Source organism: Tiliqua scincoides, chromosome 3 (assembly GCF_035046505.1).
Source record: "Tiliqua scincoides isolate rTilSci1 chromosome 3, rTilSci1.hap2, whole genome shotgun sequence".
Classification (NCBI taxonomy): domain Eukaryota; kingdom Metazoa; phylum Chordata; class Lepidosauria; order Squamata; family Scincidae; genus Tiliqua; species Tiliqua scincoides.
In genome coordinates this window covers 222,522,733-222,666,911 of record NC_089823.1, presented here as the reverse complement: position 1 = coordinate 222,666,911, position 144,179 = coordinate 222,522,733, and the positions used below count along the sequence as shown (strand labels likewise).

The following is a 144,179-nucleotide window of genomic DNA, read 5'->3' as shown; positions in this document are numbered from 1 at the left end:
TTGTGGGCAGAGTGAAGCCTTTGCAACTGGACATGGCAGAAAGGGCTGGGGAGGAGTGAGTCCCAAGTTCTGATCTCCCTAAAGAGCTCAGAGCATCGCTTTGCCTTCACAATAGCCCTCTAAGGCAAGTCCAGTTTGTTGGTCAAGGTAGTTCAGTGAGTTTTGTAGTTGAAAGCTGCTTCACACCTAATAGCCTTGGCAAGTCATGATTTCTCTACCTTTTTCCTCCTCAAAGAACCCAAATATTGTATTCCATTTGAGCAATGGCTCCCAGTAAGAGATAGGTGAAAGGCACTTGGATGAGGAAACTGAAGTGCTGAAATATTTGCAATTAGGAAGGATGTAGAAAGCCTTAATTGAACAATGACATGCTGTCATGGGGAGCTTCAAACTGCAATCAGATAATGACATGTGCCATAAACCATGTCGAGATGAAAAATACGCATTAGCTGCCCTTTGGAAACTCTGAAGCTTTTATGAAAATGACAGATACTGCCTATAGCTGCAAAAACAATTCAGAGAAACCAAGCTGTAGAAAAGCAAGGCCAGTAACCAACTGAAGGAAATAAAAGATCAAGGGAGAAACAATGAGGTCAGACACACTTTATCACAATGAGAGAGGGAAAAAAGTCTGTCTTCTCTGAGATTATTGTATATTAGCAAGCTCCAGCAACCATTATTTCTGATCCCAATATGTTGGGACCATTCCACTTAACATATAATGCATCTCAATGAAGTACAGAACAGTTGCATTCCATAACACTTCAGATGTGTTTTCTACCGAGAAAAGGACAATCATGGGATCAACCCCCAATTTCTGATGGGGAGGCAGAGACTGAAACTTTTTCACACTCCAAGGAGCCAACAGGGCTAAAGAGTATGTGAGATACTCACTGCTCTGGTCTTTCCAGTTTCGTGCCACCAGGCAGGGTCTCCAAGAGGAGCTTTACAAAGTTTCTTTGGGGCTTCTTCCCAAAAAGGATATGGGAGGGGGCAAATCACAGTGGGGGAAGGGCAGCAATGGGTGCAGGTGGGATGGAGGTGGGGGGACAAAAAAGGATGGGGGAGGGTGGCAACAGCTGGAAAGTTCTCTGAATCCCAGATCCCAATGTGGAGCCCAGGTCTAACCACCCACTCTATGAGGTTTGCTGACATCTCAGGAAATTTTTGGGGTCCACCTTTGGCTCCTATGCCCCTTTTTTGACCCCAGGCCTGAGTACAATTTACCCCAAGCACCTCCTCTCATGGGCCCTGCCATCAGAAAATAGGAAATCACCCCAAAGTCCCCATGCAGTGTTTCAGAGGCTTCAAGGACAATCAGCTATGTTCTGTGGGTATCTGAAGAAAAACACAGTGTGGATGTTTTTTCTCTACTGCTACCAGTTACTTCTACCTTCTGGAAAGAGGAAGTGGACTGAGAGTCTGCATTCAGCATTGGATCCTTTTCTGCGTGATGGTTCTTGGTTGGTGCCCACCCATGCCAATCCCTGATGCCAAACATGACCTGAGCATGCACTCAGTAGAGAGCCACAGCCAATCCCAGTTCTCTGAGGAGCATATGCACATGATACACATGGTTCTGAGCACATTCATGCTTAATATCTTTAGAAAAAAGCTATCCTATTTCTTAACATCTTTAGATTCTTTTTTCTATAATATCTTTAGAAAAAAGGGTACTCCTAAAACCATAACATGTGAAGTGGCTCTTAGGTATGCCTTCCTAGAGAAACATGGTTGTGATCTTTTTCTCAAGTGCCTTCCTGAGCACTCAGGAAAAGGGCTGCTTCTTTCCCTTCCGTGCCACTTCAGGTAAAGCAGTCATGTGGTGGAACAATGGAAAGTATTTTAAATCATAGTAATGTGAAGACAACCATGCATCTTATTCCACATGTGCAGGGTACAAGAGTGTGATCCTAGTGAAGAAAAGCATTGCAGACCCAGGGACTAAGGCTAAGGAGGGACTAAGGCCTCCAGGGCAGGAGGTCTGGTCTAGAGGGTAGAGCCTCCATTTGCCTGAAGATAACATCCGCAGGTCGCCAGTTCAAGGCCACCAGCACCGTGCGACCTTGAAGCAGCTGACAAGCTGAGCCGAGTTATTCCATCTGTTCTGAGCGTGGGAGGATGGAGGCCAGAATGTTGCGACCAGATCAGAAAGGAACATCTGAATGTTGTGGTTTCTTGAAAGATAGAACCTTCTTTCAAATTGTAAAAATCTCTACGGGGATTTAATTAGCCTGCCTATGTAAACCGCCTTGAATAAAGTCCGAAGAGAAATCTGAGGACCAAGAAAGGTGGTATAGAAATACCTGTATTATTATTATTATCATTAAGGCTATGCACTCTTCCATGGGAGTAGATGTCATTGAATGCAATGAAACTTGCTTCTGAAGAAAGACGCATAGGTTTGTGCTGTGATGTAAGTGGGCATCAGAGACAGCAAACATTTCAAGTTTTGAGGTTTGGTTCCTGTCACCTCCAATTACAAGAATTTCCAGGGGTGAGAAAGGCTTGTTCCTCAGACCCTGGAGAGCTAATGCCAGTCAAAGTAAAAAAATACGAGGTTGTATGAACCACTAGTCTGGCACAATTACAGCGGGCCCTTCTTATCAGCATGGATTTGAGCAGCAGTGGATGACAAGCCCATAGCATGAACTGGAAGTGGATTCTGGTCATGTCTGAGAGGACTTCTAAGGAGGTTGGGAGGCCAGTGCAGCTTCCAGAGGGCTGGACATGGCCTGCAGGTAAGCGGTTGTGGTGCAGCCCTGTTCCCCTACAAATTCAAGTATCCGTTGGATGGATTAGGTTCTTGTGGGGGGTCCTAGAATGGATCCCCTGCAGTTGCTGTAACCCTACAGTGGCTCAGGCCCGACAGTGGCAGATGCTGAGGCCCTACAATACAAATAATACAATTTTTGCTCACTTTCCTAAGGTTGTGTCCAACAAAGAAGTGCAGACATGACCCTGTATCTACAGGGGTTCTGTTTTGGACCTCCCCCAGCAGTTACGTGAAACTGCAGATATGGGCCACTGCTTCCCCCCACTCTCCGGAGCCAAGGGCTTCCCCAGACCTCCTAAATCCTTTTAAGGCATTAAATGTCACTTGGAGTTTTATGGAGAAGCCAGAATTAGGTTTCTTTCTTTCTTTTTGTCTTTACTTTCAGGCTCAGTCTGAGCTCCGCAGAGGCCACGGGTCGACTTCAGAGGATTCTCCAGAAGCGAGGGGAGTGGAGCTCTCCTCACCTCCAGAGCGGGTGTATGGGGGAGGGCTGTGGACCCAATCTGTGGATTAAGTGAATTCGCAGATATGGAATCCGCAGATTTTCGGGGCGCCCCTGTAGCCGTTATGGAAATTAATGTGGGAAGGGTTTTGATACGTGCACTCTGCATTCTAGCAGCCACTGGCTGGGGCAACAAAAAACACTCCCCAGGGTTCATTTGTCCCTTGCTTTCAGTTTTGGTAAACAGGCAACAGCTAAGAGCAGGACTGCAATTATAGAAACTGTGAACCTTTCCCCCCCCCCAAGTTGTTTTGCTATTCTTCAGTGCTTGCTAGCAATAGTTCCATTCAAGCTTCAACAGCTAATACCAACAATAAATAGTTCATCCTGAGCTATGGAGTGCAATGGACCTTGACTAATCAGGACTTTGTTCCCACCTGCACTTCATAATTCTGACATTAAATTCTCTCTTTGTGTCCTTTTTCATTTCCCATTAATGGTTTAATACCAGCCTGCTTTCGCAAGTTCTCATGTGACAGGGATCTTGTTGTATTCTGCCCCTATGTGCAGATTATGCAGTGTCAAAAGGCACTGGTGTAAAAAAGAACGTACTAGAACCAGGGGTGACTACAACTGAGCTAGAAGCTTTGTATTTAAATTGCATTAATTCCAAGCCACTGAACAAACAGCGCAATCCTAACTTGCCCTGGAATGGGGAGGCTGGCTGGCCTGCCCTGTATCTAGCTGAGTTTGGGGCTGAAAGCTGCTCAGTCCAGCAAAGGGAATCACTTACCCCAGGGAGAGCTGTGGCAGTCCCAATGGGGCTACTTGGATCTGCACCACCTAAAGAAGTGGTGCAGATCTGAGCAGCCCAGAGTTGCGCTGGGCTGCCTGGGAACGGGGTCAGGGTCTGGCAGAAGTGTTGGGTCCTGGCCTCACTCCCCACTATCTTGCCACCTGCCCACAGGCCCGCCCACCACCTACACTCTTCCCAGCTGTCGCACGGGCCCAGTCCCATTCCCAGTGACCCGGGCCTCCTTGGGAGTAAGGGGCTCCTCAGGAGTAAGGGGCTTCTCAGGAGTAGGGGAGTGGAGTGAGTGTAGCCTGAATCCAGACCCCGGGCAGGGAGTCTCCAAGGGAGTAGGGCCTGAGATCTCAGGAGGTCTCAGGCCAGTCACATGGCTGGAAAGGGTGGGGATGGCTGGGCCAGCTACTGGCTTCATAAGGAGCCCAGCAGGCATAGGAAGAGGTCGCTCCTCCTTGGGCTCCTGCTTAGGGATGGTGGCTTAGGGAGGTGAGAGCATTCCCTGGTCTGTCGAGCTGCCCTTACCCAGTTCATGACCCTGTTCCATGTACCCACCAGCTTCATCTCAAAGATCAATGAGACTGGAGCAGAGCCTTCTCTGAAGATCTCAATGGGTAGGCATACTTGAATGGGAGAAAGTGGTCCTTCAGGGGCCTTGAATCCACCATTGGCATTGCTGAGGCATGCTTCTCAGCTTTAGGGAGTAATGCATACAAACACTGTTCACATGATCATCAGATGTCATTACATGTTCCCCTTTCTGAGTTCATAAGAACTCAGAAGAACTGGATCAGATAAAGGGTCCATCTAGTTTAGCATTCTACATCTCATAGTGTCCAACCTGGTTGGCTGGCAACCTTCAGTCTCGAAAGACTATGGTATAAGCCTACAGCACCCAGGATTCCCAGGCGGTCTCCCATCCAAGTACTAACCAGGCCTGACCCTGCTTAGCTTCCAAGATCAGATGAGATCTGGCATGCGCAGGGTGATGCTTCCAGGAAACCAAGGAACAAGACACAAAGGTTATAGCCCTCAGCTGATTATGGTCCCACCAACTTGTATTCACTGGTATATTGCCTTTATCCATGAAGGTTCTATAAAGCTATTATGATCTATAGCTATTGATCGCCTTGCACTTCATTATTTGGTGGGTCCCCTTTTAATGATATCTAACCAAGTTGCCATTACCACATCTTGTGGCAGAGGTTTCCATCAGTGGCACTGTTACCTTCAGTGCTTTCCAGACTAAATTCCAGGTTTAATTAAGGAATGGAGGAGGTGGTTTCATCACATGGCTAAAGATCAAGAATGTGGCCTGCCTGGCCAGAGGATCTGTGGCTTTGTGCCATCCATCCTTCTAATAGTTACTGGTCTGGCCTTTTGCTCTCCAGGTAGATGCTCAGCACAAAGTACACATATTTTAAGGTGCACCTGTATCAAACAGAACTCAACTGAAATAAACTAATGACCATGTAACAACAACACATATTGACAGTGGGAGTGTGTAGGAACTTGGAGCAGGACAACACAATGACAAGACATGCGGGAGAATCTTTCTACCAGGACTGAGCTGAAATGACTCTTTGTTTGCTGATCCTTCACAGCTCAGTCCTGAGCTGCCCGGGGTGCAGGGCTGCAGCAGTGCCGAAAATGGCGGCTGCCACTTCCTGCACACCCCGGGCAGCCGCCACCGGCTCCTTGGGAGAAGGGGACTTTTATCTCTTCCCTTGGGTAAACTGAGTAGCCCTGCAATGGGGCTACTCAATTCTCCTCTGACCCAAAGGTCAGCAGAGAATCAAGAGCCTCCGTGTCGGGCGGTGAGCCCAACACAAAGGCTCTGGATCTGTTTTGCTCCACTGGTCCCGCCTCCCTCCCTCCCTGCTCCCTCCTCCCAGAAGCCTCCTCCCCGCCTCCCCCCACGCCCCCACTTACCTCTCCGCTGCTCGGCAATCCACTCGACCACCGAGTGGCAGATCTCCTGTGGCCGCCTAGTGGTAGTCCAGCGCCAGGGAGTGCTGGGCTAGCCCTGGCACTCACCCGGCACCTGGTCCACAAATGTGCCTTATGGCATGTTTGTGACAGTGCACGCTGGCGGTAAGCCAGCGTTCAGGGTAGGGCAGGTTGGCTGCAATCCTAACCACACTTTCCTGAGAGTAAGCCCCATTGAACAAAATAGGACTTAGCCATGCAAAAGAGATCTGCTCAGTTGAGACTGTTGTTTTTTACCTGGATACTTTAATTGTGGATTCATAACACCCCTTCAGTGGCGTTACACAGGCCACTGTAATGGAAAGAAAAGATAAATAATTCTCCATGAAAAACCCATCTTTTTCATATGCTGATACTGGAATTCTTTTCTCTTTAGTCATTATGGAGATAATTTTCATTTTCTGCAACTGTTTGATTCCTACTTTTGGTTTTAACACACAAACACACACCCCATTTATGCCTCACAATTTTCAAGCTAATTCTTTTTCTACGAAAAATTCAATGTGCGTGATTGGTTACAAATGAGGACTGTTTTGAAAAGAGTAAAAGAAAATAAACAGCACTGGTAAAATGAACAGATGGGATCTCAGCAAAGTTGCCATAATTAGCATTAACAGTTCTATAATTAGTTAACAGAAGAAAGTTACACATTAGCATTAAAATAACAGAACTGGCTTTTGGCCCAATCTTATTGCCTAGTAGTGCCAGCAGAATGCATGTTCCTCCAGCATGTGGTCTCACAAAAGTGCCGTAAAACTCTCTGCAACAGTGCAGAGAGCTGGCATGTTGGCAGGAAGGCTGGAGCTCTCCCACTGACACCAGTGGCCACAGGGACAGGCACCAGAACAGGTAAGCTCAGCGTAGGAATGGTGGAAGAGCAGCGTGAGGGGATGGAATGGGGCGGAAGAGGAGATGGAATGGGGCAGGAGAGGGGGTGGAATGGGGCGATATTGCTGGCACTGGTCCAAGTTGACCCATGACCCATTAAAGCTGCTGGGGCTTACCCAGGGGCAAGGGGACAAATGTCACCTTGAGACGACCTCTAGCAGCCAAAATTCCTCCATGGGATGCAGCGTAGCCCATGCCAGCACCACTGCATCTCCAAGTGGGAATTTAATTAGGGTGGGGCTGTTTGTGATTCTCAAAGTAAAGACTGAAAAGTGGCCATGGAGTTAGACCAGAATACTGTTGGTTTGGTCATTTGCCTCAACGGGTCTTCCCCTAACACATGAAAAATGTAACACATGACAGTTCTCATCACGTGATAAGCATCTACAGCTTTCAGTTGAATGGCAAAACACAAAGTCATCCTGTAGATACAAGGCATGACCTAAAGGCATGTGATGCAACAGTGTTGCTGAAGCTAAGCGGGTCGAGGCAGGGTCTGGATGAGAGACCACTTGGCAACTCCATGTATATTGCCTGGAGAAAAGTGGAAACAAATGCAATAAACAAACATGCACATCCTTCTCGGAGCAGTTTTTAGGGGGAGTTTAGTGGTGGGCTTAGCACATCCCAGTGTAAAACTGCCTCTGCATGCAGTTAGAACAAATCTGACTTGGACACATGAAACTGCCTGATGGTGAGTTAGACAAGTGGTCCATCTAGCCAAGTACTGTCTACGCTAACCAGCCGATACATACAAGAGTGACCTTGGTATCCACGGATTTTGCATCCACTGATTTGACTCACCATTGCTACTGGGGTCCCAATTCCCTACCTTTGCACTGTTAAACCGTACTGGTTGCAAGCTTCTCAGGGTTAAAGATAGCTTTAAAGACATAAGAACATAACATAAGAACAGCCCCACTGGATCAGGCCATAGGCCCATCTAGTCCAGCTTCCTGTATCTCACAGCGGCCCACCAAATGCCCCAGGGAGCACACCAGATAACAAGAGCCCTCATCCTGGTGCCCTCCCTTGCACCTGGCATTCTGACATAGCCCATTTCTAAAATCAGGAGGTTGCACATACACATCATGGCTTATAACCCATAATGGATTTTTCCTCCAGAAACTTGTCCAATCCCCTTTTAAAGGCATCCAGGCCAGATGCAATCACCACATCCTGTGGCAAGGAGTTCCACAGACCAGCCACACACTGAGTGGGAAGACCCACTTCCAGGTTTCTTGCTCCTCCATTGTCACTCCAGAATGCACCAGTATATTCAGTCAGTAGATGGCTGATCCATTAGATTTCATTAGATTCCATTATTCATCCCATCTAGTGGCTGAAAGCAGTACAGCATCCATACTGGTGCATTCTGGGGTGACATTATCTGGTGTGCTCCCTGGGGCATTTGGTAGGCCGCTGTGAGATACAGGAAGCTGGACTAGATGGGCCTATGGCCTGATCCAGTGGGGCTGTTCTTATGTTCTTATGACAATGGAGAAGCAAGAAATCTGGAAGTGGGTCTTTAAAACTATTTTTCCACTGATTTGGTATCCACTGATTTTTGTTACTTCATCACGAACCATGACCTGTATGCCTTTTCCATCTCTATTACCTGAGTTCCTTTCAGTGTAAGATGAATGGAACGGAACATGGGTCTTTCTGCATACAAACACAAAGTGCTGCCACTGACATGCATTATGTACCCCAGCACCAGGATTACTGTCTGGAGAATAGAATGGCCACCAAGAAACCAAAAATGAGCACCCAAGGCCTAGACCACTGTCAACCATGTATGAAATTAAAGTACAGTTTCTTGTGTCTAAGTTTGTGACTTTATCAGACTTTATCCATTGCTTCATCCAAATCCCTCTGGCACTCAGCTCCCCAGCCCTTTTTTCTTAAAAATTACCATTTGGCAGGATTTCTTAACCACCTTAACTTGCAAAAACTGATATTTGTCAGTCAGATTTACAACACATGATCTCCCTTTAGTGAATGCATGCTGACTATTCTTAATTAAATCATAACTTTTTTGGTTGTTCCCTGGCTCCTTCTGATAAATGCTTCGAGTGGAGATTTGAAGCACTATAGTCAATCTTTGAAGCCCGAATCATTCCTAGATTCTTTTTTTTTTTCTTTCAAGAACGTTTAAATCATGCTCAGCACCTACAGTTCCATCAGCTGTTCGCCAGTCTATTGCACCTTCCTGGGATTCCAAAATGATTTAGGACACTGTTTTCCACAGCTGATTTCCAATAGTCATTTATTATTCAATTGCAGTTGCAATTTATATGCCCAAATATGTGAGCTGATTGTGCTTAAAAATTAGGAAGGGTAGCAAGGTGGCTTGTCTTTGATTTAGATGCTGACATTAATTGCATGGTAAAAATCTAGGTGGGAGCAATGGACTTCAAACAAAAAACCCATGCATGTGAATCATGGACCAGATTTTAATATCATTATACACACTGTGCATAGTGATACTTCTGGGCAAACAGCTCCCTTGATCACAGAGGAGCTTGCTGCTAAATAAGGAGCATCCAACTTTTGCAACAAATATCTAGAAGGCAGATTTTTGTTCACATACCCATCATAAGAACATAAGAAGAGCCCTGCTGGATCAGGACAAAGACCCATCTAGTCCAGCTTCCTGTATCTCACAGTGGCCCTCCCCCCCCCCAATGCTTCAGGGAACACACTAGACAACAGACACAACCTGCGTGCCCTCCCCTGCATCTGGCAATCGGAGGCAGCCTACCTCTACCTTGCACATACCTACCATGACTTGTAACCCGTGATGAACCTTTCCCCCAGAAATTTGTCCAATCCCCTTTTAAAAGCATCTAGGCAAGATGCCATCACTACCTTCCTGTGGCAAGGGGTTCCACAGTCTAATTACACGCTGGGTAAAGAAATATTTTCTTTTGTCTGCCCTAACTCTCCCAACACTCAAATTTAGTGGATGTCCCCTGGTTCTGGTGTTATGTGAGAGGGAAAATAGTATCTCTCTATCCAGCTTCTGCATAATTTTGTATGTCTCAATCATGTGCCCCCTCAGGCACTTCTTTTCTAGGCTGAAGAGGCTCAAATGTGGTAGCCTTTCAACTTCTGAGAATCCCAAAGAGGGAGATGTGATGATATCTTTACAGCATGGGAGCTACTGCAAGTACCCACCTGAAGCTTCCATTTGCTGCCCTTCTGCCATGACAGTGCCCTTCCCAGCTGCTCACCTGCCATGGGGTGGGCCACCCACCTGAGGCTGAGAGGCTGGCCACCCTCACAAGAGTGCTCCCCACCAATGCATCACTACTACTATTCCCCCTTCCATGCTGGACTGAAGAAGGAGAAGGAGAAAAAGAGGAAGAGAGGAGAGCAGTGGGGTGTCTCTCCTCTGCACTTCTCCAGAAAGCCCCAGAAATTTCTAGAAGCAAGAGTAGTGAAATTCAAAGCACTACCATACCTCCTTGGGACAGAATATAAATAGAACAGCTTCTACTTGCATTACAACAGCTAAAGGGAATAAAATTAGGCAACTCATAAACAATGAAGTCCAGGTTGTGATGCAGCGGAGGGAGGGGTGGACAGAGGACTGGACTTTCAGAGAAAACTACTGATTCTTCCAGACCTTTGACCCTTCCCCTCCTCAGGGACAAAATATTCCATTCCATTACAGATTTTTACAATTCTGAGCACTAGCATAGAAACCAAGAGCAGTAAAAAAGGAACCACAACCCTTGGATGCATAAATGGAGTTCATCATTTCAGGGACACAGATTTTCTTTTAAGCAGCCAGGAGTGTCAGGCAAGGTCATCTGTAGAACTTTGGGGTTTTCGCTTCATTATGCACAGCGAGGAAGTTTGAGAAAGGGCAGGTGCATGGTGCTGGGGTCAAACCGATGGTGGAGATCACATTTGGGCATTCACAAGTAGATTTAACCTGGTGCCCTTCATTTGCAGTGAAGAAGGAGGCCAAGAGACTACAAAGTAGAGGCATGGGTCAACAACAGAGAGGCTAGATAATTTGCTGTGTGAATGAGTATAAAATAAAATAGAGCCGTACAATCCGGCTCGTCCTCTTAGGTCATCAGAGAAGGCCTTTTTACAAGTGCCGCCGCCTAGGGAAGTACGTGGGGCGGCTGCAAGAAATAGGGCCTTCTCAGTAGCGGCACCAACGCTATGGCACTCCCTTCCCCTTGACTTAAGAATGGCTCCCTCTCTTGAGACCTTTCAGCGAGGCCTGAAGACCCTTCTGTTTAAACAAGCCTTCTGAGTTCTCGGCCTTTTTAACATCTTTTTAACATCTTTTAATATTTTTTACAGGCCTGATTCTTTTATGACTTGCTGCTGCTCTATGCTCTTTTTACCTATTTTTTATTCTGACTCCTGTTTTTTTATGATGTGTTAATATGTTTTTATTTGTTTTTTTAAATTATGTTTTTAATCTGTTGTAAGCCGCCTTGAGTCTCTTCGGGGAGAAAGGCGGGGTAAAAATAAAGTTGTTGTTGTTGTTGTTGTTGTTGTTGTTGTTGTTGTTGTTGTTGTTGTTGTTGTTATTATTATTATTATTATTATTATTATTATTATTATTATTATTATTATTATTATTAAAATAGAACAAAAAGGTTGAAGTGCTTGGATGTGGCAATTACTTCTATGCAATTCTGGGGGCACCAGCACAAGGCCACCCATGTTATCTGAAAGGTCAAAACTACCCAAAGTGATCAATCAATCAATCAACAGTATTTATATACCGCTTTTCAACTAAAAGTTCACAAAGCGGTTTACAGAGAAAAATCAAATAACTAAATGGCTCCCTGTCCCAAAAGGGCTCACAATCTAAAAAGATGCAAATGAATACCAGCAGACAGCCACTAGAACAGACAGTGCTGGGGTGAGGTGGGCCAGTTACTCTCCCCCTGCTAAAAAGAGGAGCACCCACTTGAAAAAGTGCCTCTTACCCAATTAGCAGGGGTTAATCTTTGGGAACATTATAACATTTCAGTGAGTTACTCCTTTACGGGCCAATCCATATCTACCAGTTGTTCAGGATTCACAGAGTGTCTTGCCAGTTCTATTGCAGCAGGTCTTACATGTTGGTTCTCACCTGGTAAAATATTTAAAGTGGCCTGATCTCCTCCCATAGGGTTCTGATATTCCCAGTCCATCCCACTTCGCCCAGTCCACTCAGCAGCGGTGCCAGCATGGCCAACACTTCATCCTGGGGAAAATTCCAGCTGCTGGGATAAAGGATCATTTGTACACTTGCCCTGGGAAAAGCCCCATGCAAAAGCAGTGGGCCAACTCAGACCTGTGCAAACTCAATTGCTGGTGCAAGTCCGTGTTGCCCTGTGTTGGCGGATCTGGTCTAGGGAGGAGGATAGGATGCAGTGCCCACCAGTGCTGCCAATCTTGCCCCTTGCAGGCCTCATCCACCCCTGTTCTGCCTGCCCAGGAAATGCCCCCTCCCTACCTTTGTTCCACCCCTCCCACTCCTGTGCCACTCAGCACTTTACTCACCTCTGCCAGCGGCCAGTGGTGGGGATACAGCACCAGTGGGGCAGGGCAGCCAGTGCTCCTGCTCACAAGTCATCACAAATGTGTTTTACAGCACGTTTGCAGTAGCACCAGTGCAGCAGCTGACATGCTGATGCTATGCCAGCATAGGATTGTGCTCTCACAGCCCAATCCTAACCACTTTTCAGTTCAAAAGTGTGTTGGTAGTTAACAGTGAAGAATAATGCAAAATAAACAGTTCAGTTGAACTGTATCAGGAGCTATGAGTGGCAAACTCCCCTTAGTCTAGTTATAGTGGGAAAGCGTCACTGATGCGCAGAGGCCAACCAGACATTTCCTGTGGGCATTGCCCTTTAAGCAGTTGCCTTGAGCTGCAAGATGATGAGGGCTCCACTTCCTGCAGTCCTGGCAACTCAGATGCTAACAAGAAACACACCAACATCCCCATAGCTTGACTCCTAAGCTTGTTTTAATTGGGCTTCAGAGGAGTCTGGAGGCAAATATAATCTCCCTGACTCTTTTTTCAGTTCATCCTTGTAATAAGAGTTACTTTGAGAGAGTGGACAGGGATCTTGGAGCCTCTGAGAATAAAAGGGGTCCAGATGACGTTAGTTTGAGTAAATCACAAGAAACGGAATCAACACATCAGTGGCGCAGAATAGTACTCATTTGAGAACAAGGCCGGAGGGTGGCAAAAACTATTTTTCATCATCAAAGCTCCCTCCTAAGCACCACTTAGGGCTAACAGGCTGTTTCTCCTTGCTTGCTTTGTATTGCTTTAGTTTTATGCCGTCCAGGTGTCCCCATCATAATTTCAATATTATGGCATATGTGATTAAAATATATTGTGGTTTTATGCCCACTCAATAATAATAGCGCATAAATAAAATGGGCCTGATGGCGAAGGGAAATGACAGACTGTCATTTGCATTGATGGAAAAGTTCCACGAAGGGGGAAGAGCTGCAAATTACTGTTCGACAGCGTGACTTTAATAAACATGTTTGTGATGTGTTGCAGGTGGCTAGTCGGATTTCTAGCGAGGCAGTGGGCCTGATCACATGTTCACATAAATGCGGGTCACCGAATTTGATTGGCCATTATTTAAAAAATGGAAAAAAAAACAACTCTGGGAGGGGTTGATCCATCGTGCAGAAGTAATGTGAGAATGGTTGCTGAAATGCTTGATGCCCTGAATAAGTGTATACCCTGAATAAGTGAGAGCCAGAGGAAAAACCAGAATCGGTCTTAAGAAGCTGTCTGGCTTGCGGATGCAGGTCAGGGATCCGTGGGGCTTTAATTGCAAGGTGTATCTCAAAGGTTGTCATGCTTGGGCTAGGCTAGGCAACTCAGCTCACTTGGCAGCTTCCCCCCCCCCCCCCCGGAGTTGGCACTGAAAAGAAGGGGTCACCAGGGTATAACCTCAGGTTGAAACTAAGGGGTTGTTGCACAAGGGGGAATGGACAGGTTAGCTGTCTCCTCCAGGTTAGGTGCCCTCACTTAAGCTAGAATAAGTTTTTGTAAACTGGACCCACTGAAGTTGCAAACTGATCAATTGTTATAGACCAATAAATGTGACCCACATTATTCCAGATCACATGGTCTCCTGTCTTTTGTGGGGGGGGAGGGGCAGCTTGGCAGTGATCCCTAAGATTGGTGGCATAACAAGAAAATAATTTTTTTGTGCATCTGTGGAGCACCACTAATGAGGTGGTGGGCTTGTGTGGTACAATTTGCATTCATTTTATACCATTACAATCAATGGTAATAGCATCAGTCAATAATCAGGCTTTCTGATAGGAACAATAGCAGCCCACCATCTGGCAGGACTTCCACCCAACCGCCAAAAGCTTTTGAAGAAAACACTTTTTTATTTAAAAAAACAACAACACACACACACACACATTTGTACCACTTTCTGGTAGAATAATGTCATGGGCATTCTTCACATGAAATAAGTACAGATTGACCCTCCTTATCTATGGGACCTGCAGATTTGGGACCCATAGATTTGACCCAACACAGGTCAGGAGGGCCTCCCTGGACCTCCCTGTACATCCTGGATGTGACCTAACTTTGGTCATGACTAACTTTGAGAAGTCCTAACTTTGAGAAGGAGGCCTTCTGAGGCCCAAGGAGGCTGCACAAGACCTTCCTGGGACTCAGAAGGCCTGTCAGAGGCCTCCAAAAAGCACATCTGGTTTCTGGCGGAAACCCAAAGTACCTTTCAGAGGACTTCCACAGGTCCTTCATCTGAAGCGATACGTTGTGTCATTCAGCCACATCCTTCGCCATAGTGGCCATTTGCGTGAATGCTCTGGCATGCACCACAATCAACAGTGTAGAAAAAAGTCTTTGCCAATCAAATTGTGACTCTTTAGATTTGGGGAAAGCTATTCAGCAACTTAAGGACGAATTTGCAGCGCAAGTGATGCAATGTCATGCCCCCGTGTACCGTAGAGATTAAATAAATGTGAATGCTAAACCATTTCATTGTTGAGCCCGAATTCAGAAGAAGGGTGGGCGAGCACTTGGTATGCAGTTGCTCTCTGTGTGTAACAAGAGAGGAAGGTTTACTCAGTGATGCAATATAAATATTCAAGAGGGGAAGATCACACAGATATTAAAGCCTATAGTCCAAGAGCTTTGTCGTTACTATTGCAGGAAAATTATTGCTGAAGTTTGTTTAGCGAGACCTTCAGTCTCAAAGAAGACAGTCTCGCACTTTGTAGGAGCTAACGGGAAACTTTTTCTGTGTGCTATTGACTTATGGCATGTAGTCATACATATGTTAAGTCTTGCACGTTTTAAAAGATTTGCAACCCCAAACCTTCCACTGTGGCTGTGACTGTGGCTGCGCGGGGATGACAGCCAATGAAAAGCGCTTTGGTTTCTGCACCACAGGGGCTTGTCCAGACCAGCAGGAACAAGGTAGTTGAGACTTTGAGCTTGCCAAACCCGATCAGCTCAAGCCAGGGGACGGGCGGTGGTAGTGTGTTGATGTGGGTGGGGCAAGGAGGAGGGGAGGGTCGTGTGGAGGTGGGGTCTCCTTTTGGCCCAGCAGGACAGTTGGAAGTGAGTGGCTCAATGGGATCAAATTTTCTAATCAACATTAAAGCAAAACAAAGTTGAACAAAACAACGTTAAGCGAGGACTTCCTGTAAGAAGTTTGTATTTAGTGAAATGTGTGTAGCTCATTCTATGGTCCATTCCAGTCAAGAATTATTAGCTGCTGTCATTTCCACCTGTAACTTCCACCTCCTGTGGTATTCGTAGCCCAGTGTCAACATATGTTTCTCAGACTTCGTTCATATATTAAATTCACCCCCCTACAGCCAACAAGCTTGTGGTGCCCAGTATACAGCTGTGCTAGAACAGCAGCAGGTCTGTTTGATGCTTTTGATTCATCAGTCTGCAGACAAATGCTCAAATGAATTTATCAAACATGCCAAGTTAAGGGCACAAAGTTTGTAAAGGACAAATGATCAATCAATAGCAATTGTATCGTATTGGATCAGGGGTGTCCAAAGTTTTTGGCAGGAGGGCCACATCAGCTCTCTGACACTGTGTCAGGGGCCGGGGAAAAAAAGAATTAATTTACATTTAAAATTTGAATAAATTTACATAAGTTTACATAAATGAATATATTAAAGATGAATTTAGATGAATGAATGAAGGTCTTGCAATAGCTCAAGGCCTATAAAAGGCCTTGCACAAAGCAAGGCTGGCCTTTCCTTTGCTGCCTCTACTGCATCACAGAGGTGAAACAGCAAGCAGTGGAGGGAGCTCTCATCCCACAGCTCACATGAGAGGTCAAACAGTTGCCCTCATGCTGAAAGCAGTTGCGTCGAGCCAGTGAGGGCTCCAGCAGAAGGGCCAGAGGCTCATTGGAGACTGGGGGCTCCCTGAGGGCTGCATTGGGAGTCCTCAAGGGCCACAAGTGGCCCCAGGGCCAGGGTTTGGGCACCCCTGTTTTAGATGTATAAAAACGCATCACATCTACAATTAAAAACAGAATAGGTCATAAAATGAAACATTTCCAAGATACACAATGATATCCATAAAATATTAGTTCCCCAATTTTACCCAACAAATTAAGAATTGACTTTATGTCCTGGATTTTTTTGGGAAAAAATGTCATAAAGTTAAAAGACTTACAAAGTTTATTCAGATGACTTTCTTTTGGAACAGATATAATTCATATTTCGTATTCTCTTAAATAGCAGGAGATAAGGGAAGAGAAAGTCATCGTATTTGGGCTTTATTTTTTCTTTTTATGAGAATAAAGAAGGAGACTCTCCAGCAATTTGTCACTTAACAATACTCAAAGCTTTAGAGCAGCGGTTTTCAACCGCTGTGACGCGGCACTCTGGTGTGCCGTGAAGCTGCCCCGGTGTGCCGTGGGGCCAAGCAGTTAGGCGGCGGCGGCAGCAGCACACGTGGGAGAAGTGGCTGCTCGGAGCCGCACGCAGCAGCAGGAAAAAAAGGAGCAGCCGTGCAGGGGCTTGGACGCTTCTGCTGTTGCTGGTGACTGCCCCGCGTGCTGATTGGGCAGGCAGCAAGAAGAGCCTGGAAGAGCTCCCGGCAGAACGTGGAGGGAGTGAGGGCGAGCGGCGAGAGCCAGGAGGGAGTGTGAGAAAGAGAGAGCTGAAGGCAGGTAGGAGCCAGAAGCAGCTGGAAAGGATCCGGGAGAAACCCTTTTCCTTGCCAACAATGCCCCAAAGTGACCCTACCGGCCTTGCCTCCACTGGCAAGGCTTTGGCAGGAAGGGCGCTGGGTCACAATCCCATCCACACTTACCTAGGAGTAAGCCCCATTGACTATAATGGGGCTTACTTCTGAGTAGACATACAGAGGCTTGGTCACACTCTTTCTTGAATAAATGAGCAGGCAAGTGATGCTTTTCTCTTCTCCCCCACCCCACCTCCTCCCCTCCTGCTTACACATCCCCCATCATAACTGCAGTTAACCCCTCTGACTGCCCCCTCACCCCTCCCCACCTTCCAAAGTTCAAAACCAGTTGCCTCCCATTCTCTTTTGCTCTCTGTCTCTCCCCCACCCTAGTGAATCCTGCACTTGTTTCAGCCACATCTCCTCACTGCCTCTCACACCCCCCCCCCTGTTTCTTCAGTATGCTCAGTCTCATCTCTCTTTGCCAGCATCTCCTGGCATCTTAGAGCAGCATATCAGTTGATAACAGTTTGAACAGACCTGCTTCAAAACCTTTCCAGAAACCACATACACCTCCCTCTCCAGGCTTCTTGGGAATTTCTTTCATTGTCATGTAATGATCTAAGGCTGCAATCCTAACCACACTTTCCTGAGAGTAAGACCCACTGAACAAAATAGGACTTACTTCTGAGTAGACCTGGTTAGGATTGTGCCCTCAGTGTATTAGGCTACAATCCCAACCACACTTTCCTGAGAGTAAGCCCCATTGAACAAAATAGGACTTACTTCTGAGTAGACCTGGTTAGGCTTGTGCCCTTAGTTATATTAATTAAATTAATTGTAACATAATTACATGTTGGCATCCTTTAGTCTCGGAAGACTCTGGTATCGCGCTCTGAATGGTGGTTCTGGAACAGTGTCCTCTCCAGTGCGCGAAGCCTGGGTAAAGTGGGTATGGAGGATAGGCTGTTACCCATGCAGCAAATCCCCCCTCTCCACGTCGCTGAAATGGTCCAATGGAAAGGCAGAGGCCAATACTGTTGGTTCCAGCGGCGTCGCAGGAGTTGCCAGAACGTGACTGTGTTCAGCCATGAACTGCCTCAGGGACTCCGGCTCCGGATTTTGCCTCGAGGTTGACTCCTGAAGCCTTTTCCATAACTGGATGTAGCCACAAGGCAGTGGAGGTTTGGGATCAGAGTTCTCCTTCTCTCAGATGAGCTGCCTTCCCAGGCTGATGAGTCCCATCTACCCGGTGGCTGTTTAGTTGCCTCTTAGGACAAGTACAGCCAAACTGAGGGTCTATTCTTATCCCCCAGCCCCCAGGGGATGTAACATAATAATGTAATTAAAAACTAGTAGTGTGCCTTGACAATTTTAGTGCCTTGACAGTGTGCCATGAGCTGAAAAAAGGTTGAAAATGGCTGCTTTAGAGAGATGGAATACAGAGTTGGAACACCCTTCCCTATATAATCAGTGGGAAATGGCTTTAGCTACATGAACCATAATACCTATGGATCTTAAATAGAGTTTATTGGACACCACCACATTGTCATAGTAAGAGGGTCCAACCACAATGTCCACCACATTGTCATAGTAAGAGGGTCCAACCACAATGTCCACCACATTGTCATAGTAAGAGGGTCACCAGCTCCGAAACGTCTACTCTCCACCTCTGTGCTGTCCTCCCCAAGCTCCTGCGTTGCTTGATGTTTTTTTTAAGGCCGGCGCTTAAGATTGGGCTGTTACTTGCTTCAGTGGACAAGTGACCCAAATAGACAGCAGGTTCAACAGTGTTACTGCCATGTCACTGAATGGAAACGCAAACCGATACTAGTGACATCCCTATACTAGAGCTTTGCAGTGTGCCCTGGCAGCAAACTGCAATTAATTATCCTGTACTGTAAACTCAAAGAAGGAACCACAGAGCAGAACACAAGTACCGTATGTAGAAGTTGGAACTGAAGGACTGTCAGTTTTTCCCATTCTAGTTTTTGATTGTGAAGTTTTGAAGCAAGTGTTCATCTTTCATACTCAGATTCTTCAGAACTGTTGGACAGGAATGAAGCTCACAGTTTATCTCACTCTTGTCTATTTATTTACAGAGTTGATAACTCGCTTTCTCTCCCTGCTGGACACTTAAAGCAGCTTCCAAAAAAAATAGACATAGATGAATGTTAATATACAGTAAAGGAGTAAAAAAACCTAAAAGAACTCATAAAAGCGCAGAGTGTGATTACAGCCAGCAGCAAATGATAAAATGATAAAAAGCAACCCACTAAATAGCACAAAACCTTCATATTAAAAGCCCTACACCTGGAAGGCAAATTTTAAAAGATATGTCTTTAGGCCCTGACGGAAAGCCTCTAAGGGCCCAATCCTATGGAGTGTGCTCTGGTTCAGAGGCGTTCCTGGGGGTCCCCACGCCTGCGGAAACCCCCAATTTTCCTCCCCCGCACCCCGTTTCGCCCCCCTTCTCTGCCCCCCGTACCTGACCTGGAAGTAATTGTGGTGACATCATTGTCACCGCAATTACTTCTGTGCAGCTGCCTCCTCTGATCCCCCTTTGAAAATAAGGGGGAACGGAGGAAACAGCCGAGGCCCCCACAGAGACTTCCACGCCTCTTGCAAGCAGCACGGAAGGCTCCGTGGGGGCCTGGGAAAGGCACGTGTCTCCTCCGAATGGAGGAGGGAACGGATGCCTGCTGCTTCTGCTCCGCCTCTGAGGGACACACTCAGAGGCGGAGCAGGGGCACCCCAAGCCAGGAAGCGGCGAACATCTCCTCTGAAGTTGGAGAAGGCGCACGCCGCTTCTGCTCTGCCTCTGATGGACGCCCTCAGAGGCAGAGCAGGGGTGTCCAGGAGCGCTCCTGGGAGGCAGGGGGAAGCTGCCTCTCAGGCAGCATCTTGGCGCCAACTGGGCTGCCCCCTCCCCTCCTCCTTTATAGGAGGATACAAAATGGGCGCCCTAGAGCATCAGTGCCTCTCTAGGGTGCCTGTCTCCTATCCTCCTATAAAGGAGGAAGGGAGGGGGCAGCTCAGTCGGCGCTGAGGCGCTGATGGAGAGGCAGCAAGCTGCCTCTCTGCAGTGCTCCTGGGCGCTTCTTGGGGCGGGGGTCCGAGAGGCGTCCCTGGAGGGTCAACGCTAGGGGCATTTGCCCCGTTTGCCCCCTCTAGGACCGCCAGTGCTCCGATTCATCACCAGTGCTAGTACAGCTCTGGCTGGCTCTGGGCTGGCACCGGTGGAGCACTTGAGCTCCACCGCATGGCAGTTGCATGGACCACCAAGCAGAGGAGATATAGGTGGGGGTGTGGGGAGGCAGGCAGGAGGTGTTCCAGGGCAGGGGGGAGGTGGAGGGAGGGCAGGGAGAGGGCAGGGAGGAGGTATTCCATGGCGAGGGAGCTGGGTGGGAGGTGGAGCTTCGCTGGCCGCCCGACATAGAGGCTCTGAATTCTGTGCCGACCCAAGGGTCATCATAGAATCAAGTAGTCCCATTGTAGGGCTACTTGCTTTACCTGGGGGAAAGGAATAAAAGTCCCCTTCTCCCAAGGAGAAAGCGGCAGCTGCCTGGAGTGCGCAGGGTGCAGAGGCAGCCATTTTTGGCCCCACTGCAGCTCTGCATGCCGGGCAGCTCAGGATTGGGCTGTAAGGTAGGAGCAGTTTGCTACTCCTTATAAATAAATACAAAACAAACAAACAAACAAACAAACAAACAAACAAACAAACAAACAAACAAACAAACAAACAAACAAATAAATAAATAGCAGTTTGCTAATGAAACATGCTACCTTAGCTTTATCCAAGATATATCAGCACAGAAAGTATCTTCTGCTTGTTGCTAATATGAGATAAGGGGTGTGTGCTGCTCCTTTAAAAATGAGGCATATTAGCTTCAGAACGTCACCACTGGGTGACAGATCATCACATTTTTCACAGAATTATCTCTGGTTCGGATGCTGTTGGCTACAAAAGGAGAACATATGGTACAGAAAAAAAAAATAAGGCAAGGAGCGTGTTGGAGACACTGCATCCTTCATCCTAGATTGAGAAAACAATTTTGGTGAATTGACGGTATTCTCATTTGGCAAATGCCAAGGCTCTGCAGTGGAGAGATGAGAAAAAATGAAGGGCTAGTTTTTCCAATAAAAACCCAGAAAGAAGCATCAGATGGGGGCAAACACAATGTCAATCAGAGAAAACTGAGCTTAGCAACAGCGTTGGACGCTTGAAATGGAAACCTATTTCTCATTCTGAAAGCTTAACGGGAGGATCCCTTCATTTCCCAGCTCCTCTCCATCTTCCAAAACAAATTATTGTTGTGCATACAAATGAATGAGTTCTCACCGGGATAGAAGTGTGTTTTAAATGAACCAAAGCTGTCTTCTTACGCTTACCTTTCCTTCAAACCGCTATAGAATAAAAGCCAATGGATACACTAAGGCAATTATTTTCAACCAGCGTGCTACAGCTTGTTGTTGTGCCACGAAAGATCCTTAGGTGTGCTGTGGGAATTTGGGGAAGGACCATTTACAGAGGCCTATGCACATTTTGCTTCCTTAGATGTTAAGTTAGACCTATTCCAGTTGTGGACCTACCATTAGGTCTTACGGGGCAAAAGCCGCAGGCGCAAGCCACTAGGACCCTGCAGAGGTTTCCCGGAAGCACAGTTTCTGCTTCCAGTTTCCCGGAAGCACAGTTTATAGCATTGGGGAACCACAGAGAGGCTTCCCCAATGTAGTCCTGGGTTGCACGAGGCTCCATGAGCCTCAGGTGAGTTTGGGGGGGGGATTTTTGCATGGGGGGGCAGTGATAGCCCATGCAGGGGGCACCATTGTGGACCTTTTCCCTGGGTGTGGGGCTGGGGAGGTCTGCTGCTAACCTATTCTTGGGTATATTTGCTGAATCCAAAAATGACATTGGTTTTGCCTGAGTGGCACTAATTTTGGGGGTATGGCTTAGCCATCTTATATGCTGATTCAAGCATCTTCCTCATGGAGAAGCCATGGTGCCAGTTTCTTCATGAGAAAGCTGCTTGCATCAGTCTATAAGGTGTCTATGCTGAACCCCCCCCCCCCCAAACTAGAGTCAATCAGGCAAAACCAATGCCATTTTTGGATTCAGCACCCAAAAAATCCCAAATTTGCTCCTTGGCAACTGAAAAAAAGGGGGGAAGGCCTGTATTAATGTTATATCATTGTGGGATGTGACCCCCATTGGCTGTGTGGTGTGTCTTGACAACTGAAGAAAAAAACAAAACTGTGTGCTTTGACAATTTAGCACCTTAGCACTGTGAGGTGGAAAAAGTTGAAAATCACTGCAATAAAGATATGACCCCATTCAACTTCTTCACCAACCCATTTACATGAAACTAGGGTCAGCTCCACATTTAGGGATGCACATGGTGGGACTGAGCATCATTGAGCAGCTTCCAACTGCACACGACCCACCGTAAAGCCCACTATTGATCCTCAATACCACCTATGTGACCAGAGCTTTTATAAGGTGGTGGCAGAAATACTCCCTGGAGGAGGGGCAAGGCATTTATGCAAGGGTCATGTCAGGCATTTGCCAAGGGTCTCCCAAAACCTTGAACTGGCCCAAGGGGGGGGGGGGTGAAAATGTCAGGAAATCAGTCTCAATATCTGTTTTATTCCAATTTATGCTTTGGTACCAAACTATTTCTTGCTTAGCCAATAAATGCAAGATGTTTGGAGTGTCACCAGAACTGCTACAGTGAGTGAATGATAGACATGTTTGTCAGCTTGAAAAAAAAGCTGTGAAGATGATGATTATTCCCATTTTTTAAAAAGTAAGGGCTCCATATTTTAAGTTGTGGCACATAAATTTAGTGGTTCCGTTGTGTTTGCATGAGCTAGATGTTATCACTGTTCTTTTTCTGAAACCCATATTAGTAAACCTTCACACAAAGCTGCTCGTTTGTAAAACAAGGGTAAATGAGCTAGATGTTATCGCTGTTCTTTTTCTGAAACCCATATTAGTAAACCTTCACATAAAGCTGCTCGTTTGTAAAACAAGGGTAAATGAATGGTCTTTAATTTTTATATTTTGCAGGTATTTCTTGCTGCGGAGAGAAAAATTAGGACAATCTTCAAGTTTTACATCACTTTCAGCTCAAAGTTAAAGGGTAGGTTAAAAATCTGAAATGCAGCTGTATTTCAAAATGTCTTCACATAAAAGGTATTATTTCCCCTCATCCGTGGCAAAGCTTAATTTGTTTCCATTTTTTGTGATTAGCATTTCTAAAATCTCAAAAGGCATTATTTGTCTTTAACTCCATGATAGATCTTGCAAGCAAAAGGGATTTTATTGTGTTCAAAGCAATAATAATGCATCTCATGGCAATGGGATTACTGATGCTTATATTACAGTTATTTCCAAGCCTTTACAGTCCTACAATTTCATTAAAAGAACATGGACAGGATATTGGCTAATGGTAGATCTTGGAAAATTAATAGAGAATCCTCTCTGAATAAATACTAGAGACTGTTGGCAGGAGGGAAACAAAGTTAATCTGGGCTAAAAGGAAAACACCTTACTGAACCATGCATTTTCTCCACGGAGCAGAAAGAGAATGTGTTTCTATTGAATACAATCTGGAACAGAACCTAAAATACAGGACAGCGTTAACAACTCAGAACAAGGATGCATCTGCAAAAATGCGTCTCCTCTCCAATCCCCTTTAGAATAAGAAGCCTAAAGATCTACTGCTGTTTTTAGTGCTTTGATTACTTATTATCAGGAATGTGCTGGAACCACAGGACTGAGTTCTTGAGTTGAGTCTGGAGTCTCTTCTACCTTGACAGGAGTTACTTGCAAGGTCATAGCGGTGGCTGAAAATTGTCCAGAGCCATTTTTCAAGTCATTTGGACTAAAGTCCAAGTATTTGGACTTCTTCCTACCACTGTAGCTTGGACTACCACTTTTAAGTTTTGGCTCAGACTCCATCTTAATATTCATCTGAATTCCATTATCTTAGATTTATTAAAAGACCCTTTTTTATCTAATTGGTCTAAACTTATTCATGCCAAATTATCTTCCTTAGATCTTTCTCCTGAACTTTTAGCAGATATGGACCTTCAAAAAGCGCATCATCTCATCAAACTCAAACTCTGGGAGCAAGAATACGTAACACTACTGTCAAATTTAAATCTGACCTGTTCACCCCTTTTCTTTGGATTGTCCCCCTCCCTTGGCCGCCCTGCGAATTATTTGTCCAACTCACTAATCCGAGCAAAAGAAGGGCTTTCATGTTGGCGAGACTGAACATATTTCCATCGGCAATACACCAAGGGAGATTTTCTAAAAAACCCCGTTCAAATAGATCATGTTTGTTTTGTTCTGCTGAACCAGATACTCTGGACCATATCCTTCTTCGGTGCCCCGCCCATCATAATCTTAGGTCCCACCTACTTGACCCTTTTCTTTCCTCTCTTCCTGTTTCCCTTGTTGATCCTTTCCCAATTCTTCTTAGCGATTATTCCTCCCCCCCCCCCCCATCACCAACTTGGTGGTGGAATTTCTAGTGGTAGTCTCTATGGCAAAGGCCAGAAGCTAATACCCGGTAAAGTGTATCTATTTGCTATGTTATATTTATTATTGTCTGTGGACTTCCAATATGCCAATAAAGGTTTACCAAAGTAAGTAAGTAAGTAGTCCGAGTCCTTTTGAAATGCGAGTCAAGCTTTGGAAGTGGTGAAAAAAAAAACAACAACAACCAAGCAAACAAGCAGACACACAAAAGAGAGTCGCAAGCACACACAAAAGTGAGCCTTGACTCGTGTTTATTCAACTCTTTTAATTTTTAGGGTAAAACCCCCAAGTCTGGAATCAGTGTCCAAGTTTTTGACACACATGACTCAAGTCCGTACGAGTCACAAAAAACATGTGTTTTCATAACTCGAGTCCAATTCATCCAAATCTCACCCATCCCTGCTTTCCATTCAGCTTTCCATTTAGCTGGTTTTTGTTGTTACTGTTTTGTTTTTTTTAGTTGTTATGACTTTTTCCTTTTATTGTATTATTGTCTATTGCAGTGTTTCTCAAACTGTGGGTCGGAACCCACTAGGTGGTTCGCAAGTCAATTTCAAGTTGGTCCCCATTCCTTTCAAGATTTTATTTTTAATGGACTTGATGCTACCATGGTATGTGACTGCATTTGGGGAAACGTTAGACCTGTACTTTTAACAGGCTACTATGTATACGCTTTTAACAATGACAGTCAATGGGACTTACTCCTGGGTAAGTGTGGGTAGGATTGGAGCCTAGGATTGTTAAGAATTTTCCTGCTTGATGGTGTCACTTCCAGTCATGACATCACTTCCAGTGGGTCCGGACAAATTATCATTCTAAAAAGTGGGTCCTGGTGCTAAATGTTTGAGAACCACTGGTCTATTGTATTGCAAAGTTTTTATGTTAATCTTTGTTGTAAGTTTGCCTTGGGTGGAAATATTTTAAATGAATAAATAAAATAAGTACCAGAATCCTATGGCACAACATTTCCTCGATTGCATCCCTTCTGTTTGTTGTGGAACATAGAATGTTTCACTGGCAGCCGGCTGGCCCCTCTAGCTCAGCATGGCCTACCCCAGCTGGCACTAGCTGTCCTCTCCAGGGTTTCAGACAAGTTTCAGACCCCTGTCCAACGTGAAGTTGCCAAGGACTGAAACAGGGACATTCTGAATGCAGAGTATTAACTCTGACACTAACAACCCAATCCTACTGAAATCCTCCCCCCCCCATCACGACAGATGTGCCAATAAAGTGTATGCTGCATCAGCAAGGGGACGGGAAGAGTTGGAAAGGTCTTCTTGGGGTAAGCAAACTTTTGTTCAATTACCCTGAGGAGAGCCTCCACCACAGCCACGGGAATCCTCAGATCTACTCCTGCTGTTTAGGGGGCGTAAGTCTGAAGCATGTAACTGCAGCAGTAAGGGAGACGAATGGGATTAGGATATCAGCGCACACAAGTGCCACCGATACTGCCCCCAGTCTGCCTCCCTAACCTCCATCCCACCTGGGAACACCCTCCCCCTCCCTGTCCCATTTCGCCTCTGCCACTGTTGCAACTACCTTTTGTCATTCTAGTGGCCAATGCAATGAAAGGTTGAAAAAAGCCCTATTCAGATGTCATCTTTCCATAACAATTGTATGCAGTGAGAGAGGAGAAAGTGCCTCTACGGTAGCTACATCCCCCCAACTCTGGTGTGTTCACTGGGTTTCCTGTTGCATGGAGGAAGCTTCCCTGCACTCTCAGGACAACTACCAAATGTGTGAAGACCAAGAGTGTGTTCTGAAGGTTAAAGTCTGAAGTAAGGGTAGACTCATAATTGAGTGGCAGTCAGGGGGTAGCATGACCTGGATATTGACTTGGTTCTGCCACTTCTGCGCTACAAAAAAATCCCCCCAAACCCTTACCATGCTCCCCATATGCCAACATCAAATCCAGAAGTTCAGGACTTCCAGTTTTTTTTATAGGGACGGCATACGCAAAACTCCTGCATTTGTGCTGCCTCTGTTAATAATCCTGGGAGTCTCACTCTTCTAGGTTTGGTGACAGTATGCGAGGACCATAGTGAGGAGAGGACCATGGTGAGGAGCAGAACAATCAGCTTCTCTCTTGACTGACCAGAAAGCCATTCATTGATGGTGAGTTGGAGAGGAATGGTGGTGGTGACAGTGGAAGGTTGCATCAGCAGCAGATCAGGGGAAGGTGAGAGATTTAGGGTGCCTTTCACACGAAGTCATCTTCTGCCACCAGCACTTTGCACTGGCAGCAGGTTGAAAGGAGGTGGTGGGGGGTGCAGAAGACTTAGCGTGAAAGTTTCCCCAAACCTGCTGCCCCTTTGGACTCGTTGTGGTCTGCCGCTGATGCAACATGCATCAGCTGACCTCATGGATGGGCCGGCCCTGGAAAGAGCAGAGCCACTGCATGCCTCTAGGCCCAGATTCCTATGTTAGATTTCTCAATGATGAGGGTCACAAGTGACATGATGGGGACTTTTTTCCTGAAATTTTGGAGAGTCAGTGCTAGTCAAGAGCGACCAGTGATCCAACTCAGTGTAAGGCAGCCTCAAAGATGCATAGATGTTGCTGGCAGAAATGCAGACTTTCTGTCCCCTTCTCTCTCTACCACACTTATCTGTCTCCTACTGCAGTGAGGAAGGAAAGTGTGTAATAGGAAAAATGTAAGATCCCAAGAGGTTTTATGGGGCTCTTCCTTTGTCTCCTGGGTCTCCTTTTTGAATCTGGGCCCAGATACGATGTATCCCCCGCAATCCCTTCTCATGGGCTCTGGTGAGATTGGAAAATGTAAGATTCCAGGAAATTTTCAGGCCCCCTCCTTTGCTTCCTGGGTCCCTTTTTGACCCTGGGCCAGTTTAGCCCTGCACTCCCCTCTCATGGTCCCTGAAGAGCAGGACTACTACACTAGGAGGTGTAGTAGCTGTAACCTCAATCTGTGCTCCATTCCATAGTTCTGGGTGAAGGCCTGACATTCATAGCCTGCAGGCAAGATCCTTCCACTGCCTTTGACCTCATCACATTCTACAATATTTAACCGAACCACTAACTGTTAACTCCCAAAGTGAAAGCAGGCTGAACACTGCTTGCAATTTGCTGAACAGCAGTATGTTTAAACATATCTGATCGCGTCCATGTAGCAATTTATGCTACAGCATAGAAAGCGCTTTTGTATCCAATTTAAAAACATGAATGTTCTTGTATTTACCCTAGAGCTTAGAGACAATTTACAGAAGTAGGGCAGTTTGAAGTATTGCCACAATAAGCAGTTGTTTTACTTCCTTTTTATAGTTAAAACAATTGGCGGGGGAGGAACTGCAGCTCCTGTTGGGCCTTAAAATATGTTTACAATAAAAATAAAAATAAATAAAAGCTATCAGATTTATTTAATTTCAGCACATGCCTTCATAATTCAAAGACCTCCTTAAATCTTTTATAGCTTCAGATGTGACTTATTTATATATATAAATATAAATATATATATACTAATAATCTAATATAATACACTATATACTAATATATACTACTGAATATATATACACACCTTGTTGGCATCCTTCAGTCTCGGAAGACTATGGTGTCATGCTCTGAATGGTGGTTCTGGAACAGTGTCCTCTCCAGTGCGCGAAGCCTGGGTAAAGTAGGTATGGAGGATAGGCTGTTACCCATGCAGCAAATCCCCCCTCTCCACGTCGCTGAAATGGTCCAATGGAAAGGCAGAGGCCAATACGGTTGGTTCCAGCGGCATCGCAGGAGTTGCCAGAACGTGACTGTGTTCAGCCATGAACTGCCTCAGGGACTCCGGCTCCTGATTTTGCCTCGAGGTTGACTCCTGAAGCCTTTTCCATAACTGGATGTAGCCACAAGGCAGTGGAGGTTTGGGATCAGAGTTCTCCTTCTCTCAGGTGAGCTGCCTTCCCAGTTTATCGAGTCCCATCTACCCAGTGGCTGTTTAGTCATCTCTTACAACAAGTCACTGAGCTGCATGAAATCCTCTGTCTCTGCTGGAGAGAAAGTGGAGTACCTCAAGACATGAGGGATGCAAACATCATCATGCTGTACAAGAACAAAGGCGACAGGGGTGACTGCAACAACTACCGTGGCATCTCTCTCCTTAGTGTTGTAGGAAAGTTGTTTGCCCGAGTTGCACTAAAGAGGCTCCAGGTACTTGTAGAGAGCGTTTATCCAGAATCACAGTATGGATTCTGAGCCAACAGGTCCACCACTGATATGGTATTCTCCCTTAGACAACTGCAAGAGAAATGCAGGGAACAACGACAGCCACTCTTTATAGCCTTCATAGATCTCACGAAGGCTTTCGACCTGGTCAGCAGGGATGGCCTCTTAAAGATTCTCCCCAAGATTGGATGTCCACCCAGGCTCCTCAGCATCATCAGATCCTTCCACAAGGACATGAAGGGCACTGTTGTCTTCGATGGCTCCACATCAGACCCCTTTGACATCTGAAGTGGCGTGAAGCAGGGCTGTGTTCTCGCACCAACCTTGTTTGGGATTTTCTTCGCTGTCCTGCTGAAGCAGGCCTTTGAAACCGCAACAGAAGGCATCTATCTCCGGACCAGATCAGATGGAAAGCTCTTCAACCTCTCCAGACTGAGAGCAAAGTCCAAAGTCCAGCTGAAATGTCTGCATGACTTCCTCTTTGCCGACGATGCAGCTATCACTACCCACTCTGCCAAAGATCTCCAGCAGCTCATGGATCGTTTTAGCAAGGCCTGCCAAGATTTTGGACTGACAATCAGCCTGAAGAAAACACAGGTCATGGTTCAGGATGTGGACTCACCTCCCTGCATTACAATCTCTTCACATGAACTGGAGGTTATCCATGACTTTGTGTACCTTGGCTCAACGATCTCCGACACTCTTTCTCTCGATACCGAACTAAACAAACGCATCAGTAAAGCAGCTACCACATTTTCCAGACTCACAAAGAGAGTCTGGTCCAACAAGAAGCTGACTGAACATACCAAGATCCAGGTCTACAGAGCTTGCGTCCTGAGTACACTTCTGTACTGCAGCGAGTCATGGACTCTTCGCTCACAACAGGAGAGAAAACTGAACGTTTTCCACATGCGCTGCCTCCGACGCATTCTCAGCATCACCTGGCAGGACAAAGTTCCAAACAACACAGTCCTGGAACGTGCTGGAATCCCTAGCATGTACACACTGCTGAAACAGAGATGCCTGCGTTGGCTCGGTCATGTCGTGAGAATGGATGATGGCCGGATCCCAAAGGATCTCTTCTATGGAGAACTCGTGCAAGGAAAGCGCCCTACAGGTAGACCACAGCTGCGATACATCTGCAAGAGGGATCTGAAGGCCTTAGGAGTGGACCTCAACAAGTGGGAAACCCTGGCCTCTGAGCGGCCCGCTTGGAGGCAGGCTGTGCAGCATGGCCTTTCCCAGTTTGAAGAGACACTTGGCCAACAGTCTGAGGCTAAGAGGCAAAGAAGGAAGGCCCATAGCCAGGGAGACAGACCAGGGACAGACTGCACTTGCTCCCAGTGTGGAAGGGATTGTCACTCCCGGATTGGCCTTTTCAGCCACACTAGACGCTGTTCCAGAACCACCTTTCAGAGTGCGATACCATAGTCTTTCGAGACTGAAGGTTGCCAACAACAACAAGTACAGCCAAACTATTCTTATCCCCAGCCCCCAGGGGTTTACACACACACACACACACACACACACACACACACACACACACTAATATATATATATTATACGCACACATATATTATATATAATATATACACATACACACACACAAATTACATCTGAAGTTATAAAAGATTTAAGGAGGCCAAACAACACAGTCCTGGAATGTGCTGGAATCCCTAGCATGTATGCACTGCTGAAACAGAGACACCTGCTTTGGCTTGGTCATGTCGTGAGAATGGATGATGGCCGGATCCCAAAGGATCTCCTCTATGGAGAACTCGTGCAAGGAAAGCACCCTACAGGTAGACCACAGCTGCGATACCAGGACATCTGCAAGAGGGATCTGAAGGCCTTAGGAGTGGACCTCAACAAGTGGGAAACCCTGGCCTCTGAGTGGCCCGCTTGGAGGCAGGCCGTGCAGCATGGCCTTTCCCAGTTTGAAGAGACACTTGGCCAACAGTCTGAGGCAAAGAGGCAAAGAAGGAAGGTCCATAGCCAGGGAGACAGACCAGGGACACACTACACTTGCTCACGTTGTGGAAGGGATTGTCACTCCCGAATTGGCCTTTTCAGCCACACTAGACGCTGTTCCATAACCACCATTCAGAGCGCGATACCATAGTCTTTTGAGACTGAAGGTTGCCTACTACTAAGGAGGCCTTTGAATAATGAAGGCAAGTGCTGAAATTAAATAAATCTGATGGATTTTGAATTTTACTTATTTTTAGTGTAATCATATTTTAAGGCCCGACAGTAGTTGAAGTCTGCCCTATATTTTTGTTTATGTGCATGTATGCCTTTAAGCCATTTCTGCCCAACGTTGCATAGACGCAACAAGGATCAAATGTGGTCACCTGTGTGCTGATCATAAATGGGTTACATTTCTATTGCCATTCGCAGCAAGGGCCTGCCATAGATGGGGGATGGATGGATAGTGGGAATCTGTTTCGATGGTTTTCATTAAAATGCAGTTGTTAGTGGCATTTTTGTTTTTGATAATGAAAACCTGTGTACAGAACTTTGCTGGTCCTTTATAAAAGGATACATTTTATATGTGTGGTTTACAACATTTTTAAACATGAGAATCACTTTTGCAAGTACAGGCTCAGTATCTCTTATCTGAAATGTTTGAGACCAGTAGTGATTCAGATTTTGGATTTCAGAATATCTGGATATACAGATTTTGGCTGCAATCCTAACCCACTTTCCAGTACTGACATAATGGCAATGCAACTCTGAAATAAGGGAACAAATATTGCCTTACCTTGAGGAGGCCTCCATGACCGCCCCCATCTGCAGGATAAAGCACAATGCCCCACTGACACAGCTATACCAGTGCTGGAAAGTTGGTTAGGATTGCACCCTTTGGATAATAAGATATCTTGGGGATGGGAATGGGACATCTAAGCCAAGGCAAATCCTCCACCTTGCAGCCATCCTTCCTGCTAACTGCCCTCTTCCCTTCTATCCACCACTTCTTCTTCTTCCTAAGTGTAACCTTCTGGGCTCTGCTTGCTGGGAAGCCAGCCAGACACAATTACTCAACATCCATTGCTCAGCTCAGTGGCAGAATGCTGCCCTCTGGTGGACAACGGCAGCACTGTGGTCAACGCTTGGGACAACACTAAGCTGCTGGCAACAGGAAGGGGGCTGTGTCTACACATGCAGCAGGATGTGATGTCACATTGGCTCTCAAAAAGGGTCAGATATTGGAGTATTTTGGATTTGGATGCTCAGAACAGGGATACTCAACCTGTGCCACACTGACAAGTGCTGATCTCCAAAAGTACCACTCAAAGGATGCTTGCTCCATGAAGCTGCTCTCTGTCCAGCCAACAGACAGGCAAGAGTACCTTGTCCAGCAAAAACATCACCAAACACCACCAAAAATAGGAGCAGGTAGGTTGGCAGTGGGGACAGTTCGGGGGAAGATCATGGGTGGTTCAAGGTGGGGACTGGGCTGTGTAGGTGGGAGGAAACCATTTCCCCCATCCCCACCCGCAGCTGTCTCCTGATAGGACAGGGGGCATTACAGACCAGGCAGCCTATGAGGAAGTACATAAGAAAGAGGTTTATTTATCTTTTCTCGGCTGTCTGGTTCCCCCCCCCCCCCCCATAGCATTCAGCACATGGTCTGTCAGTGGCACTGCATGTTACAGGCTGCCAGGGATAGGCTTGGGTTCTAAGCTTGATGTCATTCCCATGTTTAAATTGAGCAACATCCTGTATACAGACCTGAATATTCAAATATTGGGGAATGTAAAAGAAATGTAAGAGCAACCTGTTCAACACATCTAATCCATCACCAAATCACGTAGTGAGTGTCCTTAGTTATAATTCAGCTCTATAAATTGTGCATCATGGCCCTTCCTAGCTAATGTTAATTTTCTCCTCCCAACCCTGAATGCTTGTCTCATCTCCAGACTTTTAGCTTATAACTTTTATTTATTGCTCTTAAAACTTGGAGATTTTAAGCAGACCTCAAGCATACTTCTTTATCATCAGGTGCACAGCTTTAGAAGAGATTAATTGCCGTGGCAAGAATAGTTCCAACATATATCAATGTTATTAGAGCACTTGTGTATCATAGACTGGAGATAACCTATTAAATTCTATATATAAATATTACTTGTCCAGCCACCTGTAGATGCCATTTTCCTGCTTTAAGTAGCTCATGAAAAGTGATGCCTCTAAATTATTTGTTAGTGGATCAATGTGGGCAAGTCATTTTTATTTCAAATCAAACGTTGTTCAGAGCAACCTAAGAAGAATAATTAAGTTTGCCTGACAAAATCTCTATTTGGTTGCTCTAGATTTCAGAGGTAAGTAGAAGGTTGGAATGGGACTGGGTCCAACCCACTCTGACATCAGCCCTGAATCCATCCATTTACTTTTGTTTATACTTCCCCATCCACAGGGTGGGGATGGGGCAAGAGGTAGCTCAGGCCCATGAGCCGGGCAAGTTTGGTGACAGCACACACTGAATCTTGGCCTCCTTCCTTGGCCTGATCTGCCTTCACAGATAAACTTGAATGTGCACCTGCGATTGAGCTGGCGCAAGTCCAAAGTGATCCATGGCGTCTGCTGGAGTTGCCCCAGGGAAGGGAACTAATGATCCTTTACTCCAAGAAGGTCTGCAGTGGGCAAAAATCACGCATGGGATACAGTGGATGCCACACAGCATTATAGCATTGCCTCACAGGAATTTAGTTACCTGGGCTGTAAGTAGCTTAAACCCTACTGGGAGACACACATAGATGAGCTTCAGTTTATATGAGAGCTTTGCATTTTATCACATCTGGTTACCACTTTCTTGTTCCTATCTATCTATCTATCTATCTATCTATCTATCTATCTATCTATCTATCTATCTATCTATCTACACACACACACACACACACACACACACACACACACAAACTTGCTGTGTACCCAGGAATCAAATAGCACAATTCTATGCATTTCTACTCTGAAGTAAACCTTACTGGATCAATGGGACTTACTCCCATGTAATAATGTAATAATAATGTAATATAAGATTGCAGCCCTCATATTCATCAGTACACAATATTTAAATCACCCCCACTGACTGATTAAAGTATGGAATAGAGAGGTGAAAAAAATAGTACTTTTCTTTAAAGTTGGAAATAAATAACCTTATCTCTCTGGTCAGCTGTTAAGTCCACATTTGACTCACCCTGCTATATTGTTTGATCACTTTGAGCCAGGTACAACAAAGGAAGCTGACAGTGCCTCTTTGTGACCTGTTTCATTTATAGAAAAATCTGTTTAATGAATCCATAGCCAGCTCTGAAGATCAGAAGGGGAGATTGGTTCTAATTCTTAATGAACTGATCTGGAAAAATCATAGGTATGGCAATCTGCTTCTGGATGTCCCCCAGCCCTCAAAAACAGATGTTTGATGGTTCAGGGGGTGGAAGAGAGAAGGGTAGTTCTGCAAAAGTATCCCTCCCTGCTTGGGCAAATTGAAGCTTTTATGATACAACCTATAATTTTGACATGTTGCCAAAGCAGCAGAGAACAATACAGTACATTCAATTATTAAAAAAAAATATTAAAATTAAAAAGATTGATTGCAGGTTGCAAGTTGGGAGGTGGAAGAGCTGTAAGGGGATTTAAATCTCTTTTTGCCTCTGAAGCCTCCGGATCAGCCCCCTCCTCCAAGGATTCAGTGGGCAGGGAAGGATAGGATCAGGCTCTTAGAGTAATTGTGGTGATTTGCATCATTGTTCATTACTGATTGAAATTTTCTGCTCATCTAAATGTTTAGTTCATCCTGTTCCAAGAGTGGTGTGGTCTGCAGTGTAAATTCTTTTCCTCATCTATGACTTGTGAGAATTCATTGCTTTCTTTTTCACTGAAGGCACCATTTGGAATATACTTTCAGATTTTCTTTAGTTGCCTTAAGCAAATCTATTTTGGGATTCTTTTAAACAAGAATTTCTTAAATTGCATTTCTTTTTTTAAACCAAACGATACCACGCCATTCTTGATGCCTTTCAAAGCACAACTGGAAAGCCACCAAAGGCTGAATCTTGCACGCCCAGGCTGTGTGCCTTTTGCTCAGTGTAGCTAAATGTGACTATCCTATAAGATCTCACAAGTGTGGAACCCAAGATGGTACAAAGCCAATGAAGGAAAGCAAAAAGCTCTTTCTGAGCTGGCATTCAGCACAACCAGAATGTGAATAGGAGTGGATGGATAAATAGGATAAGTTACAGTGGTTCTCAGACTTTTAGGATCAGGACCCAATTTTTAGAATGAGTATCTGTCAGGACCCACTGAAAGTGATGTCATGACCAGAAGTGATATCATCAAGCAGGAACATTTTCAACAATCCTAGGCTGCAATCCTACCCACATTTACCCAGGAGTAAGTCCCATTGACTGTCATTGTTAAAAGCATATACATAGCATCCTGTTAAAAGCACAGATCTGTAACATTTTCCCAAATGCAGTCACATACAATGGAAGCATCAAGTCTAATATATTAAAAATAAAATGCACATTGAAATGAATGGGAACCCACCTGAAATTGGTTTGCGGCCCACCTAGTGGGTATAGGGAGCCCTTCAGAAGCCTCTACAAGGCTCCCAAGCCTCAGAAAATGTAAAATTAAAAACCACGACCCACTTCTGGTTTCGGGATTGAAAACCGGAAGTGGGTCACTATCTTTATTTTTACACAAATATGTCGCTGTATTCCCCCCTCTCCGCAAAGCTTTACAGTGGCTCCCAGAGAGTTTGGGAACCGCTGGCTTAGATAGTTTAAAAGGGGACTAGTCAGATTCATGGAGGAGAGGGCTATCAATAGTGATTGCAACTATACAGAACCCCCAATCTTTATTATTTTTCACATTTTTATACCACCCTTCCTCTAAGGATCCCAAGTTGATAAACATGTTTCCTCCCCAACTTTTGTCCTCACAACAACCCTGTAAGGTAGGTGAGGTTAAGATATAGTGACTGGCCCGTGGTCACCCAGAAAGCTTCATGGCTGAGAAGGAATTTGAACCTAGATCTTCCAGGTCAAAATCCAACCCTGGAACCACTACACCATCGTGGCTCCTGTGTTTTCCAGCAAAAATGGAGGAGTTACATCTGAACGCTGTTATGGGGATAGATGCTGAAAGAGATAGAATTTTGGTCCATCTAGTTGCTCCATTAATTCTAAGATAGAGCAAAAATGGTTTGCATTCCTTATCAGTCTTAAAATAGTTCAGTTTAGTGACTTCATTTATTCCTATTTTAACTTATTTTCTCAGTGTACAGATGAATTCTGTGGTCTGGGAAAATTTCCAGTGTTGTAATTAGAGATGTGAGATATTTTCACATGTCCTACATCAGAGAACCTGCTTCACAGTAGCGGTTTTTGGCATAGCTGACCTTGTGTTTTGCTGTGATCCAATATGCAGGAGGGTTCTGGTGTGCATAAGAACAGCCCCACTGGATCAGGCCATAGACCCATCTGGTCCAGCTTCCTGTATGTCACAGCGGCCCACCAAATGCCCCAGGGAGCACACCAGATAACAAGAGACCTCATCCTGGTGCCCTCCCTTGCATATGGCATTCTGACATAACCCATTTCTAAAATTAGGAGGTTGCGCATACACATCATGGCTTGTACCCCGTAATGGATGAGGAGCATGGAGTGACCCATGCTCTTTAGTGATAGCAGATGATCCATGCATGCTCCTTCTAATATCCCTTTCATGTTTACTTTTAATTATTTTCAATTAAATTTACACAAGTGAATACCACAGGATAAAAACAGCATTATGCATAACAAGTTATCAACAAGCTATTAATACTTGTTGGTATCAAATTCTCACTCCTGATTCAAAAACATCACACTACCATCTGGAGCAGGGGTGCCCAAACCCCAGCCTGGGGGCCACTTGTGGCCCTTGGGGACTCCCAATTTGGTCCATGGGGAGCTTTCAGTCTCCAATGAGCCTCTGGCCCTCTGGAAACTTGCTGGAGCCCGTAGTGCCCGATGCAACTGTTCTCAGCGTGAGGGCAACTGAGCTGTGGGATGAAGGCTCCCTCCACTGCTTGCTGTTTCACGTCTGTGATGCAACAGCGGCAGCAAAGGAAAGGCTGGCCTTGCTTTGTGAAACACCTTTTATAGGCCTTGAATTATTCATATACCTTCATTTATTCATATAAGTTCCATCTCTACTACATTCATTTATGTAAATTTATTCAAGTTTGAAATGTAAATTAATTATTTTTCTCTGCCCCGACACAGTGTCAGAGAGATGATGTGGCCCTTCTTCCAAAAAGTTTGGACACCCCTGATCTGGAGGTAAATATTAGCATTAATGTATCTTATTATTGGGATCCTAGGTTCTTGAAAACACTATAAACAATCCCATGCTTTTCTATCAGCTTTATATGTAGTCAGTTGCATCATTTTGATAAATTTTCTATACTTTATTGAACTCCTGTTTTGGAGATTAAAAGATGTCCCCGAATATCAGCTGCCTTCCGCCATCTATGTACTTGCACACATTCTTGTCACAGCCTTCCTGAAAGTGTGTCCATAGGGGCAAACTAAATGACATGTCGGAGAGCCATGATTTACAGCACAAATCTAGGCATGTCTACTCAGACTTAAGGCTCACTGAATTCAGTGGGGATTACCCCCAGGACAGTGTTATAGGATCCCAGCCTTATTCTTTTAAAAAAAATAAAATACCTTTTAAAAACAATAACTGCCCCCCAACCCTGAATGTGATCAGAATTGTGGACCCTGGGAAAACGCCATTAACCCTTTTCTTCTCGTGTCATTTTTCCAAACAAAATTATCCATTCCCTGAGCTGTTACCTGCTCAGTTAAGAAAAAAAGGAAAAAAAAAAATGATCATAATTATCAGAATAACAACACAATCCTAAATGAGGTTTGAGACAGCACAGCCATCCCTGCACAGGCACAGAGTGTCACAAACATGCCACAAGGCACAGTTGTGATGACTCATGAGCTGGCAGTGTCAGTTCAACAACCCTGTGCCAGTCTGTTGGTGCTGCATCCAAAAGCAACACCGGATAGAGCAGGTAGGCTTTCTCCAGGCAACATAAGGACTGGGAGAAGGTGGTGGGAGGGTGTTTTGGAGGTGGAGAGAGGGTGTTTTCTTGTGAGGGAGGTGGATAAGGGGGTGGAACCAGCCCAGGAGAGGGGTAGAATCATAAGAACAGCCCCACTGGATCAGGCCATAGGCCCATCTAGTCCAGCTTCCTGTATCTCACAGTGGCCTACCAAATGCCCCAGGGAGCACACCAGATAACAAGAGACCTCATCCTGGTGCCCTCCCTTGCATCTGGCCTTCTGACATCTCTCCAACCACTTCCTGAGCTGTATTGGATTCAGCGCATGACATGTGGCCCCACAGTGCCTGCACAGCTTAGGACTGGGCTGCTCATTTCTGATCAGAACTTCCTTCCTCCTTATGACTGCTTCTGCTGTTTCAGAAATACCCTAACAATGCTCCTTCGTCTTTGCCTCCAGATCCCATTCAGTAGGTTTTTTTTTGAAGCCAGATATGTTGTATGGAAAGACATTAGAGTGAGAGTCTTGTCCAGCCATTATCTCTCACTTATAAGACACCCAAGATATTCTAGGAACCTTGGAGAAAACATTTGACCTGGTGTGCTGATCACAAATGTTTCAGGGCTTTACAGTCTAATATTGAATTAGGTCATGAAAGAGAACGGCAGCCAGTGTCGTTCATCTGACAGGATAGGATCCTTAATGCTCAAGTCCCTTGGTGACTTCAATACTGCATTTTCCATCAGTTGTGGTATCGGGGCCACTTCCAAAAGCTGCCCCACGTCAAATGTATTGGAGTAGTCCAGTCCATATGTGAATCAGAATTCCGACACTCTGCATGAATCAACTCTGTTGCTTGTACTGTTCACCATTTTCTGGCAACACCCGTTAACAAGTGTTACAAGATTCAGCTTGCCCTCTTCATTCAGTGGCTAGCCTGGGAAAGGCAGCAGGGATTCAGTCAATCTCATCAAAACCAAACACAAAAAACAATGCAAATGACTGAAGTAGGTGAAATATAATGCAAGCTCCAGAAGGCACTTTGAAATATACCAGAGTGCATTTCCTGACTATGTCCATACTTTATACCATGACAGACCAGAGCCATTACTGATCCTTGGGGGCATTTCTCTATTAACCTCTTTCCCCGCTGCAAATTATTCTGATCCACTCTTTCCTCTCTACGTTTTAACCACTTTTTAATCCATGACAGAAATTTACCTTTTGCCCAGTGGTTATCAAGTTCCTGTAATAACCTTTTATGATGGATTTATTGTGAGCCTTTTTAAAAGTTTCAATGATTTTCTCCAATTCCACGCAACACTCTGCTTTGTTATCTCTTTTACAGAATGCAAACGAGTGAGGCATATATTTTTCTCATGAAAGTTTTGCTTGTTTGCACCAATTGCACTGTATTCTTCCAGGAGCTTGAAATAACTAGAAATAGATCTCCTAGGTTTATACTTGAAATCCAATTCTGGTAGTGCCATCTAAATATAATGTTCGGCAGCCCTTGTAGACTTTTAAGGTAGATAATGGAGAAAACTTTAGAAAACACAGTAGATCAGAGAATAGCTTGAGGACATGAGCTTATTGGTAAAGCTAAACAGGTCTCAGCTTGGTTTTTGCCTGAATGGAAGATTTTCTGGAAGCCAGCTGAGCTGTCCAAAGGAATATTTGGGAGTGTGTAAGAAATAAGCCTTGATAAGAGTCTGACTTTTGCTTTTCTTGAGAGAGAGAGAGAGAGAGAGAGAGAGAGAGAGAGAGAGAGAGAGAGAGATTTCTTTTTAATGGGAATAAAATAAGCTTGTTTGCATCACAGAAATTTGACTTTGTATAGGATCATGAATGCATCTCTTTCTGCCCATATGACACACATAACTCCAAGTTCTTAAAAGTAAATGCAGTACTGATTTCAAGGGAGACACAGGTTCCTGCTCTGACCCAGTCTACTATAATGCAGTCTATGTGAGACTGCTCTTGAAAATTCAAGCTGAGAAATCATCAGGCCACGCAGATAGAAGGGTCCTTGTCATCCAAAAAGGATGCAACTACCAGATCAGTCAAAGTTGGTGGAACACTCCAAGCTATGGCCACTACCAGAGAACTGGAGAGGAAAATCTTTCTCCAAGAGCATGCTGAAGGTTTGATCCTTATCTTTCAGAGGGAAAGTGACCACCATAAGATAGATCCACTACTATACAATTCTGTCTGTATACAATTCTGTCTTATGAATCCTGACAAGTAGTTGAGAACCTAATAGATACACCTGGATTTGATGAAAAGGAGAAGTAGACCTGAGAATCGTTCAACATAGATGGTAAAACCTCATCCCAGATTCCCAGGTGACTTCTTTTAGCAGTATTATTTATTTATTTATTTATTTATTTATTTATTTTTCACATGTTGGGGCCACCCTCCCTCCAAGGAGCTCAGGGTGATGTACATGGTTCCTTCCCTCCATCTGCCCTCTATGAAGCTGTTAAATGAAATAATAAATAAAGGGCGCAATCCTAACCAATTTTCCAGCACCAAGGTAAGGGCAATGCAGCTCCAAGGTAAGGGAACAAACTTCCTCTTATCTTGAGGAGGCATCCGTGACTACCATCCATTTGCAGGATGCAGCATATGACCCATTGGCTCAGCTTTGTCAGTGCTGAAAAGTTGGTTAGGATTTGGGTCAAACTCTCATATCCAACTTAACAAAACACAATTTAATTTTTAATTTAATTTTTCCACTCGCTCTCACAGGTAAAGGAGGTTGTGAAACCACCCTAAAAGTAAACTTTCGTACTCTCTTAGTAATATTTTACATTTTAAACACTGGAAGGGTCTTTCCTTAAAAAAAAAAAAAGTAGGAAGGAGGATGTATAATTTTTTAAAAAGTAAAATCAATCATCTGAGCTATGCCACTGTGAGAACCAGTGTTGTGTACTGGGTAGTGTTGGACTTAGGCCAAAAAGGTCTCAGTTCAAATCCTGCTTAGCCATGACATTCACTGAGTGACTTGGACCATTTACTATGTCTCAGCATAGCCTACCCCACTGGGTTATGTTGTGAAGATAAATAAAGGGAGGTAATCATGTCCACTGCCCTGAGTTCCTTGGAAGGAGGATAGTAATGTAAATAAAATAATGTTGATATGGGTTGGCACATGTCATTTTTTAACCTGAACATTCTGGCCAAGTTTAGCTTTATTTGTATTGCACACCAATTTCAGCAATAACGGATTTACCTCACTTATGAAAATGCGCTTCACTTTTTGGCGCAGGTTGTGAAAAGGCAATTTTCTGGGTGGAAAAAAAATCAATCAGACCCTTACACAGTAAAATCAACTTCAAGGAAGTTGGATGCAAAAATAATTTTACTAATTGTCCTGCAAAGTGGATGAACTGGAGTGCTCATCTATAGATCAGCTTGCAGAGTTTGGATCTAATGTTGTGTGGTTGTTGTTTTTTGTTCCCGGATGAGTTCCTGTAGTATATGCCTGAAATGTCATGACCGACAAGTGCAGTTTGGTGCATTTTAACAACAGAGCCAATGATTTCCAAAGAGACAATGAGTTTTTTAAAATGAAGGAGAGAAAATGACCCTCGAAATACTCACTTCCTTGTCTGTTCTGCATGGTCTCATTTGGAGGTTCCTTCCATATGATGAATAAGAGCTACATCAGGGGATGTGTTAAAAGAGCTCCATCATGGTGTTTACAGTGTACAAGTGCAACAGCACAACCTTGTGGCACCAGATTATCATGTATCAATAAGAAAAAGCTCAGCCTTTTTAATGCCTTATCAATGGTTTGCTTACAGGGGGATAAAACTGTTTTTAATTAACTCACTTGTATCCTACCAGTTTTACCTCGGGCTTGCTCGAAAGGCCAAACATTTTGCAGCTGCTGGGAGAGTGAAAGGGCTCCCCCCCTTTTTTTAAGGTTGTCCGTCTGCAGAATGATGTTGAGTGTGAGTTAACAGGTCATTTCCATCTTAAATGTCGCATGTTTCCACAGACCTGTAGGTGTAGCTGTGGCCAATTGCTTACTGTGTTTGGGGGGGGGGGTATCTTTGGAGCTCCACTTTGTTCCACATAGTTAGCCTGCGGCAGCTGGCTAGAATGGGAAAGCGACAATAAGTCACAAGATGCACAATGGGGGGAAAAATGTGCAATGTGCTTCGGGGAAACACACACATATATTGAGAACTCCAAGTTCTTTCTCTTTCAATGAAAGGAAGCAAAATAGAAAAAAAAATGTTTGCATAGGCTAAATATTCTAATCGGACAAAAATATTGACTTTGTTTTACTTCAAGGGTAACTGCCCTGCCTTGGACTATCTTTTGGAAGGGAACAATGGAAAGAAATGAGGCTCCGAAGGGATTTGTGCAAACAATTAATTACCATTTTTGTTTTGCTTGGTTTTGGAGAAGAGCCTGTGTAGCTGAAAGGAAGACACCTGCCAGCAATGTGGTAGCTGCATGAAATAATTGCCAGCTGTTATTACATTGTCGGTATAGTTGTTTGTAGCCTGCATTATGGAATAAAATGGAAGCCCCGAGTAAGCGAGGTCTGGACACCAAAGGTCACACTGAAAACAGAGCAGAGCAGGGCTACGTGGATATCCCGCTGTTGTTAACTCCATGTTTTTCGGAGGATGGTGGGAACCGGCTCGGCTACCGCTGAAGTGTTTGTTGATTACAACTTTAGTATGCATTTACTCAGCATTATCTCAGCGGGAAGCGCACGGCTGAAAGGGAATGGTGGAATTGGTGCCCCTCCACCTACCCCAGGGAGCTCTATGAAATTCCTGAGCTATTTAAGTGGAGAACGAATCACCGCATTCACTTTAATTGCATTTTGAGCAAAATTTAGGTGGCCTGTATAAGTGCCATTCCTTTCCTTTTTCTCGATTGAGCTCAGCAGGTAGAAAATTCCACGTCTTCTGAGGAGCCAAAATAATGATCAGAGTTGTCTGATTCTGTCTGTATGAATCCACTTAAGGGTTCTCTTAAATAGAAGCTTCACTGTCAAAAGCTGGGACAGCTAAAGCTTCCCTCGGAACTGAAATTAATGAAATGGGAAGCCCAATCCCAACTTGCACTGGAACAGGCAGGCCTAGTGGCCTGTGCTGTATTCAGCTCAAGATAGGTGCCAGCTGAAGCACAACTTGGGGTAAGGGGATATTTTCCCCCTTACCCTGTGTTGTGTGCCAGCCAACCCCATGGGGCTACTTGGATCTGTGTCAGTAAATTTGCTGACACAAATCTGAGTGGCCCGTGATTGACCTGGAGTGGGTGTTAGGATTTGGCCTAAGCTGCTGTGGCCAATCCCACCTACTCCCTGCCCCAATCTGCCTCCCAGTCTGCCCACCCTTGTCCCCAAACACACCCCACCCTTGTAATGCCCTCCCGCTACCCTCTCCACCCTGTGCACCAGCCTGCCTCAGCTGACACAAACTCATCGGGTTCAGATCTGGCACATTGAGGCTGGCGTGCATCCTTGTGCCAGCCTAGCCTGCTCTAACAGAGGCACAAATGTGCTGCATGGCACATTTGCAACACTCCTGGGCCAGCGCAGGGGACCTGTGCTGGCCAAAGTCAGAGCCAGGATTGAGTTTGAAATGTCCCCTTACCCGAAGGAAAGTCCCAGCCTGTGCCACGGGGCTACTCAAATCTGCCCTGCCCAAATGGGTGGTGCAAGACCAACAACCCCCATGTTGGGGTTTCAAGCTTGGGAGGGGGAATAGGATTCAGCCTACACCAGTGCCACTGATCCCACCCCCTCCTTGGCCCATCTCTGCCCACTCCATACCCTGTTAACCCCCTTCCCGCCCTCCCCCAGCACCTGCACTGATGGTAGTAGTTTATCTGCTCCATTGGGCACTCCATCAAGATCCAGCGCTGGCGGGATGGCACAGAACTTCCCGCTGACCGAATTACTTGCCAGATAATGCAGAGTGCTTTATACCATTTTTGCAACACTCTAGGTTGGTGCAGTGGTTACTAGGCCAACATTAGTCTCTATTAGGATTATGTCATGGGTCTGGCACCCTATATGTGGAACTCTTTCCCTCAGGAGGCTCATCTAATGCCTTCACTTCTTTATTTGAGCCAGGGATTTTACTCTACTCTCCAGTCTTATTTAATGTGGCTTTATTGCTTTGAACCTCCAGATTGGTTTGAGCTGCTGTAGAGATTTTTGTAATTTTTGATGCTGTTCTTTTTTAATCTATTTTAATTGCTGCTCTTTTATTTTACTGTGGTTTTATTGTTGCTTTTATTGGTGGCCATTGGATGTATTTTTACTTTAATGTTTCCGTTTTGTACATTACTCTGATATCTTTGGATAAAGGGTGGCGTAGAAGTGCATTAAATAAAGAAATGTAGCTCCCCGAACACTGGCCATTGTGACTTGAAGACCTTGGCTGCTATGGGTTGAGGCTTGTGTGACCTGGCTCACCTGTGGACAGAGCATGGAACCCCAACACCCACTTTAGCAATATGCAATTAATGTTTGTACTTATACAATACAAATTACAGGTGCAACCTATTTATCCACGTATTTTTTATCAGCGGATTTGTCTCAGCTGAATCAGCTGGGGGGAACTGAAAGTCGAACACACCTTTGCCTCCTTTGCCTTCGCTGGCATCTCGATCCAGGCAGCCCAAAACACTGCAAAAAGGCTCTGCCTGGCACAGGTAGGGAAATAGCCCTGGAGCCATGGAAGAGGTTCCCCTTGCGAAGAAACAGTAAGACTCCTGGAGCCCCTGAGCCAGCCAGGGCTGAAGAGGGGAAGGGGAGGTGGAAAACCTCTGTAGCCATGCATGTGCAGCAAGGCGGAGTGCTCTCTCTCTCACTCACACAGGGTCAGGTGTGGTAGTAACAGAGGGGATTGCTTTAAAAAACCCAGGGAGTGTTTCCCAATTCCCCTCCTCCTTCAGACTGAGATGGTGTAGGCTCTACGGAAACAAAACAGCCCAGCAAGCAAGTCTTCCCAGCAAGCCAAAGCATGAGATTTAGGCTACAATCCAATCCACATTTTGACAGCAGGAGAGAGATTGCCCCTTAACTATGATGGGTGACTCTTCGCACTCCATCATGTTACCTGACCTCAGCTTCTTGCTTCCTTCTGCACGGTTGGAAAGAGCCCTCACAGGCTTGCACACCCCCTACACATGGTTGGTGAAGAACCAGAAGCCCCCTTTCTTCTTCTTCTCCTTGGGCTCTCTCCAGAGTCTTGGGCTTAGACGTAAGAGCTCTGATGTTTCCTTCTCCTCATCCAAGGAGGATGATTGTGAGTCACACACTTTAGGAAGTGGGGGGGGGGTTTCCTGGGAGCCTGACCCCTAACTTTTGGCCTTGTCTTAGGCATTGCAAGATAAGCTCACCAGTAATCCTAGTGACAATCACACAGAGCCTAAATCACAAAGACCATACTTTAAAAAAAAAGAAAAGAAAAGTTAAATAAAGACAAACTCCTCAGTTGAAATATGGCAAACCTACCCAGGGGGAATACTGCCACCCCTTAGGAATCCCCACTAATATTCTAGTTGCCTCAGTGCTGTAGAAAAAAGGAGGGGGTACCCACCCATCAAAACACTGTCTAAGCCCACTCTACAACTTAATGGATTGGGGAGAGGTGTTTGCCACCATTTTCCCCAACAGTAACGGAGACCTTCCACTCTATGGCAGGGGAGGTACTGCCATCACACACAACCCCCCAAGTGGGGGTGCTTAGCCTTGCACCCCTCCAATGGCACCAAAGTGCTGAGCCTTCAGAGGTCCTGTATAGAGCCCTATGAAATTCCCTTCAATCATCATTCTTCTTTTTTTTTGGGGGGGGGGGTGGTGGTGGTGGTGGCTTTTGTCCCTGAGTGGGTAGGCCACACAAGAGTGCTCTGACACACATCCTCTTCTGATGAACGCTTTGGACAATCAGAGCCCTTTTTGTGCCCTTCTCACCCTGGTGGTGCCACCAGCCAATTGACTAGAAGCAGTGGTGTGGCTATGGTAAGTACTACAGGTGCCTCAATGTACAAGTGCTCCCTCCCATTCACTGTTGGAGCCAATCTGGACAGTGATGGCAACTATGCCTGCCTGTTGCCATCACTCCTTGGAATGGCTCCAGTGGTGAGTGGGAGGAGCCGTTTACACGGCGCATTGCGACACCTGAAGTACTTACCCCACTGCCCTTTCTGTAGCAATGCCTCTAGCTAGAAGCATTTCCCCACCTTCCTTCTTGCAGCATGAGAATGGGACGAAAACACTTCCCCCCCCCCCCGGCAAGAACCTTGCTGGGGGACAGAAATTCTTTAAACGCTTTTGAAAAAGCCAGATTTTGCGGTACATATTTATCTCTTGCCAGTATTGCTGAAATTCAGAGTGGTGGGGGGAGAGTTGTTTGTTTCTCTTGGTAGGGATCTGTGCCAGCAACAGACTGATCAGAATTATAAATACTGTGTAAATACTACCCTTTTCCACCTTTCCAAATGCTGTCCAAATTTTACCCAGATTGGAGACGCATAAACATAAAATATATTTCAGTGTAATGCATGGATTGCAAAGAAGCTAAAAGCAAAACAACAACAACAACAACCACACACACACACACATTTTATTTTATATATAAAATTTTGAAGTCATAGGAACAACCAGTTCCCATTTTTTTCCCTCCAGAAAGAAGCCCGTAGAAATTATGGGAGGCTGAGAGATTGAAGCAGACCAACATGGACCTCTGCTTCTTTGGAACTGGTTCTTGACCAACTGCGCTCAGTTCAGATGGATGCTGAACAGAAAAGAATGGATTGAAAACATTTTTTTAGGAATAGGGAGACGAATCCTATACTTCCCAGCGCCCACAGCGGTGCCAACATGGTGATCGCTGTATCCAACGGGGCACAGAAGCAGCACAAGGTCTCTTTGGCATAAGGGAACAAACATTCCCTTACCCTATGCAGCATCCGAGCAGCCCCAATGGGTCTCCTTAGATATGCACCTGCTATTGAGCTGGTGCAGAATCAAGGAGACCCGTGTTGGGCTTCCCGGCCTGGGAGGGGGGTTAGGATATTGTGGCAGAGCCTGCCACCATCTCTGTCCCATGTCTGGGCCTGCTCCTCTAGGATTCTCTACCTCAAAACAAATTTTTATTTTTTGCACCTTGAGTTGCTAAAGCAAGAAGGGTGGGGTCTGAATGTTTTAAATAAATAAATAAATAAATAAATAAATCCTGCACCTTATATTGTTCCTGTTCTTCCCCAAAATGGATGCCCTTCTCTGGTTTGCAATTTAAAAGAATTTTCTCAACCTCATCCTAAAAGCATTGCTTGCTTAGTCATATGGTCAAGCACAAGGGGAGTACTATCATCTCTAGCTTTGCAACTTTTCCATCAACTTACATCTAAGAGACTTGCAACAGTGTGAACTGGCTATGTAGCAATATGACTCATTACTCTTAGGGTGCAATCCTACCCTGTGCTGGAACAGGCAAGCTAAGACACTTGCGCTGTATCCAGCGCAGGATAGGGGTCCAAGGCGGCTCAGCCAGAGGCAAGGGGAAACTTTTCCCCTTACCCCTGGGTAAGGCGCCCTTGCCTCAATGGGTCTCCTCGGACTTCAAGCTTCAAGCCACTCCAATCTCCCCGGGAACAGGAGTTGGGATCCGGCATACCTACCAGATCCCAGCCCTGCCTCCCGCTCCCTGCCCACCAGCCCTGGGGCCGGCCACTGCCCGTCCTCTCCCCACCCAGGAACACCTCCCTCCCGCCTCCTCCCCACCCACCCCAGAGGATTGCATTGGCCCAGCCAGGCCGATGCAAGCCTCATCAAGGAAGCCGGCGCGGAGGCTTTGTGTCAGCCTCTGCAGGCTGGTGCTCTTCTGAGCGCTGGCCCGGCTTCCTCCCGCGGAGGTGCAAATGTGTCTTACGGCACGTTTGCGACCCTCCTGGACTTGCCTCGGCCCACGGGCACTTCAGGATTGCGTCCTTAAAGAGAAAACTATTTTGTAAGAGGCAGTTCTTTCCAATATTTCCTATTTCTCCACCTTCTATGGAAGCGGGGGGGGGGGGGACCAGAAAAAGAGACAATTTTTGAGTTTTTTTTCCCATTTGCTTTTATCTTGGCCTTTCCATCCAGACCCCTGACAGTTCCTGCATGTGCATATGTATATATTATGGGTATGTCTGTGTAAATTCTTTTTGTCTGCTTTGTTTTTAGATTAGCCAGGAATGGCTCAAACTATACAGGTTTTCTTCCTTGCTAGCCTGTCTTAAATATACGTATTAATTATTCCATTCTATGTCTATTGGCATCAAAGAGCTTTGCTTTCTGTAACACTGCCGGAGACAACATTAATTATCAACTTGACAGTGTTAACATCTGTCAGGTTTAAGCCAATGAGTCAACATGCCATTTCTGCGTTAAGATTCTTCCAGAGTCTGGAGGAGTCAGGACATCTTTATTGCAAACACACTAAATCCTATACTCCACACCTCCGCCTAACTCTTGACACCATTTGGTATTGTAGCATTATGCAATATGAATTATGCAGTGACAATCTGAAATACAGGCTCTGGGCATCTGTCAGTCTGGGCAGGCACTGATCTCCATGTGGGTGTACGATGCTGAAAGTCAGTTATTAAGTGTGAAACGGGTTGTCAGCAGGAGGACCTGAGGTTATTTTTAAACAGACAAATTCTGAAGTTCTTTCTTGCTAGCTCTGGTTCAAAGAGAGAGACAATATACAGACACAGCTGCATCTGTCCTGTGGTTCTGCAGTGTTGAAAAAGAACATCAGAGTGGGTTCAAAATTCACCTTTCTATGAATCCAGGCTTTCATTATGAAAAAGAAAAAATAAATAACTTGCTAGACATTATTGTTGTAAAGGTGTGCTTGAAACTGTCAAACTATGTCCTTTAAGTTTCACCTGACCTGAGAAGCCAGAGAAGTGACTGAACAAGATTTTCAGTGGTTAGTGGGGAGAAGTTCAGCTTCTTTGGGTGCAATCCTATCCTGTGCTGGAACAGGCAAACCAAGAGGCTTGCGCTGTATCCAGCGCAGGATAGGGGCCATAAGCAGCTCAGCCAGAGGCAAGGGGAAACATTTTTCCTTTCCTCCCGGTAAGGGCCGCTGACCCTATGGATCTCCTTGGACTTGCTTTGAGCTCCTTCGTTCTCCCTGGGAATGGGGGTTGGGATCCGGCATAACTGCTGTATTCCAGCCCCGCCTCCCTCTCCCCGCCTGCCTGCCCCTGGGGCCGCCCACCACCTACCCTCCCCCAGCCCAGGAATGCCCCCCACCTCCTCCCTATCCCCCTGCCTACTTCAGAGCCTTGTGTCGGCACAGCCATGCTGACGCAAGGCACTTGGGTGAAGCCGGCGTGCTTGGAGGAAGCCGGCGCACTTGGAGGAAGCTGGCATGGAGACTTCCGTCAGCCTCTGCAGGCAGGCGCTTCTCTGAGCCAACGTTTCTTGGTGAGAGAACAATGCACAGGGTTGATTTTAGGCACACTGTCCTTCCACTATCAACACATTACCAGAGCACCACTGTGACCATACTCTTTCTATAGAAGCAAGGAGCAATGGCTCAATTCCTGAACTGCACCTGCCCCCTCTTTCTGCCCGTTGCAGGGAAGGATGGATGCTTCATTCTCATATTTTCTGAAAAAGTAAAGATAGAAAGCAGAGACATTGCTTGTTTCATGACCTGCTGTCCAGAGAGGGAACAAGGGTTCCAACTCACTATGGATACATTAGGATGAAAGCTAAGCATCTTGTTTCCCCTCTTCTGTGAGCACCAGTATCTTGGATATCTTAATTAGAGGGTAACTAATCACATGCACTGTCCTGACACACTGTATTGCTTCAAAGGCCTTCCATATAATCGCTTTGTGACATAGACTGGCACAACGCATTATATCAGGCGATCCAGGAAGATGCTGTGAAAATGCTTCCTGTCAAAGGCAGATGTGTTAATAGCTGACATTGGCACCAGGTTTCATGACAAACAACTCCGAACCCACCATTTAATGGTCCAGAGCTATTCTTGACATATGTAATGTCAGAAATCCTTCTTGTAACTGCTCCAGTTTATTCACTGATAGAACAACAGACGTGGATATAATGTCAGACATCTGTGGCAGAAGAAGTGGTGTGATCAGGAGTTCCATTTCACATATGCACAATAATGTGATTAACTGTGAAAGCATGGCCAGGTAGTAAATGATTGTTCTTATGGAATGGCTCTCATATTTAAATATCCCTGTCTTCCTTCCCTTTATGAGCTGGGTGTACGAAGTGCAACAGAATCTATGGTGTGGCCACACTGGGAATATTGGATACAGTTCTGATTTCTGTACCTCCAAAAAGACATTGTTCAGCTGGGAAAAGGTACAAACGAGGCCAATTAAGGGCCCAGTCTATCCAACTTTCCAGCTCCAGTGCTACCAAAATGCAGCCCCAAGGTAAGGTTGCAAATGTTACCATGCTTTGCGGAGGTCTCTGTGACTGCTTCCCCACCACAGGATGCAGTGGACACCCCATTGGCACAGCTACAGCGGTCCTGGAAAATTGGATAGGATTGAGCCCTCAAATATTCAGAGGACTGGAACATCTTCTTTATAAAGCTATAAAACTATGAGTTGCAAAAGCAGCTGACAGGTATTATGGGTCTTCTTAGATTTGGGGGGAGGAGAGATTAAGAGGGCACAAAAATGAAACTTGCAAAGATTTTTCTTTTTGTTTGACAATAATAGATCAAGAGGTCTTCCACTGAAACTGACCAACCACAGATTTTAGGCAAAAATAGTACTTTGTGCACGACACATGATTAGTCTGTGGAATGTGGAATTCCTGGCCAGAAGATGTGGTGATGGCCACCAACTTGGCTGCTTTTAAGAGGGGATTGGAAATAGTCATAGAGGACAGGTCCTACAATTGATATGAGTCATGATGGCTGTGAACTACATCCAATATGTCTTTGAATACCTGTTGCAGGGGAGCAATGACAGAAGAGCAGTATCTCTGCTCTCCCACTTGTGGGCCTTCCAGAGGCAGCTAGTAGCCATCATGGAAAACAGCAAACTGTATGCACCTTTGACCTGATGTTGCAAGGATTTTCTTATGTCCTAACATCAGTGTTTCTCAAACTGTGGGTCAGGACCCACTAAGTGGGTTGCGAGCCAATTAGAGGTGGGTCCCTATTCTTTTCAATATTTTATTTTTAATATGTTAGACTTGATGCTACCATGGTATGTGACTGCATTTGGGGAAATGTTACAGACTTGTACTTTTAACAAGCTACTATATATACTATTTTAACAATGATAGTAAATGGAACTTACTCCTGGGTAAGTGTGAGAAGGATTGCAGGCTAGGATTGCTAAAAATTTTCCTACTTGAGGATGTCACTTCCAGTCAGGACATCACTTTCAGGCATAGCCTCTTTAGTGAATGATTGAAGCAGCTTCCAAAACTAGATGTGATAGGGCAAAACGGATGCCATTTTTGGAATCGGCACCCCAAATTCATATCAAACCACCGTAAAGTTTGGAAAAAACTTTTCTGACCCTCAATTTTGTAGACCTGTGTTATCAAAAAATCCTGAATGCAATTTGGGTATTATTTTTCTAGTAAACCAGTCTTAGGTTCTTTCCACACAGCACAAAATGCAGTTAAAACTGAAAACACAAAACACTGTGTTCTCATAGACAGGAATATTGACCATATAATTTATTCTCAGACCCAATTCTCCTTCCTTAGAAAATAATGGGACCAAGACTGTCTGGCCCATAGATTGTTGTGAGGGCAGGAAAAAGATTGAAAAGGATGCTGTATGTGTAAAATGTACTAGAGAAATGGGCAGTTATTCCTCATCTCCCTCCCACACCTCTCAAACAAACTGCCCATCCCTCTCTGATAACTTTATTTGCTGCTTGCTGAAGTTTTCTAAACTACCTGGTATGTTGATCTCTAGGTTTTTGATGTAAACAACACATCTCTTAATTCTTATTTATTGTGTTCCCCTCCCCATCTGTCCTCAAAGAATTCCAAGGCAGTGTACACCTCTCTCAATTTTATCTTCACAAAAACCCTGAGAGGCTGAGAGAGAGAGAGAGAGAGAGAGAGAGAGAGAGAGAGAGAGAGAGAGAGAGGGAGAGAGTCTAATGTACAGTTACCCAGTGACTGAACAGGGATTTGAGGTAGGGTTGACAGTCTGATTTAAAAAAAACAAACTGAAATTTGTAGCACATTTCAGTGTTGCTCCCAAGTTGAAACATCTAAGGCTTTTCAAGGGACACCAAATGCATTTCTCAAGTGACAAGTGAACTTTCTCAGTTCCTACACACTCAGTTTGATGCAGTGTCCAACTGCTCTGACAATCTAACCACAACACCTTTTTTGGCTCTTGCTAATAGTCTTAATATGGTGTATCCGAAATAGTCAAAGTATACTAAGGCATAATCTCACCAAGGCATAATATTCAAGGCATAATCTCACTAATCTTTATTACATCCCTGTAAGGTAGGCCAGTAGTGGTCAGTTTACGGATGGAGTACTGATGTGCACCTTCTAAGCCTCTGCACTACACCAGCACTCAATGAATTATTTCAGATATTACACATATTATTACATATGTATTATTCAGATATTACAACAGATGTTATTGCAGTTTTTATGTTCTTTCTAGGTTGCTTTGTGTTTGCTCTCTCCAGACACCATTCTAGTCCTTTCAAATGGCATGTTCTACATATCAAATGTATCTACATGTTGGTTAACTTGCACACATTTTACTGTATTTCCCCTCCAACACACCCTTCTGACAACTCCCGTCTTTAGAGCAGATGGCTCCATGACATATTGCACAGCACGCAGAAAAATCGTGACATATTCCTGGAAATTTTTGCACAGATGTTTATAATGAGATCTTCATGATTACGCACCACTTGCATATTCACAGAATAACAGAGCCTTCTGTTCTGAGAGGTGTTTGCGCTGTGAAGCTGTTCCCCTTTTGGTACGTTCATTTTTATTACATTTTGGAAAGTGCAGTGGCTGGTCAGAAAGCTTCTAAGTTATAAACATAGGAAACTACCTTAAATAGTATCACACTATTGGTCTGATAGCTCAGTATTGCCTATGCTGATTGGCCACGGCCCTTTAGGGCAGTGGTTCCCAAACTGGGGTCAGGACCCACTGGTGGGTTTCGACCTGATTTTTGGTGGGTTGCCAAAGGGTGATGGAAGGATTGGATAATTAATTGCCTCAAACACTGAGGCTACTGAAAAATGAGATATGGAAGCTGCTAAAGACCCTGCAACAAGCTCAGCTCCTGCAGTTAGAAAGATAGCTGCTATCTGCCCTGCAAGGAGTTAAGCTCCTGCAGTTTGCAAGCATGTGTTACTATAGGGAGATAAAGTTTGAGTGTCTTTTTCTGGTTATTATAAATAAATAAAATATTATTTCTTTATGGATCTCCTTTTTTAAGTCCGGTAAACCTAGGTGGGTCTCAATAGAGTGTCGTTTTAAAAAGTGGGTCTGGTGCTAAAAAGTTTTGGAACCACTGGCCAAGGGTTTTAGACAAAGTCTAAACCTGTGGTCCAACTTGTGGATGCCAGGGATTGAACCTGGCATCTTCTGCCCTCAAAGCTGATGTTTTACTACAACAGCTCCCCAAACTGTACAGAAGAAAGTGTATATTTTGAATTGGTATGCTAAAGAAAACAGATCAAAACAATAAATAAATGTATTTATTTATTGAGAATGATAAAATAAGTGTAAATCAAAATGCAAGATGAACAATTATAGTCACAAGGAATACTTATGCTATAACTAGAACAATTTCTCTCTTTTATAGTCTATCCTCGATATTTTTGTAAACTAGCAGCTTATAATTTTACTAATGAAGAAAGAAAAAATTACACCAACCTATAATTAGAGTAATAAAGAGAAAATTACAACCGTGTATTATTGTACCAATTTAAAAAAAGTCGTTCAATGATTATATAATTTAAGAGCCTTCCTTTTACCAAATGAGCAGGTAAGCATAGTTATATTTTGTAATCTTGGGAAGGTATTACACAGGAAATGTGCAGTTTTTGCCACTTCATTCTGAGAAGTTCAGCCACAGATAACAATAAATGATGCTGATTGCAGCTGAAGTTCTTTAAGTGCCCAAACTGTCAGCATGGCACTGCTGCCAACTGAGTAATTCCAGAGCAACTAGTTTCCAGGCTAATGCCAGGGACATGAAATGATGCCATACGCTGAAGCATTAAAAAGCATTAATCAGTGAATCATTAATCTGATGCCTGATTTCACAGTGCCATTGTATTTGTCTGCGCAAATTGGTTAAATATACTAGTACCATATGTCCTTGATCCAGCCGTTCCGGGAAGCACATGGGATTCTGATGCGCACAAAGGACTCTGCGTTCTAGGCTTCCTCATTCTTTTCTGTGAATTGGATGAATGTGACTGCATGTGTGAATACATAAAGAAAACTTGGAGGTGGTTCCTGCATTTCTATGGGATATTTTTCCCTTGAGAATGAGATGTTTCTGCATCAGAGCTCCCCTACATCCCCTGCATCCCAAACACTCATTGCACATAATGGGACCAAGGCCATAGCACCAAAGGAGCCAATAAGGCCAGATTATCATTTTATGGAGAATCACCCGTGTTGGATTCGGTTCCATGCCACAGCAACATTATTGAGCATTTCCTGCGCGAAGGGAGAGGGATTCCCCTGTTTCCATCTCAGAAGATGATGGCTCTGTTCCATGAAAAGAATGGTCACTCTGAGCTTGAGTACTTTGCACTGGATTGACAGGGAGTGTTGGAAGGGTTAGAGACATGGGAAAATTAATCAATGGGGAAATCAATCATTACCACAAGGTTAGGATTGCACCCTTAACGACTGAACAATCAACTAACTCCTGCTTGATAGTTCTAATTTTTCTTATGAACTTATTTGTTCTTCCTCAAATTGTAAACTACAAAATAGATTTTGCCTTTATTACTATCACTTTATATCCAGCTGTCATTATTTATTGAACTCCAACTCTACTGGTAGGTCTCCCAGTTCACTGAGGGCCTACCAGTATCATCCCACTAAAATCACTGTGGCAGGAACTAGCAATTTGCAAATGTTTCTTTCTGACTTCATCATCAACGTAATAGCAAAACCCCCTTTGGCTTCCTTGGACTTAAAAATGTCCGTTTATAAGTTGAAAATCCCAGTTATAGAAACTGAATCGCTTCCTGTAAACCATATAGTGTGATTTCTTATCTGTAGTTGTTGTAAGCTTAAAACTCACCATTGTCAGCACTACTGGGCTCAGAGGAATAAGTAATAATCACAACAATAATTGCAACTTAGTCCCAACTGAGGGTTCCAATCTCCCTTTCCAAGCATTTAAATTTACTACTTTATTCAGGTAAGCCATTATCTGCCATGTCATTTGCATTCATGGGAGCATGGAAGTGTTAAACTGCTCACCTGAGAGTTTTTAAATGCACTAAAGATGCATTGAGAGCAGCTAACAAAATATAGTTAAAGACTCAGCTAGAGGCAAAAAGTGTTTAAACACAAACTTTTCACTAGTTCACAGCAATTGCATAATTTTGTACAAACTAGGGCCCAAAGGGGTAGGGGGGAGAGAATCTAACAGGAAAATCTCTAAAGCCTTGTGTAACCCGAATTAAACAGTCCTCACCTCTACGAATTATTGTTGCAGTAGTAGCAGCATCAGAATCAAAACGGAGCATCATATTTAACAAGAGATAAAAGTTTTTTAAAAAATTTATCCTTCCCACATTCTTACAAGGATGTGACTCCAGTGAGGTCACACCGATACACATTAGAAGTATATAGATGTGAAAAAATTCAAATACTATGGTCAACAAGACTATGCATTCATTTCAGAATAAATGAAACATTGAACAAAAGGGTTGAATTTTCCATCATACCAGTGGAATTGGACGAGGAATTGGGTGAAGTAATATAAGGAGGACTCATCAAATTTGCGGATGACACCATGATGGGAGGAGCAGCAAACATAACAGAAGACAGTAGAAGCATTTAGGAAGACCTTGACAGAATGGAATTCTGGGCTGAAATGAATAAGGTGAAGTTCAATGGGATAAATGAAAGGTTCTGCACTTAGGTAAAAATAACCAAAGACACTGGCATAGAATGGGAGATACCTGGGTTGGTAGTACAACATGTGAGAGAGATCTTGGAGTTGCAGCGGATAATGAGATGAACAAAAACTGGGACTTGAGACTCGGTGAGCCAAAAGTGTCCTGAGATTCCTTACATTCTGTCCTCCATTTATACTCACTTTCTCCTTGAGAGATGCTTCTCTTTCCACTTCTGACTCTACCCTGTAATCTGCCTCTGTCCACCTGCTGTTGCTTAATCTTTCCAATGTCTTCTCATCAGAACTTACTCCCAAATTCCAGCTCTTTTCAATACTTTTTTCTCTCAGGGGAGGTGGGGTTTATGTTTGGTGTAAGGTGAGAAAAGGTTCCTAATCAAAATGATGGGAAATTATAAATCACCTGTGATCTCTCATTAGCGGACTTTGAACATGCTGATCAACTAATGAATGGTGTGTGTGGTTGGCCGAACAAACTTATGTTGCTTTTTACTTATTTTAAAATTTTTACGCCCGATGGTTTCCGCTCCCATTAGGGAGGCACTCAAATGAGCTGACAATGCAAAATTTAAAAACAATGAAATCACCAAAAATAAAGTCGATACATATCAATCAATACAGGTTGTGTCTGACCACTTATGGATTTTTTATCACAGTTTTGACTCATTGTGGGCCCCTTGACCTGTAATGAAACTGGATCAGATCCAACCTGTAGCCCTCTGAAAGTGAATGGAGCAGAGCTCCAGTCATGTCCAGAGGGCATTCTGAGGGTTAGGGAGGCCACATGCAGCCTCCACGGCCCTTGGAATGACTTCTAAGGCCTTGGGGAGGTCTTAGAATGTCACTTCCAGTTTTTGCCAAGATAATTTCTTCACCAGTCACATTTGGTGGGCTACAGGTGCCAAAACACACGGATTTCTTTATCAATAGGGGGTCTGGAAATGGATCCCCTGCGGATACCGAGGCACCACTTGTAATAACAAGCAGCAACAATAACAAACAAAAATAACAAACAGCAAACACCAAAGAAACAGCAGAAATAGCACCAAACCCAAGAGGGGAAGATTAACTGAAATAAAAAGGATTTCAGCTGGCACCCAAACTGAATTAGTGTGGGTGCCAACTTCAAGCCCAATACTGGGCTTGGCGCAGCGGCTTCCCACCGGCGTGCACTGTGGCAAACATGCCGTAAGGCACATCTGCGAGTCCTACTACCAGGCTACCGCCTGTGCTAACCCAGCACTGGCCGGCACTGGGTTAGTGCTGGGCTAGTGCCAGGCGGACACCCAGCCTCCTCTACTCAGCTGTCTCAAGAGCTGCAGCACGGTAAGTGGGGCTGGGGGTGGGGAGGAGGCATTCCGGGGAGGGGGGAGGCGGGGGAGGGAGGAGAGAGGGTGGGCGGGAGGTGTGCCGGGGAGGGAGAGGGTGGCGGGGAGGCGGGTCTGGTGGAGCACTGCTCTACTGGATCATGTCTGTTTGTGTAGGGCTCGCCACCCTACATAAAAGTCTTTACCTTACCGCCAACCTTTTGGTTGGCGGTAAAGTGTGTAGCCCCTTGCGGGGCTGCTTCCCTTACCCAGGAGAAGGGGACGAAAGTTCCCTTCTCCCAAGGCACTGCCCGCGGCAGGCTGAGGCGTGCAGGATGCGGTGGCAGCCATTCTCGGCGCCGCTGCAGCCACACGCCGCAGGCAGCTCAGGATTGGGCTGTCCAAGTCCTGTGGGAGAGAGTTCCATAGACTTGGTGCCACCATTAAGAAAGCCCTTTCATGTGTTGCCAGCAGATGCATTTCTGTTGGTGAAAGAACACAACAGAGGCCCCTCCTGAGAGAATGAGTAGTTTTCACATTGGAGGATATGGGCCTTCAAATATTATAGTCCCAAGACTTTTAAGGCTTTAAACATTTAAACCAGCAGCTTGAATTGCACTCAGGAATGTACTGGGAGCCAGTGTAGGTGGAACACAGGCATAATGGTTTGCGCCAGTCCCCAGTCATTCAACAGCATTCTGAAGAAGCTGAAATTTCCATGTGGTCTTCAAGGGCAGTCCCATGTAGTAGTACATTGCAGTAGTCCAACTGAGATGTAATCAGTGTATCCACAAGTATCTGCTGGATCCAGGAAAGGTTAGGTCTGCTCGATGCAGAAAAGGATGCAGTTGGTGCACCAGTTTGTGCTGGGTGCACGCACCTTGGGTCACAGCTGACACCTGGCTTTCCAGGTACAAGGTCAGATCCAGGAGAACCACCAAGGTGCAAACGTGTTCTTTCCAGGGGCTGCAACCACTCCCAGAAGGGCAGATAATCCACAACCTGAATCTCTAATTTTCTCGCCAACAGCACCTCTTATCTGAATTTAGTTTCAACTCGTTCACCCTCATCCAGTCCACTACCGACACTAGAGAATGAATCAGAGCATCCATAGTCTGCCTTCCACCGTATAGAAAGGAAATATAGAGATGGGTGTCATCCACATATATACTGATGGCACCCAACTCCATTCCCATTGGTGAATTCCCCTGGTGTTTCATGTAGACATTATAAAGCATGAAGTACATAATGGAACCCTGCTGGACTCAAGAAGCCAATGATCACCACCTTCTTGGATTTAATCTCCAGGAAGGACCAGAGCCACTGCAAAACACTGCACCCAGATTCACCATTTACATCCCCCATCTATAAAGCAATATGAATCATCACCAATCTTTATCATGATCATTTCTGAGTACAAAAAGCACTGACCATGCATTACCTTGACATTGTCCTCACAATGAAGCTGTGTAGTCAGAATCCTTGTGTTGCTGCAAGGTAGATAGGGAGAAGCGTAGAATGGAAATGGAAAAACAGAAAAGAGACCTTTCATCACATCTAATACCACAGTGTGTTTCAGACACTAGGAACACCTCTCAAAATGCTACTTCCTTTAGTGCTGTTTGTTACAATGCCCTTTGTGCCAGGTGTGATTAACAGCTACTGCAGCAAGTGGGAACAGTGTATTATGGCTAACATGAACCAATGAACACCAGCTTCCTGCATTAGCCACAACGATGTCTCCCATAGCACTGTTTCATACAGCACCTTACTCTGCAGGAGTGTATGTCCCATGTTCTGGGAGGTATTATCATGGTATATACCACAATAGTCTTCTACCTTTTCAAGTGCATGGCCCACTTTTAAGATGCAACATGAGACGGGGCCATAGTTCAGTTGTAGGCCATTTTCTTTCCATGTAGAAGTTCCTGTATTGAAAAGTTGCTAGAAAAGACTAATATTTGAAACTCTGGAAAGCAGTTCCCAGGCAATGTAGACACAGCTGAGCTTTATAGACCAAAACTGCTTCTGCTGACCCATAATATAAATTTAACTGCATATTTTCTTTCTTTCTCCTTATTTATTTCTTTGCTGTGATACTTCTGATTTACTTCTTTATTTTTTGTTTTATTTGTTTAAGGCAGTCATTTTCAACCACTGTGCCGTGGCACAGTAGTGCACCACGAGTGGTCCGCAGGTGTGCCGCAGGAATTTGGGGGAAGTTCATTTATTAGTAGGGCCAATGGGGATGTGAACCCCCACTGGCAGCATGGTGTACCTTGTCAATTGTCAAAAACCTGATGGTGTGCCTTGACCATTTCAATGCCTTGTCAGTGTGCCACGAGATGAAAAAGGATGAAAATTGCTGGTTTAAGGGCTAATGATGTTAATGACCAGCATTCCACCACTGATCTCCTTCCAGCCTACCAGCTGAACACAATATAATAATTGTTTCTCTTACCCATTTTGGGAATAATGCAAAACCACAAGGAAAAGTTGCATTAAAAAAATGCAGGGTTCTTTATCTACATGTGATTCTGCACTTGATACATTGAATAGACTGCCTCTTCGAAATAAACATGCCCTTCTTTTATTTCCCCTTTACCAGGAAATCCCTACAAGTTGGAACGCTCACATTCCCTCCTTGTGCTAACTCAGAAGCCTTTCAACAACCACGGCATTATCCTTGGAACATATGTCAGATACAAAGACCGCCTGCCTTCAGTTCGAGCTGCCTGTGCCAAGTCTCGCGAGCCTTGGCTTAAACAGTTGATTATAACTGTCAGCCCAGTACAATTTGCAAGCTTTAAAGAAGCAGCTGACACACTGCATTTTGCTGAAGTATTAAAGATCCTAGCTCTTTAAAAAAAAATCATACACAAAACTTTGGCGTCTCTCTGAAACGAACTGGGGTAAGAGCCTCTCTATTTACGTTCATCTCTATCAGCATAGGTTATAGTTAAGCTCGGTTTGTATGGGAATTGCACTCTTCTCAAACGTTCTGCTCTGTCCATTTGTTGCTCTGCTGGGAATACAAAGTCTATTCTGCAAATGGAACTGATGGAACAAATAAGCAGGCATGTGTATCGAACCATAGTATTATTCAACGGAGTCTGGGCTAAGTAAATTAAACTGAACTCAAAAAATCATTTATTAATTCAACCATCTTCTGTATTTAAATAGAGATTACACAGCCTTGTGTATAGATTTTTTGGTTGGCTAAGGATTTGCAGGAGAGGAAACAATCACTGAAATGAATTGTATTGCTTCACTGAATGAGAATACTGAAGCATGTTCTGTTTAACTTTCATGGGCTAAGGCTAATGGAAGTAAACTTTTTAAAAATATAGATATATATGTAAATAGAACCAATGATGTATCTCCATTTGGCTGACAGCCTAAAGCCATCCCCTGGCCTCTTTTATTCCAAAAGTAATAAAGTTAGCTTTATTTAGTTCAATCTGGTTTATGTCACCTGCTTTCATTTATGTACAAAATCAATTATTTCATCCTAGGGATGTCTGTTTTAAATTTGGTAGTTTTTGATGAAAGGGTACTTTGTGAGAGCTCTGCTCTCTAATGCCTCCACATGTCTTGCATGATCATGTTTCTTGCACGATTTAACCTTAACTCCTAACTTTATGGCTGGGTGACCAGATACAATGGAGGACAGAGTGCCTATACCTTTAACAGTTGTATAGACGCGGGAATATTGTCAGGTGCAGTTTTTTAAACCCTTCCATTTTGAGCTGCACCTGCCAAAATTCTCTGTCTTCTGTACAACAGTTAAAGGTATAGGCATTCTGTCCTCCACTGTATCTGGTTACCCTGACTTTAAGGAAAATTAAAACAAAACACGTATGCCGTTGCATGGATAATTGTGACATGTACAACATTACAAGTGCTTCCAGTGTACATATTTAAGAGCTGACTTTGGCGGTCAGCCAGCACACAGTTATGTGTACTTACATCACACTGAAAGGAATAGGACCAAAGAATCTGCAATGTTTTATGACAATGCCAACACATTCTTACGTGGGAGAAAGTCCACTGAACTCAGAATCACTTATAGCTGCATAGAATCAGGCTTCACAGTTGTTGTTTTTTTCTGATCATGTGGAAATCTGGTAGATTAGAGTTTCAATTTTTCTTTCTTGTGCTTCTTTTTTTTTAATACAACCAATATGCGAAACAATTAATTACATTTTAATTTTGGTTGATGTCTTGTGTGTTGACGCTATTAAAAATCATAAATATTTTCCCCTTTGCATATATGGTTCATTATCAGAATCTCACTTTGTTTCTCCTGGTTTTGTTCTGAGTATGTGAACCATCAGCCAAAGGTAAACCTTTTCAAGTGCCATTTATTTCAGTGTCAGGGTGAAGTGTGCATTCTCATTGAATTCAGTGGGATTTGAAAATGCTTAATATTGGCAGGACCGTACCCATAATTTTGTCCATGGTTTGTAATTTTGGATAGCATTTTTAAATGACTTTGGGCCCAATCCTATCCAATTTTCCAGTGCCGGTGCTGCTGTGTCAATGGGGTATGCACTGCTTCCTGTGTTGGGGTGGCAGTCACAGAGGCCTTCTCAAGGTATGGGAACATTTGTTGTGGTATGGGCTGCATTGTGGCTGCACCAGTGCTGGAAAGTTGACTAGGATTGGGCCCTTTGGCTGCAATTCGATACACTCTTGCCTGGGAGTAAGTGGGACTTTTGAGCAGTTGGTTAGTTCTGTTAGTTTTATTTTTCACTACGTACGTACTACGTGAAATTTGTTTTCAGGTCTTTTAACTGTCTTGTTTGCCATAACAATAAAATTTGTATGACATGCATGTACATAGAGATAGGAAATGGACCAATGTTTTAGCATTGCATGTAGGTCTCAGGCAGGATACTATTTAGGAGATTAAAAGCCTCTCTCCCATGTTTCACATGACTGTTCACCAACATCATCTATATGATTGGCCAACTCACTGAATATTGATTGCTAAAAAACAATAAAATGGCCCTGTGTTCTAGGCTCTTTGTTTAAAATTAAAAGCATGTGTGTTTGTGCCTGTGTAACTGACCCAAGGCAATTGCATTGCTTGAATTACCAGGAGCATAAAATTTATGGTTAGACATGGTTAGAGCTTTCTTGAAATTTAAGCTTGAATTTATTTATTTATTTATTTATTTATTTATTTATTTATTTAAATGATTTATACCCCCCTTTCTACCCCACAAAGGGAACTCAAGGAAGCTTACAAATAAAGCTTGAATCCATTCAAGGGTGGACCATGGTCCTTTTTTTTTATATCTTGCCCTCCATTCTGAAATCTTTTTTCCAAGTCCTGGAAAGGCTGTCCATGACTTCTAGAACCAGGGTTGTAGCTCAGTGATACAGCTTTACACCCACAAGATTCCTGGTTTAACTTGGCATCTCCAGGTAGAGCTAGAAAAGAGCCTTGTCCAGGGTTGGCTCAAAACCTCCTGATGCCTCAGGTGGCTTGCCAAATGCTGCCCCACTTACCCAATAATGTGCCAGTCACTTCTTCACTCACTCTCCAATGTTCTAGCCCAGCAATCGCTTCTCCTTTGCATTTCCTCTTTCTCTCTGTTCCACTCTTCTTGTTCCAATCCAGGGAGCGAAAGAAGCAGTGGAGGCTAGTATGCAGACAGAAACGGGCACTCCATCACAAACCTGCTGCCTGAGGCAACCATTTCAGTTGGCCTCATGGTTGGGCCAGCCCTGAACTTATCTGAAACCATAGAGAGCCATTTCTGATCTACTTCAAGTAGACAAGGCTGATCTAGAAGAACCAATGGACTGACTCAGGATGAGGTAGCTTCCTGTATGCCAATATATGGGCTTATAGCTGTATTGTGCATTTTTCTGTGTCTAAACACCAGCACTATTTCTAACAGACTTCCACTGATGGATCAGTCTCTGACCTACATGGGTCTCAATGTGCTCTGATGATCAGGATGTGGCCAAGCCTTGCTTAAGCATTTGATCTACACCCCAGAACATTGGTGTCATCACAAAACAGCTGGCAACCATAAAGTTCGAAGGTGTACAAGTTCCTGCAAGATCTTAGATGAGTAAAGTTTAAGGCTGGATTAATGCTAGATAATGCTCTGCAGTTCTTTATGAACCCCCAAGAGGTTTTACATGAGGTCTACTATTACTTTAAATCCTTCCTTGGAATACTTGGCCTGTATACCACGACTTTTTATTTGCTCTTGCGTGCGAATGAATCGGTGAAATATTGTCTCTGATAATCCCCCTCTCTCCTTCTGTTCCTTTGATGCTCTCACACACTTAGGAAGCACTTCAAGCAAAAATGTTCCTATTTTCTACTCCAAGCTTTCAACTTTAAACAGGCAACTAGCAAAACGGCCCCAAATGAGCCGCACAGCTGTATTTTCCACAGAAATTAACTCTGCTCCTTTTAAGGACAGAAGTGCTACTCAATAACCTAGAACAGAGTGTTTAAAGTGGCAGTAATGAGGACACAGAGTTCTTTTCCTTTCCCACCTCTTTCCCTCCCCACCTCTTCAAAGAGAGATGACTAAAAGTACTCCAACATTATGATGGAGGGTTTCTCTTCAGGTTTTCATGAAGATCAACATTAAGGTCAGGAGCTCAGTAATTTATTAAAACACCAACTGTCCAACAAATTATGAGTAAACTAGGGAAAAAAGAACACACACATTGATGATAATTGAATCTTTAATTATGAAGTGTTTTTATTTTACTGATAAGAGTTTGCACCGAAATATTTCTTATATAGTGTCAGGGTGGAAACACAGTTATTTTTCCTTTAACCTCATCTCCATCTTTCTTGGATGCCAAGAAGCCATCATGCCCTCCCTCCCCAAAACTTTCACTGCCCATTCAGCAGGTCCTCCTGCCAGTCACATGATTTTAGCATCCAAGATGAGCATGGGTCCAGTTGGCATACAGCTGGCTACACTCTACCAAGGCTCCTACCCGCATGCTGATGATGATATACAACTTGAAAACTCCATAGTAACAGAATATGCAGGCACAGACTTATTTTGCAGTTGTTATCTACTGAAACAGTTATCAGCAAAATAGCTAGCTAATGGGTCTGAACTGAATCACCTCCCACATTCACCTCCCAGATCCTCTGATAGACGCATCTGCAATTTATTCAATGCATCGGCATTTATTCAATGCATTGACATTTTATTCAAAATTGGGTATAACCCTGTGTTGTTCCTGAGTCATAAACTACAACCAGAAAAGCCGTGGTACATTACCATAGAATAGGAGGCATTGGTGGTCAAGTGGGCTATAACCTCTTTGCAGTAATATGAACACTCTGCTTTCACAGGTGGGGCCTTGGTATCCCCTGAGTAGGCATCCAGTATTTGACTCCCACAGATACCAGTGTCCACCATTAAATGCCCTTTAACAAGTTATAGATGCTATACCACATTCAGCCATTAGATGGGGTGAATAATGGAATCTAATGGAATAATTTCATTCTGAGATTCCATTAATCATCCCATTTAGTGGCTGAATGCAGAAGTAGCATCTAAACCTTGTTACAAGGCAATTAAAGGTGGGTCCCAGTGTCTACTGATTCTAGTATCCACCAATTTCTGTATCCACTGGGTGTTCTCGAATGGAATCCCAATGGATGCCAAGGTTCCACTGTCCTAGTGATAGATCACTAGTCACCACTAGTAGACCCCTAAAGTCGTTACACAGAATGAAGAAGCATCATGCCAAATTTCTGGTGGAATACCAAACTACTTCTACCTGCACAAAGCTTCCTTTTGTGAAGGTGTGGCTCAGGGAGGGGTGTTGTCTTGTTCACAAGTCCAGGACACCTGGACTGGGATGGCCCCATTTGGGCTGTGCCACTGTTGCCTTCATAGCCACAATGGTCAAAGACAGAAGCTGCTTGGGAACAGTCCCAGTGTCACAGAAGTGAATGAATCAGCACTCCTGTTGCCATGACAATAGAGACACCTCATCTAGGTTGTGCAGGGGAGGAGGAAGGAAACAGAGCCTATGGAGCCTGCTGCAAGGGCTTTAGAAGTCCAACTGAAGACCAGTGTTGAGGTGTGTGACTGGGCAGAAGGCTGAAGGTTCCAGGCAGCCTCCTGAAATAAAGGGACTTGATGGCTCAGAGAAGACACCCACAACAGAGGATGAAGAACCCAGAGAATGTTAACCCCTCTACCCTCCTTTAGATACTGTACCTCAGAGGTCAGAGCAGGCCAAGATGACTCCTTCCTCTCCTCCCTGCTCCAGCTGCCCACGAGTGGAATGAGCAGGTCTCTCAGCATTAGTAGAATGGAGGGTGGCAACCCACCAGGAGCACTGCAGTACCAGGGAAGCACTTCAGAGAGCAACCCTATTTGAAGCCTAGGTGACCGTGGAACACTACTGCAGGAGTTTTACAAGGCACTGAGAAATTCTTTTTGCTTCCATCAGAATTCCTCCATTTTGCCTGAGCACGAAGTGCCGAATTCACCTTGACATTTTGCTATAAGAGAAATTCAGTGGCAACGATATGTTTTTATTTTACTCTTCTCTACTTCCCTATGACTACACTTTGCACATACAGAACATCTTGGTCATGTGCTCCCAAGGCTACTGTGCCTCAGATTGCTTTTCTTTGGCCTACCCTAGGGTACGCCTCCTGCATTTTAGTGTATTTGACTCAGGAAGGCAGCGATGCCCCACCGGAGTTCTTTGAAAAGTACCACCCCCCCACTGCCGCCACAGCTGTGATCATGCAAACACAACCCATGTGCTCCAGCCGTTCAGAGCACGTGGGTTGTGTTTGCACACTCACAGCTTCGGCAGTGTGGGTGCTTTTTGTAAAACCCCAGCAGGGAATTGCCACCTCACCTTCCGCCCCCACACCTGACATCTCTGACTTGACTGTATGGTAGAGTGTTTCTGAATGCACCTTGCATAGCTGCATCTAAAAAACCTGCTTCAAAATGTTGTTTTTCCTCTAATTACAGGAGTCATGATGTCTAAGTCTAACAGAGCCTGCCTCCACACAAGAATCCTCATTAGATTTCTTCTGATCTGTACATTGACCCAGAAGGCGCTCACTGAAGATGACACCACGGTTGCGACTCAGAATGGAATAGTTAAAGGGGTGACTTTGCCTGTGCTTGGTGGAACTGTAACAGCCTTCCTTGGGATTCCTTATGCAGAACCCCCATATGGTAGGCTTCGCTTCCAAAAGCCACAGCCTCGGGGAAAATGGACAGGGGTGTGGAATGCCAGCAAGTATGCCAACTCATGCTATCAGAACATAGATAACACTTTTCCCGGATTCTCCGGATCAGAGATGTGGAACCCAAACACAAACCTCAGCGAAGACTGTCTCTACCTCAATGTATGGGTCCCCTCTCCCAAGCCAAAGAACGCGTCCGTCATGGTATGGATCTATGGGGGAGGGTTCCAAACTGGGACATCTTCATTGTATGTTTACGATGGCAAGTTCCTTGCTCGAGTTGAAAGAGTCATTGTTGTTTCAATGAACTATAGACTAGGGGCACTGGGATTCTTGGCTTTGCCAGGAAACGAGGAAGCCCCGGGAAATGCAGGGCTGTTTGATCAACGGTTGGCACTTCAGTGGGTCCAGGACAATATAGGAACCTTTGGCGGCAATCCTAAAAGTGTGACATTATTTGGAGAGAGTGCTGGAGCAGGGTCTGTTAGCTACCATCTCCTTTCTCCTAAAAGCCACCCTCTCTTCACCAGGGCAATCATGCAGAGTGGTGCTGGGAATGCCCCTTGGGGTGCACTTGTGCACTCTGAAGCAAGGAGACGAACGTTGGCTCTGGCCGAACTTCTCCACTGTACACGCAGCAATGAAACAGAGATCATTTTGTGTCTTCGAAACAAAGATCCTCAGGATATACTTGCCCACGAAGTTTCCGTGTTAAGATACAGCAGTCTTTTAGAACTCTACTTCATTCCAGTCATCGATGGGGATTTTCTCACCGATTTGCCAGGAACACTGCTGAAGAATGGGAATTTTAAACATACGCAGATCTTGATGGGAGTGAACAGAGATGAAGGCACAGCTTTCCTTGTATATGGAGCACCTGGATTCAGCAAAGATAACAACAGCCTCATCAACGAAACAGATTTTGGGGCAGGTTTGAGACTCTCCTTTCCAGAAATCAGTGACATTGGGTTGGAATCAGTAGCTTTTCAATATACAGACTGGGAAAATGAGCAGAACCCTTTTAACTACCGCGATGCCATGGATGATATCATTGGGGATTACAATTTCATCTGCCCTGTGGTGGAGTTCATCAACACTTTTGTCAAGGCAGGGAATACTGCATTTTTATACTTCTTTGAGCACAGATCTTCTAAACTTTCTTGGCCAGAGTGGATGGGGGTACCACATGGTTATGAAATAGAGTTTGTATTCGGGCTACCTCTAGAGAGAAGAGCTAATTATACCAAAGCCGAAGAAACACTGAGTAGGTCTATTCTGAGATACTGGGCAAGTTTCGCAAAAACTGGGTAAGTATATCTATTTTATTTTTCCTTTTGATGTCTATTTCTCTTGCAAAAATCTAGAAGGATTTCTTATCTTCTGTGAGTTTTTTCAGTGTCCACCAAATTTGAAAGCTTACTTCTTACCAACTATAACATTACTGCTATCTGCAAATAATACATAGGTTGTGGTGGTAGTTGTAGAGAATATTAGTGACGGCAGAAACAGCAGAGAATATTGATATTGGCAGTAACAATTAATGATACTTGTATATTTTTATAGCTGCAAGGAAGTTAGTTCTCTCTCTAGGTAAGGCTTCTCTTGTTTCTACCACATCAAGAAGCTGACAGTATCAAGTGAGTTTAAAATAAGACCAAACACACTTTGGAGTAGTTAGTCATCAGTTGCCAGCCTTACAAGAGAACTCAACCTTGTTTTGACACAATAACAGCTGTTACAAGTGAAGGCCACAGTTTCAAGTTGCAAAATTATTATTTTTGCAACCCCCTCACCACTATCATGTTTTCTCCATTACACAGAGACATAAATTCACCCTTCCCAAAGACAAGTTGTGAGAACAGTTCAGAACCTAGCCCTCTTGCAAGTTATGTCTTGCCAGGGTGCAGTAGTGGTTTGGGAGTTAGATCTGGAAAATCTAAGTCCCTGCTTAACCATCAAGATTCCTGGGAGGCCAGTCACTACCTTGCAACCTCACCCTACCTCACAGGGCTGTTGTGAGGACAAAATTATTGGACACTACCCTGTACTCCTTAGAGGAACGGTGGTATAAAAATGTGCAAAATAAATATATGGGCAAGGATACACAAATTAAGAAAAAAAGAGTTGGACCTTGGAGGTCATCTAATCCAACTCTTACCAAGCACAGATGACTACTGCATACCTGACAGATGGCAATCCAGCTTCTTTATAGATATGGGAAAGCCAACAAGTGGTCTCTCCTTATTAGTTAGTAAGTGCCCTGTATTGTTCCCACTTGATTTTAACGTATATTTTGAAATTTAAGTGTGATGAGTATGACTGAACATGTGTCTTTAACATGTAACAAAAGAGACAATCAATAGCTAGAGGTGTTTGTTTCCGATGAGTAAGATAGGCTTATTATTATAATATTAATAATATTAATATATTAATATATCACTTTTCAACAAAAAGTTCACAAAGTGGTTTCCAGAAAAAATCAAATAACTAATGGCTCCCTGTCCCAGAAAGGCTCACAATCTAAAAGGATGCAACACCAGCAAACAGCCACTAGAAAAGCCACTGCTGGGGTGAGGTGGGGCAGTTGCTCTCCCCCTGCTAAATAAAAGAGGAGCACCCACTTGAAAAAGTGCCTCTTAACCAGTTAGCAGGGGTTGCAGCTTGCAGCCTAAGAGCCCAATCCTTAGCATGTCTGCTCAGAAGTAAGTTCCATTGCAGTCAATGGGGCTTACTCCAAGGAAAGTGTGGGTAGGATTGGGCTGTAAGTCTTGCTGAACACAATAGGCTTACTTCTGAGTACGATAAATAATATTTTCAAACACCTCTGTCAGTAGCACAAGCTTGAACCCTGGACAGTGCAAGCCTATGCATGTTAACTCAGAACTCAGTTCCACTGAGTTCAAGGCGACCTACTCCCAGGTAAGCCATAATTAGATTGCAGCCTGAATTGGTTAGCATACAGCTATGCAGAAAGTTGTTTCATCAGCCCCACTTTTAGCAGTTCTAGCCTCCTTGTGGCTCTTCCCATTTTAGATCCTGGTGTGTGGAAGTAAACCAAATTAAGACTGCAATCCTAATGATAACTTCGGAGTAAACCCGCTTAGGAAAGTAGACTGAAGCTCTCTGCAACACAACAGTTAGGGAACGGTGAAAATTTCAGTCAGAACTGTTGCTAGTCGTGTTCTAACTTTGTATTCCAATAATCCTCAGGTATTTCATCCACATCCCTCAGAGGATATTTCAACCCCAGCCTCCCACATTCACCTCAAAACTGCAATCAGTGGCAGCTTTAAAGAGCTTTTTCCCCCACACCAGAATTTCACTGCTATCAAAACCAGCGACCTCAAAACCTTTTTTTTTTTTTGGTCCCTTCAACGTTCCTCAGATGCTTCTCCTCAACAGGAAGTTCCTCATTTGCCTTAAAATGTCACATTAGGCCAAATGCAGGAGCTACTCAAATAACAGAGTTGAGCTTCCTGGATAATGCTAGACTTTCAGCACAGCTAACTGAAGCCTCCTCGCTGAGTCTTTCTGTCAAGAGTGTGAGCTTTTCTTCTTCTTCTCAGAAGAAGAAAAGCAAAACCTTACACCCAAGTAAACTGTCTTAAAAAAAACAGCCAAGGACAGCTACCGGTTTACGCACATGGCTTGGCTCCCTGTCAATGATAATACAGCTGTGGAGCTTTCCACAGTGGAAATGCAATAGCAGCACCAGAAAATAATGGGGGAGGGAGTAAGTGCAGAAGGGGTAAAGTAAATTTTTGGAGCAGTAAGCCTTGTCCCACATGTTGCATTTCTGAAAGAAAAATAATGATCTTTTGCAGTAATTCATCTAAGCGTATTTTCTCTGAAGCAAGTTCTGGAGTTCAACTTTCTAAAATACACAGGCCAAACAACACAGCCTCGCAGCAAAAGTGTCGATGTGTTTGCTCAGAAGTAAATGCCACCGAGTACAACAGGACTTACTCCCATGTAAGGGTTTTTATAGGATTGTAGCATTGGTTAAGCCATTTCAACCCAATGTTGCATATACACAACAGGGACCAAATGTGTACACCTGTGGGCTGGGCAAAAATGGATTTTAGTTTCCTGTTTATGTCTTAGCAAGGGAAGACAGGTGAGTGAGGTGAAGGGGAGGCTATACTTGATGGAGGCACTGTCCCTTGTCCCACTCCAAGCACTGCCTAAGTGAAGAGCTTTATTTTGTTTTCCACTTTTGAATTGAAATGAATGAGGTATTCGTCATGTTTTATTTTTTGGCACGCCTGACTTTACCAGACGGCCTGTCTCTTACAGGCATTCTGTACTTGCTCTGCAAACACAGCCCACCACTTCAGTGTTGCAGTAGATAGTAGGTGGATTCAGTGGATGACACTGTGTCATGCTACCCATCAGCCATCCTACAGGGACAAACAAAGTCCTGCCAAACCCAGCTGAGAGAGCAAACAGGGTTGGCTTGAAGTGACCATAAAACAGGGTTGGCTTGAAGTGACCACAGCCCTAAATGGGACTGCCACCACCCCTAATTGACAGTCCTTAAGCCCAGGGAAGGCAAAAGGCCTTCAGGCATCCCAACTACCTAGAGAAGCAGAAACTCCCAAGCTTCAGAATCCCCCTCCTTTTGGGTAATGGGAATCACCCACTGCTGTAAAGATTAAGAATTTATTAAAGAATTAAGAGCCCAATCCTATGTATGTCTACTTAGAAGTAAGTCCCAAGTAGTCAATGGAATTTACTCCCAGATAAGTATGGATAGGATTGCTGTCAAAGCCACCGAACAGAAGACTCTTGTAATACTGTTATGGGAATTATACAGAATGTAGAACAAGAAAGCAAAGCTCCTAACCTAGAGCAGGTTAACTTCAACAAGGAACAGAGCTTCTGAACATGTACAGAAAGCTGACCCAGCATGGCTGGCTGCTGTTATATACTATAGGGACACTTTTGCATCCATACTTTTTGGCAAAAGACAAAAGAACCAAATGCATCCAATAAGGTTCCATTTTCAGTTCTATTTGCTACTCATTTGGAAACAAGGTACAGCCCTAACAGAGCCCTACATGCTTCCTGCTCTACCAATTTCCCAAGCTAAGGCTTATTTTGGTTGGGAAAGGTAGGCAGGGCTGTCAAGGAAGACTTGTTCATCATTAGAGTGGAATGCAAATTCCAGTTGGAATTGGCTTGAAGGGTACCCATCCCAACTGCAATTGGACTCATGACTTTTCCAGTAGAGTGAGCTCCCCATATTTGAAGTCCTCTCTAGTTAGAATTATCTCATGAAGCAGACACAAAAACTTCTGCTGGAGACCAGTGGCCTGACTCAGTACAAGGTTATGGGCAGATGGCATTGTTTCTAAAACTTGGACAGAAATGAAATGGCTGAGATAACAACATAGTCCATGCTAAAATTAAACCCTGTAAAATTTATACGAGTGCACATTTTAAGTGTTTGGAAACCTCTCCACCAATAGTCTGGCCATTTAGGTTGAATTATTATTTGGAGTATAATTAGATTTGCTGGCAGATAATATTTCAAGTTGTTTCCACAGCAAATACTGTATTAAGAATCTGCATCTCCCATAAGTACTGAAAACATGACTATTTATGGGCAGATAATTCCTCCATACAGTTCCAATGAAGAGCAAAATGATCAGACCCGCTCATTCTCTTCCAAGTTTGTTAACCTCTCTCTTAGCAAAGTTTAAAATCACAATCCTATGCATGTTTATTCAGAAGGAAGGCCTCTGCTTACTTGGAAGGAAGTAATAAGGCTAGTTCTCAGAATGCATGCATTGGGTTTCATCCTCAGTCGCTGATGAACTCACTCTGTGAAAGGACAACATTGGTTTGAACATGCCTCTCAAGCTTTCAATGACCTATCTGAGCATAGTGCTAATATGTAGAATAAATAGTAAAGAAAACATGAACATCAAAATGTGTAACTCAGACTGAGGTTATTGGCTTTGTGTACCCTAACTACCTAGGTGACTGGATGAAGCAGCTTGAAAAGTGCTTGCTCAGGTGGATTTTTTGTTTGAGTTTAGTATGTCTAGTATCACCTAGGAGTGGTGGAATAGAGAAGCACTGCATGCAGTGAAACATGCTGAGTTACTGAAGCTATCCATACTCTGGATCTAGTTCATAAATCAGAACACGTGTATTCCTGGTTTTGGACCTGTGAAATAGGTACCACTGCTAGCAGATAAATAGGTACCACTGCTAATTGGGTAAGAGGCACTTTTTCAAGTGGGTGTCCTCTTTTTAGCTGGGGGAGAGTAACTGGCCCTCCTCACCCCAGCAGTGTCTTTTCTAGTGGCTGTGTGCTGGTGTTCTTTTGCATCTTTTTAGATTGTGAGCCCTTTTGGGACAGGGAGCCATTAGTTGTTTGATTTTCTCTGTAAACCTCTTTGTGAACTTTTCGTTGAAAAGCGGTATATAAATACTGTTAATAATTAATAATAATACCACTTCAGTGGGAAGGTAATGGCATTCCATGCGCTTAGGCATCTAGTCATGCTGGTCACATGGAAACAGTCTACCGACAAACACCAGCTCTTCGGCTTAGAAACAGAGATGAGCATCGCCCATAGAGTTGGATGAGACTAAGCTTAATGCTGGGGGGGGGGGGGAACCTTTCTCTTTTACCTTTACTGTCAATGGGTGAACTTTTCTTGGAGGTAGTGCTACTAGTTTGGTCAACTTTAATATGTGCCAGGTTTTTGGCGCTAAATTACACAGCAAAGTGTGAGTCACCAGTGATCCTCGGTGAGTCCCATTATTGGTCTGTCAAATGAGGGAGTGTCAGATCTGATGCTTTTTTGTGGCTTGGAAACAGGTGTTTTAGTTATGAAAAGGAGTGAGAAGAATCAGCTAACATAATGAATTTCTTATCTTTTGTGTGCTCAGATATCCCATCCTTTATATTTCTATGAAGGAACGGACTAGTTGCATCAGTTTGCATTTAATTAATACAGTTAGGGCCCAATCCTGTCCAACTTTCCAGTGCTGATGAAACCACAATGCAGTCCCGGGATGAGGGGACCAAACATTCCCTTGGTATAATTTCAGCAGTGCTGCTTCTGCCAAGCAGTGTTCTCTCTAATATTTTCCCAACCATGTGGCACAGTTAACAACCTGAGAAGTACATAACCACTGCCATCTTAAAATGGGCAATGGCCAGTCTGAAACTATATTGACTATGCCACCCACATCCTTTGATCCTTCCTCAACCAGCGCTCACTTTCTAATGCTGCTTCCCTCAGTCATAGAATCATAGAGTTTGAAGGATTCTAATAGCTCATCTAGTCCAATCCCCTGCCTGTAGCCGGAAATCCTTCTAGAGCTTCCCCAACAGGTGCTTTTCAAGCCTCTGCTTGAAGATCTCCAGTGAGGGGGAGTCCACCACCTCCCTCTGCAATCTGTTTCAATGCCAAACTGCCCTTAACCACTCAGAGTCACTACACTCTGGCCCTAAGTTATTGACATACTTAGTATTACTTACTGAGCTTGACACTCCTGGCCAAAATTGTGAAAACCTTGGTATGTATGAATAATACCATCAGTTCTATATCATTGGAAAAGTAATTTAATGCTTAATGCAGTGAAACAAACCACATTGGAGTATCTGTACTCTATCAAAATTTATGGCTAATTAACGAGAAAACATTTGATGATTGATTGATTGATTGATTGATTGATTGAATAAATTAAATTTGATTTTGTCTTGGAGGCGGGCAGGGCCTCTGAGAGGAATTTTATCAGGGGGTACAAAGTTTCTTTTGGGCCCCTTTGCAAAGAGGAAGGGGTGAAACAGAGCAGGGGAGGGTGGTGGGCAAGCAGAACAGGGGCAGGGAGGGGCGAAACAGGGTAGGGGGAGGGTAGAGACAGCTGGAAAAGTCTTTGGAGTCCTGGTCTACCAACCCATGTGGCATCAGTAGTGTCCCCAGCATCCTGTGCAGGCAACAAGTCTGAGCAGATAGGAAAACATAAGATCCCAGGAAATTTCTGTGCCCCCTCCTTTGGCTCCAGGGCCCCCCTTTAGACCCTGGGCCCGGGTACAAATTACCCCCTTTACCCCCTCCCCTAGGCCCTGGAGGCGGGGCTACAAAATTTTCTTTGACTCCAAAATTTTCTTTGACCCCAGGTAGTAGATGCCTTAGCTACGCCACTGGTTGTGATGTCATTTCCCAGGCATCATTTTGCCCTCAGCACCGGGCTACACTTTCCTTAGCGACACCACTGGGACTTCTGAATATATGTGCATAGATTTAGGCTCTTTGTTGTATGTTCTTAGTGGAACATTGCTATGGGAATGTGGCTATGCATGTCAAAATTTACCATTGCATCATTGTTAAATAGTCTTTTTGTTTAGTCTCCTTTGACAAAGTCTGAGCCTGGATATTCTCCAAGAATGATAGTGCTTTTTCTATTTGGACAAATAGTATGGGGCTGACTGATTTTAGTAACAGATTTCTTCCAGGAGAATGCTTACTATTATTATTTGTTATTAGAAGTGCTATTGTATTGTTTTAAAATGTAGTTATCTGCTCTGAAACTAATGACACAGATATTTCATCTTGACACATAAACTGGGATTTGGGATGCGCAGTGTTTGAGGAAAGGAGTTAAAAAGAGTTCTTTAGGATGTCCAAGAAAGACTCAAAGTAATGTTATTAACAAATGGACCAAAGAAAACCATCAGAAAAAGACAAATGACTTGCATCAAAACATTGCCCTAGTAATGCATACAGAATCAATTACTCTTTTGTTTCTGACAATGAAATGGACTTGTCAGTTGGCCTGGCGGGTTTCACTTCAATGAGGGTCACAAGTCCTTTACCCAAAACACTGGCATTAGTCAGTGTTATCCCATTTGCTTTACTTTGCAAAGTTATCAGGATTTTCTAGGATGTCATACCAGAGAGGTAGAAATTATGTATGCATGCAATTTCTGTATTCATATGTATTCCAGTGTTTCTACCCTGCCTTTCCCAATGAATGCAATTAAATGACTGCCTGTCAATGTAGTGGAATATATCAAGAAGAGCACCATGGAGTTCTGTCTTGGGCCCTGTCCTGTTTGACATTTTTAGCCTGGACAAGGGGTTAGAAGGGTTGCTTATCAAATTTGTAGATTACATGATGCTGAGAAGGATACCTAAAACTCTGGAAGACCAAATCCGGATTCAAAATGATCTTCAGAGGATTGATCATTGAGTCCACACCAACAAGAGTAAGTTCAACAGAGACAAATGTATCATCCTGCACATAGATACAAATAATCAGATGCATAATTACGGGATGAGAGAGACCCAGCTTGGCAACAGTACGTGTGAAAAGAATCTAGGTGTCTTACAGCCTAATCCTAATTACCGTAGCAGCTAGGAGAGTGGAATAGAGGTCCCGCTGTAGTAAAGGCTAAATGGAGGCACACGTAGCAAGCTTCTGGTGGCCATTTTGGAGCTGTTACAGCAAATGATGGTGATGTTGACAGCCCACTGCCACTACTGGTTACCTGCAAGAGCACAGGGACACTGGCGTGGGGAGTGGATGGTGAAAGGAATAGGGAAATCGCTTGGTGGGGAAGGATGGGACGTGGAATGGTGGGCCACGGTGAGATACAGGAAGCTGGACTAGAAGGGCCTATGGCCTGATCCAGTGGGGCTGTTCTTATGTTCTTATGAATGGGGGAGGGAGTGGTAGATCCTAGTAGCAGCAACTTTCATTGAGAGTCATTCCCTCTCCCCTTGTCTGCCCTTTACTCTCCTTGGATGTATGCCAGCAAAATAGCTAGCGTAGATCCTAGGAGACCCATTAAGGCAGCCAGGGCCTCTGAGAGGAATTTTATCAGTGGGTACAAAGTTTCTTTTGGGCCCCTTTGCAAAAGGGGAGGGGTGAAACAGAGCAGTGGTGGGTGGTGACAGGTGAGCAGAATGGGGGCAGGGAAGGGCAAAACAGGTGGGTGGGAGGGTGGAGACAGCTGGAGAAGTCTTTGGAGACCTGGTGTACCCACCCATATGGCTTCGGTGGCTAGATAAAGTAGTATAGAGAACAAAAAACTTTCCTAAGTCTCTCAAAAATCTTTGAAATATAGAAAATCATGCAGAAAACTAGCATCTTCATATTTAGGCTCACACTAGAATGGAAAGTGTCCTGTGTGTACCAAAACTTGCTTCTGCAGCAGCTGTAGTCTTGCAGCTGTGTCTCTGAGTTCCTATACCAGGGGTGTCAAACATAAGGCCCAGGGGCCAGATATGGCCCGCAGAATAATAAAAGCTTCAGAATAATAAAAGCTTCTTCAAATATGTTAGAAGCAGGAAACCCGCCAGAGAAGCGGTTAACCCTCTGGATGGGGAGGGAGGGAAAGGGGAAATAAAAGGAGACTTAGAGGTGGCAGAGAAATTGAATGAGTTCTTTGCATCTGTCTTCAGGGCAGAAGACCTCGGGCAGATACCGCTGCTCGAAGGGCCCCTACTGACAAAGGAATTAAGTCAGATAGAGGTTGAAAGAGAAGATGTTTCAGACTTCATTGATAAATTAAAGATCAATAAGTCACTGGGCCCTGATGGCATCCACCCAAGAGTTATTAAGGAATTGAAGAATGAAATTGCTGATCTCTTGACTAAATTATGCAACTTGTCCCTCAAAACAGCCATGGTACCAGAAGATTGGAGGATAGCAAATGTCACGACGATCTTTAAAAAGGGAAAGAGGGGGGACCCGGGAAACTATAGGCTGGTCAGCCTAACATCTATACCGGGTAAGATGGTGGAATGCCTCATCAAAGATAGGATCTCAAAACACATAGACAAACAGGCCTTGCTGAGGGAGAATCAGCATGGCTTCTGTAAGGGTAAGTCTTGCCTCACAAACCTTTTAGAATTCTTTGAAAAGGTCAACAGGTATGTGGATGCGGGAGAACCCGTGGACATTATATATCTGGACTTTCAGAAGGTGTTTGACACGGTCCCTCACCAAAGGCTACTGAAAAAACTCCACAGTCAGGGAATTAGAGGGCAGGTCCTCTCATGGATTGGGAACTGGTTGAAGACCAGGAAACAGAAAGTGGGTGTCAATGGGCAATTTTCACAATGGAGAGAGGTGAAAAGCAGTGTGCCCCAAGGATCTGTCCTGGGACTGGTGCTTTTCAACCTCTTCATAAATGACCTGGAGACAGGGTTGAGCAGTGAAGTGGCTAAGTTTGCAGATGACACCAAACTTTTCTGAGTGGTGAAGACCAGAAGTGATTGTGAGGAGCTTCAGAAGGATCTCTCCAAACTGGCAGAATGGGCAGCAAAATGGCAGATGTGTTTCAATGTAAGTAAGTGTAAAGTCATGCACATTGGGGCAAAAAATCAAAACTAGGCTAATGGGTTCTGAGCTGTCTGTGACAGATCAGGAGAGAGATCTTGGGGTGGTGGTGGACAAGTCGATGAAAGTGTTGACCCAATGTGCAGCGGCAGTAAAGAAGGCCAATTCTATGCTTGGGATATTAGAAAAGGTACTGAGAATAAAACGGTTAATATTATAATGCCGTTGTACAAATCGATGGTAAGGCCTAGAGTATTGTGTCTAGTTCTGGTCGCCGCATCTCAAAAAGGACATAGCGGAAATGGAAAAGGTGCAAAAGAGAGTGACTAAGATGATTACTGGGCTGGGACACCTTCCTTATGAGGAAAGGCTATGGCATTTGGGCCTCATCAGCCTAGAAAAGATGTTTTCTGAGGGGGGATATGATTGAGACATACAAAATTATGCATGAGAAGGATAAAGTGGATAGAGAGATGCTCTTTACACTCTCACATAACACCAGAACCAGGGGACATCCACTAAAACTGAGTGTTGGGAGAGTTAGGACAGACAAAAAAAAGTATTTCTTTACTCAGCGTGTGGTCGGTCTGTGGAACTCCTTGCCGCAGGATGTGGTGACGGCATCTGGCTTGGATGTCTTTAAAAGGCGATTGGACAAGTTTCTAGAGGAAAAATCCATTACGGGTTACAAGCCATGATGTGCATGTGCAACCTCCTGATTTTAGACATGGGCTATGTCAAATGCAAGGGAGGGCACCAGGATGTAGGTATCTTGTTATCAGGTGTGCTCCCTTGGGCATTTGGTGGGGCCGCTGTGAGATACAGAAAGCTGGACTAGATGGGCCTATGGCCTGATCCAGTGGGGCTGTTCTTATGTTCTTAAGCTTTTTATCTGGCCTTCAGGCTCTCAGCTGCTGAGCAGTACTGAGGTGTTACTGCTATATGGGCAGACCACACGAATATTGGGCTCTCCCATATCCTGAAATATGATCAAGATCTGTGTGTTTTCTCTTCTGTCATTTGCAGCTAATGAGTTCCTAAGTGAAAAACGTGCTTATTTTTTGGTTATGACCTGTTTAATGACATCATTTCCTGCCTAATGACATCACTTCCGGCCCTCAGCAGGCACCATGAAAGTTGTTTGGCCCTTGGTATGAAACGTGTTTGACACCCCTGTCCTATACACTCCTTCATGGTAAGCAGATCCACAAGCTACCATAGCAGGCCAATTTCCTCCCAGATTTGACATTGTGTTAAGGACAGTCATGTCTGCATTCCTCGACCCAGCATATATGGCTTGCCAGTAGCTAAAGCCACATGCTCGTGATAGTGTCCCCAGCATCCCATGTGAGCAACAAGTCTGAGTAGATAGGAAAATGTAAGATCCCAGGAAATTTCAGGGGCCCCTCCTTTGGCTCCTGGGCCCGGGTGCAAATTACCCCCCTCTCCTAGGCCCTGAAGGCAGCAGTGGCTTACCCGAGGTAAGGATTGAAGGACTGATAGTTCCCTTACCTTGAGGAGCCACCGCAGGCTGCCCAATTGTGCAGTGGATGCCATGGTAGCCATTTTGGCACTGCGGCAGCCCCATGCTCCAGGCAGCTCAGGATTGGGCTGTGAGATAGTGAAGTGTCTGGAAACCAAGTTTTATGAGGAATAACTAAAAGAACTTGTTATATTTTGCTTAGAGAAGAGAAACCTAAGGGGTGATATGATAGCTATCTTCTGTGCTGTCACGCAGAAGAGGGTGGATTCATGAGGGCAGGACTAGAACCAATAGGTTGAAACCATAGGGATGTAGACAAGATGAAGAATTTCCTAACTGTAAGAGTGGTCAGGGAACAGTCTGCCTTGTGGGCTCACCCTTGTTCGAGATTTTCAAGCAGAGATTGAATGGTCATCAGTCAGCAATGCTGTAGTCACCTACAGTGATCAGGAAGTTGATCTTCAATGTCCCTTCCTACTCTCACATTATATGATTTTTTTAAAAAGAAATGGCTCAAAGTGACTCATAATGAACACCTAATACATGTCAGACATCTAATAATGTCAGTAAGAAAATCCAATTATCACATCTTCCAAAATGCATCTAAGGGCATAATCCTGGCCCTCCTGAGGGCCTGCACCTGTCCTGAGGTCACTTGAGGGTCTGCACCGGTTCCCTGCACCGGCCTCAGACTGTCACAAAAGTGCCATAAGGCACTTCTGCAACGATTCGGGAGCTAGGAAGGCATTACATAAGGGGAATGAATTCCCTTTGCCCTGGGCTGAGCTGCCATCAGCCTAAACCGCGCATTGAATACGGTGCAGGTCAGCTGGCTATTCGGATTGGGCTATTAGTCGTTAAAATTCACTGTGGGCCTTCCTTTTATATATATATATATATTAGTTTTCAGTGAATACTCCAAGGTGTGTTGCAATCACACATGACAAAAAGGTGCAACCAGCCAATGAAAAACAATATTATAGAATACTGATATCACAGCAGAACACAATAACAGAATGGCAGCACAATAATAAATTACATCCACTGTTTCTGTTCAATACCTAAGCCCTTGGCGGTAACTGAGATCTATGTCAGTGTCCTGAAGATCCAGAAGAGAGCACGTTAGATGGGTCTTACAAGGGGTCCTGCTACCGTAACTCTGTGCCGGGATGCTGTTCAGAATTTAGTTTCCATGTAATGTTTTGAACATGTAGCTGCTTTGATGAACGTGAAGATCCTTTTAGATGCTTAATCAATGTATTCCTCCAGAAGTTCCAAAATGTTTCCTTGCTTTTGCTTCGTGATGGACTCAGAACTATGCCTTGATGTGTCCTCCCCCATAAAATTGTCCTCCCCCTCACTTTGGTAACTTGTCCTCCCCCTTAAAATGTGTCTTTAAATGGTGAATCTTGTCTATCAAAATGCACTGTAAAAATCTACTTGACTGGACTAAGGGGCTGTGTGCAAAATTGTCATGAAAGGAGAAGAGATGTGAAGGAGAAGCATGACATATTTCTACTTCCAAAAATCTCGAACTTCAGTGTCTCTCATGTCTGAGATGGTATAATCTTTTGTTGGCCTTTGAGAAGTTCTCATTTTTCAATAACCCAGATGATCTCCTGGTCGCCGCATCTTATATTCCCTAACAGTTATATTCCCTAAAATGGAGAGAAAGGTAAACATATACTAAGCTGTCAATATGATCCCAGTGAATCAAATCTGTACCTATTCCATACTTTCCTTTACCACCGACAGTAAAATTCTATTGCTGCGTTATGCAGTGAAACCTTTAATCAATTGATTTGGAGTTCATTAGGTGGAAATTTATTTGGTTGGTTATAAACACCAATAGTTCTGTCTGTTCCAAGATCTGAAAATATGTTGGCATCCTTCAGTCTCGGAAGACTATGGTGTCATGCTCTGAATGGTGGTTCTGGAACAGAGTGTCCTCTCCAGTGCGCGAAGCCTGGGTAAGGTAGGTATGGAGGATAGGCTGTTACCCATGCAGCAAATCCCCCCTCTCCACGTCGCTGAAATGGTCCAATGGAAAGGCAGAGGCCAATACGGTTGGTTCCAGCGGCGTTGCAGGAGTTGCCAGAACATGACTGTGTTCAGCCATGAACTGCCTCAGGGACTCCGGCTCCGGATTTTGCCTCGAGGTTGACTCCTGAAGCCTTTCCCATAACTGGATGTTGCCACAAGGCAGTGGAGGTTTGGGATCAGAGTTTCCCTTCTCTCAGATGAGCTGCCTTCCCAGGCTAACAAGTCCCATCTACCCGGTTTATATCTGAAAATATACATAGCTAAGAAGTAGCTGTCCTATGCAGTTGCTTAATCAGAAGCTGTTAATTTTTATTTTCTTTCTCTATAAGAGATGCAAAAGTTCTATTTTTGATATTGAGAGGACAGGAAATATAAGACAGTTGTCCTTCCTGTCCCATCAAGAACTTACCTAAAGCATACCTTGATCATGTATTGTTCCTTAGGGCAGTGCCAAGGTAATTGTAGCTTTGGCTCCTGGTTGGCCCAAGAATTCATGCATTTGTCCTCATATTTTGGCAAATGTGTAAGGGGAAATTAGGATTCTGCCTGCTGGCCACACTACCCCTATGGCGGTACATATGGTGTGCATATTATCTGAAAGAGTCCCATGTATGTATGTAGGACAATTCCATGTGAGCAGAAATGCTGGCTGATCATAGTTCCTGATCACATGGAATGCCCTATGTGTGCACAAATGTATATTCAGAGGGTCCCTTTCACATGGACACTGAATATATGGCCACTGGGAGACATGGCCAGTTGGTACGTTGGCATCAGAGTGACATGGCCAGTGAATGAAGTTTGATGGTAGGTTCACCAAACCCATGAGGGGGAATAATTGGATTAGGTAGATGTGTTGTGAACTGTGATTTTTTTTTTTTAATGTGAAATTGTGGAATGGGAAATGAGAAGCAATAGGACATTTCCCCAATCAGTAAAAATTGATTTACTCAGGCCTATCCCCCCCCCCCAATAAATAAAAATAAAACCCACACTTTCTTTTGAGGTTCTGAATCCAAAAATGGTATTGTTTTTCCCCAATTGGCTCTAGTTTTGGGGGTACAGCGTAGTCACCTTATATGCTGGCTCAAGCAGCTTCCGTGTGAGGAAGCCAGTGCCATGCCATCCTCACAAGGAAGCTGCTTGGGTCAGCATATAAGGTGACTATGCTGTACCCCCAAAACTAGAGCCAATCAGGCAAAATCAATTCCATTTTTGGATTCAACACCCAAAATGTACCCAAGAATAGATGTTACTTTTACGAAATACAAAATCATGCAGGGGATGGACAGAGTGGATAGAGATGCTCTTTCCCTCTCATATAACACCAGAACCAGGGGACATCCACGAAAGTTGAGTATTGGAGAGTTAGGACAGACAGAAGAATATATTTCTTTACCAAGCATGTAATTAGTTTGTGGAACGCTTTGCCACAGGAAGTAGTGATGGCATGTTGCCTGGATGCCTTAAAGAGCGGATTGGACAAATTTCTGGAGGAAAAGTTAATTACGGGTTATAAGTCATAGTAGGTATGTGCAAGCTCTTGGTTTTAGAGGCAGGCTGCCTCTGATTGCCAGATGCAAAGGAGGGCACCAGGACACAGGTTGTGTCTGTTGTCTTGTGTGTTCCCTGGGGTATTTGGTGGACCACTGTGAGATACAGGAAGCTGGACTAGATGGGCCTTTGGCCTGATCCAGCAGGGCTCTTATGTTCTTATGACAACAAAACGTGTGCAGGCTTGTGTCACCAAATTTCCATCTCACAAATCCTAATTGTGGAATGGATGGCTACTACTACTTTGAGGCCATTACAGTCTTTTGGGCAATGTGAACATTTCTTATCATACCCATGCAACTTTGATGTTTCCAAGTCAATTTGTTCTTCTCTTGTAACTAATATGAATATTAATCACAGCACATTTGTTGGAACTGGGCTATTTTTGTCTACAGTTTCCTCGTGTGATTTATTTTAAGTTTAGATCCATGATGACAACTTAGTTACTTTTTAAAAAATACATTTTACCCTCATTTTTCTTCTTGACTTTTGGTGTTCTTCAGAAAGCCTTTGGAAGTAAATGAGTGACACTAACTGGTACGATCAATCACAGTCAGCAGCATGCTCTGCTAAGCCCTTGTAAGGGGAAGCTTTATTTATCACAGAAGCAAAGGCTTGTCAACCAACATCAGAAGTTGCTAGGTTATGCCTTTTCCATTACTTTATTCATTATCTTTATTCAGTATCGTTTTCTGGACATGAGTGAAATAATAAAAAAAAAAAGAAATCTGACAAAAAGATGGACAAATCAGATGAAAAGCTACGGGAAAGAAAGTGAAAGAACTCATAGAAGTAGCATTTTCATGGCTTTTAGAGAAATGCCTCATTTAGAAGAAACTGACAGAAATTTGTCTTCTCGCCAACCTATGAGAGAAAGCCTTTGTAGGTTTTAATTTGGATTTGAGTATTGAAATATTGCTCCTTTTAGATTTTAGGGGTTTTCACATTTATCATTTGACCTGTAGGCACCCTGAAATATTCTCATTAATTATCACCATCTGGAAATACCTATAGAAATTTCCAGCTATAGAAATACTACGGTTTACTGGGCAATATCAGTGGCACCAGTGCCAAGGGTTCAGCAGTTAATCCAGGCAGATGGGTGCTCTGCCATCGTCTGACCTGACTGACCACATCATGAGGTGGCTGCCACCGCTCCACAGTTATATTTTCCCATAATTCTTTGCGAGTACTTTTTTGACTGCCTGTACATAATCTCCATAAGTTTGGAAGACACTGTTTTAGATACTGAGTTAATTTTCCACTGTATGAATGAATGAGAGAGGCTGAATATTCTCACAAACAGCTCAGAAATATTGTTCCTCCTGTTCTTTAAAGTTTGTGTACAGTGCTTCTTCGCAAGAATCTGGTTATTTGCTTATTAGGAGAAAACCTACAGGGTTCTTTTGTGAGGGGCAGTACTCTGTTGATAATAAGGTTGTTACATTTGAAACAGGCGTGTGCCACTTAATGACGGGGATACCAATCCCCAATCGCAGTTCTCCAATCGAAGTTCTCCAATCGAAGTTGTTATGCAATTAGGTTGTTAAGCAAACATTCAGCCCAATGTAATGCTCTTGTTGTGTAAACAGACACTCCCTGCCAAAAACTAGCTGGTTGTACAGGCTGCTGGAGATAGATTGCCTCTTCTTTGTCTCTTTGTGGGTGTAAACTGACACTCTGCTGCAGGCTATGCAAGTCCTGACTGACTCATTAAAAACCTCTTTGTTGTGCTTTGACCACTGTCATATAGGTGGTCCGTTGTTAAGAGGAAGGTTATCAAGAGGTGGATGCCTGTATATGATAGGACAGTCATAAGGACAGGCTAGGAAACAGCTAAGAATTGAAAAACAAACACAAATCATAGTCAAAAACATGAAATACGTTGCACAGCTTGGTTTTCTGCAATACGTAGTTTAGAGCATAAGAAGATCCCTGCTGGATCAGGCCAAAGGCCCATCTAGTCCAGCTTCCTGTATCTCACAGTGACCCTCCAAGTATTTCAGGGAGCACACAAGACAACAAGGCACAACCTGTGTCCTGGTGCCTTCCTTGTGCCTTCCTGTGTCCATCTGGCATTCTGAGGTAGCCTATTTCAAATCAGGAGCTTGCACATACCTATCATGACTTGTAACCCGTGGTGGACTTTTCCTCCAGAAATTTGTCCAATTCCCTCTTAAAGGCATCTAGACGAAACACCATCACCACTTCCTGTGGCAGGGGGTTCCACAGACCAATCACATGCTGGGTAAATTTTTTTTTTTCTTTTGTCTATCCTAACTCTCCCAACACTCAATTTTAGTTGCTTTTTCTTGAAAATCACCATTCTTTAAGTTCTGTTCATGCCTATTTGATATTGAGAGATGATCATAAGAACCGCCTGACTATTGCATAAATTTGGATTGTAGTGCACTGGGCGAGAAACCAATATTTGGAGGGAAAAATGTTTGGCAGTTGTATAAGTTCTGGCTTGCACACTGACAAGCTGTCAAAGAATCTTAAAATTTAGCATTTTTGATGCTACTGTTATAGCAAAAAAATGGGGTTGGGATCCAACTTGCTGACATTGGGTCAAAACACTGTGGGGAAAAGAAATCAACAGGAGATTGTTGAGCATCATAGTGATTGTCGACCTTTGTTTCTTGTTTGTTTGTGAAAATAGCAGGGTACCTGACACACAGCTTTCACCTCCCAGCTCTCACAGGGAGGAAAGTTGTGTGCTTGGGGATGTAGAGCAACTGGCAACAAATGCACCAATCTAATGCCAACTGCTGTAGCTAATCACAATCAAATGAAGACAACTGGAATATAAAATTATCCAGAGGTAATGTAGTAGAGTGGCTAGAAAAAGGTGCACTGAGACATAGAGTTTATTGGAGCAGTCATCATTGCTTATTAGCCTAACAGGGTGGTTGATGATGAGAACAGGCGGAAGAGGAACATACGGGGGCTGTGGCATGGGTTCTGCTTTGGAAAATAGTGAGATAATAAAACATAATATTAGTATAATTTATTAATTCCAAAGCTAATTCCAAAGTTTGCCTCTATTCTAGTTTCTGTTGTGAAGCACATTCTATCCAGACCCTTGCAGAGGCAAGGGCAGATTGTGTTCCTTTAGAGCAGTCGTTCTCAAACTTTTTAGTGCTGGGACCCACTTTTTAGAATGACAATTCTGTTGAGACCCACTGGAAGTGATGTTATTAACCTGGAAGTGATGTCATGGCTGGAAGTGACATCATCAATTTAGGCTTCGATCAGGCAAAGGTCCCATTAAGCAGCACTCGCGCTGTTATTTTGCACAGCTCAGAATTCAAACATTCCAGCTTGAAAGTCAAAACTGAATGCAGACTTGGATCCTTCTCCAATCACACAGCCCTCCCCCTTTTCCAGATCCCATCTTCCCACCTATTCAGGGCAAAGCACCTTCCCTCTCTCCCACTGGGATCCTGCCCTGCCTGACAGTTCTGTACCCTGTATTTTCAGGTCTGCATTTTCAATGGTGGCAGAGCTAGGTGCTGCGTGACCCACCTGAAATTGGCTCGTGACCCAGCTAGTGAGTCCCCACCCACAGTTTGAGAAACTGCTCTAGAGGCTAGTCTTAGCTTGTCTAGCCCACTGCCCCATATAGCTGCTTGTATTGCCTGTTGGCATCCTGCTTCAACCTTAATCACTTTTACATGCTTTTGATTTCAGTGGGAGATGTAAGTACATGTTTAAATTTTTCCTTTAAGCATCAGTGAACCTCACATGGTTGCTTTGTGCATTCATAAGTACCACTTATGAATTCACACTTGTTTTTAATTTTCTCACCAACAAACTGTTCTTTCTTGTCAATATGACTGACTGTGTATAAACTTGAAGCCCTGATCAAGAGCTGGCTTTCATAAACTGCACATGCTCGCATACAACCCTTGTTATTGTCTCTCATATTTTGCTGTTAGTCACCTTTGCATTTCTCTCCCCTGCCTTGCCTTTTTTGTCTCCTCCATGAGCCTGTAAGTTTCTCATGGGAGGGACTTATCCCATTTGCTTCCACTATTCTTCAAAGCACTGTATGCATTAATGGCAAGCTATGATATATCCCCAAAGCAGCTTGGAACGTGGCACGCAAAGCAGGAGGGCTCCTCTAAGGGAAAGAAAGTGTGTTCTTGTTTGCATGCCCCTCAGGTACATGTCTATTTGTAAGGGTTCAACCATGGGCAGCGGTCAGGGGAGAGCAGAACCAGGAGACAACTCTTGTAATGCTGAAAAAGAAGGGTTGAAGCCCAAAGAGGAAGCCTTTATAGGCTTTCCTGTTACAGAGATACAGTAGCCAGCCTAGAGAGGCAGAGAACCCGGAAACTCTTAGTACCAAGAAAAATACTCTAGTACAGCAGGTGCCATATACCAACCTATGAGCCAGATCCAGCATCCTGGAAAAGCCATCCCCATATGGTGCTTTCCATTCCATGCTGTAGCCTCTTCTCTTTCAAGCTGATCTTCGCAGAAATTGTGCTGGGTAGCTGCTTCCATTGCCCGTCACCCCAGCAGACACTGTGCCCTGATTTCCGGGCAGAAGTGGTAGCCCGGCACAGCTTTCTGAGAAGATTGGCTTAAAAGATAAGAGGCTTCAGAGCGGAATGGAAAGTTCCACACCACACAGGGATGGCTTTTTTTTTTTTACACAGCAGTCTGCAGTTTGGAGACCGCTGCTCTAGTCTGTAGACTGGTGGTGCACCAGACAGGGTAGCAGCCCATACATACAACCTTCCTGGTTCTAGCACCAGAAGCTCCTGATGGTATACATAAAAAGTGGCCCATGGTTGCAATACTTGTTCTTCCTTAACAAATAACCTGATTACAGACCAGTATACTTTTTTGCATGTGCTCCTCTTAACATGCACCTAGAGACAGCTGCTTGCACTTTGCATCCCCCCTCTTTGCTGACCTATGGCCCTCCTGGGTTTCTGAACATGTATTTGCAATGTATTTGCAATGTAAGCATGGGAACATTCCCTGTGAGGAACACTGCAGAGGAAGGTGCATAGGGTGATGGAGAATGACCTTTGCGGGAGACTTTGGTAAATTTCTGCACTGAGGCTGCATCGGCGCTAGAAAATTGGACTCTCAATGGACAATGACCTGCAGTATAAGGAACCTTTATATATTCATATGATTCTTCCGGGAAGCATTTTGAAGAATTTTTAAAACAAATTAGGTAGATTATCTGGTGCATGGAAGGCACCCTCCCATGGAATGCAACACAGCTTGTTCCATGGTGGTGTCTATCACTTTGTATAAGTAAACAAGCATTCAAATCATATCCACAAATTGAAAAAGAATTTTTAATATCTATACTAAATCAATCATTTTCTGAGATTAGCTGTCTTGTGATCTTTTCCCCCAATTTTCAAAGAAAAAATAATAAAATAATAATAATAATAATAATAATAATAATAATAATAATAATAATAATAATAATAATAATAATAATAATAATAACTAGCTATTTATAAACCGCCTTTCTGGTCATTGGATTACTCCTCTGACTTTATTCAAGGCAGTTTACATAGGCAGGCGTTTCTAAATCCCTCAAGGGGATTTTTACAATCATAGAGGTTCTCTCCTTCAAGAAACAACAACATTTCAGAATGGATCTTCCTGGTTTGGTCTCACTTCTGGCCTCCAGTTCTCCCACGCAGGCTGACAAGCAGCTCCATCTCTCACCTGGAGGGCAGCCAAGAAGCTTCTTGCTCACACCAAGAGCAGGTGGAATCACTCAGCTGGGCTTGTCAGCTGTTTCAAGGTCTTGCCATTCTCAGCTGTTCAGGGAGCTGCCTGTGTCCTCGAACTGGCGACTTTCTGATGTTATCTTCGGGCTAACGGAGGCTCTACCCTCTAGACCAGACCTCCTGCCCAAGATTCACAAGAAGCTTCAATTTTGGAATTCAAAACAATTTCAAATTCTTATCTCTTATCTTCCTAAAAAATGACTCATCTGTTCTGTAGATAAGCAGAAGTGCAACCTTTAAATTTCAGAATCTTCATGAATGAGATTATTTCCATGGAGTATAGTCTTTGATGGAATTGTAAGAGGGAAATGTAATAATACCTGCTGACGGGAAATTGAAGACCAAACATATGTAAAGGGATCCTTTCTAAAACAGACCTTCACAAGCTGTGACCCATCTGGCTGAACAAAGCCCACCTGCCAAGATGGCCCATAACTCAGTGATAGAGCACCTTTCTTGCATTAAGAACTTCCAAGGCTGAGTCCCTGGCACCCCTGGGGTGCCACTGGGGTGTTATAACACTGGGGTGTTTTATTTTGAAGGGATGCTACCAGTTAGGGCAGACAATCCTTAACTTAAATGGACCAGTATTAGTGATATTTAATCAAGTATATATGGAGTGGTTTAAACACATCCACCCCATGCAATTAGAAGAGGGGAAAGTCAAGCCAGGAAGGAGAGTGTCTACCAAAATGTGTGGTAGACATTTTGTATCAATGTACTCATACTCATTTTTAATCACCTGTGAGAAAGCAACTTGGGCAGTCTCATCTGAACTGGCCCTTAGAAACAGTTACCTCTGCTGCTCAATGTCATGTACCCTTCCATAATTCACCTTATCACCTTAGGACACGCTCTATATAAATCCGAGGCCAGCTTTTCTTCTTCCAGTTTTACAGAATGTAAGCAATGTAGCTCCTCATAAACTACCCTCTATTTTTAATCCAGGCTAACTGTGACTAATGAATTGGCTTGAAATGAATGTAATTGGAGAGTGACTCACGCTACGTTCAAAGTTATTGCAGATTGTTTATCTTTAACAAGACCAAGCATTAGAGAGGAAATAAGAACAATGAGTTCTTTAATTTGTAAGTATAAAGGACAATTGTTTAAAAAGAGATGTAGGGATATTGGGTTCTTGGATCATTGCAATAGTATAAAACATATGGCCGTGAATGCTTTATATATCTTTGAAGTGAAAAATGCATCCTAAGTGTCTCAGTTCTAATTCAAACATTACTTACAAGAATGATCTTCGTGTGACGGAGAAGCAGGTGCACCCCTCCCTTCCTCTATGTAGATCATCTCCAGTCATAAATGGGTGCTTCATGACAATGTCCAACTCTGCTGGGGCTCAGTTACCATAAAAGAAGCAGGAGGGAGGTAGTGTGAATCATGGCCAGATCCTAGTGGACCATTAGCCACTGGAATGCGTGTTCCAGTGGCATAACGTGTATTCCAGCTGTTGCAAATGGAGAGTACAGCCTGGCTGCTGCCAAGAGCAGCAAGAGGCCAAGTCTGCATGTTGACGGACTAGGGACACCTGCCCCCTGAAGTAAGGCTGCTCAGGAGGCGGGACGAAGGCAAGGAGGGGATGGAATAAGGCCTGGGAGGGTGAAACAGGGAGGTGATGGGGTGGGGAAGAGAGTGGATTGCGCCCAGGAAGGGGGTGAGTTCAGCAGCAGCAGCGCCTGCCAAATCCTAATCCCTTTTCCAGGTCTGCTTTCATTGGTCCATGCAGTTTTGTGCCAGCGATATCACTAGTGCAGGTCTAAGTAGACCTGGAAGCTGAGCACCAGTTTTCCTGGGGCAAGAAAAGGAATTTTCTCTTACCTGATGTGGCCTCCTGGGGTTGAAACTCCCCTGTGGGAGTATTACGTATTTATGCTGTTTAATTGTGCCATTATTTCATTATGTTTCCCCTTTGCAAACTGAACCAGAAATGTGATTGAAAGGGAGTATTAAAATCTTTAACAACAGAAAACAAATACATGGTGGAAGAAATAGGGCATACCTGTGCGTCCAAATGTGATGAGAAGCAAACCAGGTTCATATCTGTAGCATATGCACAGGCGCTGGGCTTAGCTTTAGTATTTGGCAAACAACCACAGGCACATCTGCTTGGCCAGAGCACACTCTGGAAGCCTTGAAATATGCTGAGTGTCTAAGGCCAGTGCTGGAAACAACAGGATGCTATGAAGAAGCGCTCATATCTAGGAATGTGTGTGGTTAGCTAGAGTCAGCTTGTTGCAGCTAGTTATAATCTCAGCAACCTTCAATAATCTTCCGTATTGTTTTGTATTGCTTCATTAGTTGGGAAGTCAATAAAGGCTTGGAGGAAGCTAGGCAAAGGGGTCGCTCTTGCTCCCTCACTCCAGCTTCCGGCTTCCTCCCTGCATCTACTTTTGAATCCTTGTCTGCCGTCCATTCATTGCTCTGACTCCTTGCTGCTCCAGTTCCCACTCTCAACCCCCTTTAGTGCTTCTGCTCTCCGCACTCCCTCAAGCAACAAGGCCCTAAGCCTTGTGTGCTTCCCAAAGCAGCATAGCACTGCTACAATATCTATATTTTTGTAGTGACTTAACCAGAATCGAGCAACATCAATAATGATTTGTAAAAGGCTGAAACTGATGTGCAGTCCTACTGCAAATGAGTAAGATGGAAATTAAGTAAGATGGAACTAAGATGGAGCTAACAACAAGGCACCTTTGGGGGTCATGGGGCATTTTGCCCTCCCATGGCCCAAGGTGAGCCATAATGTGGCAGCCTATTAGGTATTGATGTTGATGGGTCAATAGGGGGTGGTGTGGAGCATGGGCAACTTTGTTTCTTCCCTTTTGCCTTTCCCTCAGCCTGAAGTTCTCAGTAAACAAGCCCTCCTATACATCAAGAAGGTCAGTCTGGGATTAGCCAGTCATCCATAGGAAGCTGAGTAGGAATCTTTTGTCCCCCAGCCCTGCTCAGTTAGCCTGGGCATAGGAATTTTTCCACCACCTTAGAACGGCCATGTGGATTTTGTGGTTTTTCTCTTAGCCAGGTGGTCACTGACAGGCATGCTATGGTTAGGGAGTAGACCAGCACTTCCCAAATTTACCCAACTTGCGATGCCTTCGAAACCAGGAAAGGAGTGGCGATGGTGTGAAAAGCATAATGTGCGTAATAATGTCACCACCACTTACTTCTGGGATCAGAGGGTGTTGGGAGCCTCCAAACTGCAGTAAGAAAGCCAGGGAGGGCAGGAGGGGAGAGGGCTTTCGCCAGGGCACTGTCTTCACACACTGTAGCTCTGCTTGCTGTGCTGAGCCCTACCTGCTGTTTAAAGGTTTATGCTACGGTCTTGCTGTTGGGTATCAGGTGGCTTGCGATTTCCCAGCAAGTGCCTTGCAAAATCCCAGGTGCACACGTTGGGAACCACTGGATTAGGCTTAGGGACTGGTGTGCATGCTGCATCCAAAGGGGGTAAACGGCAGTGTAGTTAGGACCACTGCAAATCTTGTGCATATATTTCAATGAAACTGTGGCCTGTTTAAATCCCAAACCTTCTGCTCTCATGCTTTATGGAGGGTTGTGTAGAGAAAAGCCTTGCCCCTCATTCCTTATCACGTAAAAGAGTTCAGGAAATGTATTTGTCAGTCTTCACAATTTCTGCTGTTGAGAATACACAAGAGCATGGAAGGGAATGTGGTTCTCAGAGTGGCACTGGTGCAGGGCATTTGCATCGAGGATGAATTGCTTCTTGTGTTGACACCAAGGCAATTACACTCCATCCAATGAGATGCTTCACAGTACAATGGCTCTTAAGATTAGACCTTAACCCAAGCACCTTACCACAAGCATTCTATGTTATCTCTATTTTGATCCTGATAAGGAATTTATATAAGAACGGTACCAATGAAAGCATTACAACCCATTGGGACACTCTCAAAATAGCTGTTGTTTTACTCTATTATCCGTTCCCCAAATGGGGTTTTATTTGAAAATATGGCATCGGGAATCCACATTTCTTGTGTGTAATTCAGCCATTTGGTGAGTCATCATAGTGTACTTGTGTCTAATTTAATAGGGTCAGAACCTCCACAGATGCAAGGACAAACTAGAACTAAAATCATGCCTGAAGAACAGCAGAAGCGCAAACCGGAAGCTGCAGCGTGTGGTGCTCAGAGTGCAGGGAAGAATGCAAAAAAAAGGAGGCAAGACTCAGGGAAGTCCCAGCACCAGAGTATATTTACAGGCAGTATTTACAAGCAGAAGGCAGTTCCAGAAATCGGCAAGCAGAGGCAGTCCAGTAAAGCATCCAAGTAGTCAGCAAATCAGGTGTCGGTCCAGCAGAGATTCATGCAGCAACTCACTCCTACAACCCACACAGTGGAGTATGCTGGTTGGACATTTATACTCCTGTCAGCCAATGGGAAACACCATGACCTCATCCCTGTGTAATGTCCTTGCATCATCCTGGGCAGGGATTGCATCAGCTTTTCCCATCTCTCCTGTGCAATGACTCAGCACTTTGCCCTGATGGGCCCTTGCCTCATTGGCTGACAGGTATGCTCACATTTGCTTACATACAGCAGCAGTCTGGTAGGCCTGCCTTATCCAGCCACCAAATTGCCTTACTGTATGGGGCACATACTGTAACAGAACCTACCTCCTCCCCGCAGCAGCTTGCCACCTGCTGCCTCCCCCAGTCAGTGGCATAGCTAAAGCATCTATCTGCTACCTGGGGTCAAAGAAGATTTGTAGTCTCCCCAGACAAAATCAAATTAATTAAGTAAATAAATAAAAAGTGTGCCCCTGATAGGTTCGAGACACTGTGCAGGAGTGAAGAGGGATGGTTATTCTCCCCTTGCTAAATATAAGAGGGGTACCACTTGGAAAAAATGCCTTTTACCCAGTTAGCAGGGGTAACTGTATTATGATACATGGAAATGAGAGCTGACTCATATTAACACCTTATGGGTTTCATGCTGTATCATGATAACATGTCATTGCAACATGTCAATAACATGATAATATGTCACTGGCTCTCAGAACAATTAGTCTCATAGGTTGGTTTTGAGTTAAGAAAATCCATTTTTTGTTCCATAAGGCAATTGTGTTTTCATTTTTTTGCTTAATTGGCCATAACTTTTGATAAAATAAATATATTCCAATGCAGTTTGTTTCATTGCATTCTGCATTAAATTACCTTTCCAGTGATATATAACATGATGGTATTATTCATACATACCAAGATTTTCATAATTTTGGTCAGTAGTGTCAAGCTCAGCTTGTTGCCCCCCAAAGCTTGATGCCTGGTGAAACTGCTACCCGGTGCACCCCCTTAGCTATGCCACTGGACATCACTTTTTTTTAGTATCCCAGTTCAGAGTTGCAACTTTATTTATTAGAAAAACTTAGGAGCTGGTAAATTTTCCTTGAGTCTGTTAGAAAATTTTTAGCAACCAATAGTCATGAAAAAGTTGGTTTCTGACCTGTGTAGCAAACTGTCAGTCATCAGGCAGAGTTATCTGATCTTAGTGTCCACTATGTGGATCTTTGCACTCTTGTCCTTAAATTTCTTCAGCAGCTTTTCTAGGTTCGTGGTCTAGGAAATGTAATTTATTTACTTTTAAGAGGAGTCATACCCCACCTTTCTATAATCTTTTTTTTTAAAGTTTCAGGCAAGCTAACAACAAATAAAACAGCCATAAAATAAAAGGGGGAGGGGGAACCAAAGATGAAGACAGAATAGAACCAGTCCAGTGCTAAGCCCAGCATCTGAAACAATCAGAAAACCACTTCCCCCAGGTCCTTCCACAAAGACGAGTATTGTCCATGTGCCAGAAGACAGACCAAAAAAAAAAGCACTATGTAGGCTTCCCTGGGGAAGACATACTGGTGGAGAACTGCAGTGTTTGTCACTGTATAAAGTGATACAGGTGGAGTCTCTGTATCCCGAGGGGATCCATTCCTGGACCCCCCCTTCCCCCACAGATAACAAAGCCCACAGATAATGAATAATCCATGAGTTCTGACTCACAGGGACTCTGAATGGAGCCATGTTTGGAATGGTCATGTTTGGAGCCTTTCTGAGGCCTGTAGACGCCTCACACAGCCTCTATGAGCCTCAGAATGCTGCCCGGAACAGTTTAAAGGGTACTTCTGGTTTTCACCAAAAACCAGAAGCACCCTTTAAACTATTACAGGGCGGGTGTGTATGTGTGTCTGAAGCCCATTGAGGCAGTGCATGGCCTCTATGGGCCTCAGAAATGCTCCTGGACTCCAATAGATAGCATCTCTTTTGGTGTCTGGGAGCTCAGGTCTGGCTTCCCCTAAGGGTTCAGAACCCACGGTTAGGGAGTCTGGACCTATACTTTGTTTGAGCTGGTGCTATCTTATTGAGGATCTAATCCTGTTGCCCTCCATGAATAATAATGCAGCTGTGCTGATGGAGCATGCACTGCAAGCCAATGTGGAGGGTGATGAAGAGGTTTGCCTTAAGTACAAATATTTTTTCTACTTACCTCTGTGCAGATGTCCTGGGCGCCTGTGGATTTTCTTGGAACTGCACCAGTTATATCTCTGGCATAAAGAGAAAAGGGGTGGTATGGGTTCAAAGGATTTGACCAGACCATCAAATTGGGCTCTGACTGAGCTCCCCTGAAGCTCCCCTGAAGATATGAAGTTCCACTTCATATCACGGGCAGCTAACATTTCTTAAATATTACCCACAGTAGGCAATGCAGTTCTAGGTCCCTGTTCAAATGTCCTGCATGAAACAGACAAAAGAGATGAATGGAAATGGATTAGGGGAGGGATCAGGTGGCAGTTCAGAAACTGTTGAGCTAGAGCAGGGGTGCTCAATAGGTGGATCGCGATCTACCGGTAGATCGCGAGGCAAAATGAGTAGATTGCGGAGTGCCGACCCCCCCCCTTCAGGTGCCTCTGGGAGGAAACGCCCGGAGTAAGGCCCATTGTACTCAATGGGGCTTACTCCCAGGTAAGTGTGGCTAGGATTGCAGCCTCACAGCCTAATCCTAGGCATGACTACTCAGGAGTAAGTCCTGTTATACTCAGTGGGGCTCAAGGTACACCAACATACATTGTACACATAAATGTTATATGTTATGATGGCGCAAACATTGTAAAAAAAACTCTGGTAGATCTCCGGGCCTTGCTGGGTTTCAAAGTAGCTCTCGAGCCAAAAAAGTGTGAGCACCCCTGAGCTAGAGATTCAGCTTTTTAAGGTCATAAATCCTAGGGATGTATTGATGCAAAGTGGCATCATGAATAATATCAAAAATTGCAAAGTGAAATATTTCTGTCGTTTGCCTTTTATTTTCAGCTTATCGATATGAAAACCGTGAATAGACTTTTTTTTGTGAATTAAGTGCAAGGTGTGAAGGAATTGCACAGGGAATCCTTCACTTCACTTGATGAGATGATAAACGACTAGCTGAAGTGGAGAAATGTTCTGAATTTTAAAAGAAATCTGGAGTGATAACTCGTTATGCCAAATCACACATCCGCGGGCCCTGACGACAGCGAGAATGACTTCAAATGTAATCTGAGCATCCATACAGTGAGAATGTGTCAGATTCCCATTTTATTCATTCTCGAATGATGCTTCCTATAATCCTGTTATTTCAAATGACATCATTTGCTAACTTGGGAAAATCAAGTTACCCTTCACAAAAGAGTCCATGTATATCAAACAGGGGGACAAAAGATGCTTTGACAGCAAACATATTTGTTTTATTGGTGGGGGAAAGACATGATAAATGAAAAACTAATTTGCTACAAATACATGGAAGTGTGTTGTGTTGGCCCAGATCTTGTCCATCTATCACACTGTTTTTCAACCAGTGGTATGGGTACCACCAGTGATACGTGAGGTGGTACCTGGTGGTACTCACGGGAGCCCTGGACACCTGCTACCCAGCAGTGAGACCAGGGATGCAACACAGCAAACAGTGGTAGGAGGCTCCAAAGCATATTTTTCCATGCTCGAAAATGTCCTCCCATCCACCCTGATCTTCTCACTGGTGTTTGTGGTGTTGCATCTGGCCTCCCAACCCAGAAGTAACTGTCAATGATGTCATCTCCAGTTATTTCCAATGGTAATTCAAATAGGTGGACCATGTAAAATGGTATGGAGGAGGACAAACGTTGAGAAACACTGATTCTTGCACAGTACTGTCCACTCAGATTGGTAAGCAGGTTTCAACATGTCCTGTAAAGATCTTTCCCAGCGTTGCTGCCCAATATCAGCTCATTGTGTTCAGAGCGCGATACCGTAGTCTTTCGAGACTGAAGGTTGCCAACATGGTGTTATAGCTGTTTGGGTACCACACATGTGCTTGACATGGGACAATGGTCCTTCATTCTTGAGATGGAACTTGGAAGAAGGTTTTCAACAATCATCTTTGCACTTAGAAATTTAGTGTATAACATTATTATATCAGTTAGTATCAATGTGTTCTCAACTGGCAATGGCACTGCAGTTGAACATGGCCTTACTTATTCCATAAATTAGCATGCTTGTGACAGGGACGCATCAGTCATTGAGTCGCAGAGCTGTGGTGGTGCCATGGATTATTCCATTGTCAGGAAACTAGTTTGCAATTAAATTTCTATCGGAGGGGTAAAACGTATCCGTTCATCTGGATTTAGTATCTCAGAGAGGCAGTAGCTACAAAGGGACAGCATGACAAGTACAGTAGGTGCCACGAAAAGCCATGTAAGCAACCCCTCCCATCCCCTTGATGATGGCAACGCACTCCAGTGGCGAGTGGGAGGGGCTGCTCAAGTTGACAAATTAGTGCAGTGCCCCTCCTGTAGCTACACCATTGCAGAAAGGGAAAGTCTTAGAAAAAGTTCCAGAAAAACCAGAGGCAAGGAAACTGAAAGAAGAGGATGATGGACTGACAAGAAGAACCTAAACGATTCACCCACCAACAGTTGTGTCACTGGGGTTTGCTTCACCTGGTGCAGGAGGCCAGTGCGTCACCCCCAAGATGGACCTCCTCCCATGCATTGGGTAGGGTAATGCCCCAGGTGGCAAGCACGGTGGTGCGCCATTGCCCCACCCCGCTGGTTTTTTTTGGCTATCATTTTTGATAGAGATATTTCAATGCAGTTTATTTCACTGCATTCTGCATGAAGTTACACATTGATATATAACATGATGGCATTATTTGAAAATACCCAGATTTTAAAAATTTTGGCCAGTAGTTGTGTCACTCCCCTGTGGATGTCACCTGGTGTGGTCTGCACCACTGCTCACCAATGAACACACTGTTACCGGAAAGGGCACTGCCTTGCCAGGACAGGCTTAGCATTTGGCCCTTGTTGCACTGGTGTCCGTGCACTCTCATTATGGTGTTGCCAGCATGGGCTTAGGATATGGCAGTTGTTCCACTAGTGTCCATGCATCATTAGCTGGCATCCGGATAGAAAACAGGCAGATAGAGGCAGGGAGTTGGGGCAAGAAGGCATTCCTCAGGGCTGGGATTCATTGCTTAAAGTTAGATGGGGCTGCATGCTATGAAAAGTGAGGGAAAGGCTGCTCGAAGTAGTCAGTAGGCCTTCAAGTCTGGGCTCTGACAAGAGAATTGGCCAGTTTCATCAGTCACTGCAGCAATCCTAATGTGAACAGAAAAGCAGAATGGGACTAACTTGAGCATACTGAGGTGGATTAAGCAGCCAGGTCTTGAGCTACAGGCAGTGGCATAGCTAGAGGGGGTGCAAAGCACTAAGTTTGGCAAGGAGTCTCACCGTGCCATGCAGGTGGCCCCTCCCCCTCCCCTCTGGAGCCATTTCAGGCCACTAGAGCAAAATGGAGGCATATGCAGCCCAGAGTGGCTCTGTGGGGGAAGGGGCTGCTTGCACGTTACAGTGAGGTGCCTGCAAAACTTAAGTGTTTTTCACCCTATGCGCATGGGCACATTAGCACCCTAAGCTATGCCACTGGCTACCAGCATCTCCTTCTTTATACTGTAATTCAAATATGCCTGTATTAATCGGTGCACTAATATAATGCCTGTTGGTCAAAATCAGCTTGCTGAAAGGAAAAGTAAGTTCCAGAAGTCATGCTAATGACAGCTTGATTAAGAATAAAAAATGAACAGTGACACCGAGGTTAGGAAAAAAGTCCTAGACCCTAATTATGTCATCAGAAGAGCAAGTAGGGTAAGGTGTACACTGCAGCTGTGAAGCAGACACTGATGACATGCAAAATTAGGCACCCAAAATGTATAAGGTGTGACCAGTATGGAAGGGGAATTCCATAGCTCAGTGGTAGAGCACATGCTTTCATCAGCTGCATTTAAAGCAGCAGTTCCAAATAGGGGTGTCATGACACCCCAACCTGGCATGACCAGTCACTGCCCCCTTAAGCCATTTCTTCCCAACGTTGCATATATGCAACAGGTATCAAATGTGTACACCTGTGGGCTAAGGTGACTTGGTTAAGGATTAAAAGGGTTAAGAATGGGTTAAGGGGCATAGTGACATTGTAGTGGCAGCAATGATACCTCTAGGGTCATGCTGCCATTGAGAAGACAAAGGGGTTTTTACCCCTACCTAGGGGGCTGCTATGGTCCTCCTGAGAGTGCAGGAGATCCATGGCGCCCTCTGCAGGCTCCACCATGCCTCAAAATGTCTCCCTGCAACAATCATGACTGACTTCCAGTTTCATGAAAAGAACCAAAAAAATGGGAAAGGGAGGGTGGAATGAGAAAGGGGCAGGCCTGGGAGGGGCACAGAATTGGCAGAGGAGGCCTCCTCCTTATTCTGTCCTCTCTTCCAGGTCTGCAAGCCCTACATGGGCCGCTGTGAGATACAGGAAGCTGGACTAGATGGGCCTATGGCCTGAGCCAGTGGGGCTGTTCTTATGTTCTTAACTACAATTCCCAGAAGGCCTTGCAGGTCTCTTGTTATCTGATGTGCTCTCTGGGGCATTAGGTGGGCCACTGTGAGATACAGGAAGCTGGACTAGATGGGCCTATGGCCTGAGCCAGTGGGGCTGTTCTTACGTTCTTATGTTCTCAGAGTTGTGCCAGGAAATTAGCTGGTGCAGATCCAGGTAGCCCTATTGGGCATGCTGGAGCATTACATGGGGTAAGGGAAAATATCATCTTACACCAAGGAGACCATCCTGCTCCTAACTTGCATTGGATACAGTGTCAGTCACTCAGCTCAGCTGCTCCAGTGCAAGTTAGGATTGGGCTGCCCATGTGATCTGCCCTATGACTGCAGCAAGATCCTTTTTTTGTGCGGTGTTTCACAGATGTGTATATGCACTTTTATGCTTTGTTAAAAGCACAAAAAGGAACTTGAAGCCGTCGTACAGTATGATCACATCCTTGTTTTGAAGTATATTATCAGTGTACGCATGTCTCAGAAATGTAGACAAGTGAACTGAAGTAATTGAGAACAGCACACACAGAGTGCTCTATTTAAAAACAGAACAACTGAAAATTCCTAATGCATCAATTTTACGTAGGAAACAAGACTAGCTCCTATAGAAAATCGAAATCTGGGGAAAAATTCTGCTGATGAGAAGCATCTGTAATTACTGTAGGTGGACCACTGATATACCCCAGTATGATCCTACTTATGTTTTTAATTAGATATTTTAAAAACACTCTCACAGACCTCTCTTTATGAGTGCAGAGTTTGTGCAATAAATTAATGCTCTTTCCAGTTCTGTCCGTGAGGTTTTGCCAAGGGGGATTGCCTGTTCTTTTTCAGCATCTCACTACCCTGCCAGAAAGCAGAGTTCAGAAAACCCTGTGGTTAGCTTATTGACTGGTCTTTTTTTTTTTTTTCTTTCCTTTTTTTCCTTGATAATTGCTCTTTTAACAGAAGTCTGGGACATCAGCCTCCTAACCATACTATTGCTTGGCTTGCTTAAAGAACTAAAAGAAGAGCGTATTTATAGTCGCGTCTCCATGGCTTAATATTAAACCTTCGACAACTCTAAATCCCAGCTGCATCCTTCAGCCCAGGAAAATGCAGGAAGTGTCACACTGTAAGGGAATGTATGCTGTCACTAGAATTCTGCTATGTAACCCATCCAGGCAATGCAGTAAGGCATGGAATTTTTAATTGCTTAGCAGGTGTTACATGCTGAGTACAGAATGGAAGGAGGTATATGGAATGTGTGTTCTCCTGGCCTTTGAAAATTATGGGAAGCATCTGGATCCTTGTGCCTGAAATACTTCTTGTCATTCTCTGGATGTTCAACTGCGAGCTGAGATAGAAGGTCTGGAACAGAATAAACATGTATAGCACACTACTCTGGTTCTCAAACAAATTAGAAGTGTCCATCTTCCCTTGAGAGAAAATAGGACAGAAGAACCCTCTTCCCAGATCATAAATAATTTGGTTACATTGTGTTGTCCAATAGGCTGGTTAAGATCATAAAGATCCTTGGTCTTAGCTGTACAACTGGGCTGTAGAATCCAATGGTTACATTTCCCCTGAAGAACACAGCTCAGAATCTCAGAGTTCTGGGCTACAAACATCAACCAGGAAACTGAACTGAAATTGAGAAACAGGTCTCATTTGAAATGTTCTCATTGGGTTGATTTAGAGATACTCCCTTACAGAAACACTCCCTTACACTCCCTTACCTTTGGGTTGATTTACAGACACTCCCTTACATTGGCCAGAGGAGACAAAAAGTGTCTGCACTCCCTGTTATGTTATACTCATGTACACATTCAACCAATTATGAAAATATATAACAGTTCTGTATTAAAATAAATATTTTCCCCCAAACTTTCTTTAAATACAGTCCCCTGAATTTTCCCTGGTAGAATAACAATAAAGGAAAGAGGTGATGGGCAGCCCAAACCTAATAAAATCCCAGTGCAGTTTGCTTTGCATCCAGTGGGGGAATTTTGCAGGCTGGAGGTTTCCTTGAGGTAAAGTGACATCTGTTCCCTTGCCCTAGGGGAAGTCCCACTCATGACAATGGGTCTACCCAGACCTGTGCCTGCTAAATCACTAGTGAATCCATGTCCACAGATCTTGTCCAGGAGGGATAGGATACAGTATGTGCCAATGTCAGTGACCCTGCCCATCCCTCTCTGCCCTCTTCTGCCCCATTATGCCCATCCCTCCGCTGCCCGGCTCAGAGCTTACCTGCTCCAGCATGTATTGAGTCCTGTGCCAGACCCAGCAGAATGGCACAGGCCTTCCCGCTGGTGCTTTTATCTTGTGTGCTGTCACATCATGCTTTATGGCATGTTTGCAACAGCATGCACTGGTGGGGCAGCCACTCTGCAGACATAAGTTGAGTTGAAGATTGTGCTGACATTCACTGTGAAAGAAGGAAAGAGAGAAACTGCGACCAGGTTTGACCAGGCAGTAGATGGCTTTGTCTGATGGAGTAATGAATGACACAGGCACTTGTCTTCTCCGCCGTACCTCTAAAATTAAATAATGTAGAAAGAGTGCTCTGAATGGAAGCCCTCAAATACATAGCTGCACCATTCACACAATGGGGAGTTTCACAATGGGGAGATTCACAGATTTGAGTTTCACATGTAAAGGCACAAAAATAAAGTTAGTTTGTAAGATATAGAAGACGATATTGTAATCATAAATATTTATTTGGGTCATGTATGCCATGCCCTATCCTAACCCAAATACAAACGTGAAGCTTTTACTGTTAGATGGTACCACAATTACTATATAGCCTGATAATCTGTGAGGAGGAGGTCTGTTTGTACACAGGATGTCAGTACACGTTTGCATCCTAGGCTACTGTCTGGAAAATAAAGTGGGCCGCAAGAATAAAAATGTCAATCATCTCTGCTGTGAACGATCCTTTCCACACACCAGATGCAGACGATGAGTACTTGTAGAGAGGAATTTTTGGCAGCGCTGGAGAAAGGAAGCCCTCCTCATGGGCTGATATTTCATTTCTAACCAACATCTTTTAATGCATGTTTCAAATGTATAAACAGTCCAAGGATGTTATTTTTACCATAAAATTATACTTGGGATCATATAACACAACAATAGGAATAAAAATGTCAGAATAATAATGATGTCTCAAAGACTTTTTTTTTTCCCCAGAGGACACAAAGAAGACTAAAGGTGGAGCCTTGGTATCCACAAGGGATCCATTCTCAGACCCCCTGCGGATACAGAAAACCGCAGATACCAGAATCTGTGGTTTCAGCCCCTTTAAAGCCACCCTTTAAAGCCCCAGACGGCTTCCTGGGCCTCCTAATGCCTTGTGAGGAATTACAAGGCATCCTTGGATCCCTTGGATAAGTTTCACTTGGATCACTTGGATCACTTGGATAAGGCCGAGCCTCTGCTCTGTGAGCGTGCAAGTAACAGGTGAACAGGCTAATTAGAAAGGTGCTGAGTCGGGTCACGAGAGAGAGACACCACCCTGAGTGAATTCAAGCTTAGCACTTTAAAAGGGCTGCGAGAGCCCTCATATCCAGTCAGGCAGGATGGATGGTAGGATGGGGTAAGAATGTAACTGCAGGGAAGGCTGATTTATTATTTGTATAGGGCAAAGTTATGCTGGGATTTCTGTTTGATGTTACTCTGAACTTATTTTCTGTTATCTTGTATTGCTGGCTGCACTAAAGTTTCTTTCTACTATTGAATGCACTCTGTGTGTGGACTGTTTTTGCAAACACCCACATTCCGCTGCGAGTGAGCAGATAAGAAAACTGCTACTAACCTCGACAAAAACCTAACAACCAGTTTCCCACTGAAAACTGGAAGTGATGTTTTTCAGTCTTTTCAGCCATTCTGAAGCCCACAGAGGCTGCAGGTGGATGTGCGCAGCCTCTGCCATCTTCAGAAAGACCTCTGGACAGCTCAGCTCCAGTTTTCTTCAGAGACTTCAGGTGGGGCCAAGTCTGGCTCAATGTGGATCCATTCCCCTGGATTCTCTGAACTTGGGGCTCTATGTTAACTTGGGAGGGAAATTTTTTTCGAAGTATCCTCTTGTTAGAGCTCTCTAGCTTTAGGTGGTTGCAGCGTCCTTTCCCCAGTTGAGTCCCAGTTTTCCCATTAAAGACAGTGGATGAAGTTGCTAAACACTAGGTGTTGTACCCATTTTGCCCCCTACTCTCCCTACAAAATTACTGCATTTGAAAAGTTATAAAAATAAGCAAACACACACACAAAAATATGAGTATCCTACTGTGACTCCCCCTCACCAAATGAATTCTCTCTTCTTGGGATTTCTGAGAATGTTCATGAGGTACCATCAGGGTACCATCAAAATCTGGTCAATGACACCTCTTGTAAGCTTTTTGTATTGGTATTGGCAACCTTCAGTCTCGAAAGACTATGGTATCGCGCTCTGAAAGGTGGTTCTGGCACAGCGTCTAGTGTGGCTGAAAAGGCCAATCCGGGAGTAACAATCCCTTCCACACCGGGAGCAAGTGCAGTCTGTCCCTGGTCTGTCTCCCTGGCTATGGGCCTTCCTTCTTTGCCTCTTAGCCTCAGACTGTTGGCAAAGTGTCTCTTCAAACTGGGAAAGGCCATGCTGCACAGCCTGCCTCCAAGCGGGCCGCTCAGAGGCCAGGGTTTCCCACTTGTTGAGGTCCATCCCTAAGGCCTTCAGATCCCTCTTGCAGATGTCCTTGTATCGCAGCTGTGGTCTACCTGTAGGGCGCTTTCCTTGCACGAGTTCTCCATAGAGGAGATCCTTTGGGATCCGGCCATCATCCATTCTCACGACATGACCAAGCCAACGCAGGCGTCTCTGTTTCAGCAGTGAATACATGCTAGGGATTCCAGCACGTTCCAGGACTGTGTTGTTTGGAACTTTGTCCTGCCAGGTGATGCCGAGGATGCGTCGGAGGCAGCGCATGTGGAAAGCGCTCAGTTTCCTCTCCTGTTGTGGGTGAAGAGTCCATGACTCGCTGCAGTACAGAAGTGTACTCAGGACGCAAGCTCTGTAGACCTGGATCTTGGTATGTTCCGTCAGCTTCTTGTTGGACCAGACTCTCTTTGTGAGTCTGGAAAACGTGGTAGCTGCTTTACCGATGCGCCTGTTTAGCTCGGCATCGAGAGAATGAGTGTCGGAGATCGTTGAGCCAAGGTACACAAAGTCATGGACAACCTCCAGTTCATGCTCAGAGATTGTAATGCAGGGAGGTGAGTCCACATCCTGAACCATGACCTGTGTTTTCTTCAGGCTGATTGTCAGTCCAAAATCTTGGCAGGCCTTGCTAAAACGATCCATGAGCTGCTGGAGATCTTTGGCAGAGTGGGTAGTGACAGCTGCATCGTCGGCAAAGAGGAAGTCACGCAGACATTTCAGCTGGACTTTGGATTTTGCTCTCAGCCTGGAGAGGTTGAAGAGCTTTCCGTCTGATCTGGTCCGGAGATAGATGCCTTCTGTTGCAGTTCCAAAGGCCTGCTTCAGCAGGACAGCGAAGAAAATCCCAAACAAGGTTGGTGCAAGAACACAGCCCTGCTTCACTCCGCTTCGGATGTCAAAAGGGTGTGATGTGGAGCCATCGAAGACAACAGTGCCCTTCATGTCCTTGTGGAAAGATCTGATGATGCTGAGGAGCCTGGGTGGACATCCAATCTTGGGGAGAATCTTGAAGAGGCCGTCTCTGCTGACCAGGTCGAAAGCCTTTGTGAGATCTATGAAGGCTATAAAGAGTGGCTGTCGTTGTTCCCTGCATTTCTCCTGCAGTTGTCTAAGGGAGAATACCATATCAGTGGTGGACCTGTTGGCTCGGAATCCACACTGCGATTCTGGATAGACGCTCTCTGCAAGTACCTGGAGCCTCTTTAGTACAACTCGGGCAAACAGCTTTCCTACAACGCTAAGGAGAGAGATGCCGCGGTAGTTGTTGCAGTCACCCCTGTCACCTTTGTTCTTGTACAGCGTGATGATGTTTGCATCCCTCATGTCTTGAGGTACTCCACCTTCTCTCCAGCAGAGACAGAGGATTTCATGCAGCTCAGTGACGATGATCTCTTTGCAGCATTTTAGGACTTCAGCAGGGATGCTGTCTTTTCCAGGTGCCTTGCCAAAGGCAAGGGAGTCCAGGGCCACGTGAAGTTCTTCTAGGGTTGGTTCACTGTCAAGCTCTTCCAGCACAGGCAGGCACTCAATGTTGTTCAGTGCTTCTTCGGTGACTACATTTTCTCTGGAATATAGCTCAGAGTAGTGCTGCACCCAGCGTTCCATCTGCTGCGCCCGATCCTGGATGACCTCGCCTGTGGCAGACTTCAGAGGGGCAATTTTCTTCTGTGTTGGACCTAGGGCCTGCTTGATACCATCATACATCCCCTTGATGTTGCCCGTGTCAGCTGCTATCTGTATCTCGGAACAGAGCTGGAGCCAGTAGTCGTTAGCACATCTCCTGGCAGTCTGTTGGACTTTGCTGCGAGCAGTTCGGAGGACCTGCAGGTTGCGCTCACTGGGACAGACCTTGTATGCTGCTTGAGCTCTCCTCTTTTCCTCAATGACTGGTGTCAACTCCTCAGAGTGGGCTTCAAACCAGTCTGCCGCCTTGTTGGTCTTCTTGCCGAATATGGACAAGGCGGTGTTGTAAACGGTATTCTTGAAATGTTCCCATCTGTTGGATGCGTTTGCGTCGGCCGGGCCTGGAAGAGATTCCTCAAGCGCTTGTGCAAATTCCTCCACTTTTCTCTGATCCCGGGTCTTGCTGATATCAATGCGAGGTCTTCCTTCCTTTTTCGTGTGATACAGTCGCTTTGTTTGCAGTTTCACTCTGCTGCACACCAGGGAGTGGTCAGTGTCGCAGGCAGCACCATGATAACTGCGTGTGATCTTGATGCTGGGAAGGCTGGAGCGTCTGGTGAGGATCAGGTCGAGCTGGTGCCAGTGCTTTGATCTTGGATGTCTCCAAGAGACTCTATGTTGGGGCTTTGTGTTGAAGAACGTGTTGCTGACACAGAGACCGTGATGACAGCAAAACTCTAGCAGGCGTTGGCCATTTTCGTTCATCCTCCCAGTGCCAAACTGACCTAAGCAAGTGGGCCATGAACTGTTATCAGCACCAACTCTAGCATTGAAATCGCCGAGGATGAACAATGGCTCTTTTACAGGGATTTTCTTGACAGTGGTGGCCAGGTCATCATAGAATTTGTCTTTGGCTTCTGCTGGAGACGACAGAGTCGGTGCATAAGCACTGATGAGAGTGATAGGTCCTGCTGATGACTGGAGCTGCAGGGACAAAATTCTTTCACTTCCCACAGTAGGTGGGATGATGGATTTCAGCAGGGTATTTCTGACCGCAAAGCCAACACCATGTTCCCTGGTTTCGTTTGGTGGTTTTCCCTGCCAGAAAAATGAGAAATTTCTCTCCTTGACAGATCCGGAATCTGGCAGCCTAGTCTCTTGAAGGGCGACGATGTCCATCTGCAGTCTGCTCAGCTCCATGTCGATGACAGCTGTTTTGCGTGCGTCGTCTATTTCTTGCAGGTCATCAGAGAAGCCAGGTGTCATTGTCCTAACGTTCCAGGTGCCCAGCTTTAGGGCAGTAGTTTTCTGTTTTCTGTTGCATGGTGCAGAGTTGTCGATCCACTTGTCGGTTTTCACCCTAAACCCCACGCACCCCATGAGGTTAACGGACCGTGGGGAGGAAACACCTTACTGGCTGGGGACTGCCCAGCTTAAGGCGGGTGGTAGCTGCCCAATGAGATGCAATGATCTCTCCCACCGTCGGAAGCAGCCCCTGGCGTCATGCTCTACGCCAATCGAGCAAAGACTTATAACCGGTAAACTGCTGCTTCCCGTGTTGTGCCGACGCCGTATGGCGAAGTTGGAGTGTCCTCTCCAGTGCGCGAAGCCTGGGTAAAGAAGGTATGGAGGATAGGCTGTTACCCATGCAGCAAATCCCCCCTCTCCACGTCGCTGGAATGGTCCAATGGAAAGGCAGAAGCCAATACGGTTGGTTCCAGCGGCGTCGCAGGAGTTGCCAGAACGTGACGGTGTTCAGCCATGAACTGCCTAAGGGACTCCGGCTCCTGATTTTGCCTCGAGGTTGACTCCTGAAGCCTTTTCCAGAACTGGATGTAGCCACAAGGCAGTGGAGGTTTGAGGTCAGAGTTTCCTTCTCTTAGATGAGCTGCCTTCCTAGGCTGACGAGTCCCATCTACCCGGTGGATTATAAGGATTCTTTACTCCTGGATTATAAGGATTATAAGGATTATAATCTTGTAAGCTACTAAACAGTTAATTCCGGTAACCTTGATAAAATGTGTTCCCTGTGATTTGCAGTTTATAAAGAAAAGGGATTAGAAGCAGATGTTTATGTATGGAGATTAAAAATCAAGATGGATATCTTCTTACCTGTGATTGATAAGTTATCCATAAAAATAGATAAAAATGTTGCTTATAATAAAAAGTCAATGTCTGTTTTCATTATGCCATCAAGTTGCATCAATCATATTAGGGAGAAAACAAGAATGAGCACTACATTCATTTCAATTATGGAAGTTATCTATATAAAGATTTCCACTAAGGTCACTTTGTTGAACTAAAAAGTATTTAACTATCAGCAGTGTATCCTCAAAACTCAACAGCCAACAAACAATTTCTGACTGAATCAGTGGCTAATAAGCAGTGGCTTATAAATGCTATGTTTATTAAAAAGCAGCCTTTAAAAGCTGTTTTTTATTGCTGTTTCTGGGCTTTTGGTGTCCCAAAGGTCTGATATTGATTCTGTCCTAGCATAATTCCAGGCTAATGCCATTAACTGAGATTTTTCTAACTCATAAAGTCAGAGCCAGATAGGAGTCAGAAAGGCAGCAGAACATGACCCTGCATGAATGTGATCTACAGCAATATGACTAATTTTTGTTTTTCACAGCTCTATTCCTAAAATGTTTCATCCTTGTAAACACGATATCCAGATGACTGGATGACTTGATCTGATTTCTGAACTCAATACTGATTAAAACTTTGAAGTGAAAATCAAGTGTAAATGGAAAATAACTATTGTATTAGCAGACCTTCACATGGAGGTGTGTGGGGTTTAGAGCAGAGCATTTCAACTTTTTTTCCATGAGTACCAAGAGACAGATGTTGGGCTTGTCACACAGTGTTCCCACAGCAAGAGAAAGGCTTTTCCAGTCGGTGGTGTCTCCTGGTCCTTGCTGCACTCTGTGCTCTCTTTCCTTCCTTGTCCAATCTGTACTTCTGCTGAGGGAGAGGGTCTGGGTTGCCACTCAGCTCCAACTTAAAAAGTGCCACTCCAGCCATCTCTTCTTCTTGTGCCATCATGCCAGGCAGAGCACAGCAATGCAGTTCCTATGACAGTGATGTAATGGAAATGCGCAAGATCATAAGAACATAAGAACATAAGAACAGCCCCACTGGATCAGGCCATAGGCCCATCTAGTCCAGCTTCCTGTATCTCACAGCGGCCCACCAAATGCCCCAGGGAGCACACCAGATAACAAGAGACCTCATCCTGGTGCTCTCCCCTACATCTGGCATTCTGACTTAACCCATTCCTAAAATCAGGAGGTTGCGCATACACATCATGGCTTGTACCCCATAATGGATTTTTCCTCCAGAAACTCATCCAATCCCCTTTTAAAGGCGTCTAGGCTAGACGCCAGCACCACATCCTGTGGCAAGGAGTTCCACAGACCGACCACGCGCTGAGTAAAGAAATATTTTCTTTTGTCTGTCCTAACCCGCCCAACACTCAATTTTAGTGGATGTCCCCTGGTTCTGGTATTATGTGAGAGTGTAAAGAGCATCTCCCTATCCACTCTGTCCATCCCCTGCATAATTTTGTATGTCTCAATCATGTCCCCCCTCAAGCGTCTCTTTTCTAGGCTGAAGAGGCCCAAACGCCGTAGCCTTTCCTCATAAGGAAGGTGCCCCAGCCCCGTAATCATCTTAGTTGCTCGCTTTTGCACCTTTTCCATTTCCACTATGTCTTTTTTGAGATGCGGCGACCAGAACTGGACACAATACTCCAGGTGTGGCCTTACCATAGATTTGTACAACGGCATTATAATACTAACCGTTTTGTTCTCAATACCCTTCCTAATGATCCCAAGCATAGAATTGGCCTTCTTCACTGCTGCCGCACATTGGGTCGACACTTTCATCGACCTGTCAACCACCACCCCAAGATCTCTCTCCTGATCTGTCACAGACAGCTCAGAACCCATCAGCCTATATCTAAAGTTCCCTGAGGAGATAGGGTGTGGTGTCAACAGTGGCCTCTTGATCAGACAGATCTGGGAAGCATGGGGTTAAAACCAGGGCATTAGCATACAGAAAGTGTGCTTCACAGCTGCAGCCACTTAGACAAAACAAGGCCCTCAGGGATAAAAGCAACACCTGGAGGAGGAGAATTTTGTGGGTAGTAGAAGGAGTGTTGCGTGGAGGAGTAGTTGTCAAGAGAGAGGATGAGCTGATTCATGAATGGACTAACTGACTGACTGGAGATGGACTAACTAACTAACTGATTGTCAAACTGACTAATGGAACAGATAATGTTGAAGGCCACTGGAGACTGGTATGTGGCTGCCCTGCCCAGAAGCTGCTAAGGTGCTGTTGTGGCTGGAGGAGCTGCTGGCTGGAGCAGGGAGGGAGGAGAACTTCTGTATTTCAAACATGCAAGCTACCCTGGTGGTGGGGGTCTCGTGATATTTTCTGCAGAGCTAGGGACATTGTTGAGAAGGAAGGGAGGCTACTTAAGTGGATGTAAGCCCTCTAAAGCATAGAGTTGACGTGCACTGGGGGGGGTGACATGCTAAAATTGCGGTGGTTAGGAGTGGTGCCATCATTTTATATATCGATGTGGAATGTCCAGCAGAATGCAATGCAAAAAACCAGAGTGAAATATCTCCTTTCTATCAAAAGTTATGGCCAAAAAACTGGAGAACAGAAAATGCATGGAGCCCTATAGAAAGTGAAACCAAGCTGTATCGCGTGTTTACTTGTGAGTAGGCAACCTTGCCTTAGTCCGTAGGAAAGGGCAGGATGAGAGGAATCCAACCACACCAGAGTGGTCCTGATTCAATGAATGCAGCCCCCAAAAACACCTGAGAAGGAAGTCCCTCCCTCCCTCACAGTCACATTTACTTGCGAGTAAGCAAACATGCCTTGGCTGGTGGTCAGGCCAGGCAAAGGGGAATGTGAAGCCCCCAGAATGGTCCTGATCTGATGGAACTGGAGCTCAACAAATGCTTCAGAAGGCAGCTTCCCCCCCCCCCCCTACTAAAAAGGATCAAAACAGAAGCTTCAGCTGCTAAGGTGAACCTTTTTGATACTTGCAAAGCCAGGTGGATCTTGACAGTGATCTGGTTGAAACAGTAGTTCTTAAATTGAACTGGGCACTGGGTAGGGCTGAAAACCTTACTGGTTTTGGAGGGGAGTGTTATTGCAGGCAGGCTGCAGAGGAAATTCACTTGGTGGACCAGGGCTGGCTTCTGCTTATCTAATTATTTGTTTTACTTTAATTATTTATACTTATTTATTTTAATTGGCCTGATGATGTCACTTCCACTTCTGGTGGGTCTTGTACAGATTGTCATTCTAAAAAGTGGGTCTCAGTGCTAAAAGTTTGAGAACTGCTACAATAAGGTGTTAGTAAGTTGACACCCGGGGGGGGGGAGGTGTGTGACATCACTAGTGACTAAAATCACAATTGGGAAGAATAATACCATCATGCTATATATATATCAATCACTGCATAATTTCATGCAAAATGTGTACTATGTTTGTTCTATCAAAAGGTACAGCCAAAAAAACCAGTGGGGGGCCAAGTGATGGTACATCACCACACCCAGCACCTGGGGTGTTAACCCACCCACTGCATGGGGGGTAACACGCTGGCATCCCGCACCGGGTGACGTGAACCCTAGTGATGCCACTGCTTGTAGATAATCCATGTGGCCATGAACCAGTAGCTGTACTGTGACGTACAAGTGGCACATGCGCCACTAGTAAAATTGTGACATTGAAATACAATTCAGTGAGTGACTTGACAAATAACTCCCAGTCTATGCTTCTCTATATACGATTTGGAAACTATTTCTATAGTTTACATGAGGGGTGCACACATTAGCTTGATCTGAAGACCAGAAGGTGAAAATGTATTTGCGCTATTTCATGGACTTTTACACCATTACCAGCAGAGGACGTGTCCAAGTGCAACACAGCTCTGCACGAGGTGTCATGTTAAGAGTACAAGAAACAATAAGGTCCTGCATCCTATGAACTCTTGAAGGTCATAAACCTGTCTTGAAAAGAGCTTGCGCAAACAAAAGGACGTCTATAGATTTGAGATCAGAAGCATCCATCTGTGAATAGACCGGCTCCTTTGCATCCCAGCCATTTTCTCCTTGCCTAATCCATGCAACATCCGTTCTGTGAATTAGGGCACAATCCTAACCTGGTCTACTCAGAAGTAAGTCCTATTTTGTTCAATGGGGCTTACTCTCAGGAAATTGTGGTTAGGATTGCAGCCTTCATGACTAGTTATAAAATCCAGGATCTGTCAAACCACTCCATAAGCCAGTGGTTTTCAAACTCTCATGGAGAGTTTGAGCCACTCTAAGTGCTTGCAGGGGCAGGGAGAAGGCAGTGGCGCAATTGCTTCGCTTTCACTTTCACAGCTTCGGGGAGCCCTGCAGAAGGTTGTGCAGGGCTCCCGGCACCCCAGGGAGGCTGCAGGACACTCAGGTAAATGTACCCAAGCCCCTGCAGCCCCCCTGAGCAGCGTAATCCTGGGGATCGTGCCACTGCCTCCTCCCTGCCTCTAGGCTGCCCCTGCTCCTTAAGGGGGCAGAGGCCAGTGTCCACAGGTTTGAAAAGCCCTGCCATAAGCTATGAGTTCCAATTCATGTGACAGTGCAATTAATCAGAAGACAGAGATACAAGTTGTTAGGAAACTAATATGCAACCGTTTGAAATGGAGTTGCAACAAGTTTGTTATCCTACCTCCAATGTGCTTTCAGTATTTTTCCCCCCATGAATCTGATAAGAGGGGAATTTCTGTATATTTCTTGTTAACACAGCGAGTGCTCTAGCACTGCAGGGATATTTTGGAACTCATACAGCAATGCACTATATTTACACTGACATTGTATTTCAGTCATTTTCTGCAAAGTGGTACCTTCACTCATAAGCACAAGGCCCTCCTCACCTGTACGCTGCAGCTTGGAATGTCATGATTAAGGTCCTTAAATGAGTTCTGACAGTGCTATTAGTGTTGTGATCTTGAACCGAAGTAATAGTCAGCTCTGCTTAAGTCACTATGCTTTGGAGACACAAATAAACAAGCAATTAAATGGGTGCCATAAGTTAATCAGAGCAGAATAAGCAAAGAAGTGGGCAATGGAAGAACAGAGGAATTGCCATGCCAGATCAGATTAAGCAGTACTGTAGGCTCAGAACTTGACTTTGCTAATGTCTGTCCACTGGGTTTTCAAGTCAGGCTAAATGCTCAGGACATAGCTATGAAATGCAGTGTTTATGAAATGGGTGATAGTACTTTGTCAAAGCTTGGAATGCTGGACCTTAGGGTCACTTCTACTAGCTGTCTTTGGGCGCAATCCTAACTTTGGCTGGAAACAGGCAGGCCAGTAAACTTGCGCTGCATCCAGTGCAAGTTTGGGACTGGCTGAGACTTGGCCTGAGGCAAGGGGAAACTTTTTCCCTTACCCCATGTCACACTGCAGCAGCCCCAATGGGTCTACTTGGATCTGCACCACCTGACGAGGTGGCACAAATCCAAGCAGCCCAGGACTGCCCTGGGCCACCTGGGAATGGGGTCAGGATCCAGCATAACTGCTGGATCCTGGGCCCACTTCTTGCTCCCTGCCTGCCCACCGTGTGCCCTCCCCCACCCTGAAACACCTCCTTTTCGCCTTCTCCCTCCCCTCCCCATGCCCTCCCCACAGAACCCTGTGTTGACTGAGCTCGGCAAACACAACTCTTTGTTTCCCTGTGGCCCACATTGGTGCAGGGAGGCTGGCGCACAAAAGTGCTTTACAGCACTTCTGTGACACTTCCAGGCTGGTGTAAGGGACTTGCGTCAGCCCAAGTGCATGTTAGGATTGGGCCCTTTGTGTCAAAGTGCCCTTGTTTTTCATTCATTCATTTTGAGAATGGAGGAGATGTGGCTTCTAAAGGAAGCAAAAAATCAGGAAGGCCACCCTTTAATAAAAATTGGGAATTGGGTCGAGTAAACAATTTATTTTCAAAAGACTCATAAATTCTTTTATTTCCAAGCCCACTGTGAAAGTTGGCCCTTCCATTTTCCTGATAACATCAGCACCAGTGCAATGAGGCCTCCCAATTCCCTATGAATGTCCCAATACATTCCCGTTGCCCCTCCTTCTATCCACAGAAATATCCTGGCGGTGGCAACAACTGGAGAGCTTAGTTATGGACAGGCCTTGCTGTACAGTCTACATTATGTCCTAGGATGCTTCAGCATTAGTGCTCCATGTATCAAGAAAATGAGAAATACAGTTCCCAGGAACTGGAATCAGGAGACTTGGGAGTTACATTTTATAGAGTTTGGGCACCAGTTAGCTCTAGGTATCTACATTTTTTGGGAGTTGGGGTACTGCTAAACCTAGGAAATGTAGAGTTTAGTGCCCTGAGTCCTAATGATGGATGCCATGAGTCCCAGGAACCAAATTATGGCAGTATTCTAGTGCATGATGGAAACCATATCACCAATCCTCCCCATCACTGTTCCATCCATCACCAGATAAGTTGTTTTTGTTTTATGTTGGAAAGGGTGGAGAGGCCAGCGACCAGAAGTCTTGGCCACAGAGCAATTCTGTTCTGAATTAGACCCAAATATTATAGGACTTGCGAACCAATTTGGAATAGATGTGGGGGGAAGCATATATATTCATATTCTCAGCCCTCACCTCCTTCTGAAATTCAGCGTCAGCACAGAAGGTGAAGTGGGAAAGTTACTTTTCACTGCTACATCTGGGCAATCAGTGCACAGAGCTGAGATATTCCAGGCATCCAGCCAGTGGCCTGTAGCAAGAACAGCTAGTGTTCTTTTTGTTTTAGCACTGGTTCTGTGTTTAATGCATTTTGCAGCAGCATCTTTGCTGTTTCAAAGTAGTGATACCACAATCTAGCCCATGCGCAAATCAAACTGTGTTGTAAACTGCCTTCTGCAAGAGCAAATTTTCTTCGGCTTACCACGAACCTCTCAAACCCAATTCGGTTTTATCAAGGCCATTCCGCTGCTAAACATAGCATTCATTAACAAGCATACCTCCAAAGGGGGAGAAAAAGAACAACCATGGAGTAAATTTTTACAGTCCTGCAGTCTTTCAACAAATGGCCAAACTTGACCTCCATGTCTAGCAAGGTATACAATTTCAAACTTCCACTGCCTTCAGAAAGGGTCAGCTTCTTCTTCTGGTGTTTCCTGACTGCAAATTTTTCATATCAGCTTCACACTTTCAGGGCTTTAAAAAAGATTGTGTTCCTCTTTTCAGAGTGCCATTAAGTAGCATGTATAGCATTTTGTTAAACCTCTCTAAAATTGTGAGTTCACTACTCACATATTACAGGCACCTTGTTTCATAGGATTTGCTTTGTGAATTTTATCGGCATCAATGGACAGAGTCTCCTCTCGAAACAACGGCTCATAAATTTTAAAACAAATAAAGGGCTAAAATAGAACTCCAGTCTTTCTTCTCATCTGTTTCTTCTGGTACTATATCTGCTTGATAAGCAGGCATGTGTGTCCTGTTCATAGAAAATAATTCTGAATTTATAAACATTCTAAGTGTGAATGTACTAGGGAACAGTGAGATTTCCTCATATTATATACATGTGCTAGACTATTTCCCCATAACTGCATGTATACTGAGCCCATGCATGCACATTTAGGAACTGTGTGCATGTAGAGACTATGTTGTCTTGCGCATGTGCTTGAATGGGAAGGTGAGCACCACAGGCCCACATCTTCCCTATGCACATCCACATTCTATATCAAGGTTCAAATGTTGAGTAACGTCTTGATGTACAGTACTGTACATATACATGTAGGCCATTATTTTTGGTTCTCCTTATGCACATTCACTTAATAGGTGAGGGATAGTATCATATCACAGCACCAGGCTTTGTCACCACTCTCTGTATGTTCTGTTGCACTCTGCAGGGTGCCAAAATGTCCTGGTACTTCTCACCACAGCTGGGTCCCCTGCACATGCAGGGATCTCAATCATAGGGAGAGTTGTTTACATGTGCATAGCATGTTTAGATGTTGCAGACATGTCAAAGAACACACATAGTGTAGGACTGATCTGGCTGGTCCTTTGCACATGTTCAGAGCTGCCCCCCCCCCCCCGAAAGAAGGCTTTGAATCAGGTCTTACCTAGTCGTTACTTAGCTTACTTGCTTCCTTTAAGATAACTCCATTACTTCATTTCTGCACATAGTTTCACATTAATTGTTTTCAACAGATGGATGCCTTTTCCACAGTGTACTTTAATCAAGATGCAATCATTTCACCTACACAGGTGTACACCTTTGCAAGGATTTTTCTACTTTAAAAAAAAAACAGTACAACATTCCTGCATATTTGCATAAGACATTAGCATTCTTATTAAGTACTTTGGTCAATCTACAGTCCTGAATTTATTGTCTTTAATGTTCTCCATGCGATTGCATTTTCTCCCTGACCTCTTGGGCTCATCACATGGAACTGATGAGACTTGATTTTATTAAGGTATTTTCCCCCCCTTACTGCCTTAAAAAAAACTGAACTGCATACTGCTATATTTTTAATTAAACTTGGTTGGTGCTACAATCCCATTTAAAGTTTTGGGGGTGTTGATATTTATTCCTACCTACTTTTGAAAGTACCGAAGTAATTCCATGCAAACATACCCATCTTTGAAGTAAAATAACTTTTCAACAGAATAATTTTACACTACTGATGTGCACAGGTAATTTCCCATGAGGAATCTAATGCGCTTCTTTAATCCTTTAGAAAGCCCAATGGGACACAGATGAATGAGACAAGATGGCCAGCCTTCACCAGCGCCGAACAAAAATACTTAACATTAAGCACAGAAGCTTCAAAGATTCGTACAAAATTACGTGCCCAGCAGTGCCGATTCTGGAATATATTTTTTCCCAAAGTCTTGGAGATGACAGGTAATTTTTGTGGCAAATGTATATATGTACAGTAAATTGGTTAACGCAAGGTCACTTTGCTGGTACTAAATTCTAACTTCAATTTCAAGGCTTTAATGAATGAGAACTATTTGTGTAAAATTAAATCCAGAGGACCTTCCAGGGAGACAAGCCTCCTTAACAAAATGAGATTTTGCATTAATTCACACAATACGGAGTTTTGGACATGTTTCACATTCTTTCTGCAGCTTCTTCCTCATAAGATATGTTGTTTGCTAGAAGAGTGCAGTCAGCTGAGAACATTGGCCATTGAAATGAATGGAAGTCTTACAGGAGCTGCCTTCCTGCACAGATCTTATTCATGATAAAAAGAGGCGGAAAAGTGTAATGTTGGAAGGAAGTCCTACCAAGTTCAGTGGGACTGTCCTGCTAATAAGGATGCCTAAGGTTGCAGCTAGGGATGGGTGGAATCTGCTGTTTCCTTTCCATAATGAAATCATAATTTGAATTAATTACAGGGTTCACTTTATTATGGAATGTAGTCTTAGGTCATTGGAGGTGAGGCCATGAAACAGTTCCGCACTGAGCATTCTCCACTACAGGAAAAGGCTCAACCTTCTAGCGTGATATAGTAAATAAGGATGTAATCCTATACACACTTACCCTGGAGTAAGTCCCATTGAAATCAGTGGGGTTTGTATCTGAGTAGACATGACTTGGATTGCACTGTATGAGCTGTGAGTCAGGACTTCCCCAGTTCTAATCTCACCTATGCCAGGAATTCACTACCAGCCTGATCCTAACTAGGAGGCATTTATGACAACAGAACAGTGTCCTGCTGCCATAAAATGGCTGTTGATGGCACTCATCGTGCTCCATTGGTGGCCATTTTGTGCAAACGGCTGTAAAAAATCAGTGGTACCATGCCCTCCAAAGTGAGTAAGCCTCCAGTGGTGATGGTGGTAGGTGGAACAGGGCAGGAGTGGGCAGATTGGAGGCAGGGATTGGGGCCTCAGGAGCATGTCACGGGTGGAAGGGTATTGGCGGAGCCTTCTCGACTGCTATCCTAACCAACATTTCATAATACACCCACTCGTGAGAAGTGAGACATCAAAATAGGTGGTGCAGGTCCAAGAAGACCTATTGGAGGTCATATGGGCATGGAGTAGGTTAAGAAATCTTTCTTACCTCTCTGCCTCTACGTTTTCTCCAGTTAGGACTTGGCACTAGGTGGCCTTAGGCAAGCCAGTCAGCCCAGCTCCCCAGAAGGGAGGATAAAAAGAGTAACCTACCTTATAAGGCTGTTGTAAGGAGAGTTTCAATATATGTGAAGCACTTTGGACACTCCAAAACTGCAATAAAAATGTTAAATAGTATTATTAACTTATGGAATTCCACATCATGTGATGAAGGGCACAAGTTTAGACAGGTTTATTTTTGTTCAAGGAGTAGACAAATTTCATAACAAGCAAAATAGAGCAAGCCCTTGCGCTGACCTCGGTGTGTTGTAAAAGTACCATAAAGCACTTTTGTTCCACTCGTTGGGGAGATCGGCCAGTGCACGTCCATGCGCCGGCCTCCCTGTGCTGCTGCAGGCCCCAGGGAGAGGGTGAGTTGCATTGGCCAAGGTTGGCCAATGCAGGGGTCTGGGAGGGCATGGGGAGGGCAGGGAGGAGGCAGGAGGGAGGCATTTCTGGACAGAGGGAGAAGAGGGGGGGAGGGAGGTGGGGCCAGGACCCGGCAGTTATGCCAGATCCTGACCCCATTCCCAGGTGCCCCAGGGCTGCTCAGATTTGCGCCACCTCAACAGGTGGTGTAGATTCAAGTTGACCCATTGGGGCCACTGAAGCATGACACGAGGTAAAGGGAAAGTGCCTTGGGCTGTGCCACTTTTGGCCCCAAACTTGCGCCGGATGCAACGCAGGCCCGCTGGCCTGCCTGCTTCCAGCGCAAGTTAGGATTAGGCTGTTATTTCTTTCTTGTATGCTGGAGTGCTCTGATGTACTTATTTTCAGGGAAGTGGCATGTGTCATCCTTTCATGTTGTGATCGGGATTGTCTTTGGATGTGACAGCAAAAGGAAACAAATAAGGATTTGCTTGGTTGGTTCTTCAAATAGCTGTATGTGTGAGGGTTCCTAGGGGAAAAGAACATTGCATTCTTCATCTGAACACATTGTTTTTCTGTTTGACATTTGAGAGGTTTTACCATTTCTCACATCATGACATTCCATCATATGTAGGATGCAGGGGAGATTCACACACAGAGACACACACGTCCTGTGAGAATCTTTCATGTGAACCTGGATCCTTTTCAGGAAAGAAGAGCTCGAGAGAAGGGTTTTGAAGTTGACAAAATGTTCTTTGTGATCAGTAATTGTTACTCACACAAGGACCATCTGTTTGTATGATGATGTTGATATTCAGATGCACCAAATGTTCTGTGACATAATCAATACCAGTGGATGAGTGTCTGCATGACGTAGTAGGCTCGTGAGATCATCTTTTGTATGGGGATATCGGGGGGGGGGGGGAATGAGTGAAATTCTGAATCTGTCAGAAGGTGTGAACGTCAGTAATACCCCTGGCTGATGTCATGGTATTTTGCACCCTAGTCATGCTTCACTGAAACAGAAATTTTTTTCCTTAGACTTCTGCTATTCCATAGCAGAAGAATTTTATCAGGGGCTACAAAGTTTCTTTTGGACCCCTTCCCTTCTCCATTCAAAAGTGGATTTGGCTCCTGGGTTGTCTTTTTGACCCCGAGCCCAGGAATTAAATGTACCCTATGCACCCCCTCTCAGAGGCCCTAACACCCCTCTGAGATCTGTGCCATATGTGGCTGCCTAGTTGACCTAATGATAGCACCAGCTCTGGTAATATCTGCTAAAACACTGCAGATATTACCCGGAAATAAGAGCACTGTGTGAAACACTACCATAATACTGCCCTAAAGTACATGTGTTCATGGTATTGTACACACCAGTGGATTAGGTCAGAGCTTCCTGTGTAATTGACAACCATGGCTTTTACTCTTCCTACCTGGCAGCAGTGAAAGATGATAGGAAGAACTACTCCCAGGAGGAAGAGTTAGGCTGTCACTCATCTTTGGGAATTACCAGCTTCTTGTTGAAGAAGGCATCTGGGGTAATTGCCTTGCCCTCTGTTTCCTCTTCCAAAGCATTTCCTGGTAGCAACCAACTGACCATGCGCTAGCCAGAATGCACCTCTCTCATTGGTGCAGCACTAGCCAGAATGCGCCGCTTCCATTCGCTGAAAGGACTGCTGTACTTTTCTGCCCTGAACTTTTGAACAGTCTTACAGATCTGAGCTTTTTTATGATTATAATACCATAAAAAGTACACCCAGGATAAAGAGGGCTATAACAAAACAGTGAGCTAGCAGGTAGTATTATAGGCGGTATATAATTTAATGTACATGTGTGAATGTGAAAATGTTGCTAACATCTGGCAAATAGAGAGAGATTTCTGCTGATAGAGAAATTCTGTTTCTCCCCATCTGTGTGTTGATATTCCTACACCCCTCCATGCAGGCATAGCTTAGGCTTTCTGGGCTCTCAGAGCTAGTTGCTAAGGGTGCAGTCCTAACTTGTGCTGAACTTGTCCCCTAACTTGTGGACCTGCGCTGCATCCAGCACAAGTTTGGGGCCAAAAGTGGTGCAGCACGAGGCAAGGGAAAACATTTCCCTTTACCCTGTGTCAATTTGCAGTGAACGCAATGGGCTTTCTCGGATCTGTGCCACCTGATGAGGTGGTGCAAATCCGAGTAGCCCAGGACTGCCCTGAGCCACCCAGGAACAGGACCCAGCATAATTGCTGGGTCCTGGCCCCACCCCCTGCTCCCCCGCCTCCTCCTGGGAATGCCAGCTGCCCACCTTCCTCCCACCCTGAAATGCCACCTCCTCCCCACCATCCCCATGTCCCCCCCAGACCCTTGCATTGGCTGAGCTTGGCTGACCCAACTCACCTTCTCCTCGGGGCCCACATTGGCATGGGGAGGCCTGCGTGTGTCTGTGTACCTGCCTGTCTCCCCTCAGGATGGCACAAAAGTGCTTTATGGCACTTTTACTACACCCCCAAGTTGGCGCAAGAGATTTCATCAGTTCAAGTGAGGGTCAGGATTGTGGGCAAAGTGAGGTAAGCTTCATATGTACTGGGAACACAAGGGCACAAAAGCATCCCATTTTAGGACTTTTCTACTCATCAGACTGTGTTGTATAACATGTATGCTAAACAGCAGCTTCTGATCTGCTATTGCCTTAAACATTTTGACACTCATATGGGTCAGTGAGACCTTTTCACCTGCTCAGTCAGGGTCAACTGAAGTTGCTTAGGGAAGGAATGGTATCATGGCAGCAGATCCAATCCTTGGCCTACGGCAGGGGTGTCAAACATAAGGCCCGGGGTTGGATGCAGCCCGCGGAAGCTTTTTATCCGGCCCTCAGGCTCTCAGCTGCTGAGCAATGCTGAGGTGTTACTGCTGAAAGGGAAGCCCACTTGAAAATTGAGCTCTCCTATATCTTGAATATGATCAAGATACGTATATTTCCTATGATTTGCAGCTAATGAGTTCCCAAGTGAGAAAAAGTGCTTATTTTTGGTCATGACCTGTTTAATGACACCACTTCCTGCCTAATTACATAACTTTCGGCCCTCAGCAGATATTATGAATGCTATTCAGCCCTCTGTATGAAATGAGTGACACCCCTGGCCTACAGTGTGGCATCTACTGTCTGAACACTGTCTGTGCACATACAGTAAGTCCATGGGGGTCCATGCGCATATCAGATATACACATGCAAGTCCTATTCAGAAATATGTAAGTCAGAGACAAGAACTTACCAATTTATTTAGAAAATTTCTATACCACCTTTCCCCAGGCTAAAAACTTCCTGCTGTGGTCCTGCCCCACTGCCATGTCTGTTGTGTAAAGAAAGGGCTCTACCACTGTCACTCCATACATAGATACAGGTCCAGCCTTGTTATACACTGATTTTTATACACAAATTTGACTCAGCATGAACTGCAAATGAGAAGATATGTGCTATCCCTGGAGAAGGGGAAAAATGCATCCCTTTAAAATCAGTTTAAAAAACTGCTTTATACTGTTGCAGAGAGACAGTCATACAAGTGATTACAGGTATAACCTAAGTATCCACAGATTTTTCTGTCTCAAAGCTGATAGGAAGGGCCCCTTAAATTAAAGGAAAACAGTCGTTTAATAATGCCAGAGAGGGCAGCCGGCTGACAATCCATCAATCATTCTCTCTGCAGGCTTCACCCTTCCCCCCTGAGCATGTGAAAGAAGGCTAAATGGCAGCAATTATCACCTTCTCCATTCTTTCCCCCTCGCTGGGGCTCCTGGTGAAGGGAGGGATTACTGCCTCCTAGTGAAGGCTAAGTGCCTGGAGCCTGCAAAATATTGCACTGACTCAACGGCTAGTGGGAAGGGCCACTTACATGGCACATTGCAGTGTCTGCAATACTTCCCTCCTATAGCCACACTACTCTAAAGTTGCTTTCCCATGTTCAGAGTTGCTGATCATCTGTAAAATGGGACCTTCCACAGCCCAGGCTCCCAACCAATCTGTGGCTTGTTCTGTTCTGGATCATGGTTCTATTCTGAAGTGAACTTTCTGTCCTGAATTTTATGGGAGAGGCATAAACATGTCCATCTTGAGATCTGCTCTGGTGACCAAGGCATGTTGGCCTGTACGCTGACCAAATGTCTGCTTTCAGTCAGTTGTGGAAATAACTTCAGAAGGTTGACATGCCTGTCAGTGAGCCAGCTAGTGAGCAAGCCCCACTCATCTTTATATAAAGGATATTTCTTAAATAATTTGCAGCCCTGGCTCACTTAGGTCCCAGTCCTATCCAATTTTCCATTGCTGGTGCAACTGTGCCAATGACGCGTGCGCTGTATCCTGTGGTGGGGAGGCAGTCACAGAGACCTCCTCACGGTATGGGAACATTTGCTTTGTTACCTTGGAGCTGCATTGCGACTGCACCTGTGCTGGAAAGTTGGATAGGATTGGGCCTTCATATTCTTATTGAAATGGGTCCGTTAACATATGTCTGCAGAAAAAGTGGATTCAATTCAGCCCCCACAGGAAACAAAGCAACCACCTGCAGAATGGCCAGAGTCTGGCTTTCCTCTGTCCATTTGTGTGTGAACTCCATGTGCAAGCACCTTGCCAGGCTCTTCTTGCCAGGCACAACAATTTCCAACATTTTTTCTTCTCTATGGTATTTATCTCTTGTAGTGCCGCTTCCAGGAGTCTCTTCCAGGCTCTGAAGCTCTGTTTCTAGGGGAACTGTCAGTGGAGGAAAAGGATCAGACAATTCATTAGTACAGAGAGTTGCCCTAGCAACAGAGATGCAGAACCTGGAAGAGTCTTGGGAGGGTTTTCAACTTCCCTGCTCCAAAATCCCGTGACACAGAGCATGGCACACTAGTTGAAAAATCACTGTTCTAGAGAGTGGGAAGTTCTTGAACTCCCATAACTCCATATAACTGTCTGTCCTTCCACTTGGTCAACAGTGCAAGTTCTGAGCCTAAACAAGAGGGAAGGCTGTATGGGATATGGGAGGTGCCCACGTATACTGTGCAGAAGAAATAGGGCCGTGTTGTGTTCTATAAGGATCTCTTCATGTGTACATGCCCCCCCCCAGTATTACTGGTTCCAAACCATTGTCTATTATTTCTATGTATTTACACAGTGTATTCTGAGCACCATCAGCTTTCCTGAGGCAAAATGTGGATGTCATTGGGGCAGGAAGCAGACAGGGGACATGAAGTGCCCTGTTTGTTAAATAATTCATCACACTGCAGTTATCTAGGGATTGACAATGATGATTTATTTCAAATGGTTAGTATTCCAGTTCAGTGTCCCAGAGAAACATGGCAAATACCTATCTCCATTTTGCATCAAAAACATCTCGGGTTGAGTTCTATGGATATCCTGTTCTCATTGAGACCACATTTATCATAGCTATCAGTCAGGACAGTGTTTGCAGGTGCAGTGTTGATGAGCAAAAAGAAACCAAAAGGGGGTTGCAGTAGCTATTTTTAGGTTTTCTGTGACTTGGGGAGCCCTGCAGAGGTGTCCGCGAGCTCCCCGCACCGGAGGGCCGATCCTGCTAGGGATAAGTATGGAAAAATCCCTTTTATCCCCAGCAGCAGCATCATTGTGGCAATCGCCATTGCCTTGCCCCCTAAGAAAGGGTAAGGAGATATTACCCTTACCCGTCCAATGGGACTACTTGGATCTGCACCAGCTAAATCGTTGGTGCAGTTCCAAGCAGCTCCTTGTAAAGTTGCCAGGCGAGGGAAGGAGTTTCCTCTGTTGAACCTGCCCCCTCCTGGGCCTGTCACACCAGTTATGCCCTCCCCACCTCCATTCCGCCCTCCTGCTGCCCTTCCCCTGCAGCACTTGGCAGAGTACTCATCTCCACTGGTGGACTTTCCTTTGGATACAGTGCCAGCAGCATGGTGCAGGCCTTCCTGTCAATGCTGCTTGCTCTAGAGCAGGGGTCTCTAAACTTTTTGGCTGAAGAGCCGCATCAAATATCTGGCACAGTGTCGAGGGCCAGAAAAAAAAATTAAATATAAAATTTAAATAAACGCATTAGAGATGGAACTTAGATGAATGAATAAATGAATGAGCTCAAATGTCCAGGACTTCTTCAAGCATGAACACAGCCCAAGAAATAAAGCACACACTTAAATGGACCCCCATTCCCCAACCCCACAAGCACAGCTTCGGTTGTGTTTGGTCAACTGGGCCAGAGGCTCTCAGGGGATCAGAGGCTGGCTGTGGGCTAGATAGAGGCTCTCCACGGGCCACATCTGGCTCCCGGGCCGGGGTTTGGAGACCCCTGCTCTGGAGTAGCCACAAATATGCTTTACAGCATATTTGTGACACTCTAGGCCAGGGATGACAAACTCATTTCATACAGAGGGCTGAAGTTAGCATTCATGGTTAGCTGGTAGTGGACCACTTTCAGCAGAAAGTGATGTCATTAAGCAGATGATGGCCAGATATAAGCACTATGTTCTCATATAGGAACTCATTAGCTGCAAAAGACAGAAGAGAAAATGTGCAAATCATGTTCCTATTTCGAAGATATGAGAGAGCCCAATTATCAGGCTGGGAGAGCCCAATTATATAACAGGTGCTGGATAAATTGCTTCTGGGGGCTACATTCGGCTCACGGCCTTATGTTTGACTCCCCTAAGCCATGGCTAGAACCACCGGTGGCTAGAACCACCGGTGGCTAGAGCCACTGGGGCAGTGGCTGCTGCACTGCAGGAAGAGATCAGGATTGCACTGTCAGTCTTGTAGCTGAAGCATGCAATTCTGACTAGCAAAAGAGTGGTAGCACCAATGAGATCAACTGTAAGCCATGTTGTGAAATAGACTCATATGTAGCATTAGGCGTGGATATTTCTAAACATTTGTTTTCGTGCCTGGCCTTTAAGAGACTGGAAGGAAATGTAACTGTGCCTAAACTGACCACTGGAAAACAAATGCACCCCACCAAGGGGCAAAGCTCCATGTGTTGGAGGGCATCGACACAGGGCTCAATTGACACCTCTTTGCCCCCAATTATTTCCACGGATATTTTTGCCTTTGGCATCACATGTTCAGGATATTTGTCCACAGAAGTGGCTATGCCGTGTTTGCAAGCGGAGGATTTTCAGAAATGCTTTATTTTGCTTCTTTCAGATCAGCTTGTGTAAAAATAGGTCAACGTTGTTCTCCATTGAAAATGCTGACTGGCTTGCAGTTGTAGCTAGGTTGTTACTCAGTGATATTTTACATCCTTCTGATTCTGGGCTGTTGGTTTCACTTGGGAATGCAATGCACAAATAAGTCATCTTTTCTTCTCTCTCTCTCTCTCTCTCTCTCTCGTGAATCCATTCTAAATTTTGGCAATCAGTTGCTATATTTAGGACACATTTCTACAACTGTGAATATATGACTTTTGTTCCCCAAAATGAAAATTACAGCAGTTCACTACATCCCCTACTGGGATGTCTGTATGTGAACTGGAATCCACTAAAATTGTCTATTCCTCATGAACTGGAAGTGCATTGGTACATGTCAGATGGGTGGAAAAGCTGAAAATGTAGTCCCATACAGTACTGGTTATAGAACCAGAAAAAAAAATAATAATAATTCTTCATTTTAATTGATTATCTCATGATCCAGAGATAAAATGTTACCCTTTCCATTTGTAATAAATCAGGTGACGATGAGAGGAAAGAAGGAGAGCCAAGTGGTGTGTGGTATATTTAGAAGAAAATGGCATTGATAATCAGAATTATTTTTCAATTAATGTACAAAGAGATTTAAATTTAGATTAATCCTGCCCATTTCATGTTTTACAGGAAATATTGATGAAGCAGAACGAGAGTGGAAAGCAGGATTCCTTCGCTGGAACAATTACATGATGGACTGGAAAAATCAATTTAATGATTACACTAGTAAGAAGGGAAGCTGCACAGGTCTCTAATTAAAAGTTTCAGCCTTTCTGGAATGCCTGTATTGTCAAAGATCAAGGCAAACACAGAGATAGCTAATGTAGCATATCCACCAAGAAGACATGTTATGCAGGCTCAGTGACATGTCGCAAATATACTGGTCTCCTGAACCCATTTCTATTTATATCAATAAATGTTATAAAGCGCTTCTACCCTCCGAAGCTTCAGGAAATGCAAAATAGACTCGAGCAAAATCAAAGCCTGAGGATTATCGATGTAAATACAGCCCCCCCCCCAATTAAAGTGTAGTTGCACACAGAAAAGGGTGTCGGCATCAGGCTACTTGCACAAGCGCATGCCTGAAGACAGGAATTGTTGGCGCTGCCAGAACCATTTTGCCCAAATCACTTTGGGTGAAATTGTTCAGGGGAGGGACAAAGTAGTCTTTTTGCTCAAATGCTCAATAAGTGTCGGGGAGATTGTCAGGTCCCCAGTAGCGTAGCTAGAGAGGGTGCAAAGCACTAAGTTTTGCAGGGAGTCTCACCATGCTGTGCTTACACCCCTCCCCCTTTGAAGCCATTTGGTGCCGCTAGAGCAAAATGGAGGTGTAAGCGTGGCTCAGAAGGGGGAGGGTGGGGCTGCTTGCATGCTGCGGTGAGGGTCCCTGCAAAACTTAGTGCTTTGCATGCCCTCTAGCTATGCTACTGCAGATCTCTATGAGAGTTGCAATTTCCCCCTGAAATATACTAGGGAAGGGGTGGGCAAACTTTCAACTTCAGGGATTCTGGATCTTTAACAATTGTATAGAAAAGGGAATTTCAGCAGGTGCAAAAATTACCTGCTGAAAACAATTGTTAAAGGTCCAGAATCCCTAAAGTTGAAAGTTTGCCCACCCCTGCACTAGGCAATCCATCGAGTGATATAAGCACACAAGCATATTCATACTCATAGATGTCCTTAGCAGAATTAGGGCAAGTGGAACACAGCATTTGCACCCCCTTAAACATGCGCTTGAACGATCAGTATTCTGGAACACTGCCATAGAAAGCTCAAAGGAGCTCAGATCTCCAGTGCAATGTCAAAGCATTTTAATCCTGCTTCAGCTGCAATTTATTTGTTAGCAACGTACAGTGTAAAGAGTTGCCAACTTTACAGGAAAGGAGATGTTATTTTCTTGTTAAATCAAAGGAGTCCCAAGATTCCTAAGTCTACATTTCGCACTCCTTGAAAACGAAACATTCTGGAAATCAAAGCACTGACTGTCAGATTACAGCAGTACTCCCAACTAGGGCCAAAGCTGGTCGGAATAATTTTGTCAAGCTGGATCAATTGGTGAACTACTTAGATAAAGTTTATTCTTCCTGTAACCCCATTCCTTTGAAGCATATGGTCCAACATGAAAGCACATTGCTGCTGCCGCTCTTGGTTGTTTACCTAGCAATTCTGATCTGCAAAATGCTTAGCAACCCTGAATTCATTTGGTCTCACAACATCCTTGCGCAATACGTCAGCATTATTCCCACTGCACAGTCAAAAGAAAGGACACAGTTGTGTAAGGCACTGGTGATTGGTAACTTTGGGAGTTGCTGGGGCTGCAGCAAGACTGGCCTTCCATGGATCAAACTGAAATGGTGGTGTGGAGCCAGCAACATATCTAGGGTACGACAGGTAGGGCACAAGCCCTGGGTGCCGCTTGAAGGGGGGCAACACTGAAGGAACTAGAAGAGATGGAAGATGAATGGATTGCTTGGCCTCTGAATCGAGAAGGAATAGGGTGGCAGCTGGATCACGGGGCCACCACCACCACTAGTGCCTCCTCCTTGGAAGGGGAATGCAGAAGTGATATCATGATGATGTCACTGCCCTGAGCACCACAACTTCTAACAATGGCTCCCTGTGGAGCAGCTCTGTCAGATAGGTTGTTGACCCCCAAGCCCATCTGCCTGCCACTCTCTCCAGTCTGCCGTTCAACAGAGAGCATGTCAGGAGCGCAACGTCCCCTTCTACCTCACCCGCTTGCCCACCCATCTGCTCACTTACTCATTTGCCTGTCCTCTCCCCTCATCCACAGGGCAGCATGCACAAGGGCAGCATTTTGTGGGGTTAATGGGGAGTGGGGCGACTGTCCATCTTCACCTCAGCATAGCATCTTTTCCAGTCACTGTTTGCTGATGTTTCTTTTTCTAAAAAGACTGTGATGCTTTTGGGACAGGGAACCATTTATGTAGCTATGTAAACTGCTTTCTTTTTTCCTTCCTGAAAAGGGGTATATAAATATTCTTAATAAAGAAAAAATAAATAAGAGATTGAGCAGAAAGATAAGAAGTGTGACTTTTGGGTTTGGAAAAATGTCACCAAGGTGATACTATGCTGTGTTTGCTATGGCTTTAGGGAGGAATCCGTGGAAGGGTTTGGCGGGAGGGATCACGCACAAAATGGCCCCCACACGCCGACAAAATGAGATGGCAATTTAGCAACTTGTCAATTGTCTCATGCGTAATCCATAGGAATTTTAGCCAAATCCAGAATGTATTCAAATGTAGTAAGGATAAGAACAGTAAAATAGAAGAACAGGAACATGTTCTGGGCACCAGTACTCTGTCCCAGCTAGAATACAGGGGCTGACATTAGCCCTATCCACATGCTTTTAATGTGGGTACAGTTAAATGCATGGATGTGAGGTACCACTCCAACATAAGAACATAAGAACAGCCCCACTGGATCAGGCCATAGGCCCATCTAGTCCAGCTTCCTGTATCTCACAGCAGCCCACCAAATGCCCCAAGGAGCACACCAGATAACAAGAGACCTGCATCCTGGTGCCCTCCCTTGCATCTGGCATTCTGACATAACCCATTTCTAAAATCAGGAGGTTGCGCATACACATCATGGCTTGTACCCCATAATGGATTTTTCCTCCAGAAACTTGTCCAATCCCCTTTTAAAGGTGTCCAGGCCAGTCACCATCACCACATCCTGTGGCAAAGAGTTCCACAGACCAACCACACGCTGAGTAAAGAAATATTTTCTTTTGTCTGTCCTAACTCTCCCAACGCTCAATTTTAGTGGATGTCCCCTGGTTCTGGTGTTATGTGAGAGTGTAAAGAGCATCTCCCTATCCACTCTGTCCATCCCCTGCATAATTTTGTATGTCTCAATCATGTCCCCCCTCAGGCGCCTCTTTTCTAGGCTGAAGAGGCCCAAACGCCGTAGCCTTTCCTCATAAGGAAGGTGCCCCAGCCCTGTAATCATCTTAGTCGCTCTCTTTTGCACCTTTTCCATTTCCACTAGGTCTTTTTTGAGATGCGGCGACCAGAACTGGACACAATACTCCAGTTCTCCAAACCTCCATGCCTCCATACTCCAGGCAAATACTCCAAACCTCCATGCATTAATATACCAAGTGTCATCCATACTTCTCATCAGTGATGCCGCTAGAAGGGTGCAGGGAGTGTGGGCCATACTGGGTGACGTGCATGGGCAGGCGTAACTCCACTACTGGCCAATTTTTTTTAATCTTGGTATTTTTGCATAATACCATCATGTTATAAATCAACGTGTAATTTCATGCAGAATTCAGTGAAACAAATTGGGTTGAAATATCTCTATTCTATCCAAAGTTATAGCCCAAAAAAAAACCAAAAAAAAAAAAAAAACCAGCGAAGTGGGGCAATGGTGCATTACCATGCCTATCACCTGGGGTGTTGCCCCGTCCACTGCATGGGAGGAAGTCCATCATGGTGGTGACGTGCTGGCCTCCCTCACTGGATGTTGCAAACCCTAGTGACACAGCTGCCTCTCACACCTTATCCAGGCAAGTAGCGTGTATGCAACTAGCATCAGGAATGCAGCAAGCAGGATCAACAGCGATCTCTTAATAAACAGTGATGATACTTATATTAACAATACCCAAATGGCTTTGGAATGAGTAAGGTTATGAGAAAAGTTTGAGTGGAAGAAAGTGGGCTTCTACTCTTTCTCCTGTGGAGGCTTTCCTTTGAGGGGAGCTTCTGTTTTGGGCTCCTTTTGAGGGGAGCCTCCACAGGAGAAGGAAAGGGGGGCACAAATCCACCAGCACTCCCCCTTGGAGAGGCCAGGAGCTATCCAGAGCGCCGCGGATGGGGAACACTGCCACCTTGTAAGTCCATGGCTGGTGCCCTCCATGGTGCCCAGGGCACCTATCCTTTCTTACAACACACAAGAAATGCCTCTGCAGTGGAGTGTGTAGAGATCCACTACATCTTTTCAGTAGTTCTAACATGTCAGAACCTAAAGCGGTTTCAACCCAGTTTTTAGCCAGGACTGAAACTCACACCCCACAACCTAGACCTGATCTGGAAGCAATGAGTGGTTGTGTTAGGCTTCACACACAAAATACTTGTTTGTTCTCCAAGTGATTCAATGAAATCATACTTCTGCTTCCAATACATCTCTGCCATTTCTCGGGTCCCCGAAATATCCTACAGACAGCCTCATATGCAATGAGCAGCTGCACCTTTCATGGGGTGACTAAACATGGTAGCACCAATTAGCTGAGGGACTGACAGCAGCTATTCATTGAGGGTCTCCTTTTGTCTGTGTGCAGTCTTTCCCACCGTGCAGAGTTGCATGAGCAAAGCAGGATATCACGTCTATTTTTATCCGCATGCTTCCGTTTCCAGCGCCAGTGAAAAGCGGCCGCGAGGCCAATAAATCTGTGTGCTTTTGGCTGGCTCACAGTTACAAAACCAAGCACCTGTGCTACACACATTTGCAGCTGGATATGTGTAGCAGGATCCATCTGTAGGAAAGGCCACATGTCAACGGATTTGCAGTGGGTAGACTGGGAACTTGAATCCATTACAGAAAGTCCCTGGCAAAATTAACAAATGCCTCTCTCTCTCTCTCTCTGTTTCTATCTCTATCCAGTTATCTGTATGTATAGATGATTTAGGGGGATAATATTGTTCAATTCTTCCTAGATGGTTGCTACTGAAGGAACAATTGAGTGGCAGCCACTGCAAAGGCAGACTTCCCATTATGTTCAAAGGGGCACGATCCTTTAGGACCCCATGAAAGCCTGCCTGAGGCTCCCGACGGGGTCGATAACTGCTTCTGGTTTCCCAGAAGCACAGTTTATAGCAGGGATGTCCAAACTTTTTGGCAGGAGGGCCACATCATCTCTCTGACACTATGTCAGGGGCCGGGGGAAAAAAAGAATTAATTTACATTTAAAATTTGAATAAATTTACATACATGAATTTATTAGAGATGGAACTTATACGAATGAATGAAGGTCTTGCAGTAGCTCAAGGCCTATAAAAGGCCTTGCACAAAGCAAGACCAGCCTTTCCTTTGCTGCCACTGCTGCATCACAGATGTGAAACAGCAAGTAGTGGAGGGAGCCCTTGTCCCACAGCTCAGGTGAGAGGTCGAACAGTCGTCCTCATGCTGAGAGCAGTTGCATTGGGCCAGCACGGGCTCCAGCAAGTCTTTGGGGGGCCAGAGGCTCATTGGAGACTGGGGGCTCCCCGAGGGCCTGATTGGAAGCCCCCAAGGGCTGCAAGTGGCCCCCAGGTCGGGGTTTGGGCATCCCTGGTTTATAGCATCAGGGAAGTCTCAGGAAGCTTCAATGCAGACCCCAATGCAATCTGGGGTCATGCAAGGCACCATGAGCCCCAGGTGAATGGGGGGCAGATTTGTGCATTGGGGGGCAGTGAAGCCTGCGAGGGCGCCATCACGGACCTTTGCCCTGGAGTGCACCACTGAGCTGCTGTTTTGTTGTTGTTTTTATTTTGTAGTTGGTTTGTATTATGTCAGTACTAACAGGGGATCAGGTCCAGACCAAGATGTCCTGATGCTTGAGGAAGCAGGCCAAATACTGCCCCTGTTAACTGATGACGCGCTGGCCTTTGCTCCTCCCAGTCTCCCATGTTCTAGCTCAGCACACCTCCCGTCCACATTTCCTCTTCCTCTCTGTCCCCCTGTTCCTTCTCCAATCCAGTGAGTGGAAGTAGGAGGAGGAGCAGCGCAAGGCAAGACAGAGATGAGTGCCACTCCACCAATCTGTTGCCTGAGGCAAGGGCTTCAGTTGATTTTGTCCCCTAACCCAGGAAATTTGCTCCCTCCCCAGGATTTTGCCCCCTGCCCTTCAGGCCTGCTGGTGCCCCATTGCTACACTGGGCTTCCCATAGGTGCATTGATGGTGTATTGGGTGCTACCACTGCCACCAGTGAGGGTTTGGGGGTTAATCCATCCAGGTGGGCTCAGAGCCTCAGCCAGTGCCTGCGAAGGAATGCGCTGAGTCCTGACACCATCCCGGTGAAAACAGAAAGATAAACCAGGCTTTGTGGAAAGGAGGATGTTTTTTCAATCTTGTTGTCATTTCACGTCAACGGTCTGTAAGGAAGGAAACGCTGCTTGCACAATATTGTATGTGGATGGAGCTTGCTGCTCATTTCAACAGCTGCCGAACTGAAAAGTCTCGTGAACTTCCCCAGTCTGGTTGCATGCTCTAACCGCAAAGGCATACCTTTTAAAGCTACAACGCTTGTTCTTTCTATTAGCTTACTTAGATTCGGCCTCTAACTCTCCAGTGATGGATATTCTTTTATTGCATGCCTCTCTGTTGACTGCCATGTTTGAAAGCTTTCCACACTCATCTGTTCCTTGTCCTAGTTAAACGTTTGGATTTGTTCCATTCAGTCAAGTTTTCTTTCTCAACTTGTTTCTTTCGAAGCCTCACCCCGTTCTTTTTGAGTGGCCTCTAAATTCAGCTCTGCTTACCTCACAGAGCTTTCCATCTTATTTTCTGTATTATTTTGCTTGTTTTATCTTTCAGTTCTCCTCCCCCCCCCCCCATTTTTGGTTGCCATGCATTTTCCTTTTCTATTAATTCATAGTTTTCTTTTTAAGGCTTATGCAATTTAAAATATATTTATTGTTTGGTGTCCAATCTAGTTTATTCATTTTCCTGAGGGCTATTTCCAGCCGTACAATTCTCATTCATGCAACACAGCTGCAAATCCCTCCCAGGATGAAAATAAAACATCTGGAAAAAATGAGTGTGTCTTCTCCAGATACATTTTGTATTTACTTATTGTTTTCTACATTTATGTCCAAAGAGCTCAGGGTGGCAGTACCCATTCACAACGACCCTGTGATGTAGGTTAGGATAAGAGAGTGACAGGCCCAAGGGCACCCAGGGAGTTTCATGGCTGAGTGAACTTTCCACTTCAGTCTCCCCCATCCTGGACAGAGTCCTTCTGTCCATAAGGTTGATTGATACAGCCACCATGGGTGGTGGATGGATTGGGTTGGAGTAAGAGTTGCTGCCTACACCCATCCCTTCCATTGGTCTCTGCTATTCAGTTTCATCAACCCATTCTCTGCTCCTCCTCCTGCACCCCTCAGATTTTGACAAGAAGTGTGGAAGAGATCAGAAGAAGAAGTGTGAACAAGATGAGCACAGTGAGATAAGGAGTTGACACTCTAGCCCAGGGGTGCCCAAACCCTGACCCTGGGGCCACTTGCAGCCCTTGGGGGCTCCCAATCCAGCCGGCGGGGAGTCCCCAGTCTCCATTGAGCTTCTGGCCCTCCAGAGACTTGCTGGAGCCCATGCTGGCATGACGCAATTGCTCTCATTGTGAGGGCGACTGTTCGACCGCTTGCATGAGCTGTGGGACGAGGGTTCCCTCCACTGCTTGCTGCTTCACATCTGTGATGCAGCAGCGGCAGTGAAGGAAAGGTCAGCCTTGCTTTGTGCAAGGCCTTCTATAGGCCTTGAGCTATGGCAAGACCTACATTCATTCATATAAGTTCCATCTCTAAAGAATTCATTTATGTAAATTCATTCAAATTTTAAATGTAGATTAATTCTTTCTTTTTTTTTTCCTGGCCTCCGACACAGTGTCAGAGAGATAATGTGGCCCTCCTGCCAAAACGTTTGGACACCACTGCTCTAGCCCAATCTCTTTTCTCCTCCACCCTTCCTGCTCTGGAGCAATAATGAAGGGGGAGGATGGCAGAGGCAGCAGGCAGAGATAGTTTTCATGGTTTAGTGTGCTTACAGGAAATGGGGACAGGATTTGGTGCAGGAAAGAACTGGGTAAGGGAACAGGGCAGCAGTGGGCAATGGCCAGAGCTGGGGTTAGGCCTGCTAGTCTGGCACTCTATTACACTACACTGGCTCTCTGTACAAAATTTCACCCAGAGACACACAAACCATACTGGGAAAGCATGCATACTTGTTCAAACAGCTGCTTGCTTCTTCAAAATTCCTTGACCCCTGAGTCTCTTTGACAGGCAGCCCAATCCTCACCATTGCTGGAACAGCCAGGCCACATAGTCTGTGGTGAATCCTACGCAGGTTAGAAGCAGGTTGGAGGTCACCTTGGGGTAAGGAGATATTTTCTCTGTTACACCTTGTTGCCCCAGCCTGCTCTATGGGGCTACTCAGATCTGCACCAGCTGCACCCAGGCCTGGGATGGGGGATAGGGTGTGCTCTACACTACATTGCAAATCTCACCACTGTCCTGGCCTGATCCTCCCTCTGCCCTAAAATGCCCCCTTCTCACCCCTGGAGCACCCTCCCCCATCCCTGTGTCACCTGGTACAAGCCTATCTGCCTTGACCAGTGCAGGGGTGAGATCTGGTGCCAGCAGGCCAGCGTGTGTTCCTAAGTTGGCTCAAATGTGCTTTATGGCTCATTTGTGACACATGGGAGCTGGCACGGGGACCTATGCTGACTCAGTGTGATCTTAGGATTGTGCTGTAAGTTGTCCTTTTCAGATCCCAGTGAAGAACAACAAGCTCTGTCCAAAGAAATTCACATGCTCATCCCATAATGGCCAGCTTTCTCCATGCCAGCATGAACATCAAACACACTTATCACCCCAACATCTTCTCAAGGTGGCTGTGGTGTTGCTGGGGGGGGGCTGTGGGCTGCACTGGGTGACGCCCGTGGGGATGTGTGTGTGACACCACTACTTGCCAAAATTGCTAAAATCCTGGTATTTTTGAATAATACTATCAAGTTATAAATCATTCAATGCGTAATTTCATGCAGAATGCAATGAAATAAACCACGTTGAAATATTTCTATTCTGGCAAAAGCTATAGTAAAAAAAAAAACAGTGGTGGTGGAGCGATGCTTCCTCACCACACCCATTGCGAGGGTGTTGCACCATCCACTGCATAGGACGAGGTCCATCATGGGGGTGACACATACTGGGTGTTGCAAACCCTAGTGACATCACTGGAAGGTGGTATACTGGCCCTTAAGACTTCTCCATGAGTCTTTTTTCTTTATCAGCCAGAATGGGTGCTGCTTGAGCCATCCCTTGCCTGCATGAATTGTTGAGATCTAAAAAGCAATTCCTTCTTCTCTGGTCTTTCCCAATTAGCAAACATAAAAGCGAGGGCACTAGACAAGTGCTTTCCTCTTCATCTTCTTCTCTAATTTATTCCAGAGATTCTAATTTATTCCACAGCTAATGTGGGCAACGCTATTAATAGAATCAATGCATAAATGGTGTAGGTGGTCTTCTTTTGGTTCAGGAGTGCTGTGGTTAATTTCTTCAATTTATAAAGTATTTAAAGTCTCAGTTCTACAGAGCCATGGTGAAAGTGTGTAGGCAGAAAGCAGTTATCTCCACACTTCTCAATGTCTCAAATTAAATCTATTCTTGTTGCGTGCCTAATCACTTTCAGGGTACCTCATCACCCATCTCACTTTTACTGCCTATATATATATATATATATATATATATATATATATATATATAGAGAGAGAGAGAGAGAGAGAGAGAGAGAGAGAGAGAGAGAGAGAGAGAGAGAGTGTTCAAAAATAGATATGTATATTTCAGTGGAGTCCTAGATTGATCTGATTTGATGATCTCAGCTCACAAGAGCATCAGGGGTTAACCTGGTACCAATGTTAAAGGATGTGACTGATTGTCTTTCAAGGATTGTTTAGAAAGTAATTCACATGGATTCCCCCCCCCCCCAGGGCTGTAGGGAACCATTTGAAATTAAATATCCAAAGTGATCTTCCTGAAATATTAAATCTTCTCCCACTCACTAATTATAGAGCTGTACATTTTAGTGGCAGTACCGGATGGAGTTCTGGAAGCGATCAAATAATACTGTTATGTACACGGCTGTAAATATATTTGTTTAGAATAAAGAAAAATGAGGCATTTTTAAAGAAATAAATACTGGATATTTAGTACTTGCACAGGAGGAAATGATAGCACTCTTTCCAGCTATTAGTACAGTTTCCATCCTGTATTTCATCTTGATGTCAAGAAAAAATGAGAATACACTGCAGGAAAAGTATCTTGCATTTTACAGAAAGAAAAATTGGATAACCCTGAACAAGCCTTTCTCTTCCCCCATTACCTCTAATCATGTTATAATTATGCTGATTGTCAACTATTTATCTCTGAAAAATCACCTCATACCATGGTCTCTGTTTTGCAAGATATGTGCCCCTTAAATTAGTGGTCTTCAACCTTTTTCGTGCCATAACTCCAATAAATAAACAAACAAATAATGAGACTCAGAACCCACCACTGATCTTGTTGCCCCTCCTGGGACCCAATATGCCCATCCCCCAACCCCGCCCAATGTGTTTCCTCATACCACTGGTATCTTCACAACATCCCTGCGAGGTAGCAGCCAGAGCAGGGCTTGCCTTAGGAGCTATGGGGCAAGACAGCGAGAAGAGGCTGTGCAGGATTATATCCAGAACTCGGCTTTGATAAGGCGGTACCATGATTGGACCGGATCCAAGCCCTCTCTTGCACAGGCATTGAAAGACGGCAGCGACCCCCCCAAATGAGACTTCATGACCCCATTTGGATCCCGACTGACAGGTTGAAGAACACTGCCTTAAAGAAATGAAAGGTTTACCACCACTTTGGTGGGAAGAACAATCTCTCGATGTTTGTAAAAGCCAATAATTAACCTTCCTCACCAAGATCTGAAGTTGAACCAAGAGACATTGTCACATGTTAAGGAAGGCTTTGGCCTTCCTGCTGGCACACTTGGGCCTTGCGCTGTCACAAGTGCTTTACAACTACAGCATGTTCTAGTACACTGCATGTTCTGCCGGTGCAGGCCCTTCATTGGATTTGACCGTAGGGTCTGCAGTCCAAGCCAGTGCTTTCCTGAGCATTTCCGAATCCTCATATATTTGGGAACAAAAGTGCTAAAGGTCTCATTCCTCTTGCCTTTCTCGCACTATAGCTGTGCTTGTATGGGGGGGGGGAGAGTGTTCAAGGATGCAACTCCCACGCTCACCGCTCCCATCCACCATCGGACATGCTGCAATCCAAGAACAAAGTTTTCCCCTTTTATTCCTCCCTGTTATTATTTTGGCATTATGGTTACCCCAGTCTGCCATTTAGTAATTAAAAGCCGACATGCTGCAAGCGTTGGCTCTCTCAATTGGAGCGCATTTCCAATCCCACTTTTCTTTCCCGGTGGCCCTGGGGGATCCATAAGAGCATCTAGAGATGAGTTAACTTTTAGCCACTCTTTCAGCCAAATTATTTTTCCCTTACCTTACCTAAAGGCTAAACAGTGCGCTTTTTAGTGCATACCTTACAGTGCTAGACAAACCTGTATTGCTTTGTCCAGAAAAATAGAAGTTGTGGATTAATTTGGTGCCTTGTTCATTTTGGGGAGGAGAATGGGTACCAGGGCAAGACGTTTATTCTGACAACATTTTTGAAAGCCTGATAACTTCTGCTCAATAATCATGCTTATGGATGCCCCCCAGCTCTTACAGAGAAGCAATTTCATGTCTGTCTCTTGCTACCCTGTGTGGACTTGTTTTGCTTTTCCCTGATTTTGTTCATTGTGCTTACATTACCTGCAGATACTGGCGAAGTTTCTCAAAATCCCTTTGCTCCCTTTAGCCTGTTTAAGAAAAACACAAGCAAGGCAATTTTCCATTGCCGTTGCCAATACGTGGGTTCCAAACAACAGGATTTCAGCTGCACTCAAACTCCTTTCAAAGTGTGTTTTTTTTTTTTCCCCTCCACAGCAATCCCTGTTGTTTAAATCTTTAGGCTATGTAGACCTGCTTGATAGTTCTTTCATTTCCAAAACCTTTTCCATGACCTTGTCGTTGCCACCAGCGATTCCTGTAAAAAGGATTCACAGCTGTATTGGAAACAGACACAGATCTGCCCTTAAGTCGCTCTAACTTCCTCCCAGTGTTATCCTTTCTTCTGCCCTTCATTCCGAGCCAGCTTCAATTCCAATGGCCTGTGCTAGGAAGCTAATCCAATGAAGTCAAAAAAGAGGCTTGCCATTGACTCTGCTCCTGACTTCACTTGTCAGTAAAGCCATCTTTTGACCTTCAAGACAGCTTCGGACAACCGTGCAGATGGAGCCCCATTTTGGCTGGCAGGCAGCAATTATGAAATGTATTTATGACCAGGAGGAACGTGTACGACATCTCATCTAGTAGGACATGTCACACATGCTGGAGACAGCATTGCTCATTGACCTACTGTTTACTTACACACTCAGAAGATTCCCCTCTAGACGGCTATTTCTGTTTTATTTAAACCATCATAGCTGTAGAAGGCCCAGCAGCCCTTGTCTTTTGATGGGGGTGGGTGGGAATGAAGCTGCGTTAGTTATAACTTTTGCACCTTCAGCCTGATGTCTCATGCCAAACTTTTCAGAAGTGGTCATGGGAAAGCTTCTTAACTTAAAGAGTGAAAGTATAAGGAAGGTTAAGCTTCAGCTGTAAACGGAGCTTTGGTTTCTTTTGTTTCTGCAGCTGTTTGTTCTGTCTCTGCTGAAACAGAGACGCCTGTGTTGGCTCGGTCATGTCATGAGAATGGATGATGGCTGGATCCCAAAGGATCTCCTCTATGGAGAACTTGTGCAAGGAAAGCACCCTACAGGTAGACCACAGCTGTGATACAAGGACATCTGCAAGAGGGATCTGAAGGCCTTAAGAGTGGACCTCAACAGGTGGGAAACCCTGGCCTCTGAGTGGCCCGCTTGGAGGCAGGCTGTGCAGCATGGCCTTTCCCAGTTTGAAGAGACACTTGGCCAACAGTCTGAGGCTAAGAGGCAAAGAAGGAAGGCCCATAGCCAGGGAGACAGACCAGGGACAGACTGCACTTGCTCCCAGTATGGAAGGGATTGTCACTCCCGAACTGGCCTTTTCAGCCACACTAGACGCTGTTCCAGAACCACCTTTCAGAGCGCGATACCATAGTCTTTCGAGACTGAAGGTTGCCAACAACATGTTGTTCTGTCTCAAGCCCAAGAGTAACAAAATCAAAAAACTCGGGAGGGGGAATTTGGGCCCATGGAAGGGCTCATTTAAACTGGAAGGTCCCAAGGAGAAGAATCCCAGCAAATTATAATAATAATTAAAAAAATAAAAGCAGGCAATTGTCTGCTAGCCCAGCTGTGGGGTCAGCAGAGAAGAGGGGCTTTTTAAATTGAGACTGCTATTATCCGTATAGCTCCGTTTGTGTTTGTTGGCATTTTACAGAGTATGATGAGCAAAATAAGATTAAGTCTCTGCCCCAAGAAGGCTACAGTTGAACTATCAACAGGAGAGAAAATGACAATGGGAGAGAAGGGAAGGGAAGGAAAGGGAAGGATGCAGTTCATGTCACAGAAGGAGAGAAAGTCTGGCAGAGGCATGGACAGCATTTTTGCTACTGTATCATGGCAGACAGCCATGTAGAATTTCCTTCTTTCCTGGAACTGCCTCAATCAGCATCTACCCTTCCTGGCTGCCTCCAAAGGACTGGCTAGATCACACGACCCTCTCTATTAGCCTGGCTGGGGACAACTGTCATTTGCCATCTTCTCACTTAGTCCTCTCTTTCTCTCTCTTATCCAGCACTTATTTTTCTCTTCCCTCCTGGCCACTTTCCCCTTGCGCCTCATGTCTATTCAATTGAAAGGCATTATTTTAAATGGCGAACTACCGTGAGTGCATTGTCAGAAAGGCAATTTATAACTGCGATAAATAAATAAAATCAACTCTGGGTAGTTTTAAAATCACAAGCCTGCCGTTCGCCACATCCAACAACAACACGAGTGCCCCATGGGGAACAATGATCTTTATGAAATATAAACCCAAATGGAACTGCTGTAACCAGATATTCCTACCATTGTAAACAAGTCATGAGAAAGGAGCATTTTATTGAAAGAGATTTGTCTGTGTGTGGTGCTCTTCTTGATGTTTTTCTCCATAAAACTTTAGGGAAATATTTGCCTTGCTTAACTTGGAGAATGATTTTTTTTTTTTTTCCCCACCAATAGTTGCCTTAAGGACACGGTTCATATGTATAATGGATTGTCCTTGTTCAACATTACTTGAGAGTACCCTTTTTACAGCTAATTGGCTCCATTTATTTTCAGGCAGATTCTTATAATCAGAGATGATGGATTCCCCCCATTAGGACTATATCATTAATATACTCTCTAAGAAAAGATTAATGGTTGCATGACCATGTCATAAACACAACACCAACAAGACACTTCTCAATAGCATCAACTTTCTGCAGGGAGGCGATGAGATAGTCACTGAACTGTTTGTCTGGGCACAGTCCAATGAACACTGGAGACAACACACGTGGGAGAAAGGGCCACTTGATTAGCATTTTAATACACTAAAAAGGAGGCTGAGACCTGCAGTTGCAGGGGCAGCGAAACCCCTGGGTGGTGCGGAGGCGGGACCACTGGGCGGCCCCAGAACCAACTCTGTCCCCCAGGCAGGATGTGCATCCGACTCCAACCTGCGCTCTGTTCTTGGGCAACGCAGCTCATTCAGGTCTGTCCCATAAGGCAGCTGGACCGCGGGCTGTGGCGCCTTGAGCCGCTGAGCCCCCCGTGGTCCCGGCCAGGGCCCCAGTCAATGTCCTTGTGCCACTGAGCCACTGAGGACTGCTATTGGGTTCTGCCCTGCCTATGCTGTCTGAAGGTGCACTCCACAGTCCCAAGCACGCCTCTACTGCACCACTTGCCACAAGGAAGGGTCAGCCTAGTGCTTGACCCCCCCCCCCAAACAGGGAGAGAAGCACCTTAAGGCCTTCCTGCAGGTATCTCAGGAAGATGTTCGCCTCCTGCTCTGACAAATGCACCCCATCTCCTCTGTAAAGAAAAGGCAATTGCTGGATGCAAAATGACCCGGCTGCCGGTCTGTGCCACGTATTGATCAATCTCGTTGGTCACCTGCCTCCTCCTCCTCTCCACCTTAGTACAGCGGCTGACACCACGCCAAACTCACCACTGCAGGAAGTCTGACCAGACCACCGTGATGCTGGGTAGCCAACCCTGCAGGGTGGTGAGGTCCTTACATGCTCTGAGCCTGAGCGACAGCCTGGCCATCCCACACAGATCGTTTTCACCCAGGTGGATCACCAATCTGTCAGGCGAAAGGTTCTCCTTCAAATATTCTGCCAATGCGGGCAGCAGCTGGCCCCACTGCATCCCCCGCTTGGCCAGCCAGCCAGCCAGCCAACTTGCATGGCGGGGCCTAGCCCGAGCTGCGTTCCAAATTGACTCATGGCCGCCCTCTTGCGGGCCCAAAATACAATGGAATGGCCACAGATCAATACACGAACCGGCTTCTTGCTGCCACCTGCAGGACGAGAGAACAGAAGTTATTGCTACGACCCCTGCCCCTTGCCATACCCCCTGATGAGTGGGGAGGGGGTGCCAATGAGGGAGCCTGCCTTCTTAAAATCCGGACATAGCACTTATGGGTTGAGGAACACCAGCATCCAATCTGCTGAATGTCGCCCTCGGGCAGGCCCAGTGCAGCGGCTGCAGAAGCTGCTCCGATGCGCAGGGAATGAAGACTATAATCATTTGGTTGCAACCGCAGGGCTACAAGGACCCACGAAAAAACTGCCCTAAACTGGAATAAAGTCAGTGGAGAGCCGTCCACGTGTTGGAACAGGGCTCCAGCTCACGCCCCGGATTTCCCTACGTACTCCTGCAGTGCCCTGACCGGGTATAGCGGCATTCTGGCTGCTTCCTTAAGAAACACCTGGCATCCTATACCCCTCTGGTTCGTCTTAGACTGCCTGATAGTAAGGTCTACCCTGCCTGACACCCATGTGAGGTCCTGTATTTGTAGGGCTCGAGCAGATGTGTCGGCTTTGCCCCTAGCGAAAAACTCGCTGGGCCTAAACTCGCCGAAGAAGGCCGTGAGTAAGGCTGTCCTGAAAAGCAAAAACTCGCTCGGGGCTGCACAGAGCCCTGCCAGTGTCCTTGCGATGCCCCTGAGCAGCTCGGGTGAAATTGGGCGCCTCTGGTCAGGGACCGCAGGTGTCGTCCTAGCCCAGCCTTCTTACATCCTTCGCACTCTGAAATCCTGCGTGAAGTCCAGATATCCCGGCACCTTGGATACGAAGGCTATTGCAGACATGAAACCTGGAAAGGAACTAACCGCTCTGCCTGACCTCTTCAGATGCAGCAAGAAGACCAGCAGGTGCTCCGCTGGGGCAGGCCATTGGCTGGGCAATCCCACAGCCTGCCTGAAATCCTCGAACTCTTTTACCTTACATGAGTAGCCCCTCTGCGTGCTGGGTGCCAAAGAAGCACAAATTATCTCGTTTATCAAGCCAAGGTCCCGGAGCCAGGGAGGCATGGGGTCCGGATACGGCACCGCCCTGGGGGTGAGCTCCCAAAAATGCTCCTCCTGAAATTGAGACAAGTCCTCTGCAATGGAGTTCTCAATCCCTAGTATGTGTTGGGCTACAAACAAGGCATTGATGTGTAGGCACTGCAGAACAAACTGCCTGACAAGGGTCATGACCCTGGGTGATTTAGAAGACATCGAGTTCACCACAGCTACTACTGCCTGGTTGTCACACCCGAAGCGCACCGTGGCATCCCGGAACTCCCCTTCCCATATGTGATCTGCCACCACTATTGGGAAAAGTTCCAGAAAAGTGAGGTCGGAGGTGATACTGCCCTACACCCAACTCTGGGGCCATGGCGCAGCGCACCAGCGACCCCGGAAGAAAACTCCAAAGCCATGGCTTCCTGATGCATCTGAGTACACCTGCACGTCAACCTGGAAGAGCTTCTCTGAATGCCAAAAAGAGACCTCATTAAATTCCTCAAGGAATCTCAGCCAGATGGCTCCCTGTGGGGCCCAGTACCCAGACAAATGGCGCCCCCCACACCCTGTGACAAGGCAATGCCGGGGGGAGGGGCGCACCACCTCCACACAGCGCCCCCCACACCCTGTGACAAGGTAATGCGGGGGGGAAAGGGGCAGGCCACCTCCACACGCCGTGGGGCACCTGTGAGGGGGCCGCTGTGGCAACCTTCACCCAGCCGTCTACATGCCCGCCCCATGCCCCCAGTACCCACTGGGAAAGGCTGGCCACCACTCTCATCCAAGGGGGGGCTCCGAGCCCCAGGCCCCCACAGCTGATTATGGTGGGGGGGTGGCAGCCTTCAATAAGGCCGCCCACCCAGGAGGGGGATACCAGCCCCGTTCCATCCGGTGGGGACGGGGCATGGCTGCCGTGTTGCGGGCTCTGCCGAGGAGTCCCTTAGCAATACCTCCCCTCCCCAGGACAGCCCCGTGCCCCGCCAAGCCCGTCTCACCACCACGAGGAGGACCCCTTCCACCGCTGGCTTCACTGTGGTAATCAGTTCATTAGCAACTCCATCCTGCCACAACAGGTACAGCAGCTTGTCACACCCTGGCTTTCCGTCTCCCATCCAGAAACACGACCGCAGATTCATCTGCTTAGCTCTTTGGGCAGTACCAGCAGCTCAGTCATCAGACCACACCTCCTGTGCTTCCACTCCATCCTCCTCTTTTTCCAGTCCAAGGAGTGAAAGAGGAAGGAGGAGCATTGGAGGCGAGT

General features: G+C 45.0%; 1 protein-coding gene across 1 annotated transcript; it reads left to right on the top strand.

Moving 5' to 3' along the window:
• The first annotated feature begins 60,152 nt into the window (after positions 1–60,152).
• On the top strand, positions 60,153–126,813 carry BCHE (butyrylcholinesterase). The gene is made up of 4 exons (XM_066620378.1): positions 60,153–60,238; positions 66,326–67,853; positions 116,667–116,833; positions 126,225–126,813. The coding sequence occupies exons 2-4, from the start codon at positions 66,331–66,333 to the stop codon at positions 126,347–126,349; spliced, it is 1,815 nt and encodes a 604-aa protein (XP_066476475.1). The 5' UTR covers positions 60,153–60,238; positions 66,326–66,330; the 3' UTR covers positions 126,350–126,813.
• The last annotated feature ends 17,366 nt before the right edge of the window (positions 126,814–144,179 follow it).

What these genes read in the sequence shown, in the direction of transcription:
- BCHE (XM_066620378.1), top strand. Translation starts at nt 66,331, where the DNA reads ATGATGTCTAAGTCTAACAGAGCCTGCCTCCACACAAGAATCCTCATT. An exon ending in GCAAGTTTCGCAAAAACTGG is followed by an intron (nt 67,854 to 116,666) that starts GTAAGTATATCT and finishes TTAATCCTTTAG; the next exon opens with AAAGCCCAATGGGACACAGA. An exon ending in CAAAGTCTTGGAGATGACAG is followed by an intron (nt 116,834 to 126,224) that starts GTAATTTTTGTG and finishes CATGTTTTACAG; the next exon opens with GAAATATTGATGAAGCAGAA.